The sequence below is a fragment of the Neofelis nebulosa genome, chromosome 1 (assembly GCF_028018385.1).
Source record: "Neofelis nebulosa isolate mNeoNeb1 chromosome 1, mNeoNeb1.pri, whole genome shotgun sequence".
In the NCBI taxonomy this organism is placed as follows: Eukaryota; Metazoa; Chordata; class Mammalia; order Carnivora; family Felidae; genus Neofelis; species Neofelis nebulosa.
The window spans coordinates 151029149-151168876 of record NC_080782.1 but is presented as its reverse complement, the minus strand read 5'-3'; the positions used below and the strand labels follow the sequence as shown (position 1 = coordinate 151168876).

At 44.9% G+C, this 139728-nt stretch overlaps 5 protein-coding genes, 1 long non-coding RNA gene, 9 other non-coding genes and 1 pseudogene across 39 annotated transcripts; 5 read left to right on the top strand and 11 right to left on the bottom strand.

Moving 5' to 3' along the window:
• Positions 1-31287: 31287 nt before the first annotated feature.
• On the bottom strand, positions 31288-31359 carry TRNAP-UGG (transfer RNA proline (anticodon UGG)). The gene has a single exon. It is a non-coding gene; the product is annotated as a tRNA-Pro (tRNA).
• A 2521-nt stretch (positions 31360-33880) lies between these two features.
• TRNAT-UGU (transfer RNA threonine (anticodon UGU)) lies at positions 33881-33953 on the bottom strand. The gene has a single exon. It is a non-coding gene; the product is annotated as a tRNA-Thr (tRNA).
• A 1955-nt stretch (positions 33954-35908) lies between these two features.
• Positions 35909-46606, bottom strand: TRIM7 (tripartite motif containing 7). Of its 9 annotated transcripts, XM_058739994.1 has the most exons (8): positions 45812-46599; positions 44786-44881; positions 42144-42374; positions 40911-40933; positions 40502-40617; positions 39986-40021; positions 39639-39747; positions 38383-38578 (listed from the first exon to the last, which is right to left on the bottom strand). In XM_058739994.1, exons 1-8 carry the CDS (start codon positions 46316-46318, stop codon positions 38518-38520), a joined length of 1179 nt encoding a protein of 392 aa, XP_058595977.1. In that variant the 5' UTR covers positions 46319-46599; the 3' UTR covers positions 38383-38517. The 9 variants fall into 9 exon arrangements, 8 of the variants coding, with proteins under 8 accessions (XP_058595970.1, XP_058596028.1, XP_058595984.1 ...); XM_058739987.1 differs by lacking the exon at positions 39639-39747 and having other exon boundaries at positions 35909-38578; positions 45812-46590; XM_058740045.1 differs by lacking the exons at positions 39639-39747; positions 45812-46599 and adding an exon at positions 45698-45750 and having other exon boundaries at positions 35909-38578.
• Positions 46607-48835: 2229 nt separating this feature from the next.
• TRNAA-UGC (transfer RNA alanine (anticodon UGC)) lies at positions 48836-48907 on the top strand. The gene has a single exon. It is a non-coding gene; the product is annotated as a tRNA-Ala (tRNA).
• A 448-nt stretch (positions 48908-49355) lies between these two features.
• TRNAK-CUU (transfer RNA lysine (anticodon CUU)) lies at positions 49356-49428 on the top strand. The gene has a single exon. It is a non-coding gene; the product is annotated as a tRNA-Lys (tRNA).
• Positions 49429-56191: 6763 nt separating this feature from the next.
• TRNAV-AAC (transfer RNA valine (anticodon AAC)) lies at positions 56192-56264 on the bottom strand. The gene has a single exon. It is a non-coding gene; the product is annotated as a tRNA-Val (tRNA).
• A 3355-nt stretch (positions 56265-59619) lies between these two features.
• TRNAK-CUU (transfer RNA lysine (anticodon CUU)) lies at positions 59620-59692 on the bottom strand. Its single transcript has one exon. It is a non-coding gene; the product is annotated as a tRNA-Lys (tRNA).
• A 442-nt stretch (positions 59693-60134) lies between these two features.
• TRNAV-CAC (transfer RNA valine (anticodon CAC)) lies at positions 60135-60207 on the bottom strand. Its single transcript has one exon. It is a non-coding gene; the product is annotated as a tRNA-Val (tRNA).
• Positions 60208-60329: 122 nt separating this feature from the next.
• TRIM41 (tripartite motif containing 41) lies at positions 60330-72067 on the top strand. Of its 6 annotated transcripts, XM_058739945.1 has the most exons (8): positions 60330-60479; positions 61040-62887; positions 64839-64886; positions 67036-67131; positions 68873-69136; positions 69702-69724; positions 69925-70052; positions 70480-72067. In XM_058739945.1, exons 2-8 carry the CDS (start codon positions 62078-62080, stop codon positions 71079-71081), a joined length of 1971 nt encoding a protein of 656 aa, XP_058595928.1. In that variant the 5' UTR covers positions 60330-60479; positions 61040-62077; the 3' UTR covers positions 71082-72067. The 6 variants fall into 6 exon arrangements, with proteins under 6 accessions (XP_058595928.1, XP_058595960.1, XP_058595923.1 ...); XM_058739940.1 differs by lacking the exon at positions 60330-60479 and having other exon boundaries at positions 60825-62887; XM_058739955.1 differs by lacking the exon at positions 60330-60479 and having other exon boundaries at positions 60827-62887; positions 68906-69136.
• Positions 72068-72925: 858 nt separating this feature from the next.
• On the bottom strand, positions 72926-77423 carry RACK1 (receptor for activated C kinase 1). Its single transcript, XM_058740138.1, has 8 exons — positions 77195-77423; positions 76005-76176; positions 75328-75475; positions 74990-75085; positions 74482-74592; positions 73920-74060; positions 73419-73529; positions 72926-73034 (listed from the first exon to the last, which is right to left on the bottom strand). Exons 1-8 carry the CDS (start codon positions 77301-77303, stop codon positions 72969-72971), a joined length of 954 nt encoding a protein of 317 aa, XP_058596121.1. The 5' UTR covers positions 77304-77423; the 3' UTR covers positions 72926-72968.
• LOC131489874 (small nucleolar RNA SNORD96 family) lies at positions 75620-75698 on the bottom strand. The gene has a single exon (XR_009250786.1). It is a non-coding gene; the product is annotated as a small nucleolar RNA SNORD96 family (small nucleolar RNA).
• Positions 76833-76900, bottom strand: LOC131489936 (small nucleolar RNA SNORD95). The gene has a single exon (XR_009250837.1). It is a non-coding gene; the product is annotated as a small nucleolar RNA SNORD95 (small nucleolar RNA).
• A 1733-nt stretch (positions 77424-79156) lies between the features above and the next one.
• On the bottom strand, positions 79157-92291 carry TRIM52 (tripartite motif containing 52). Of its 4 annotated transcripts, none has more exons than XM_058740170.1 (2): positions 91100-92290; positions 79157-79750 (listed from the first exon to the last, which is right to left on the bottom strand). In XM_058740170.1, exons 1-2 carry the CDS (start codon positions 91916-91918, stop codon positions 79709-79711), a joined length of 861 nt encoding a protein of 286 aa, XP_058596153.1. In that variant the 5' UTR covers positions 91919-92290; the 3' UTR covers positions 79157-79708. The 4 variants fall into 4 exon arrangements, with proteins under 4 accessions (XP_058596153.1, XP_058596161.1, XP_058596147.1 ...); XM_058740178.1 differs by lacking the exon at positions 79157-79750 and adding an exon at positions 85550-86211 and having other exon boundaries at positions 91100-92288; XM_058740164.1 differs by lacking the exon at positions 79157-79750 and adding an exon at positions 86637-88014 and having other exon boundaries at positions 91100-92291.
• LOC131517703 (uncharacterized) lies at positions 79745-89364 on the top strand. The gene is made up of 2 exons (XR_009264751.1): positions 79745-80888; positions 88196-89364. It is a non-coding gene; the product is annotated as an uncharacterized LOC131517703 (long non-coding RNA).
• Positions 92292-97654: 5363 nt separating the features above from the next.
• LOC131517654 (H-2 class I histocompatibility antigen, Q10 alpha chain-like) lies at positions 97655-135081 on the bottom strand. 9 transcript variants are annotated; one of them, XR_009264730.1, is made up of 13 exons: positions 134829-135080; positions 115431-115552; positions 114913-115094; positions 111641-111744; positions 106197-106457; positions 104809-105084; positions 102743-103018; positions 102519-102629; positions 102143-102175; positions 100258-101882; positions 99721-99891; positions 98501-98643; positions 97655-98378 (listed from the first exon to the last, which is right to left on the bottom strand). XR_009264730.1 is itself a non-coding variant. In XM_058740058.1 (10 exons), exons 2-10 carry the CDS (start codon positions 115470-115472, stop codon positions 101818-101820), a joined length of 1350 nt encoding a protein of 449 aa, XP_058596041.1. In that variant the 5' UTR covers positions 115473-115552; positions 134829-135080; the 3' UTR covers positions 99907-101817. The 9 variants fall into 9 exon arrangements, 7 of the variants coding, with proteins under 7 accessions (XP_058596041.1, XP_058596071.1, XP_058596098.1 ...); XR_009264731.1 differs by lacking the exons at positions 97655-98378; positions 98501-98643; positions 99721-99891 and having other exon boundaries at positions 99907-101882; positions 102143-102425; positions 134829-135081; XM_058740058.1 differs by lacking the exons at positions 97655-98378; positions 98501-98643; positions 99721-99891 and having other exon boundaries at positions 99907-101882.
• Positions 124112-125279, top strand: LOC131517676 (immunity-related GTPase family M protein-like; annotated as a pseudogene).
• Positions 135082-139728: the final 4647 nt, after the last annotated feature.

Here is a 139728-nt window from a genome sequence, read left to right as displayed (position 1 = left end):
AGTATCTTCTCTGTCCCTCTTTTGGCATCTGCTTCATTCTATCCTGTACTTACACAGTAAGTAAGACACAGTACTTACATTCAGTTAAGTTTTGGAAACCAATGAACACACCAAACTCCCTCTCATCCCTAGAACAACACCAAGAGTGGATGACCAAGGTTATGCCCCCATTAAAGAGCCCATCCAGGAGAGAAGTAAGGGCTGTGGGGTCTGGGCCAAGTAAGGAATGCTGAGGGATCATTCTGGCCAGCAAAGGAAGGATCTAGCAGAAAAGGACAGTTCCTGTTCCTGCAGTGGGCACAGTAATGCTTCACTTTGCCTTTGGAGCCCTGGCAGGTTTCCCTGGTTGCCAAAGACATCTGGCTTCACGCCAGCTGGAGGCTCTGGGTCCTCTCCCACTGGGAACAGCTGACACACTTGCTTACATCTACTCCCTCTAGCAGACTTGCAGGCCCAGTAAGTTTCTTGGCATAACCAAGGGTCTTGTTATGGTTCCTGAGAGATGCTTGCCTCCCTGGCAGCACACCTGTTAGAAACTTTGGCATTAATGAGCCCTGGAGGGAGGCAGGATGCAGAAGGAACTGGGGGGGGGGTGGGTAGGGATTTGAGGCCTGAGGAACAGGTGACCTCAACCCTCTTGGGCGTCATATGCTACTTCGGAAGCTCCTAAAACAGCTTCAAGAATGCCAGGCTCTGAGCAACCTGCTTTACATATACTCTCTCAGTTAAGAAGAAAACAGTTTAGGCTGCAAGAAATGGGCCAACTCCCAACACTTTTATTTTTTTCTTACTATCATTATTGTTGTTAATAATCACACTAGCCTCAGCCCAGCACCCCCAGCCTCTCTACCTTTTGTCTTACCCTACCCTTCTGATCTGGTCAGACCTTAGATGTCCCCCTCCTACCCGCCCCGCCATCACTGAGCACTCTTCATTCTTTTTGGTCTGCATATTGTATCTTCCATTGTTCCTCCTCCCAGCCTATAAATGCTGGTCAGCAGGTTCCTTCTGCCTCCTTTCCTCCCTGCTGTATCCCGTGGGCCTAAACAGTGTCTTCCTTGACACACCTGATGATTCAGTAAGCATTTCTCAGTCCTGACTTGTGCTTTGCACACACTAACTCCTTCAACCCTCCTCACCACCCTATAAGAAAGGTGCTACTATCATCCTTTCTCTAGATGAGGAACCCAGGACCTCCAAGTGAAGCCTTACTTGCCCTGGACCACCCTGACACTGAGAGATCACACATACTCAACACCACAACTGCTCCACACCCCTGAGTGCTCATAAACAAAAGCTTTTTTATTATTTATTTTTAAAATTTTTTAACGTTTATTTATTATTGAGAGACAGAGACAGAGCATGAGCATGGGAGGGGCAGAGGAGACACAGAATCTGAAGCAGGGTCCAGGCTCTGAACTGTTAGCACAGAGCCCGACAGGGGGCTCGAACTCACAAACCACGAGATCATGACCTGAGCCGAAGTTGGGCACTTAACCAACTGAGACACCCCAACCTTTTTTTTTTTTTTAATTTAAAAAGACAGATACAGGAAATAAAGGTGAAAGCCCCCCCTCCACCGTCACCCTCATTCTGACACACCACGGGGTGGACTTATTGTCACCATAAATTCATTCATTTTAGGGGCAGCTGGGTGGCTCAGTCAGTTGAGCATTGGACTCTTAATTTCAGCTCAGGTTACAATCCCAGGTTCATGGGATCCAGCCCTGCATTGGGCTCTGTGCCAAGTGTGGAGCCTGCTTAAGATTCTCTCTCTCTCTCTCTCTCTCTCTTTCTACCCTTCTGCCTTGCTCTCACACACTCTCATAAATAAATAAATAAATAAACAAATAAATAAATTTGATCATTTTATGCATCCACACTTCATTTCTATGACATGCATTTTCCTTTCGTAAATTTATCCCATGGCAAATTTTCCATTTTGGCAATTTTGGATTTGGTGATTTCTATCACCCCCATTCAACTTCTCTGGTCTTGCAGTGGCCACTCACCTCCTTCATTTAATTGGGATTTCTCTAAATTTACTTATATCTTTATTACTTCTATAACTACTTTAGCTTCAGCACAAGTAGTACTATCAATAAGTTCAATTTTCAAGACATAAGCTACATGTTTTCTAAACTACATTAAAGCATTACATAAACAGTAAGGATGTCTCTGCATCACTGAAATCATTTTGAACACTACAATTGTCACCTGTGCCATTCCCTGGGAAACAACTGCTTTCTTGTAGTTTAGTTTTTCTGTTTTGTTTTAGCATTTCATAACAGTTTTATTGAGGTATAATTTTCATGCAATAAAATTTACTCATTGTTGGGATACCCTGGCTGGCTCAGTTGGTGGAGCATGTTGACTCTTGATCTCAGGGTTGTAGGTCTGAGCTCCACATTGGGTGTAGAGATTACTTTATAACTAAAAAAAACCCCACTCATTGTTAAGTGTACAGTTTAATGATTTTTTAGTCAATGTTCAGAGTTCCACGACCATTATTTGAATCCATTTTTACAACAGTTCTATTACCATAAACATTTCCTACATGTCCATTTTCAGTCAATCCTGGCTTGCACCCTCAGGCCCAGACCCTACTTATCTGCTATCTGTCTCTATGAATGTGCCTTTTCTGGAAATCTCACATAAATAAATGGTAGGAGTGGAATTGCTAGATTGTAAGCTTAACTTTGCTATACCAAAATGTCAAACATAGAGTTTATACGATGCTAAACTATACTATAGCCAGCAATTCCACATCTAGGTATATATACCCCCCAAAATGGAAAACATACATTCACTTAAAAACTTATACACAAATGTTCATAGTAGTATTATTCATAATAGTCAAAAAGTGAAAGGATAAACAAAATGTGGTATATCCATACAGTGAAATATTATGCAGCCATGAAAAGAACTAACTGATATATAATACAATATGAATAATCCTCAAAAACATTATGCCAAGTGAAACAAGCCAGACATAAAGGCCACATATTTTATGACTACTTATATGACATATCTAGAAGAGGCAAATCCATAGAAACAGAAAGTAGATTAGTGGTTGCCAGGGACTTGGGGGGGGGGGGCGTTGAGAATGGGGAGTATCTGCTAATGGGAAGGATGACAGATAGTATCTTTTTGGAGTGATGAAAATATTCTGGAATTTAATAGTGCTGATGGTTGTGCAATGTTATGAATATACTAAAAAAAACTATACATGAAATATACTAAAAACAACTGAATTGTACCCTTTTAAAAGGTGAATTTTATGATCCATGAAATTTTCTCTCAATAAAAAAGATGCAGCAAAGAAAACAGACTATTGCATGTAAAAACATGAATAAAGCCCAAAAAATATATAAAATTAAGAGAAGTAATTCTAACACCAAGGGATACATACCAGATCATTCTATTTATGTAAAGCTCAAAAACTATTCAAGGTGTTAGAAATCAGGATTGTGATAACATTTGAGGATAGCAGGGTATTGACTGAGAAGGAACACAAGGGGAACCTCTGGGCTGCTGGTAATGATCTATTTGTTAATATTGATTTGTCACATAAACTTAAAAATTATATTAAAATGTCAAGAGAAAAAAAATCAATTGACCATAAATGTAAGGTCTGCTTCTGGACTTTCTATTATATGTCTTTTTTTATGCCAGTACTGCCTATCTTGATTACCAAGCTTCATGAAAAATGTTGAAATTGTCATAGTCTAACTTTGTTCTTTTTCAAAGTTGTTTTGGCTAATCTCAGTCTATTGCATTTATATATCATTTTTCAAATGAGCTGTTCAATTTCTATGGTAAGGTCTTCTGGGATTTTGATAGCAGTTTTTTTTTTTTTTAATTTTTTTTTCAACGTTTTTTATTTATTTTTGGGACAGAGAGAGACAGAGCATGAACGGGGGAGGGGCACAGAGAGAGGGAGACACAGAATCGGAAACAGGCTCCAGGCTCCGAGCCATCAGCCCAGAGCCTGATGCGGGGCTCGAACTCACGGACCGCGAGATCGTGACCTGGCTGAAGTCGGACGCTTAACCGACTGCGCCACCCAGGCGCCCCTTGATAGCAGTTTTGATGAACTCTGGAACAATTTGGGCAGAATTGCCTTCATAAAAATAGACTCTTCCACTCCATGAACATGGACTGTCTCTCCATTTTATAGACCTTTATCTCAATAATGTTTTATAATTCTAGGAGCACAAGGCTTTCAATCCTTTGTTTATATTTTATATTTCTTCTTTTTTTACTGTTTTATTTATTTTTGAGAAAGAGAGACAGAGATAGAGCATGAGCAGGGGAGGTGCAGAAAGAGAGGGAGACATAGAATCTGAAGCAGGCTCCAGGTTATGAGCTGTCAGCACAGAGCCCAATGCAGGGCTTGAACTCATGGACTGCAAGATCATGACCTGAGCCAAAGTTGGACCCTTAACCAACTGAGCCACCCAGACACCCCTGTTTATATTTATTCTTAAGTACTTTTTTTCTTTTTGATGCTATTGTGAATTGGATTGATTCTCCAATTTCATTCTTGAATTATTTATTGCTAGTATAAAGAAATTCAATTGATTTTGTATATTGATCTTATATTCTGAAATCTTTCCAAACTCATTTATTATTTCTAATACAGGTTTTTGTATGTGTGTTTTAAAAAAATATTCCTTAGGATTTCATACTTGCAAGAGCATACTGTCTGCTAATAAAGACTGTTTTATAAATGCCAGGGTGCATGTATCCCTTTGAATTAGTATTTGGGTAAATATCTACAGTGCAATTGCTGGATCATAGGGTAGTTTATAGCAGCATTATCAACAATAACCAAGTTATGGAAACAGCTCATTTCCATTGACCCATTGACTGATGAATGGATAAAGAAGTGAGATAGATGATAGATAGATAGATAGATAGATAGATAGATACAATGGAATATTACTCAGCCATTAAGAAGAATGAAAGCTTATGGAACAGAATAGAGAACCCAGAAATGGACCCACAAATGTATGGCCAACTTATCTTTGACAAGCTGGAAAGAATATCCAATGGAATAAACACAGTCTCTTAAGCAACTGGTGCTGGGAAAACTGGACAGAGACATGCTAAAAAATGAACCTGGACCACTTTCTTATATCATATTCAAAAATAAACTCAAAATGGATGAAAGACCTAAAGGTAAGACAGGAAGGCATCAAAATCCTCGAGGAGAAAACAGGCAAAAACCTCTTTGATCTTGGCCGCAGCAACTTCTTACTCAACACGTCTCCGGAGGCAAGGGAAACAAAAGCAAAAATGAACCACTGGGACCTCATCAAAATAAAAACCTCCTGCACAGCGAAGGAAACAATCAGCAAAACTAAAAGGCAACCGATAGAATAGGAGAAGATATTTGCAAATGACATATCAGATAAAGGGTTAGTATCCAAAATCTATAAAGAACTTATCAGACTCAACACCCAAAAAACAAATAATCCAGTGAAGAAATGGGCAAAAGACATGACTGGACACTTCTCCAAAGAAGACATCCAGATAGCCAACTGACACATGAAAAAATGCTCATCATCAGGGAAATACAAATCAAAACCACCATGAGATACCACCTTATTCCTGTCAGGATGGTTAACATGAACAACTCAGGCAACAAGAGATGTTGGTGAGGATGCGGGGAAAGAGGATCTCTTTTGCATTGTTGGTGGCAATGCAAGCTGGTGCAGCCACTCTGGAAAACAGTATGGAGGTTCCTCAAAAAACTAAAAATTGAACTACCCTACAACCCAGCAATTGCGCAATTGGACAAATACAATTGGACAATTGTATTTGTCCAAGGGATACAGGTGTGCTGTTTTGAAGGGACACATGCACTCCCATATTTATAGCAGCACTATCAACAATAGCCAAAGTATGGAAAGAGCCCAAATGTCCATCGATGGATGAATGGATAAAGAAAATGTATATATATACAATGGAGTACTACTCAGCAATCAAAAAGAATGAAATCTTGCCATTTGCAACTATGTGGATGGAATTGGAGGGTGTTATGCTAATTGAAATTAGTCAGTCAGAGAAAGACAAAAATCATTTGACTTCACTCATATGAGGACTTTAAGAGACAAAACAGATGAACATAAGGGAAGGGAAACAAAAATAATATAAAAACAGGGAGGGGGACAAAACAGAAGAGACTCATAAATATGGAGAACAAACAGGGGGTTACTGGAGGGGGTGTAGGAGGGAGGATGAGCTAAATGGGTAAGGGGCATTAAGGAATCTACTCCTGAAATCATTGTTGCACTATATGCTAACTAATTTGAATGTAAATTTATTTATTTTTTTTTTATTCTTTATTTTTTATTGTGAAAACAATGTGAGTTTATCTCTACTTTATTGATAGAATAGAGCTTAGAAAACTTAACAAGTAAGACACATAGCCAAATATTAAAATATAAATCTTCATCAATCCACGACCTCTTTTTATGCTGCCTTAGAAGAGTCCGAAAAGGAGAAGAAGAAGGTGACTAGACAGGCTAAATATGTTCTACAGTTTACAATCTTGTGTTGAATGTAAATTTAAAATAAAAATTGAAAAAAAGAAGAATGAAATCTTGACATCTGCAATGACATAGAAGGAGCTAGAGAGTATAATGCCTAATGACAAGCAAAATAAGTCAGAGAAAGACAAATGCCATATCACTTCATTCATATGTGGAATTTAAGAAACAAAATAAACGAGCAAAGGGGGAAAAAAAACCAGAGAGAGAGAGGCAAACCAAGAAACAGACTCTTAACCATGGAGAATAAACTAACAGTTACCAGAGGTGAGGTGGGTGGGGGGATGGGTGAAATAGGTGATGGGGATTAAGGAGTGCACTTGTCCTAATGAGCACTGGGTGATGTATGGAAATGTTGAATAACTACATCGTACACCTGAAACTAATGTAACACTGTATGTTAACTAACAAATTTAAATAAAAACTTTTTAAAAAATATTTTTATTTCTTCATTTCCAGTCTGATACCTTCAACTTCTTTTTCTCACCTCCAGTACTATGTTGAAAAAAAATGTTGAAGATATCCTTGTCTTATTCCAAAATTTAGAGGGAAACATTTGGTCTTTCACCATAAGCATGAAGTTTGCTGTAGATCTTTTGTAGCTGCACTTCATCAGATGAGGAATTGTCCTTCTCCTCCTACTTTGTTGAGGGCTCTTCTTTCGTAGGCAGGAGTAGATAAGACTAGATAGAACTGGGAATGAGGTGGGAGCTGGAGGATGACCACTGAGGAGGTGCTGGTATGGGGGTGGGATGAGTTGACACAATAGGACAGTTCATAAGGGGATGTTGGTTCTGGGGAAGGGCCATTTCAATGTTTGCCCAAGGGTGGTCAAGGTCTGGGGGCCTTTGGGGAGGGGGAAACCTGACTAAAGTTTACTCAACTCAATTTAACAGGCATTTTGTACAGATTGGTTAGTTCAGCTAGTCGTTTCTGAATCTGGGTCAGCCTTGTTCACAGATACATAAGATCATCTCAAGTGCCATGGGGAAGGCTGGTTTTTGCAGAGGATTTCCTAACTGTTGTTGTTTTCCAGGAACACTGCATCAGGTAAAATTCAGTGTCAGAGACACTGGAGACCTTCCTTTTTTGCCCTCCCCCCCCCCTGCCGCTGCCCTGCCGCCAGCCAGGCCTGCAGCACTGAGGAGGTCTCTCCCCAACCCCAAACATATTTGAAGATGATTTTTATGTCTCCCTGGGCCACCTGTCCTGCTTTCCCCTACTTTGTCTCTCTCAAATGAAATGCTCTTCCCCTAGTTCTGGCCAAAGGCCATGACCTCCTCAAATGGAATAAGAGTTGCTCATGCCTGCTCCCAGGTGACAGTTACACAGAACAGTTCTCTCTCCCCTAACAGTTCTGAGACACAAGGTCAAGGTTAACTACCCGTGTGCCCAGCACACAGTGGATTAAATGGTCATTTGTCTTTTGTTCATTGTTTATAAACTTTTATTGAAGCCTAAACGTATTCAGAAAAGTACACAAATCCTAAGTGTACAGCTCAGTGAATTTTCACAAAGAGAATGCATGATGTAACCAACACCCATATGAATAAATAACATTACTAGTATCACAGAAGACCCCTCATGCCTATCCTACCCTCAGTCTATACCCGAATGTAACCCCAGCTTGAATTCCTGTACCATAGATGAGTTTTTCCTGTCTAAGCTTTAGGTGTAGATTGTAGTATTTTCATGTGACTGACATCTCTCTCTCAACATTATGCTTGTGAGACCCATCCATGTTGTGGTGTGCAGTTTGTAGTAGTTTTTCACTGTTAATACTGTATCATACTGCATTGTACAAATTTACTGTCAAATAAAACAAATCTTGATTTAGATAAGGAGAGGCTTTCTTCAAAAGAACCATTGTAACAAAGGGAGGAACTATTGCAGGAGAGGGAAGGCTCAGACAGGTGAGATCTCAGAGTTCTCAAAGATTAGGCAGAAGGAAGTTACTCTGATAAAGAAAGCTCAAGAGAACTGCCTGTTAGTGGGTCACCTGGTTCTCGTCCCAGGTGCACCAAAGAATCGGAGGCCTGAGACCAGAATGGGGAGAGTTTATTGAGTAGATTAGTACACTTTCAAGAATGAAAGTGGGCCATTGTCAGAGCAAGAGTGGCAATGGCCCCAAGAAACTCTAGTTTCATTCTTTTAAGCCTGCTTTATGTGCATGGAAATGTGGCTTTGATTGACAGCTGGTGGTTATATAACATTTTGGCCTGCACATGCGCCTACCCATGATGCATTCTGTTATAATTGTATTTATATATTGCATATTTATAGACTTTTAATGAGTTTTGTGGTGACCTTAAAGGTATTTAAGGGCAAGTTGCAGTTGCGCCCTTTGTGCACCTGCTTAGCTCTTAGAAGCCCCCTTGTGGCTTTTGAGCCAGCTCTGTGGCTAGGCCTTTCCTGTTATGTTATCACTTAGAGGTGATTCTGAAGGTGTGGCTGTATCCCTGGGGGTGGCTCAGAGGGTGTGGCCAGCACCTGTTTTATATTTCCTTGCTCAGATCTAACTATCACTGCCTGTGGGCTGGTGGGATGAGAGGGTGAGTGATCAAGTCACTGAACACATGTTTTTCTTTGTGGTCAGCCATTGTCTATAGCTGAGGCCCTCTGCAGGAATTGCCGAGGGGGGAAGGGAGCTGTCTCACCCACAGTTACCCAGAATCCAAAGATGGACTGGGCCTGGCCCACTCACCTCAGCCTCACCTCAACTGGGACATTTCTGCAGGTTCCTCCCAGTTCCACAACTCCTCATGAAACAGCTGAGACCTCAGTAGTAACTTCCTTGCAGTTCAGCTTCTCCCTCTGCACATTCCTGCCTGCGTGCCACCCTTACTGCTGTTGATCTTACAACTTACTGTTGATCTCAGGAGCACTCCCCAACAGACTTCCTGCGCGCAAATCTTTGCCTCATGACCTGTTTGCTTGGGGCACAAACTTTGAGTCAAGTGTGAGTTTCCATGGGGTACATTCCAGGTGTGGCACTGGGGCATCAGCCTGAGGTCTGGCTTGGGTCCAAAACACACCCTGAGGCTCAAGCAGAATTACATAACTGCTCTGAGCTTGGGTATCTTCACAGTAAAGCATAGCTAATGACTGATGATTCCAGTAACGATGCCTGATAATCAGCACTGTGAATGCTGTTGTTACACAGTTAACACTGCCATCCAGAGTGTGTGCTGTTGAGGGGCTCTGGTGCCTGGCATCTGCTGGTCAGATCCTCTCACCACTTCCTACATGACCATAAACTCTTCCTGACCCACTCTGCTCATCTATAAACTGGAGCTAATAGAATTTACTTCCTAACACCGTTGTGAGAGTTAAGTGGGTTTGATGCCAGCAGTGGGTTTGATGTAGAGTGGGCCCTACAGGACTAGCCAAGAGGGTCCTTGCCTTTGCAAAGGATGGGAATCAGATGCGAGCCAGCAGGAGGTGAAAGCAGAGTTTATTCAAGATATACATAGAAAGAGAAAGAGAACAAAAAGAAAAAAAAAGATCTGGACAGTGTCTGGAAGACTTGGAAAGGAAAAGAACATGCTTGGGGTCTGGGGTTTTTATTGGGAATTGTGGTGTGGTGCACATGTTCTCTTAGGCATCCAGGAACTAGTCAGAACAAGGACAGAGTCCAGGTGTCCTTCATAAATCATTCATTCCCGGGGCTCCTGGGTGGCTCAGTCAGTTGTATTCAACTCCTGATTTCAGCTTAGGTCATGATCTCATGGTTCATGAGTTCAACCCAAGTTGGGCTCTGAACTGACAGTGCAGAACCTGCTTGGGATTCTCTGTCTCTGCCCCTCCCCTGCACACACACACACACACACACACACACACACACACACACACTTTCTTTCTCTAAACAAACTTAAATAAATAAATAAATAAATAAATAAATAAATAAATAAAAATACTCATTTCCTGAAGCCAGAGGTCTTGTTAGGGTGTTTGGACTCACAGTCTTGGAGAATGTTTATGAACACCTTGCCCCATCACTCCTTAGATGTTATCTATGTGCTGGAAGATTCCAAAGACATCATCTCTGTCTCTTATAAGGAGGACATATGCTATTTGCATCACAAGACATATGTAGAGTAATAGTGGGGTGGGGGTGCAGGCCCTAGCAAGAATAGAAACTGAAAAGCAGTGAAGGAAAAAATGGCTTTTTCCCCCCATGGGGTCCCTTCAATTTCCCTGTCCCAGATTGAACCAAGTCAATGAGTGTGAGGAAAACGGATGGGCCTCTTGAGTGCTTGGCAAAGGGTGGCCTTTATTAAGTGTGATCAAAAACAAAATTCAAGATCTTATTTGCTTAAAGATCTTATTGGCTTTATTCATCAAAGATTCATGAGTTGGGTAGCATTCAATCTAGTGAATGAAAAGGAGCTCTGAGGAGTCATCCAAAGTGAAAGACATTTGTAGGCAAAGGAGAGAGGGAACAAGGAAGCTATGCTAAGCAAAAAAAAGTGAATTGGTTATGGCAAGATCACCTTTCTTTAGGAGATGGCAGGGGGTGTCTATCAGGCAGATTACTTAACTAGTGCTGATCAAGCAATTCCCGACTGGCTGGTTAAAATTCTATTCCTGGGAGAGTCAAAACTATAAATAAATCTCAGTTCAGTGACTGAGGCTTAGCATAAGTGACTCCATTTGGGGCCTGTTGTTCTGTTTTTAACAAGGGCAAGGGTGTTTCCCAGGATTGGAAGGACCTCAGAAGTGCAAAGTACTCATTTAAATCAGGCTGTGTCTAGGGGCACCTGGATGGCTCAGTCTGTTAAGTGGCCGACTTTGGCTCAGGTCATGTTCTCACAGTCCGTGAGTTCCAGCCCTGTGTTGGGCTCTGTGCTGACAGCTCAGAGCCTGGAGCCTGTTTCAGATTCTGTGTCTCCCTCTCTCTCTGACCCTCCCCCATTCAAGCTCTGTCTCAAAAGTAAGAATGAAAAAACGTTAAAAATTTTTTTATAAATCAGGCTGTGTCTAGATGGACACTGGATGCACCTAGTATCCTATCCAGCCTGGATCCACTAGGAGAAGGTGATGGAAGTTGGTGGGACTCCTCGTGGCAGTTGAGAAATTTCTTTTTTTTTTTTTTTTTTACTGTTTGTTTTTGAGAGAGAGAGAGAGAGCACAATCAGGGGAGAAACAGAGAGAGAGGGAGACACAGAATCTGAAGCAGGCTCCAGGCTCTGAACTGTCAGCACAGAGCCCAACATGGGGCTCAAACCACAAACCATGAGATCATGACCTGAGCTGAAGTCAGACACTTAACTGACTGAGCCACCCAGACGCCCTTAGAGGTAAGAAATTTCTGATTTGTCAGCATAGTCTTTGGGGCTCAAGCCCTCAGAAAAGCTAATGGTGAAAAACCCTTGAGTTTTGGAGTCAGAACACTAGGGCTTGAATCCTAGTCCAGTTATGTCACTTCTTAGCTATTATGAAGTTACTTAATCCTTCTATCAAGAGTACAATAAGGAAACTATGCCTACTAATGGGGTTTTAGTTAAGATTAGAGTTTAAGTATTTATTGTGAATATCTGACATGTAGCAGCGACTTAAATAAATAGCAGCTAGTGTTAAAAATCATCAGGAATTTTCTATAGGATAAAAATCTTTAGACCTAAGTGCTGTCTCCAGCTAGAACCCAAGATTTGACCTTTACCTCTCACCTGCTTGTACTTACCAGCCTTTGTCCCACATTTTCTCTTAAGCTCTTCTTTCTAGCTTACCTCTCAACTCAGGCAAATGGAAAGTGAAACCGCCCCTCAAGCAATAGTGACTGCCCTGGCCCAGACCACCCAGACTAGTTTGAGCTTAACCCCTGACTCTTGCCTGCACAGATGACCATGGAGTGACCTCGAGGGTGACCAACAATTACCTGTACCTCATTAATATAATACTAAAATCTCCACCCAAGGAGGAGCTCAAGCCTCATTTACGTAACATACAATGTATGTATAGGTATGTTTCCTTAAGGTGCACACACCTTATGCCTGCCTCTACATAGGATGACAAGGCTTCCCTATCTAAACATTCACCTAACCCTAAATAAAAGGAGCCCATCCACCCTTGCTCAGGGAGTCCTGGCTTTGGAAGCTATTCCCTGTGATGTCCTTATTTGCTGCAAATAGTTTCTTTTGTATGACAACTCAACCTGGCACAGTTTCTGACTCACCAAGGAGCGAACTCAGTTGGTTTGGTTATAATACCAGCATATTCATTCTGGTCTATGAGACAAAGAGGAAAATATTTCACATTAAGGCTATCCCAGGAAATCTAGGACACTTGACACAGAGAGTAAAAAGAGACCACGACAACTTCTGAGAAGTTACATGCACACACACAGACACACACACACACACACACACACATACACACCAGAAGCCCCGACTTTCAAAAGCTAGCCAGGTACTCACAGGTAGGTCATGTTGCTCTCCTATTTGACATAAGTCTACAGAATATCAATCTTAGGCGAGATTATTCTGAGACTGTGATAAAATGAAACAAAGCAAGGCCATTTTTCATTATGTCTAAGCACAGACAAAAACAAGGTCCCAGTGCCACTCACATAAGACCAAACACCCCCTTTCTTGGCCAAAGTGAGTGACTGTTCCCTCTTTGCTTTATCTTCACTCTAGTCTACCTTCTCTACACATAAGATTTATTGAGATACCCAATGTTAAAAAACAAAGTACAACATAGTAAATTTGAAAATATATTGGCTTTATTCAACAATTCATGAAATGGCAGCACTCCATCTTCACATACAGAAAGAAGTTCTGAGGAGCTGTACAAAATGGAAAGCTTTTATTGACAGAAGGGGGTAGAAAAAAGGAAGTTTCTATCAAAAAAAGTCTTGTTTCAGGCAGAGTCACCTTCCTTTGAAGGAAGGCAGGGGTCTATCAGGCAAATTTTCTCACTAGCGCTGACCAGGTAATTCCAGATTACTGGTTAAAGGTTACATTCCTGAGGGGCTGAAACTGCAGTTAGGTTAAATATTAAGTCTTCATTTGCTAATGGAGGGCTTAGGGCAAGTGACTCTTATTATTTCTTTTTTAACACTTATCTCAGAATTGCCCTGGATTTTTGACAATATCTAATCCAGAGCACCTGGGCCTGGAGTCTGGCATGCTATCCCACTGCTGCACTCTGACCTTCCCATGTTCCTGAGATCTTGTCCTCCTCCCTTTGCAGCTGCCTGCCTCTCCAGCCTCCGCTTACTTGTTTCTCAATCTGAACAGATGTCTTGCCCATGAGTCCATGAGTTAACTCCCTGAGGGCAGGAATCTTTGTACCCTTAGGATCTAGACTAGGACATGCCAGAGACAGGAGCAGATCATATAAATGTTTGCTGAATAAATGAATAAATGAAAAGTTAATAATAATAATAATAATAATAATAATAATAGGCAGTAATAATCCTTTATTCAACAAACAAAACTTTTGGGGCCAGGGACCCCTTGGGAAGTCTGGTGAAAGTTATGAACGTCTTCTCAGAATGTTTTTATATGTACAAAATACATAAGATTACAAAGGAGTTCAATTCTATGGAAAAGTAATCAAAAATGTTTTTAAGAATCAATTTGCAGGGGCGCCTGGGTGGCGCAGTCGGTTAAGCGTCCGACTTCAGCCAGGTCACGATCTCGCGGTCTGTGAGTTCGAGCCCTGCGTCAGGCTCTGGGCTGATGGCTCGGAGCCTGGAGCCTGTTTCCGATTCTGTGTCTCCCTCTCTCTCTGCCCCTCCCCCGTTCATGCTCTGTCTCTCTCTGTCCCAAAAATAAATAAAAAACGTTGAAAAAAAAAATTTAAAAGAATCAATTTGCAATATAGAAATAAATGTGCTGATTTATTGACACACTTAGTAACAAGATATAGAAGCTTATCTAATAATTTCCACAATTTTCTAAATACTAAGGAGCATAAAGGGTAATTCAAGGTATCTACATCAACTATGATGTAATATGAAAACTTCTGACGTTTCTACCGGCAATGAAGTTACAAGTCCTGTTAATCTTACAGGGATCTGTAGCTTGAACTCATAATAAAAGACTAAATTTCAGTTAGTGATTAGGAAAAATATGAGTTCTGCTATTTTTTTCCCCCATCCAGGTTCACAGACCCGATGACTGTTACTGACCACCGCCAGAATAAGCAAACCTCTCTACCCGTAACAGGTGTTTTTCACTTCCAACGCTGCCACCACTGCCTGTCCACAGTAGAGGGAGCCAACAGCAAGGCTCTCCCCCTGCACATCGGAAATAGAATCCCAAATAACTGGAAGCATTAGTTAGAGCCTGCAAGCTGTGACTGAAGAGCTTGCAGTGATTAGGAATGTCATTATAAGTATAACTAAGAATTTTTTCTCTAGATGATTGGTTGTATTTTACAAAATATGTGCATTGAGATAGTAAATTATTCACAAGGTTGGGAGGGATTAAGTCTGTCCACACAGCTGCCCCTGCTCTGTCCAGGCAAGAGGGTGTGCAGTGCCTGCTCTTTGCTTACTTATTACCTTCTGGTTTCCCCTTGTTTCCTAGCACTCATCATGAGTGTCTATTCTGTTTTATTTCTCACTAAAAATTCTGGGGTTTGCTCATGCATCCCTTTGAGCTTAGTTAATGGAGTGAGCACAGAAGAAATGACACCTTTCTGATGTGCTGGTGGTAGGGGGTGTGAGGGTCCTGACTATAGGGTGTGCCAATAATCCTGGAGGGAGATGATTGTGGCAGTGGAGTTGTCCAGAGCTACCTAGTGGACGTGAAAAGCCAGGAACATGCTGGCATCATTTCCAGAAGGGGGGAAGGTGCAGAAGCTGCTGTTTGGAGAATGGAGAGGGCACGTGTTTGTTCTGGTGTGGATCTGGAGCTTGTGGGGTGGGAGAGACTTGGAGTGGAAGTGAAAGAGGAAGCCAGGTGACAGATCTGAGCTAGAGTTAAAAATCAAGAGCTGTTGATCCTACTGACAGGCATGGAAGGGGACATGAGAAAGAGGTCCAGACCCTTGTCCTGCAGAATTCCAACATGGAGGAGGAGAGTCAGACACAGAGGCTCAGGAGGTGGGACAAAACTAGATGTGGTATCATATTACAAACTCAGTGTGTTGATGCTTCAGAGAACTGAAAAGGATGGTAACTGAATAGTGTTCATGGCTCTTACTATACGGAGGTCACTGGCAACCATTGTGAAAGGTGTAATGTGTGTTGGGTGATTCCCTCATCAACCAACAGGGATGCTGTTACTTCCACCCTGCCTGAACTTGGGGTTACAAGATGATCCAGTAACCGCACTTCTAGAAATATAACCAAAGGCAATATAATCAGTATTTTTAAAGATATCTGCACCCCCAAGTTTATTGCAGCATTATTTGTAGAGGCTACTTTTCGGCAAACAGGCTTGAGCAATGAAATACAGACAGGCCCATCAGGCAACCCACCTCAAGATATCAATAGGCCCTAACTAATCAGTGGGCTACTTACAACTAGGCACAGTTACCAAAAAAGGGAAAATTCCTTAGGTCACCATACTGCCTCACCTTCCTGCTTTAAGAATGGTCCCCACCCACTGCCTCTTTGCAGACGGCCTCTCCTCTGCTGTCCTGCCCTTGCGGGACCCCATTTCCTTGCAGTGTGTCCAATAAACTTCTATCGCCTTTGTTCTGCCTCAGGTGAATTCTTTCACCTCCATGCCATTTGTTTCCACCTGATCATCACTCCACATTTGGGTGGACTCCACAGTTATCCAATTGAGAGACACCATATTTGGTGGCTAGCACAGGGAGACTTTGTGGCCACCCTCCCCCTGCCACGTCTGGGGGAACCCCACATGAGGAGCCTTTGCCAGTATGGGACTCTCCCCGGTTCTCCGGGAATTTCCCTAGACTTTTCCTCTAGTACTCCTTGGGGAACTGATGACTACCCGCCAATGTTACTTTTGGGTAAGAATTCCAAGCCCCAAAGGGGAACCAGCCAGACCTCCCTTGCCCTATAGGGTGAGAGATCTCCCTTTTGCCCTTGCAGGGACCCCTCCTTCACTCTCTTGTCTCTTTCTGGCCCTTCAGCAGTCTAACCCTAGTACCTCACAGACAATGAAGGCCTCCAGCTAGGGTGGCTTCCAGTGTGGTTTAAAGGTCAGAGAGTGAACAGGACCGACACTACCTTCAGATGAGGTTGAAAAACCCCTTTCCGGGGCGCCTGGGTGGCGCAGTCGGTTAAGCGTCCGACTTCAGCCAGGTCACGATCTCGCGGTCCGTGAGTTCGAGCCCCGCGTCAGGCTCTGGGCTGATGGCTCGGAGCCTGGAGCCTGTTTCCGATTCTGTGTCTCCCTCTCTCTCTGCCCCTCCCCCGTTCATGCTCTGTCTCTCTCTGTCCCAAAAATAAATAAAAAACGTTGAAAAAAAAAAATTAAAAAAAAAAAAAAAAGAAAAACCCCTTTCCTCTGCTTTCTCACTCCGTCCACTGAAGTCTGCTCCCAGAGTCTAGGGCAACTGACAGCTCACCCAAGGTGACTTCACACACGTTACACACTTGGTTAGGACGCTTTCTTGATGCTAGCTGCTCTCAGCTGCCTCACTTCTTTGGGCCTCTGTCTCTTTCCCTCTGTTCCCACAGATCAAGCCACCATTTTGATCTGCAGGCAAGCACGTTCCCACCCATCTGAGTGGTGAGTCCTCTGCCTCCTTTTTCTGAACGGGTTTGGCCAAACCCCTATCTGGCTCTCCCTGGTGCCACAGGACGCCCCAACAGGAAGTGTCATGCCATTTGCCGTGACCTTCTTTTGGTGGGACAACCCCCCCCCCTCGCTCCCAACTGGGTGGGATGCCCCAAGAGTCAGTTGCCCCGTATTTGCTGTGACCCTCTTGGTGGGACGCCCAAAAAGAGTCAGTCCCCTCATATAGGTCCAGTCCTTTTTCAGGTCAGCGGGACGCCCTGAGCGAAATCATGACCACCAGTAAGAGCTCCATTCCCTTTGGCAATCAACAAGCGGGTCTTACCATGGAACCCCCTTTCTTCCTTCCGCCTCACCCTTGGACTGTGTTATTAAAAAGGTGGAACAAATTTGACAAACTCCCAGATCAAGAGGTATCGCCCTCCCTGGGAACTCTCTTTTCTAAGAGTAATTTCCAGCTTGCCCTCCTTTGCTGGAACTCCTCCAGCAAAGTGGAAAGTCCCATACCTGTTTTGCTCTGTTTCATGGCCCTAAATCAGGACCCTAAGAGCCTATTAGGGAATGTGCTTGGCCACTAATCAGGCTAAATAAACTTCCTTCTGACATATTGGAGGCTCTCTCACTGTTCCTTCTCCTAACAGACCCAGGTTACTCTTGCTGTATTGTAGGGGCTTCTTCCTCATTCATTTCCTGGGTTAATATGCTATGATTGGAGCCAACTGTCTCTGGTTAATTCTACCTCAGGAAAGGGACTCTATGGGATATTCCCAAGCAGCTGCACAGAGCCTGGCATGGGGCTCAAACCCACCAACCAGAGATCATGACCTGAGTTGAAGTTGGAGGCTTAACCAACTGAGCTACAAGGCACCCCCAAACTGATTGACTTTTGAGTGGACCCAAGTGGAACATAATTCAATATTTAAACTAACTGAAACTTTTACTCTACCAAAGTTTACTAAAGGTGAAAAATAAGATTGTGTTATCTCTGTTGCAATTTGTCAGCAAAAAGATGACCCGGAGCACCTGGGTGTCTCAGTGGATTAACCGTCCAACTCTTGATTTTGCCTCAGGCCATGATCTTATGGTTCATGAGATCGAACCTTATATTCAGCTCCTCTCTGAGAGCAAGGAGCCTGCTTGGGATTCTCTGTCTCTCTCTCTGTCTCTGTCTCTGTCTCTCTCTCTCTCTCTCTCTCTCTCTCTGCCCCTACCATGCTCAAACATACACACTCTCGCTCTCAAAATAAATAAACATTAGGGGCGCCTGGGTGGCGCAGTCGGTTAAAGCGTCCGACTTCAGCCAGGTCACGATCTCGCGGTCCGTGAGTTCGAGCCCCGCGTCGGGCTCTGGGCTGATGGCTCAGAGCCTGGAGCCTGCTTCTGATTCTGTGTCTCCCTCTCTCTCTGCCCCTCCCCCGTTCATGCTCTGTCTCTCTCTGTCCCAAAAAAAAAAAAAAAAAAAAAAAACCGTTGAAAAAATAAATAAATAAATAAATAAACATTAAAAAAAAAGATGACCTAAAATGATGGTTAGTTTTATCTGTCTCAAATTTTTCATGGGTATTGTTAAGATAGTCTTTGCTAACCTGAAACTTTAAACTTTTGCTGGATGATAAATTGAGGTTGAATTCATTGGACATCTAAGTCTTTTCCAAATGAGATAAAATACAAAATCATTGATTACTGAACATAGGTTTGTGCTTTTGACTTCTTATTGCAGAGAAAGTAAGGATATTTGAGTCTGTTGTTAGTCATACTTTGTGCTTAGTTGATTCACAAATTTGCCATCTAACGAATTCTGGTGTAACAGTTCACAACTGGTTACTACTTAGAAACCTTAGTCTCCAGTGAAAACTAAAAGTTAAGACTGAAGGAAATAAGGGAAGCAATACTGTATGTAGGAAAGTGGGAGATATGTAAGAAAGTCATAAGGAATGGGATTACATTTTTGTTGAAGATAAGTAATTTTGTCCTAAAATGAGACTGATGGCTTGGAGAGAAATGGCTTGGGATAAAATCTAATTGCAAAGGAAAGTTGTAGACGGTCTTTGTGAAGGGAAATCTTTGGAAAGGAATTTTATGCTGTCAGGACAGACTAAGGTTAAAATGAATGGATTTTAGAAGTACACTGGTGTAAGATTAAAATTCTGCTTTTCTCTCTGTGAAAAAGACAAAGTTTTCTTGTATCATTGGTTTGCTTTTTTTTTTTTTTTTTCAACGTTTTTAATTTATTTTTGGGACAGAGAGAGACAGAGCATGAACAGGGAAGGGGCAGAGAGAGAGGGAGACACAGAATCGGAAACAGGCTCCAGGCTCCGAGCCGTCAGCCCAGAGCCTGATGCGGGGCTCGAACTCACAGACCGCGAGATCGTGACCTGGCTGAAGTCGGACGCTTAACCGACTGCGCCACCCAGGCGCCCCTCATTGGTTTGCTTTTGATAAGAAAATGTAAACAAAGTGGTTTTCTCTTTTTTTGTCTGCCCAGAAAAAAAGTTTCTATGTTTTGTGCTTATCAGGTCTTTGATTTTATCGGTAATCTTATTCAGGCATGTGCTTCAAAACTTTTTAAGGTTTATAACAAATTTCCCTGAGATTTAAATAGTGAACGAAGTCTGAAGTCTCTTTGAATAGCTAGGCTTGTTTATTTGGTATTTTAGTTTCAGGTATAAGGTCATCACTTGATATTCTTGGTTTTTAAGTGTTATGGGGCACAGAAATAACCAAATTCCCTTGTCAGCTACTTCATAATGAACTCTCATATCATTAACAATATCTGGCTCTGAGTTTTTGTCATTTATAGTTATTGTTCTGATGCTCTTACAAAAGGAATTTTGTCTTCAAGGAGATTCATGAAAAATATTTTTTTTAAGTCTTAATATCTTTAAGATTGTAAAAGTGAAATGAGTAAAAATTTCCAGACCTAAACTAAAAAGCTACATTCAAACTGACCAAGAATTAGTAAATGGTACTAAATGAACTGAAGACAATGATTATAGTTTTGTGACTCTTGTTTGAAACGTTGCTGGTTTCTAATGTTCTTCCAGATTAAGGAAATTTTCTCATAAGATATCTATGACTTATAAAAATGTGATAAGTATTCATTTGTGAATTGAAGCATTTAACTTTTCTCTACCTGAACTCTCTAAAATTCAAAAAGTCTCTAAGTATTTCTTCTTCCATGGCAATCATATCATTTGCATAAGTTCAATAAGAATCTGTTCTCCTTGTAACAGGGCACCATTGGAAACATTGGTTATTTACCCAGGCTTTGCCTGGAATGTCCTATTTGAGAGAGACATCCATAGACTCAGATATGACCAGACAGCTTTAAGGAACTGAAGTTAACTTTATGAAACATGGGGTCATAAAGCCTCTTGGAAATGTTGGCCTGATACCTTGTTGACAGAGTTCCTAGCAGCCTTACCAGGTGAGTAAATAATGTCACTTCCTGGCAGGTGCAGGAAACTCAGGATGTTTGGGGAACCTCGAGAAGAGAAATTCACCCAAATCTGAAGGTATTGCAGGCATGTCTAATGTCAGGTGTTTGGTTAGGCTTCTGGTCTAGAGAGACTACTAAAAGTTCAATTGAAATTCCTTATAAAGAGTTCCAGTAAAGCAAATTTTCTTTTTAAGTTTATTTTTTATTGTTATTTATTGAGAGAGAGAGCAGGGGAGGGGCAGACAGAGGGAGAGAGAGAGGATCCCAAGCAGGCTTCATGCTGACTGCGCAAGGAACCCAAGTTGGGGCTTGAACTCACGAACCATGAGATCATGACCTGAGCCAAAACCAAGACTCAGACGCTTAACTGACTGAACCACCAGGTGCCCCTCTAGCAAAGCAAATTTTAAAAGATCTATATGGCTAATCACTGTTCTTGCTGAGCTTATGTAAATAATTAAGCCAAGTTTATTAAAATTGGATTGTTTTAGGGGCCTGGGTGGCGCAGTCGGTTAAGCGTCCGACTTCAGCCAGGTCACGATCTCGCGGTCCGTGAGTTCGAGCCCCGCATCAGGCTCTGGGCTGATGGCTCGGAGCCTGGAGCCTGTTTCCGATTCTGTGTCTCCCTCTCTCTCTGCCCCTCCCCTGTTCATGCTCTGTCTCTCTCTGTCCCAAAAATAAATAAAAAACGTTGAAAAAAAAAATTTAAAATTGGATTGTTTTAAAAGCATCTTGATTTGGCTATCTCTGGAATAAGGGTGATTTTAGAGAGAAAAAATATGTTTTGGGGCACATGGATGGCTCAGTGGGTTAAGCTTCTGACTCTTGGTTTCAGCTCAGGTCATGATCTCACAGGTTGGGAGTTTAAGCCCTGCATTGGGCTCTGTGCTGACAGCTTCAGAACCTGCTTGGGATTCTGTCTCCTTCTCTTTCCCCCTCCCCACTTGCTCTCTCTTGCTCTCTCTCCCTCACTCCCTCTCTCAAAATAAACATTAAAAATAAATAAATAATATGTTTCAATAACACACCTTTGTGGATGTTAAGTTCTAGTTCTGATTGTCTTTAAACGTTTCTTGCCACAGGGCGCCTGGGTGGCTCGGTCGGTTAAGCGTCAGACTTCGGCTCAGGTCATGATCTCACGGTCCATGAGCTCGAGCCCCGTGTCGGGCTCTGTGCTGACAGCTCAGAGCCTGGAGCCTGTTTCGGATTCTGTTTCTCCCTCTCTCTCTGCCCCTCCCCTGTTCATGCTCTGTCTCTCTCTGTCTCAAAAATAAATGTTAAAAAAAGTTAAAAAAAAAAATATTTGTTAAACGTTTCTTGCCTCAGCTGGACAACTTTGAAGTAAATTGCCACAATAGCCCTTGTATGGACAATCTTCATGCTGGTTATTCTGTGGGGATAATAACAGGACCTGATGGCATATGATTATTTAAAGAGCTGGAAAATGAAATGGATTCCCCAACAATTGTATAATTTAGCTAGCACTTTGACCATTTCCATGTAGCTGGAATAACAAAATTTCTCCTTAAAAGTCAGTGTATACCCCACTTCATAGGATTAACTATGGGTTTGTGAAAATAATGGGTGGCCGGCCCCACTTTCCTTATGACTAGATTGGGTGATGCACTGGGGGATGCCCATATCCCCAGACAATTCTTCTTCTATTTGCCAATGATTCTCACAATTAGGACATTGTTACACCTAGACATCAGAGAGCTTCTTGATGGTTTTATCCCTTAGCCATATTTGTCCCAGAAGCCACCTCTATTGATATAAAATTGTAAATAGAGGCTTTAGCCAAGCATTCAGCAGCCACCTTTAACTAAACTCAACATGCAGTTATGGACAAATTCAAACAATGGCCCTTAAATCCTGACTGCAGCTCAAGGAGGTACCTATGCTTTATTGAAACAGAGTATTATGTATATACTCCAAATTACCACAAAAATGTGACTGAGTTACTAACTGACATGAATACTCAATTGGTGCTTTAAACAATCCCTCTCTTTCCTTTAATGATTGGTTGATGTTCTGGTTTTTGTCAACTATCAAAGGACCCTTAGTTGGGCTTCTTTTTCTTTTTGTTTTCTAATTAGTGTGTTATATCCCTAGGGCAAACTGTCTCCACCTTTAATGACCACCAAAACCAGCACAATTCAAAACCTAACTCCTCTTTCTCAGGTAACATACATCCAAAGTTTACATACTGGGATTGGGTATACCTTAAGACTGTTTCACAGGACAAAAAGCCTATCTGCACCAGGCCTGATCAGGTCCTCTTGACCACTCCAACAGTAGAAAAATTTCACAGCTTCTCCTCATGGATCCATCTTTCCAAAATCAAGACCTCTCTGGCCCCAGATAAGGAGCCCTTTGCTAAGCAAAGCTGCGAGCAGGTGGGAGATCTATGCCTATTATTCAGAGGAGACCCTGGTGATACAAACCCAGAGGCCTAGAGGCCCATGAGTCTGGCCCATGGCCAATCTCTACTCTCACATTCAATCATTCTATGATATTATCTTAGAAAAATGCCCCTTGATACTTTTCTCCCAAAACTCTTACAATTTCTCCTTCCCAATTCCAAGACTTCATTCTCCACCTTTTTCTTCAGGGTGACCTCTCTGAATTCACTTGGTCAGAAATCATAACTTACCTGGAGCTATTCCTCTCCCCAATCCCTTGATGTCTTGCTCTCACAATACAATCATCACCCCTTTGGGGGCTAAGTTTTGTCTTTCTCACATCATAACCTTCTTTTGGTTTCCTCCTTCCTGGACCATGCAACACAAGGATGGTTTTCCTGGAAAGGAACCCTGTTCATGACTATCCTAATTCCTTCCCTTCTTAGGACCCCTGGCCTCAATACTCATACTTGTAATTATTGGTCCTCCCCCCTTCTTTAATCTCTTTGTTAAATCTGTCTCTTCCAGAATCCAACAATTCCATATATGAATGATGGTTCAACAGGGATTCCAGCCCATACCATCAGAGGGCCCGTTCTCACAAGTCCCATGGACCTGGCCACCAAAGAATTTCACTCAAGTTGCCTCTCAGCACATTAATATAATACCATGCTCTGGTCTATGGCTGCACAGAATCCTTGATGAACCAACAAGTTTAGGTAGGGACATCTCTACACCCCTTATTAAGCAGGAAGAAGCTACTGGGGAGGAGACCTCCACCCAAATGCCATAGATTCTCCTTGTTGATCTATCAGGGTGGGGGGTGGGGGGAAATGTAGAGACTGCTTTTTGGCAAACAGTCTTGAGGAATGCAATATAGACAAGCATATCAGGCAACTCACCTCAAAATATCCATAGGCCATGGGGCACCTGGGAGGCTCAGTTGGTTGAGTGTCCAACTTCGGCTCAGGTCATAATCTCACAGCTTGTGAGCTCGAGCCCTGCATGGGGCTCTGTGCTGACAGCTCAGAGCCTGGAGCCTGCTTCAGATTCTGTGTCTCCCTCTCTTTCTGCCCCTACCCCTCTCATGTGTTGTCTCTGTCTCTCTCAAAGATAAATCAGCGTTAAAAAAAATTTTTTTTTTAAATATCCATAGACCTTAACTAACCAATGGGCTACTTACAACTAGGCACACTTACTAAAACAGGGAGAATTCTGTAGGTCACCATACCTCCTCACCTTTCCTTTTAAAGAATGGTCCACACCCACTGCCTTGTTGCAGACAGCCTCTCTGCTTTCCTGCCCACTATTCCCTTGTGGTGTATTCAGTAAACTATCTCCTTTGTCCTGCCTCAAGTGAATTCTTTCACCTTCCATGCCATTGACTTCCATCTGATCATCGCCCCACATTTGAAGGCCCCTGTCTGACCGAGAGACACCCCACTTAGACACCACATTATTCACAATAGCTAAGATGTGGGAACAACCTAAGTGTCCACTGATGGATGAATGAATAAAGAAAATGTGACATATTTTTAATGGAATATTATTCAGCCTTAAAATATAAGGAAATCCTGCCATTTGTGACAGCATGGATGAACCTGGGAAACATTATGCCAAGGAAAATAAGCCAGACACACAGAAAATAAGTGCTGTATAATCTCACTAATATGTGGAATCTAAAAAAGTCAAAATCAAAGAAACAGAGTAGAATTGTGATTACCTGGGACTGGGAGTTGGCGAAATAGGATACATTGGTCAAATTTTCAGTTATAAGATTGAGTAAGTTCTTGAGACTTAATGCACAGTATAATGACTATATTTAATATACTGTAGGGGTGCCTGGGTGGCTCAGTTGGTTAAGCATCTGATTCTTGATTTCAGCTCAGGTCCTGATCTCATGGTTCAAGAGATAGAGCCCCACATCAGATCTGGTATCAGGCTTCATGCTGTCCTTGCAGAGCCTGCGTGGGATTCTCTCTCTAACCCTCCACCGTGCTTTCTCTGGCTCTTTCTCAAATAAATAAACTTTAAAAAATATGTATATAGTATACTTAAAATTTGCTGACAGTAGATCTTACATGTTGTCACCACACACAAAAATTATGTAAGGTGATAGAGGTGTTAATTAGTTTGTGATTATTTCACAATGTTTGTGTACAAACATTGTATTATACACATTAAATATGTACAATTTCTATTTGTCAACCATACCTCAATAAAGCTGAGGGGAAAAGCTAGGTTATGGAACAACACTGTCAGCAGGGTCTAGGGATACAGGAGCTTACACACACAGGAGAGCCAGACAATAAAACAACAACAACAACAACAACAAGTGACCCAGATGATTTCAGCTACTGATAAAGGCCAGGTTAACATTTGAAAAATCAATCAATATAATTCACCATATTAACTAAAAAAGAAAAACCATCTTATTATCCTAGTAAATGCAGAAGAAGCATTTGACAAAATCTAATATTATTTTTTTAGGGACATTTAATAACAGGCTTTACTTATTCTCCAGTAGAAACTTACATAATGTTTATGGCTAAACAATAAGATATAAAGATTACACAAAACATTTTCTGGATTCATAACTTTTTTATTGAGGTATAATTGACTTATATTCGTTTCAGGTGTATAACATAATGATTTGATATTTGTATATTTGATAATGTAGTATATACTACATTAGTACCTGTTTTCATTAACCAAAAGAAATCCAAAGAAGATTTAATTTTTAAGGGAAAAGCTGTGACCATACTAATCCAGGTCTTTTGTAAAATCAAAGTAGTGTAACTTGAACTTTCAGAAAGTGGGCAATACTCTTCACTTTATGCCAGTTTGGTTTACCAAAGGTCTCATAGGAACATTCTACTTTCTTTTTTTTTTAATGTTTATTTATTTATTTTGACAGAGAGCAAGCTGGGCAGGGGCAGAGGGGAAGAGAATCCCAAGCTGGGTCCTCACTGTCAACACAGAGCCCGAAGTGGGGCTCTATCCCACAAACCGTAAGATGGTGACCTGAGCTAAAATCAACAATCTGATGCTTAACCAATTGAGCCACCCAGGCACCTCTAGAACATTCTATTTTTGGAGAGCAGGGAAATCTATACTGCAAAAAGTCTAGTTAACATCTGTCACCATACGTAGTTCTGTTTCTTTTTTCTTGTGTCTAATGTCCATTTTTGATAAAACTCAGCAAACCAGGAGAATTGACTCTCAACCCTAGAAAGGGCTATCATACTCAATGTTGAAAATCTGAGAGCCTTCCCCCAAAGAAGAACAAGGATTTACACTCTCACCACTTCTATTTAGGATTGCTTTAGACATTCTAGCCAGTACAACAAGGTGAGAAAAGTAATTAAAGGCATCCAGATTGGAAAGGAAGAGGTACAATTTTCATTCGTCACAATGATGTAATATCTATGGGGAAAATCCACCACAATCTCCCCCACCCCCCCCCAACACACACACACAAATACTAGAAGTAAACATGTTTAGCAAAGTTACAAGATACATCATCGATAGCTAAAATAAATTGTGTTTCTATATACTAGACATGAATAATTGGAAAATGTTTTGTTTTAAAAAATAAAAGAAACTGCTGAATTCCATTGTTACTTTTAGACATGACTGAGAAACAAAAAGTTGTGTGTAATTTCTGAAGTATTATAATGAGTATTATAATGAAGTATTCTGAATTATTATAATGAGTATAAAGTAAAATGGTGCAGACACAATCTGCATTTTGCAAGCATTACAGAGTTACAGCATGCCTCAACAGCTGAGTACTCACGGTTTGGTTTTGTTTTTTGGAGAAACCGAAATAAATAAATCATTTCCCCATGAGCTCAGCCAGCCCATTCACCACAGGCTCTAGACTTTGGATAGCCTCCAGCTAAGCAGGTTACCTGTGAGAAAAAATACTCACTCTCAAGACTGGCTGTGATGTTTCTCTCCTTTCTCCTCTCTTTCTCTTATAAATCCTACATGTGCCTTTATTTGAGAAAATCAACCAGTTGATTGGTCTCTGTCATATTCCTGTGCAAGGGGATCTCAACAATCTCAACAAGTGAGTTTTGGAGCTATTTCCTGACTCTTCACACAGCCCCTCCTAATAGGTTGCAGTAATTCCTTGGGTAAAAGGTGAAAGGCTTATTTTAAAACCATCTGAAGCTTCTTAGAAGGAGCTGTGGACAAGTACCAAATAATGTGTTTATTTTTTTAAAGTTTTTATTTAAACTACAGTTGGTTTACAGTGTAGTATTAGCTTTAGGTATGCAATATAGTGATTCAGTGCTTCCATACAACACCTACCAGGTGCTCATCACAGCAAGTGGAGTCCTTAATCCCATGACCTATTTAACCCATCCCCTTTTCCCCCCATCTCCTTTCTGGTAACCATCTGTTTGTTCTCTATAGTTAAGAGTCTGTTTCTTGGCTTGCCTCTTGCTCTTTTTCCCTTTGCTTATTTTTTTTTTTCTTAAATTCCACATATGAGTGAAAATATATAAATAAATAAATAAACTTAAAAAAATCCCACATGAGTGAAATCACATGGTATTTGTCTTTCTCTAACTGACTTACCAAAAACACATGTGTAAATGAGCTTCTTTGATTTAGTTCCTAAGGGCTACACCTGACCCACCTCCTTGGCCTATTGCTTTCTGTTTAAAATTTCATAAAAGTAGGGTGAAATGATGTAGAAGGAATTTATGGCATGAAAGTATAATAATTACACTTCTTGAATATTTTTACAAAGCAAGTTACAAGACAGTGCAAAGTATTTTTGTTAAAATAGTGTGTGTATTAAAATATGCATGAAAAGAATCTGAAAAGCTCTAAGCAAAATATTAACAATTGGGTGGCATTGTTGAAGGTGATTTTCATTTTCTTTATGCTAATTATTCTTATGCCTGTCTAATTTTTCTATACTATGTACATATTGATGGAATAATCCTTAAGTTTCTAAAAATACAAATGGAAGTCCTAAGGAACTAAAAGAACTGGAGGAAGTTGACCACCCACATGACACAAGCAGCAGGGAGAGCACCAGGGTGCACCTTGGCCAAGGGTGCCTCTGTTTCTGCCCACTTTGGTGCAATGTAACAGCAAGCCCATTTAGTCTCATGTTGCCAAATAAAAACAGAAAGTTAGCATTGACACACAGGAAGAAGGGAAAGCCAGAACTCCCTCTCACCTCACTGCAGGGTCACATTTTTAACAAGTTACTAAAACAAAAAGACTGAAGGAACTTGAAAAGGCTCTTATGCTGGGAGATGCTTCCATATCTGGTTCTTGTGTCTGTAACTGCAGTAGGCAGAATTCAAAGATGGGTCCCAAGTTTCCCATGCTGGTGTACATACCCTGTATACTCCCCTTCCCTTGAGTAAATACGAAGGGATATCATACCCATGATCATGATACATTTTATGGAAGAAGCAATTTTGCAGATGTAATTAAGTTCACTGGTCAGTTGACTTTGAATAAATCCATTTTGGGTGGGCCTGATTTAATCAGGTGAAACCTCAGACAAAAGTGAAGTACCAGGGGAGGTTGCACTCTTGGCCTCAAGGGAGAAGTAAAGTGTCCTATTGTGAAAGGGTCAATGAGCCAGCAAGAGGGCTCTGAGAACAGCATCCAACAAACAGCCAGCAAAGCAATGGGGATTTTAGTCCACAACCACAAGAAACTGGAGTCTGCCTACAGCTAATAAGGTTGGGAGAGAATCCTGAGCCTCAGAGAATATGGCAGCAATGGCCAAAACCATGATTCCACCTGGTGAAACATGAGGAAAGGACCTTGCTAACTTGTCTCCAGACTCTTGACCCACCAAAACTGTATGATAATAAATTCGTGTTGTTTTAAGCCACTAAATTTGTGGCAATTTGTTATGCAGTAATAAAAATAAAAAATGGCCTTTTGAATTAAGGAACCCCTCTTTTTTAAAAAATTGTTATTGTGAAAAATATCTTTGTTGTGCAAATATTTTTACATGTGCAAAGATCTTAAGCACCCAACTAAGTGGGACACGTGCCCATCACCCAGATCAAGGTAGTATGTTTCCAGCACCGGAAACTGTTACCTCCTGTCTCTCTGCCATCAGTACCTGCACTTCTTTCCCCAAAGTAACAGTATTTCTAACTTCTATCAGCAGAGATTAGTTTTGCTCATGCTTGAATATCTTATGTATGCAATCAACAGAAAATAGGACCTTTTATGCCTGACTTCTTTGTTCAGTATTAATGTGAGTGAAATCTATTGATGTTTGTAACAGTAAACTATCTACTTCTGTTCGAGCTGCCGTAACAAAATACGTGATTCAAATCTGTATCTATAGGAGGTAGACCTACTGGTGCAAGAAAAAGTTAACGGAGAATATTGATACTGATCACTAAATATTGATAGTTGTTTCTGAGTTGTGGGTTTTCTGGTGAATTTTTTTCTATTTTTTTCCCGGATTTGCCGAGTTGGTTTTATTTTTTTAATGGATTTTTATAATGGGGAGGGAAGGGAGGATACCCTGTATAGGATTCAATCTAGCGTGTTTTTTCAAGACCCGATACCTCCATCTGAAACACTTGTTTAAAGGGTGGAAATCAGGGCGTTCACTTTTAAATGTCCCCTCTCTGTAAACAGAGCTTTACTACTATTCTTACTTTCTAATCTTATACTCTAATAAACTTTTGCTTGCTGTTAGGAAGGAAGGAAGGAAGGAAGGAAGGAAGGAAGGAAGGAAGGAAGGAAAAAAGAAAAAGAAAAAGAAAAGGAAAAAGAAAAAAAGAAGAAAGAAAAGGAGGGAAATCTTCGGTAGCAGAGTTGCACGGGTGGAGGCCTCAGATCTCAGCTACTTCTGAAAGTGCTGGTGCTACTGCCAACAGAAAATGTTATGGGTTTTGTTTTGTTTTGTTTTTGTTTTTTTAATTGAGAGGGGGTGCAAGATTCCTACGCATTAATTTCTGAAAATAATATACACTCACAGTTTAATTTGAAAAAAAATTAAAAACAAGGTGAGATTATAGAAGTCTTCCCCTGCGTTCAGGCCTATTCCCCAAAGTGAGAGGTGGGAGTGACTTGAGTGTCTTTCCCAAAACCAAGGCGTGGGGTGTGCGCTTCGCCTACCCTTCTCTGTCAGCGCTCGTGGAGCTCAGGTTCCCTGCCTGTGACTCTGGTTAAACTAATCTTTCCGGGCGGGATACGGTTCTGTTTTAACCTGTAAATTTTCCTCAATGCTTCCTTTTCCTGAAAAACCCTTGAAAAGTTATCAGCAGTGAAGACACCCAAAGGGACTTTGCAGCAGGGTAGTGTGGCTGAGCGGTCTAAGGCGCTGGATTAAGGCTCCAGACTCTTTGGAGGCGTGGGTATGAATTCCACCGCTGCTAGTTCCTTGACGTGCTTTATGCTATTTTGCTTTGGGTCACAAAAGAGGAATGAGGCAGAATTGGGAGCGCTCCGACCTCAGTGTCTGGGATTCCGTTTTAGCAGCGTGAGTCTGCTACGGATTGTCGGATGCTCTGTGCGGTCTCTGTGCGCTCTGGTGTCCTAGACAGTGAGTGGGTTGGGATGAGGTATTTAACAGGCGTACGTGGCTGAGGCGGAAAAACGGCTGTGTAGATACCGTTTCTCTCCATCCTGGAAGATCGCGTGTCTCTGTACAAGCAGAAGTGATGTGGAAGTCCTGAACTGGACCCTGGTATGTCCCATAGAGTCTCCAAGTGTACCCCAATGTAGTAAATTGCAAGTAGTAGATGATGGTGGATGTTCTAAATCAGGACCAAGTTTGATTTACAGAGTCTCCAAATGTTAAGTAGTAAGAAGAAAAATGGCAGGGGCAGCCCCACACATTGCTATGGCCCAGCTTTGAACCGAGAACTTCCACGCGTATTAAGCGAACGTGATAACCACTACACTACGGAAACTTCCGGCTGGAGGATCCCTGTAAGACCTTTGATGATTAAGAGAGCCTCCTTGGGTACACTAGATGCAAAGTTCTACGACTGAGAAAAGATGGTTCCAGGTCCCATGCTGGCGGAAAACAAAGGCGAACGGTTCTGCACCCATCCCTTCACCTGCGACCCTCAGTTCTGGAACGGCTCACTCACTCTCCTACCTGCTCTTCTTACTAAACCGCAGGACACTCAGAGCTCTTGGGTATGCCAACTCTGTTCAAGGACAAAACCATCCACATAAGGGACCTAGCTAGAAAGTAGAATTGAAAAAGTGGGCTCGTCCGGGATTTGAACCCGGGACCTCTCGCACCCAAAGCGAGAATCATACCCCTAGACCAACGAGCCACTTCGTGCTTAATTGTTTTTTGCTCAACTCATAATCAGATTCTCCAAGAAGTAATTTTTATCACCGACGGAGACTTTTATTTTTGACATATTGAAATTGCTCTCTGGATCTGAGTCTCCCACACCCAACGCATCCCTACTCCACAGTCTGGGCATCTGCCATTAATCTCATCCGTAGGTAGCTCGCCCAGCGTAAACGGTCCGTGTCCCTTGGTCCCTCTGTATGTAATCTGGAATCCTAAGGAGTGCCTCACTAGCAGCAGGTAGGAGCAGCAGGCAGGGGCAACTTTCCGCTTTGGGGACCGGGAGCCCCTGCCCAAGGGAGCCCAAGCAAGGCGCAAGTCTGGAGGCCCAGGGTCTGGGCTCAGAGGCCGGGAGAAGCCCCGGGCTCCTGGAGAGAACCGCGCGCGGGATTTGGAGGGGACGCGGGACTGACTGGGTCCTGAGCCGCCACAAGCGAAATGAAGTCGAGGTAGTAGTCCCTTCAGGTGGGGCGCCTGGTAAAAGGGAGAGAGCTTTTCTTTTATTGTTTTATGAAAACATGAAAAGCAACACACCCTTATTTGCAAAAGCTTCACAAAATGTAGGGAAGTGTAAGGCGGAAACAAGATGACCGGAAACCCCGCTCCCTTGGGGTGGCTGGCTGAAGTGGTGGTTGCGCAGCCCTGGAGGCTCGCACTAGAGCGCGCGCGCACACTGGGCACGCAGGCTGAATGCCCCGGCTCTCCGTCCCCGAAGCTTTGTCCCGAGATTGCACTGAAGCAGCCATCGGCTCCCGCCAAACCAGGGTCCTGGGCTGTGCGGGCGCTGTCCTCCCTCGTCTCAGGCTTGCTTTCCCTAAAAAGACTTTAACTGCGCTGGATTATTCAGTAGTAAAAAAACAAAAACCAGTGATTCTGATTTCCTGGTGTAAAATTCACGAAAATCCACTCAGAGCTGGTCCAAAGGTTTATTTTTGTGCAGCCAGCAAAGAAATTTCCTACACAACGGCAGTTATAAAAAATGAGTGGGAGACGAATGGTGGTTAACCTCCTCCAAGGAAAAAAGTGCTAATTTATCTACTGCCACTCCACGATCTTGCTCATCCCTCTGCACTGACCGCTCCATTCGCTGCTCCTCTCGGACTTTTCCTTGGAAAACACAATGCTAACCCGCCTCTTCGCCACAAGGCGTTGGCGTTGTCCTCGTCTCTTTTCGAGACGCATAAAGCGTTAGATGGGCTCTCTTCTGCCCTAAGCCACCGTGTGTCCTCGGCCTGCGTTACTACCACCTCCGTGTCGTAAGCATTTGCTTCTCTTCTCTATGGAATTATATAAAGAAAAGTACAAACTTCCACAATTAGTAACACCTGCCCTAAAGACTATAATTGTCCCATTTACTTCCGGTCTTTTTTTAACCATTTAGTTTTTCTTTTAAACAAAACAATAAAAACACAACTGCTGACCTTCTGACTTTTATTTATTTATTTATGCTGTTAAAGGAAGTCAAGTGTACAAAATGAAACTAAATCCCCAGTGAACAACTGGGGCGCTGCCAGATAGGCAGAGCTAGGCTCACGGAGGGTCTAGGGCACCATCCCGCCACGGCTTTCGCCCGCACTACTAGGCAGCCGTGGCTCAGGCAGAGGCGTGACCATGCCCCGCCGCGCTATCCCAGCCCGCAAGAGTCCTCTCTCCAAGTCAAACGGGACCTTCAGAAAAGTCCCCACGTGGGGACGCGGCTGACTCCTGGCAGCACTCTATCGCGATTCGGGTTTCGAAAACAACCCCGGCCTGGGGCAACAGAGTGGAGAAAACCGCTTGCGGGAACCTGGGTAGACGCCGGAGAAGAGGCAAAGGGAGTAAGCCGGTAGGGAGCGCGGTGGATGGGGGCCACAGGCCTTTGCACCGGCCGGCTCCCATCCAAAGAGCCAAGAGTGCTTCAAGACCCGAACAGACACGCCCAGGATAGGCCAGGAACGTACCAGCACCTTCCGGCACCTGCGCGTCCCGGGCTCCTGGAATTCGTTGACCCTATGTTCCTGCCCTACTGGACAACCACCTCACTATGGAAGCTAGATTGTGGAGAGCAATGGCGAGCCAAGGGTAAGGCTTAAACCTAGTCCCCCTCCAGACTAAAATAGATTCCCAGGGTGCGTTGTTAAGAGGTGGGCACAGACAGGTGGTCCCCACTTAACGAAGAAGACAGAGACCAGGGCGACTCCCTGGCCTGAGTAGGTGAGAGGAGGGGAACGGAAAGACCTTCCACGAACTTGCAGAGAGCCTGCGAAGCATACCAGCGAAGGACCGCTGTGGAGAAGACACGCGGAGCCAGCGGAGCCTGTGATCGAAAGGTCACGGACGCAGTGGGTTTGGTTCTTCAAAAAGTAAAGCCACTTTTAGTCGGTGGGCATCTAAGTGTCAAGGAACAGGCAGCTCCGCCTAAGGCCTGGTCTCTAAGAAAAGCGGAAATTCGTGTTGGCTCAAGCATCTTCCGCTTTTCCACCTTTGAGGAAAGGGTGGGGAAAAAAACGCGCACCAGCAGGCCCCAGCGAGATTTGAACTCGCGACCCCTGGTTTACAAGACCAGTGCTCTAACCCCTGAGCTATGGAGCCAACCGTAAACTTCGCTTCTGCGCAAGAATACTTGATGCTGTCATCGTCTGCCGCGCAGCCGCAATGAACCACAGGAAGGAGCTAAGTAGTAACAAGCCGGCCGGTGTCTCTCCACGAACTAGGGCCCAGTTGGGCCCTCGCTGCCTCTCCGGGTACTTCAGTAAGTGTCAGTGCGGCAGGCCAAACCGCAAATCCTGGGAGACAGGGCAGATCGTGTGAGAGATAGGGTGAGAGTATTACCCGACGTGGGCGGGGGCGGGGCCTCCAGTGGGCGGAGCTGTAGGAAGACCCGAGGTCTTTCTCGGGCTTGGGAGTCGGGGGCAAAGACGAGTTGGATAGATAGGTCCAAGGCTTATTCTGTATGAGAATGAGTCCAAGGTCAGGGCTGCGAGGGAGGAGCTAGGGTAAGGGTGTCAGTAGGCCTGTTCCGAAGGAATCCAGGTCCGGGCTGGTAAGGTGGGCTGTCAGTGGGCAGTGAGTGAGAGGCTGAGAGAGGGTGTTGGAAAAATCAGAAGGTCAGAGCGTGAGGAGGTGCTGGTGGGAAAAGGACTGGAACAGGGGTGGGGTTCCCTAGCCCCTGAGGCACCTTTAGGCAAGTTAGGAAAAGGCAACCTTTTGTAGCAACCTGGATGGAACTGGAGAGTGTTATGCTAAGTGAAATAAGTCATACAGAGAAAGACAGATAACCATATGTTTTCACTCTTATGTGGATCCTGAGAAACTTAATAGAAAACCATGGAGGAGGGGAAGAAAAAAAAAAAAAGAGGTTAGAGAGGGAGGGAGCCAAAACATAAGAGACTGTTAAAAACTGAAAACAAACTGAGGGTTGATGAAGGTGGGTGATGGGTATTGAGGAGGGCACCTGTTGGGATGAGCACTGGGTGTTCTATAGAAACCAATTTGACAATAAATTTCATATTAAAAAAAATAAAATAAAAAATAAAAAAATAAAAACTTTCAAATAGTTAAAAAAAAATAAAGGAAAAGGCAACCTTTGGGGCCCACCTCAACTCTGGAGGTGCTGGTTCTGTAAGAGTCCCTAAAAGCCCAGGGGAGAGAGAGCACGGTGAGAGCCCAGGTGAGAGACAGGAGCCCTAGCCCTGCAACGGTCAGGAAGTTGCGGCTGTACAAGATATGGAAGCAGCCCAAGTGTCCATCATTGATGAATGGGTAAAGAAGAAGTGGTATATATATACAATGGAATGTTATTCAGCCATAGAAAGGAATGAAATGTTGCCATTTGCAAGCACATGGATGGAGCTAGAGAGTATAATGTTAAGTGAAATAAGTCAGAGAAAGGCAAATACCATATGATTTCACTCGTGTGTGGAATTTAAGAAACAAATCAAGTGAGCAAAAGGAAAAAAATAAGATCAAGAAACAGACTCTTAACTATAGAGAATGAACTCGTGGTGATCAGAGGAGAGGGGAGGGGAGGATGGGTTAAATAGGTGATGGGGATTAAATAATACGCCTGTCATGATGAGTACAGGGTGATGTATGGTGTTGAATTAACTATATTGTACACCTGAAACTAATATAACACTTTATGTTAACCAACTCAAAGTAAAATTTTAAATTAAAAAAAAAAGAAAGTGACTGCTGTAAGTGATGGACCTTTCCCTGGTGGCCCAACCTGCTTTATTAAAGGTCCCTGCAAGGCCAGGTGACTTAGATCCATGGGCACCCTCAAGTCTGTATGCTGAGGAACCATTTAAGGGTCTGTTATCAGGGAACTAGCTCATGCAATTCACAAGCATCTGGGACTAATGGGTGGGGTCAGAAGGACCCAAGTTAAGCCAGTCATTGCTTTCAGAGACCTGAACACCTAACAGATCTTAGGATCCCAAAGGATGGGAGAGAAAATTGCATACAATCACACATACCCTCACATCAGCATTGTGACATCCAAAGTCACTGCATTGCCTTGTTGACCAAAAGAGAACATCTCAATGTGTGATTGTTACTGTAACTGTTGTTATATTTCTTCAGATATATAGATGTCTATGTAGTTATTAACTCTGCAAACACATACTTCGATAGACACACAATCACATTCACAAACACAAAAGCTGAAAATATACACACAGACAGCCACTCGTACAGTCCCCAGACCTGGCCCTACAGGCACCTCCACCAGCCACCCACCTTCTGTGACCTGTAATATGTGTTGCAATACTTCAGCACAGTTGTTATGTGACCTTAAAGGTAACCGTGATACTCAGTCCAAAAGCCATATAAACCCAGATAATATCAGGGCTTGACGATAACATTAGGCGATTTAATTAGCAAGTGAGTGTTAAAATAAAGGGGGGGGGGGTCCTTGTGGAAATGACTAGTATTCAAATACATGGATTGGCTGCAGTGTTCTAGAACTTCTCCATATATGAACACAACATAGGATTCACCCTCTGGAATGATACAATTATAATGTAGGCTGGACACTTATATGATCCTGACCCAGGCCCATAGGACATTGGATTCAGATTTCCTGGTGCTATGTCCACTGTGTCTGCCTCTAGAACAGTGTCATGTCTCCCCTGTAAGACCCCTGTATTCAAAGTGTGCTTGGAGCATCTCAGGGACAGAGCACAGAAACCCCATGACACTTGCAGACCAGGTTATTCAATTGTCACTGTCCCTACATGCCAACATATCTGTCTAAACAGATTCATCTAGCCAGTTAGCTAGGTAGTGGGGGAGGAAAACCATGACCCTCACCTAAATGTGGAGTGGCTAATATTTAACAACAAATGAAAAATAGGGTATTACCAAATTGACCTAGGTCTGTTTGCAATACCTAAACCTACACATGTGCTGATAAAACTGCTCTCCAAAATCCACACAAACCCCTGCCCCCTCAATCTGAGATATAAACATACATGCACACATTCCTCACACATTTAAACACACCTGATCACCCAGTCTAGCAGAAACCTTCGCTACTACTTGTGCTCTTGCACTCAGACTGGAGGAGTCAAGAATGAGCTAAGCCACCCTAGAAATGAGCTCAGAGTTTGTATTTCCATCTCCTCATCCCCCTTCCCTGGGTAGCACTAAACAGGAAACTGCCCAAAACCCCTTCCCAGAAGCCCACCCAAACAGAAGCTCGGGAACAATTAGCCAAGGGAATAACACCCCACCAGGGCACAGACTGAGCAGACCTTGGCACCAGGGTCCTCTGCTGTTGGCACACATTTGACAAGTTCCAGGAAGGGTATATCAGGGGCATGTTTGTGCTCTGTGCATTCCCATGCTGATATTAGTTGCATCTGTAAAATTATAAGTGTTGTTTTGTGTTTCAAAATCCCATAGCCTTTGGTCTCCTTACTCAAGGGAGACTATACTTTGGCGTTTGAAAGGGGTTTAGGCATGTGTGAGAACACATGGCTGTCACTGTGGCAGAGGATGTACATATCACTCTGTATCATCATTAAGGGGTATTGGAAGGTAGCCATGATAAATGCCATTGTCCTGGGCTTTCCTCTCATGTACAGGTCAAGAATCTCCTTTCAGTTCTGTCCCAAGCTGTTCTCTGACCTGGGAGTACAATGCTCCTCCCTGAGTAAATGACCTCAGGCCAGGTGGATCCAGGCGTCTGAAGGCAGAGCTAGAAGCTGACAAGAAGGCAAAGCAGAAGTGGTCATGAACTTGTCTGGCTGGGCCTGAACCTGCCCCCTTGCACCTGAGGACAGCACTGTACTTGCTATTGCTCCAGACCCAGAGGTCCTGCTAAGTCCAGGTAGAAAGTCCCAGTGATGGGAAACACCTCTGTCAATAGCTGGGCTCCTGTCCTCACCCACCTCCAAGTCCTCACAGCTCAGGCTAGCTAAATCCACATGTCGACAACAGGCAGAGGACAGGCGCCAAGGGTCCAAGGCATCTTCTCTTCTACTCAGTTGACCATGGAACCCTTTTCCACAATCGCCCGTTTTTTGTCTCCAGTGTTGTGGTCTGCAGGAGCCCCTCCAAGGCAGCCCAGAGCCAATCTGGAAGGCAGGCCCACAGTAACCAGGAGGCTCCGACAGAGGGCAGCATTGCTTCCCATGGGCAGCCGGGATGAGGAGGTATTCACCCTCGACTGATTCACCCTCTCTGGGAGGCCAAAGACTTTCAAGGCCAGATTCGCAAGTAGGTGCCGGTGGAGCAGACAGAGAAAAGAGGGAACACTCGCTCGTGGAAGTTGACGCGGAAGGTGTAGAGGTGGCGCATGTCCTCCACGGCGTAGAAGGACACGGCCCCCACCTCTAGATCCAGGGCCACCCGCACGCGGGACAGGTGGCCACAGCTGAGGGGCGTCCGTTCAGGGCTAGTCACTGCCCAGTACTTCCCGCTGTTGAGCTGCAGTGCCCAGACGCCCTCCTCAGGGGTGAAGGGCGTGAGGCCCTTGCGGCGCACGCTCTCTCGCGCCACGCCGAAGGCCCAGCCGTCCTTGGAGCCCACTTCCACCTCCCAGTGGTGCCGCCCGGAGGAGAAACCACAGGACGCCAAGACTCGCGTGTTGGTGTCAAAGCGGCGTGGGTGGCAGGGCAAGTCCTGCGCCCGCTGTCCAAGGCGCACGCTCTTAAGATCCAGAGAGAGGATGAGGCGGGGGTTGGCAGTGTCGGGGTCCAAGGTCAGCTCCACTGAAGGCAGAGACAGGGAGAGATGTCCCATGCAAGCCCTCTCCCCAGCTCCCGTCAGTTACTTCTCCTCCACCATCCCCCCAAAACATGTACAAGTGGAAGCCAAACAAAAGGAATGTGTGAACCTACTTTGGATCACAATTAGAACAGATCGACAAATACAATTTAAAAGACAACTGGAGAATTTCAAACACTAGGTATTGGAAAGAAGCATTACTTTTTCTAATTGTGATTATGGCTTTGTGGGGTTTTTTTAAGTCTATCTTTAGAGATAACATACTAATATTTATGGAAATAACTTATCCATGATTTGCTTCCAAATAATCCAGTGGGAAGAAGCGGGTAGGGGCGTTTATGAAAAATATCAGCTGAAGGTCTATGATGAGAACATAATATTCATTATGATCTTCTCTCTACTTTTGTATATATTTAAATTTTTTCATAATAAAAACTTAAAATATGCACACTTGTCATAAGTACTATGTTCTAGAACTATTCTAGGCCCTGGGAATCCCACGGTTCAGTATCCCTGCCCTCCTGTAGCTTCCTTTCTGGGGGGAAGGAAAGAAGAGACAATAAATGGTGAACATGGACAATAAGAGGAGTCAGAAGAGAAGGCTGTAATTTCAGTTAGAGTGGCCAGGGAAGGTGAAAAGGCCTAGGTATGCATTTGAGCAAAGACATAAAGGAGGTGAGGAAGCCAGGCATGTAGCTGTCTAGAGGAAGCATATTCAAGGCTGAGGCCAGCCAGTGCAGTGCAAATGCTCTGAGGTGGGGGTGTGCTTAGTGCATTTCAGAAGCAGCAAAGAGCACTTGTTGTGGCTGCACAGAGTAAGCTAGAGGGAGAGTGTGCAGTGAGTTCAGAGCCTATGAAGCCTTGAAGGCCATAGAGAGGACATTATTGAATGAGAGGGGCTGTCCTAGGGTTCTGTGCAGAGGAGGGTCATGATCTGACTTGGTTTAGATCCTTCCATGGTAAATTCTGACATAGCTTGATCAATCATTAGCATCATGAATATGTGCCCCCCTCTGCCCTCCTGCAGAGTTGGATCCCACTCACCCCAGAGCTCTGCAGTAGTAAGAACCTCCTCCCTTCCTGTCTTCAATCTCTTCCTGCTTTGCCTGACCCCTGCACACAAGCCCTGTTCCCAGGAGAGGTCTCTGTTTGTCTGGAAGGGGGAATGGGGAGAGAGGCTCATCCAGGTGGCTGGTCCGCAATTTATAGGCCTACAGATCCCACTGAGGCCTGAGGGAGCCAGAACTGGGAGGCAAGGATGAGGGGAGGGCAGAGGCAGGCTGGTAGAAGGAACCAGCCATTCACAAAGCCCAGAGAAACAATCATGGGGAGGCAGTGGATTCTCTACATGGCCAAATAATGGGAAATCACTATCACAAGAACCATCTTACCTTTCTCCTCTTTCTCTAGCTCTCCCCGAAGATCCTCTGAGGAGGAGAAACAAAGCAGGAATTTCGTAAATGACTCAGAAGATTGTCTATCTGGCAATGATGGTGAATATCACCTCCTCTGACATTTACAGCCAGATACCCCGAAGGCTGAGAGTTGATGTGTAGACACTGGGTCAAGTGTGAGGGGTCAAGAAGGGGCAGTATCCTAGCTCTACCTCTTCCACTTCCCTCTCTTTTGCCTGAGCTAGTCTGAGCTGAGCTCTCCCTCCTCATCCTTCTTCTTGCCCCAGTAGCCCTCTACCCTGCCTGTCCCTGGGGGAATCTTTGTGCTCTGGGAGCAGGGGCTGCTGAATGGATTTGCCACCACCATCTCCCTGCACCAATCTGTCCTTGACACACCCTAGCTCCTATCTTCTAACAAACCTTCTGGAAAGACACATTCCTGGGCCCCCAAACTACCAGAAACACACCATGGCCACCAGCACTGCATGGCCCAACCCCAAGAACAGGCCCTACCTTTGAACTTCTTGAGCAGCCCCTTTAAGACAAAGGTCTTGAGGGAAACATTCCAGACTTTATTCTTCATCTCAGAAGAGACTGTGGTTGGCTTGGGACCAGGCACATTGCTGCATCTGCAGGACAAAGAGCCTGAGGAAGGCCCACAAACACTGTCCCACTCCCACCAGGCTGTGACAATTAGGATGGTAAGGTCCTCTTGGTGGGGAGAGGTAGAAAAAGAGAGGCTGATCTTGCAGCGGAATATCCACAGCCAGGCAGGTGGACATTTGCCTTAGAAAGTACATAGGTAAGGCAATGTGGGAATTGGGAGTGTGAGGTCAGGGATGAGGGGATGAAGAGAGAGAGCTCAGTGGAAAAGGAGAAGAGCCAGCTTGGAAAGACCTAAGGAAATCTTAGGTCCACTCACCTGCTTAGTGTGTTTTTGAATTCCTGGAAAGAAAGATAAAAGAAAGCCAAATCAGCACCAGGAAACCTCCAGTTACTTTTGAGAAAATAAAACTGACCCCTTGTGCTGCTTCCAGAGGAATATGCAACTTTTTTTATTATTTTTTTTTTTTTAGTAGGCTCCACAAGCAGTTTATAGCCCAAGGTGGGGCTTGAACTCACAACCTTGAGATCAAGACCTGATCTGAGATCAAGAGTCAGAGCCTTGGCCAACCAAGGCACCCAGGGATCTAGGTACCCCCAGAGGAATAAGCAATAAGGTGTACTACCACTCCCTACCACCTTTATGGGCCCAGGTGTCAATGGCTTCCTGCTGTGGCTGGTTTCTGGGTGTTTTATCAACTCTCTGCCCACAGCTTTGCAAATGCTCTCTTCATTACAGAATCATCACTGGAGCTTTGTGCTGGGATCCAGTGTTGCCTACCCTCTCTACACCACCCCAGATAAGTCACAGCTCTTATGCAATGACTGGTTACTCATACCAGCACCTTTCAAATGCCTATTCTTGACCAATTTGTGGATTGTGACTATTTATTTATTTTGAGAGAGCCCATGAGCAAGTGGGGGAAGGGCAGAGAGTGAGGGAGAGAGAATCCCAAGCAGGCTCCTTGCTGTCACTGCAGATCCATACGGGACTTGATCCCACCAACCATGAGATCATGACCTGAGCTGAAATCAAGAGTCTGAAGCTTAACCAAGTGAGCCACCCACCCCCCCCCTTTTTAAAGTTTATTAATAATTTATTAGTAATATTAATAAATATTGAGAGAATGAGCAGGGGAAGGAGGGAGAGAGTGTGACTATTTATTTTAAAAGGAAATAGAATAGAAAATGTCAAAGTACATCCGGAGTAGTAAAGTATTATTTTATGAGACTGTTGGCATAAGGTTTACATCCTGGAATATGACATAAGCCTTGCATATAGCTCTTTGGAACTCCTTTCTGTCTGCTAGATTGGATGTTGCTCAATTCATGTCGTTGAGTAAAGCCAGTAAGATCTTTATTGTGACTCGAGGTCAAGAAATTTTTATCACAACTTTTTAGACCTTTAACCCCAGAAGAATCAGGGCAGTTTTCTCCAGTCCCCTTCTGCTTGAGTATGTGATTCTACTAAACTCACAGGATCTAACTCTGTTCTCACTGTTTATGAAGCCTTAGGATAAATGATCCATACCTCTGGCCAAGCCAGACTCACCTGAAGAAAGTCAAGGTCAGGCTTTCGAGATGTCTCCTGGATCTGGCTGCTGAGCTTGGAGAGCTGGGTGATTTCACCCTCAAGCTGAGCTATGTTCTCATTTTGCTTCTGTGTCACCTCCCGTGACAGCTCCTCCAGGCGGCCCAGGAGCCGGCCCTCCTGCTCCACCAGGAAGGCCCGCAGAGCCTGGAACTCTGCACCCACCTTCTCTCGCTCAGCTGCCATCTGCTTCTGTCTCAGGAGAGAAGTTGGAGAGGCAATGGGGCACAGGCATCAAGATGTGGCATTTGGACAGGAGACTCTGAGCCATCCCACAGGACAAAGTTCCGTCCCCCTCACTGGTCAGGGGTCAGAGACTCAACTACACATACCCACCAAGCACAGCCTCTAATTTAAATATCCCACCTCTGAGTGCAGAGCAGCTTCAACACATGCTCTCATGTCCCCTGTCACAGATGTGCTCTCCCATCAATCTAGGGCAACTTATACTTGCCTCAGAACCACCCTGGGCTGCAGTTTCCTCATTTGAAAAGTAGGAGGAATAAATTAGTGCCTCCTAGAGCCACTGCAAGAATTAAACTGAGGTCACTCCCTCCCACCCCGAACACATTTATTTTGAGTTAAAAACCATCCTAAAATTTGTATGGAACCACAAAAGACCCCGCATAGCCAAAGTAATACTGAAGAAGAAGACTAAAGTGGGAGGTATCACAATCCCAGACTTTAGCCTCTACTACAAAGCTGTCATCATCAAGACAGCATGGTATTGGCACAAAAACAGACACATAGACCAATGGAATAGAATAGAGCCTCCAGAATTGGACCCACAAAAGTATGGTCAACTAATCTTTGACAAAGAAGGAAAGAATATCCAATGGAAAAAAGACAGTCTCTTTAACAAATGGTGCTGGGAGAACTGGACAGCAACATGCAGAAGAATGAAACTAGACCACTTTCCTACACTATTCACAAAAATAAACTCAAAATGGAAAAAGGACCTGAATGTGAGACAGGAAACCATCAAAACCCTAGAGGGGAAAGCAGGAAAAAACCTCTCTGACCTCAGCCGCAGCAATTTCTTACTTGACACATCCCAAAAGGCAAGGGAATTAAAAGCAAAAATGAACTATTGGGACCTCATGAAGATAAAAAGTTTCTGCACTTTAAAGAAAACAATCAACAAAACTAAAAGACAGCCAACGGAATGGGAAAAGATATTTGCAAATGACATATTGTACAAAGGGCTAGTATCCAAAATCTATAAAGAGCTCACCAAACTCCACACCCAAAAAACAAATAATCCAGTGAAGAAATGGGCAGAAAACATGAATAGACACTTCTCTAAAGAAGACATCCAGATGGCCAACAGACACATGAAAAGATGCTCAACGTCGCTCCTCATCAGGGAAATACAAATCAAAACCACACTGAGATACCACCTCACGCCAGTCAGAGTGGCTAAAATGAACAAATCAGGAGACTATAGATGCTGGAGAGGATGTGGAGAAATGGGAACCGTCTTGCCCTGTTGGTGGGAATGCAAACTGGTGCAGCCACTCTGGAAAACAGTGTGGAGGTTCCTCAAAAAATTAAAAACAGATCTACCCTATGACCCAGCAATAGCACTGCTAGGAATTTACCCACGGGATACAGGAGTGCTAATGCATAGGGGCACTTGTACCCCAATGTTTATAGCAGCACTTTCAACAATAGCCAAATTATGGAAAGAGCCTAAATGTCCATCAACTGATGAATGGATAAAGAAGATGTGGTTTATATATACAATGGAATACTACTTGGCAATGAGAAAGAATGAAATGTGGCCTTTGGTAGCAACGTGAATGGAAGTGGAGAGTGTTATGCTAAGTGAAATAAGTCATACAGAGAAAGACAGATACTATATGTTTTCACTTATATGTGGATCCTGAGAAACTTAACAGAAGACCATGGGGGAGCAGAAGGGGGAAAACAAAGTTAGAGAGGAAGGGAGGCAAACCATAAGAGACTCTTAAAAACTGAGAATAAACTGAGGATTGATGGGGGGTAGCAGGGAGGGGAAAGTGGGTGATGGGCATTGAGGAGGGCACCTGTTGGCATGAGCATTGGGTGTTGTATGGAAACCAATTTGACAGTAAATTTCATATTTAGAAAAAAAAAAAAAAAAGACAAAAGGCCCAAAATGGAGTCACTCACGCTAAGTCCCCCATCAGGAAACAGAGACTTAATTACAGTTTCAGTTCTCCCAGAAATAGAATCTTAAACCAGTCAATCAGGAGTCACCTGATCAGCATTAGTTGGGTAACTACCTGACAAACAGGGAAAGTAACCTTGCAATAATCCATCTGCTTTTTGGCCCAGTATAACTTCCTTGTTCCTGCCCCCTACTGCCTATAAAATCTCTTGGCTTGCATAGCTTTTCAGAGCTCTTTTTCTATCTGCTAGATGGGATACTGCCCAGTTCATGAATCACTGAATAAAACCAATAAGAACTGCAAATTTTACTCAGATTTTGTCCTTTAACATTTGTCACCCCTCCAACTTTCACTCTTCACTTCTTTTTAAAGATTGCACATACAATGCCAGGATGGTGGGGTCCTCTGTTGTCACCCAAAGAGGGCCCACCTGGAAAGTGCCCTGCTCACCAGGAGCTCCTTGCTCTCCTTCTCTTCCGTGGAACGAAACACCTCATAGTCTTCCAGATCCTTCCTCAAGACCTTCAGCCTAGACTCCAGGAGCTCCTGCAGGAGGGTGAGAAGGGAGACATTATGGGAAGAGGACTCTGGAAACCCTACATGTGCCTTCCCGGAGCCATCCAGGAGAAAGACAAGGCCCTATTAATTGAAGAGGAGGAGGCAAGGTTGAAGACCTGTCTGGACATCGGGATAGCTGACAGCCTGCACAGACGCACATAGGGGTACGGGGCAATTGAAAGGTGACTCCAAAGACCTCAAGGTCTCACTTCCCCAACCATCTGTGCACAATCCTGGCTGAAATGCAGGCCCTTTGGCAGCCCAACCTGCCTAGTTTTGTCCTCTGATCTCTTAATCACCATCAGAAAGACGTCTGGGAGGGAGTGCTGGAGCGGATTAAGGAGTAAAGAAAAACTGGGGGCTGTGTGCCTGAAGCCTCCGTGCACACCCCAGTAAGGAAGTGGGAAAGAGAAGTGCCTCAAACCCATATCTTTGACACAACCAAAGACAGCTTTTGGTGCTCTATTCAACCCAGAAGTCACCCACTGCCTTACCCCAACCTTTTTGGAAGGTCGTCCCACTCCAGGACGCGGGGACATTGCACAGAGCCACGCCCAGGGAAAGGGCGGGGGCTGAGAATGGGGGCAGAGGAAGTGGGGGTGTGACGGAGACACCGCTAGAAGCCAGGGACAGACAGAAAGAAAATCGCGAAATCTGGGGGCATCAATTAGGCGATCCAGTAGGGAGACCAGAGGGAAGCTCGAGGTGGGTGGGAGGATGGTACTGGTTGTGTGTGGGTGACCCAGCGAGTGCTGCAATCAGTCCCAGAGCCAGTGGAACAGGAAGAAAGAGGCAGGGTCTCACCTGGGTATCCTGCCTGCCTGCCTGCCTGCCTGCCAGAGATCTGCACTGTCTGCGCGGGAAGACAGGACCCGAACTGGGGTCCTGAGGCTCTGCATGGGTGGGGTCCGCCCTCACCTTAGCTTCCTGCACAGCCTCGTCTAGCGGCAACACTGCGTGCGCGCGGTGTTCGCGGGCGCGGTCGCACACCACGCAAATGGCGCGTCCGTCGTCCTGGCAGTAGAGCTTGAGCGGTTCACCATGCTGTACGCACCCGGCCACCGCCGCCTCCGGGGGCCGGTGTTCTCCTGGCGCGGCCGCAGGCAGGCTGAAGCGCCGCAGCAGCGTGGCCACTGAGGCCAGCTGCCTGTTGGGCCGCAGCTGGCCGGGACGCACGGGCTCTCTACACTGTGGGCAGGGCAGCGGACAAGGCAGCGCGCGCGGCACTGTGGTCGTTCCTGTGCCGGGGCGCTCCCAACAGCGCGCGATACAGGAGCGGCAGAAGCTGTGACCGCACTCGACGGATACGGGCTCGCGGAAGAGCTCCAGGCAGATAGAGCATGTGGCCTCGCCCTGCAGCTCTGCCGCCAGTGCCAGCGCCTCGGCCCCGGAGCCGGGGCCAGTCTGCGGCCCCACCGCCGCCATGCGCTTCCTTAGCGCACTTAAGTCCAGCAGTGCTGGAGAAGCCGAGGGACCCGACAGTTCGCGGCTCGGAGTGGGGAGACCCAGTAGGGGCCTCCGAGCACCCACTAGGAGAGGAAGGGCGGGGCTGACGCCAGGCAGGCGGAGACGTAAGCTGAGGGCTGGCGGGGCCGGGAAGCGGAGAGAAGAATGAGAGTTGTGGGCGGGCCAGACCGCACTGCTCTACTGGATCCAAGCGCCGGCCAGCTCCCTGCACCTCTGCTCTGGGCCACTCAATCACTGGCTTTGGTCTGCGGCCTCCTCGGTCCCCTGGCGCCCTCTCTCTGTCGCCCCCCCCCCCCCCCCCCCAGCCCAGCCCGTCAGCAGTCCTCTCTAAGCCACCCACAGCCTGGCCCAGGCAGCCGTGGGAAACAGGCCCGGACAGGTGGGAGCCCACACCCAGCCGGGCACAACTCGTCGTGGCCGCCTGAGGCCAACCCAGCAGGGCCAGGCCTTGGGCCTAGCGCCCGGGCCACAGTGTCAGGTTCCCAGAGTGCAGGTTTGTCCTGGTCCTGTGCTGACCTAAATTTAGTGTCTGGAACCTGGCTCTTGCCCCCACCCCCAAGCCTGGCATAGTATCTATTTCCCACTGTTGTTCTCCCCCTTGTTTATTCTTTATTTAATTTTTGGCTTTGAATAAATAATACATTTACAATGAATTTTCCCACTTTAATCTCCCTCCCAAATAACTCAACCCTCTACTGTCCCTCCAGAACTACCTGATGTATTTGTTTCCACCCCCTTTCCTCATTCCCTCTGGAGGCCACTCAGGGCAGGCTTTAGCGACCACCCTCCTCAGAAACCGCTCTTGTCAAGGTCACCAGTAACCTCAGCGATCCTAACCTAAAGGCATAGGCTCCTTCTCCGGCCTCACCTCATCTGCCCTCTTCTCTGATGCTTCCTCCTTGCTGACACTCTTTCCTGGCACCTTCCAGGTTACTGTACTCCCTGGCTCTCCACCCACATCCCTGGCCTCCTACCTTTTTCTTGGTCTCTCTTGTGGTTTCCTCCTCCTCTCCCCGCACTTGCTCAGCCCTTGGACCTCCGTCTATCCTCACTTGTGATCTCTTCCACTTTCTTGGTTTGAAATACCCTCTCCTTGTGGATGCCACAGTACACATCCCCACCCAGGTTCCCTTAGGATGCCTGGCTCCCACATCCAACCCCGGGCAGCATGTCCTAAGGAATATCACTCCGCATTCACTGTATCCACAACTGTATTTCTAATCTGATTCTCCACCTGTTCCTTCCACAGTCTTCCCCACCCCACCCCATTTAACAGCAACTCCATCCCTTCAGATGCTGAGGCCAAACTGGGAAGTCCTCTATGACTCCCAAGAGGAATACATTGCCCACACTCCACCCTCAGTTCCTCAGTGTGTCCTCCCTCTCTCACGTCCTCCACTGCACCATTTCCAATGATCTGATGATCACAATTCTCTCCCCTTCTGTCACATTGTTCTACCTTGTCTTCTCCACCCAGCTGTGAGAACAGTCCTGTTAAAATGTTAAGTCAGATTAATGTTAAGTTCTCCTCTGCTCAAACCCTCCATTGGCTGCCACTTCTCAAAGTCAAAGTCTTTACAGTCCTCCAAAGGCCCTATCCATTCTTTGACCCCATACCCTGCACCCAGCCTCTCTATCCGCATCTCTTGTCACTCTCCTCTGTTGACTCCTCTCTTTCCATATGGACCTCCTTGCTATTCCTGCACCATGCCAGCAAGATCCTATCTCAGGGCCTTTGAACTGGCTTTTACCATTACTTGGACTTCTCTTTTCCCATACTTGCATGGCTTACTTCTCACCTCTTTCAAGCCTTGTTTCAAATAACCTCTCAGCGAAGCCTGCCCCCACCACACTGTTTAAAATCGCACCTTGCCGCACTTCAGTCTTCAACGCGGGCTCTATTTTCTAACACTCTACTCCCTCCTTTGGAATTTGAGCTATTGAAGGGGATGACTGTGTCAGTTTTGTTCGCGGCTGGACCCCCAGATTTCTAGAGCAGTTCTTGGCACATAGTAAGCGATCGATAAAGTTTTCTTGGAATGAACTGATTTAACATTGTTCAAAATTCAGATATACACAGCAGTTCACAGCGAAAAGTGTGTCCACTGTCTACGCTCGAGTCTCCTCCCCAACCCAAGCGATCAACTTTGCAATTCTGAATTACTACACTCCCTTTCTTTTTGTTTAACAAACGTAGCAGTCTGCATACAGTCTTCCTTACTTCACTTTTTCGGATCACAGTTCATTTGGGGCATTGTGCCCAATGACTTCCCCCCTGCCTTCAGGTGTTTATTCTGGCTCTGTTCTTCCAGCGAACGTCCCCTCAGTGGGGGCAGTGGAGGACTCGGAAACACAGCTCCAAGCGTTATGGTACCCGCTTTGCAGCATCTGGGTTATCTCGCTCCGCCATTTGCGCAGCCGCTCTCTGTGCTAATGTACAGTCAAGAGAGCATGTAGAGAGCCACTAGGCCAGGTGGGGATGTAGCTCAGTGGTAGAGCGCATGCTTTGCATGTATGAGGCCCCGGGTTCGATCCCCGGCATCTCCAGCACGGGTTTGCGTAAAGCCCTCTTTTTCATTAAGTTTTGAAACTAGGCGTGTTTGCAAAGCCTGGGGGACAAACTTCCTATCTTGGAGTTTGCACAGGTTGGAGGGGGCGACCGTGGGACCCACCTACTCGAATTCCCAGATACCACCTCTGAACTCCAGATTAAAGTATCAGAGTGAGCATGCCAGCGCCGTAGAAAGAATGCGTTTGCCGTCCTTCGCCCCGTGCGCTTTCCGGGAATGGAAAAAGTTTAGGTCGCGGGCAGACCAGAGTAAACAGAAACCAGACCTAGGTGGGAGGGGCAGTCAGGCATGATCTAGAGGCTTTACGTTCCCCGGGCTAAGGAACCATTTGATTAGATCACAACTAAACCGACCTTTAAATTTGGAGCCACAAACAGCCTGAATATTACCTTGAAGTAAGGATTGTTGAGATGTTTTCCCAAGCCGCCCGGCTAGCTCAGTCGGTAGAGCATGAGACTCTTAATCTCAGGGTCGTGGGTTCGAGCCCCACGTTGGGCGCGCAGTGTGTCTTCTTTTCTTGTACTTCAATTAATGACAACTGGTTCACTACCTCTGTGTTCTGGGACAACAAAAACCTCATTCTGGAAATTTCCTGTGTGCAGCAGTCAATTGGCCTTTTTTGTAGCTATACCTTTGTTCATGGATTAATTTATGCTTTACCGCTAGCAAAGTGAATTTTATATAAGTATATGTAAATTATTAGTTTTTAAAATAGTTAAAATATGCAAAATAAAATTTACCATTTCAATAGTTTTTACATGTACAGTTCTGTAGCTTTTCACACATTCACACTGTTGTGCAATCACCATCTATCCATCTCCAATCGCTTCTCGGCCTTTTGGCGAAGATCAAGTGTAGTATCCATCTCCAAACTTTCTCGTCTTCCCCAACTGCAACTCTATCCAGGAAATACTATCTCCATTCTCTCCTTCCTCCAGCCCCTGGCAACCACCATTCCACTATCTCTATGACTACTCTAGGGGCCTTATACATATATTTGTTCTTTTGTGACTGGCTTATTTCACTTAGCACAGTGTCTTCAGGGTTCATCTGTGTGTATCAAAATTTTTTTCTTTTTAAAGCTAATATTCCATCATATGTTACATTATTTTTAACTGTTCATCTGTCTACAAACACTTGGTTAGTTTCCTTCCATTTTTTGGCTCTTGTGAATAATGAAGCTATTAGCAACGGTGTGCAAATACCTGTTTGAGTTCCTGCTTTCACTTCTGTTGGGGATATACCTAGAAGTGAAATTGCTTACCATATGGTGTTTATTTTTTTCTTTTTAATTTTAACTCCAGTATTATAACATATGGTATTTCTATTTTTAGTAGTTTTGAAGAATCACTATACCATTTTCCACAGAATTCCACAAAATAAGTTTTTAAATATCTTTTGAGTAGGTTACAAACTGTACTGTTCAAAAATTGAACCATATATAAAAACATTCAGTGAAAACTGTCATCTTCTCTCCTTAGGTAACAACTTTTATTTCTTTGTATATATTCTTCCACAGTTACATATTTTTGATGCAAATATATTTCTATTTTCCTCTATTTTATACAAAAAGATAATTACAACTCTTACATTTGGGGATCTTTCCATCTCAAGACATTGGAAACTTTCTAAATCTTTTTTTTTTTTCAGCTGCATCATATTCCCCTGTAGATGAATCACAGTTTATTTAACAAATCACCTACTGATGGACATTTATGTTGTTTCCAACCTCTTATTATTATAATCAATTCTGCAGTTAATAAGGATATTGTTGTTATTTTGCACTTTTGCACTCATGTCTGTGAGGCAAATTCCTAGAAGTGAGATTGCTAGGTCAAAGCTTAAATGTGATTGTAATTTTATAGATGTAGACAAATCACTGAACTGTGGATCTTACAGGCTGATATTCCTTCCTACCAGCCATGAATCAGATTGCCTGTTTCTCCACTACTTTGGTGGCAATGGACTGCTTTAACAAATCTAACATGACTCCACCCCCCTTAAAATTGCCAGGGTCCCTCACTGCCTGTCCTAGATAAGATGACACCCATTGCAGGGCCTACAGGGCATGGCCTGACAGGAAGAGGGACCCTCCTTTTGCTTCTCAGAGGAGCATACTCAAGCAAAAGATTCTGAAGATCACAGTGTCAATCTATTTATGGCTTCTAATCCAATTCTATAGGACAACATTATTTTTTTTCTTTTTTAGGCCTGGTTCTGTGAAGACTATTATGTTTCCTTCATTTGCAGAGCCACGACATCTTTGGAAAGGCAAACTCGTTTATTTCTTACTCTGCAAATTTTCTCCCTTGGACAGGAAGAAACCAACCAAACATAAGAAATTAAATTTGTATGTGATTTTCTATTTGGTCTTGATATCACATGGGGCATGTATAAATTATTAGATCATGGGGGTGCCTGGGTGGCTCAATGGGTTAAGCTTCCAACTTCAGCTGAGGTCATGAGCTCACAGTTTATGGGTTCAGGCCCTGCCTTGGGTTCTGTGCTGACAGCTCAGAGCCTGGAGCCTGCTTCAGATTCTGCGTCTCCCACTCTCTTCGCACTTCTTCTGCTCATGCTTTCTCTCTCTCTCTCTCCCAAAAATAAATTTAAAAATATTATTTATTAGATCATGCATGAACTTGTGGTCTACAATAATAATTATACATAATTTATATATAAAGTATTAATTCACCATAGACTTGAATATTTTTATCTAAAACCTCATTTGAAACAGAAAATTATCTCCAGGTTTAAAATATTTATGGCTATTTTCTAACTAGTCTAAAAATACTCCAGTGTCAGCTGTTTCTTGAACAGTCAGTGGTTTCCTTTTACTAGCTTGACAAAGTCATTCTCCTAGGGTCTGTGTAGGATCAGGAGAAATGGCTCAATGACCAACAAATACCCCCCTGTTATTTCAACGCTGTTTATATTATATCACATTTGTTATGGGTACAAAATCCCCTAAATAAAAGGCAGGTTTCAGTCACATACTGGTGTCCTGGGGAATGTGAATTTGGGGTAAGTAGGAAGACAAAATGTCAATCAGAGCAACCTAATTCTGGAGGACTGCATGCCAGAGGAAGAGTGACCAAATAGATGACCCAGAATGACCTCTCCTCCATTCTGTGTCAGGACCAACTGGATTAAAATCACTGGGTATTTTTGGCAACTGCTGTCATTTGAGATGTTTAATGTCTAAGGACTAGGGAGGCTTTAGAATATGGAAAAGAATACATACTTGTTCTGTGATTAATATTCAATGTATTACAGTTGTCAATGTTAAAGCCTAGTTTTTCTCAAGGTTTTAAATTCAACTTATAAGTATTGCTGTTTTTCTTATAAAGCTAGCAAATTTTGGGGCGCCTGGGTGGCGCAGTTGGTTAAGCGTCCGACTTCAGCCAGGTCACGATCTCGCAGTCCGTGGGTTCGAGCCCCGCGTCAGGCTCTGGGCTGATGGCTCGGAGCCTGGAGCCTGTTTCCGATTCTGTGTCTCCCTCTCTCTCTGCCCCTCCCCCGTTCATGCTCTGTCTCTCTCTGTCCCAAAAATAAATTAAAAAAAAAAAACGTTGATAAAGCTAGCAAATTTTGGAACAGGAAAATCACTAGGTCCTTGCACTCATTACTTCACTAGTGCCTTCATGAATTATGGTTATCGAAAGGCATCATCCCAAACATCTCAGCCATTGGTGATAGTTTCTCTTAGACGTTTCAGGTGACAGTTGTAGATGTACCTATCTGAACCCTCATTGAGTGTGGAGGAGAGGGAGGCACTGATTAGGTCACAGGTGCAGTGTAGAGCCAGTACCTGAACCTTGGTTGCTGCTGCCGTCTCCCTGCTTCAACCACCAACTCACAGCATTTAGAAACCCCGGGTGTGTTGTCTATTTGCAAGCTTCTGAATGAAGCTATGTGTTTATTCATCTGTCCTTAAAAACTCCACATTGAGGTCCTACTGTATTTCTCATTAGCCTGGGAGTCCTCTAAGACTACAGATCTAGTGTCTTCCATACCTTTTTCTATCCACTTGTAAATAAATACAGCAGCTGATGTGGATGGAGTCATCAGAATGCAGAACCAAGGAGTTATAGCTGTGGCTCCTTATCCTCCAAGTCCCTGGTCTTCCTTCACTCATTGAACCCACCAAGCACACCCCTACTTCAGAGACTTTTAATCCTCTGCCCATCTCCCAGAGGCTTCTTCCCAAGATCTTTGAATGGCTGGCTCCTTTTTATCTTCCTGACTCAGTTTATTGTCACCTTTTTTTTTCTTTTTCTTTTTAAATTTAAATCCAAGTTAGTTAACATATAGTGTAATAATGATTTCAGGAATAGAATTTGGTGATTTATCACATATGACACCCAGTGCTCATTCCAGCAAGTGTCTTCCTTAATGCCCCTCAACTGTTTAGCCCATCCCCCCATCCAGCATCCCACCAGCAACCCTCAGTAGCCCATCTCTGTTTGCTTGTCACTCTATCAGATATCCTTCATTTTCTCACAGTCCTTATCATCCTCTGAGATAGAGACAGTGGGGTGGGAAGTGATGGAGGCAGAGATAAAACTGGAATTGTGGAATAGAGGAAAATGTTGAAGCTGGGTGATAGGTACTTGGGTTTCATAATATCATTAACTCTACTTTGAATTTCCTAATAAGTTTTTTTAACAAATAAGTCAAAAGGAAACATAATTACTTATGAGTGAGAGATTAAAATTTTAGGTAGATAATTTTGTAGAATAATGATATTGGGGCTTATTTGAAAAAACGTAAAGATCTAGCAAAGCGACAATTACATAGAACCCTGAGTGTTAACTCATGTCCTTTAAACTATTTCCCTGGGGTACTCGGAAGCAGGGGAGCCAGAGACCTTGAGCTCCATGCACTGTCCTGGCACCTAGATTTGGCCTTTTTCTTTCACTCTTCGCTGAAAAAAAAAAGGGGGGGGGGGGAAGCTCCCTAAACATTCTCCTCCGTCCTAAGGCAGGAAAAAATTACAGATGAATCCAAAGCATGAGTAGTTTCCAGGAAACAAGGATGCTCTCAAATGGTCAGGGCAATGCTGAACAGATAAAGGGGCCAATGTGAAGGGGCTCCCACTGACAAGCAGCTACAATTTAAGTATCAAAAAGAGAATAATAATTAGCATTAATTGAAACAAGATGAGCCTAGGAAAGCTTTTAAAACCATAATGACAAGTTAGCACTAAGTGTAATCCAAAGAAATATGACTCAAAGCAGACGGCTTCCTGCACAGCTTGTTGCCCAGCCCACCTGGGTTTTTGGTGTTAATTGTGTTGCTTTGAATTTGTTTACTATCTCCACAAGGAACAGGAATGAAAGCTCATAGATAAGCTGAGGCACAAACCAAAATTCACCTGGTGAAGAGTGACTGAGTGATGGTGCTGGCCTCTCAGAGTTCTGGGGCCACCAAGAAGGTCAGTTGGCGGGGGCGGGGGGGGGGCGTGCAGGAGACACTCTAACAGTGCAGAGCCTGGAGTGAGGAGCATGTAGACTGACTTGCCTCAAATCAGTAAAACATGAAAAAAGAAAGAAAGAAAGAGGGAGAGAGAGACAGAGAGGAAGGAAGAAGAAAGGAAAGAAAGGGAGAAAGAGAGAAAGGAGGGAAGGAGGGAGGGAAGGAAGGAAGGAAGGAAGGAAGGAAGGAAGGAAGGAAGGAAACAAGGAAACAAGGAAACAAGGAAACAAGGAAACAAGGAAACAAGGAAACAAGCAAGCAGCAGGGGAAGGAGAAGCTTTCTCCCAGGTGTGATCCAGAATCCTTCACTCTTCACTCCTCTGGGTCTCTAAGTTCCATGGCTGGGCTCTAGCCTTTCTGGTTGGGTGAATGCATCTGTAAGTTCTGGGAAGTTATACAAATAAGTGTGAAAGAGCAATGATAAAGAAATGGGCAAGATAATTGATTTTTTTTCTTATGCTATTTTTGGTTATGCTTTGTCTGCATTGTGTGAAGCTTTAAAGACAATTTGATTTACAACTTTGATGTTTTATTTGGCTTTCCAGTTTGACAGAAGTGCCGAGAAAGAAGTTGCTCGTCAAATGTTTAAATGTGCCCCATCGGTTATGAAAGCGTGAACCCTATTTTCCAGGGCGTGAAAACAGACTGCGCTGCAGAGGTCCACAAAGTGTGCGTCTCTACGGACATCTGTCAAGCCTGGAACATTGGACTGGGGGCCCAGAGCACCTCTGGACTGCTTCTCTAAATCCTTTTCCCCCTTGACCTCTAGAGCTTGTTTCCCAACACACAAGCGTCTCACAGGATGGAGGCCGACGAGCTGCAAGTGAGGATCAGTGAAGAGGGCGGCTGATCAAGGCACCTCTGGAGAGAGGGATGGTCCTTTTGACTGCTCTCCATCACTGAGGACACACTGTACAGTGGGAGGAATGCAGGGTAGATACCATGTGGGTCTGCATGAGGGGGCGCGCGGGGAGTGAGAGGAAGGCGCCACTTGGAGGAGCGGAGACGGTCCCACTCAGGACAGGTGGATGGGGAGGCCCCAAGCTGGAAGTGAAGCCAGTCGGTGTAGAATTGTTCGTGGTAGTGTCCATAGTGTGGATGGTGAGGCCATTGCCTTTGGTTCCACCTGGCCAATCACCAACGGTCCGCAGGTAGGACCAACGTTGGGTTCCTCTGCTGTGCTTACTTGAATTTCTCTACGTGCCTTGTTTTACTCTTCTCCATCCTTTAGCTACGACTTCTATTCCTCTACCTCACGATTCTTCACCTTACGTGATGTGTCTGTCCTCAGAGGCGTCACCTACAAACTGGGAACAACAATATTAAGTACCCTGCAGGATTGTTAGGTTCCTTTGAGGCAGACACCTAAAACAGGTCCAGACAAGAGCAACACAACGCATTGTAGGTGGTGTGGTCATTACTGCTGCAACGATCTTCCCTGTGAATACTTTCCCCTGGCCTGACTTCCACCATGCATTTCCAGCTCATTCCTTCTTGCACTTTTCAATATTTCATTTGTGGTTGCGTGACATTCCTTCCCTTTTCAGTCTTTTAACCGGACAGGATTTTAAGTTCTTTGAAGGAAATGTCTAAAGACATAGACCACCTTCTTTGTACCACAGATTTAGAGACCTGGACTGTGTTGGTTGAAGTGAACTGGTCATGAATTGGAAAAGACAAGAGTACATGAAAAACGATGTATCCATACATATTTGCACATATATTCCAATGGCAAATGACCGAAGTAAACAAATTCGCTTAAATCAAAAGCTCATGCCCGAGATGTTTCCGCCCGGTTTCGAACCGGGGACCTTTCGCGTGTTAGGCGAACGTGATAACCACTACACTACGGAAACACACGCTGAAACCTCCCTTCCTTAATCCTTCTAAGACGTATAGTCCTGCGTACTGCCCCGGTCTGTGCACGGGACCTGAGAGATAGAGCTCTTGGAACCCTTTTTTCCTAGTTTACCAAAGGCTCTCACTTCCCACCGTGGCCCTGGGTAATAGTACTGTCTCACTACCGAGCGCGCGCGACCCCTTAGTAGGTCCTGAAACCAGTCACATTCTGCAATTAAAACACCCCCCAGAACAGTAGTCAATGAAAGCAGTGGGCCTCTCTAGAAGTAGGGTAAATGTGGCTTCGGATGTTTGATACGAGATAATTGGCTCCATTTTGTCTCTTCTAGGGAGACAGCGGGAGGGTTTAAATTCTCACCCAATTTGTGCTGGATTGAGACTAAAAATTTAAAGGATTAAAGAAATGCTAAATGCATTCAAAGAATACGAGACTTGAGTATATTTCGTTAAAATGTAAATATAAATAAGCCAAAAACTGGTTTTACCTTATGCTTTCAAAATAATTGTTTCCTCTAAGTTATGTAAAATTATCTATTAAAAATAAAGAGGAAATTGAAATTAATAAATATCAAATTTTAACTCAATGTTATTTAAATAAAGCTGAATATTTAATTAAATTTTGTAATGTAATGAAATCTTTTAAGTATTTCATAAAAATAAAAATAATCAATTCTATCATGGAACATCCAGAATTGGGATGAGGCTTAATGCAGGTATATGTAGATCTATATACATACAAATGTAAGAGCAGTATAGATTATTTAATATTGCAAAACTTTTTTTTTTTTTTGGTCGCCTAAGCTGATTCCAGAAGACCTGCAGAGCCAGGAATTGGATTGGAGGCTGATTCCTACTGAGTCGAGATCCTTGAGTTGTCTGAAACTGGTAAGCCCTTCTTCACCAGAGCACAAGGTGGAGGCCTTCTTGTCCAAGTCTGGCTCTAGGATCAAGGTCACCAGGGGCTTGCTGGTGGCCCAATCCATAGATGTTTTACCACCTTCTCATATTAAAACATGTATGGAATTTGACTGTACCAATCTGTCCCTCCTTTCTTGCACATCTTAACTCCCTTGGCCTCTGTGGAAGCTTTGCTGCTAGCTTTACTCCTATTCTGACTCCTTGTCCATCTATCTACAGATGGCCATCTCCCTGGAGAGTCACATTGGCATTGACAGTTTGACCCAGCCTCTACCCCTATGTCTGTGGCTCCAGCAATGACCACTCTCTCCAAGCTTCAAATCCACAAGTCTTGGACATAACCTTTTAGACATCTCCCAATCTCTTCAAGACAGAACTCATTACTTCTCTCTCACCTCTCACCCCACTCCTCAGTGTCAGAAGGTGGAAAGTCAGTATAAGCATCCTCTAAACTGAGAAGATGGAAAAAAGGAAGCAAGCTACTCCATTATGGCTTTCACAGAGTTTTATTCAGAGTAATTTAACTGAAAGGGAGAGTGGGTGAGCACAGACCACCCAGGCCATACCAGGCCATTCTCCATCCACATTCTCCACAGCTATACTCCTCCCAGTCCAGACCTTAATCCCTAGATTTTATGTTATGAGGGGCATTCCGGTCAGGCATACATTAACCTCCAGGGCACTGGAACACGTAGTGGGAGGGAAGTCATTGCCTGGCTTGAAGAGGATGGAGGGCCAAAAGTGGGTCAGTGTTGTCAGTACTCTTACACTCAGTCTCTGGTCTCTGTTACTAAACCATCTAAAGCAGAAACCTGGGATCTCCCTCTCCTGTCCACGTATAAACCATATGCCCCTAGCTCCTTTACCCTTCTCCCTTCTGGCTGCTGTCTTGCCACTGCCAGGTCAGCCACTTCCTTTCTAGACCATGGCTATGTCCATCCAGTTCCTTCTGTCTAATGCAGTCTTGTTCCCATCACACATCTTACTTATCATTCCTAAAGGAATCCTTCTGGAATGTAAATCAGAGTGAATCCTACTGCCCCCATGGCCTCCATAGCCAAGGAGGAAAAAGACCAAAGATCCTAGTGGGGTTCCTTCTGTTTGCTGAATGTCTGAACTGATGAACACTTGACTCTTTTGTTCTAAAAGCAGCCTGGATCGCCTACCAGAGGGGATTCCAAACCGGGCCTGGCTGGAGGGGCAGCGGTGGAAAGGGTGGAGAGGAGAGAGAAGCAGGAATTGTAGCAAAAAGCTTGGAAGGGTGTGGCCCCAGCTTGTTGGGAGATGGACCAAGAAGCCTGCCACTTGGGCTTCCCTTAAATGAAAAGCCAGGATCTTTTTTAGGAATGTTTTCCTTTTCCAGTAAAGATTGTTAAAAAACAAAACAAAAACGTGAAGCCACAATTTGCAAATGAATCCATATTTGTGCAAGAGAAAATGTCAAAGTTGAAACCCTTGGGACACAAGTTTATTTAGACCCATTAATTCCAAGGTAAGACCACAGTAAAAGTAACTCTGCAGGAAGGCATGAGTGAGCTACGACTTACCAGCAAATCTACCTATTTTACAAACTTTGATCAATTCCTGTCCAGACTGCCCTTATAGGGTGTCATGTGAAACCCTCCCTAATTCCCATACACTTTGAGACCGAAGGAGATTCAATTCTTTGCTTAGCAAGTTTAGTAAACCAGCTTTACATGATCAAGACTTCTCCTATGGTCTGGCGTGTGAGGGAGACTTCTACATTCGGAAAACAGAAAATAGGCTGAATTTGCAGGACTAAAAAAAAAAAAAAAAACCATTTAACGTAACGGAATGAATTTCAGTTGAAGTTAAGGAAGAACTTCATGATAAGACAAGTAAACTGAGGATGTTCATGTTAGAGTGTTCCAAAATAAAGGATATTTTTACATTCCTCTCTGTGTGGGGCAACATTTCACAAAAGATGGACCCTTAAAAAGATAATTTGGGGGTCTCAGATTACGAAGAGTACCTCTTTCCTGACGAAAACAAACAAAAAAACCGGCGGCGGCAAGAGCTCGAGAATGCCAGCTTTTAAGTCACTTAGTAAGGTGGTCGCCACTCTGGAGGCTCTTGGGTCTCCTCGCAGAGAGGAGCCACGCCGTAACCCTTCCTCTCTGCGCAGCTCGCCCTGGACCAGACGCCTAATATGGTTGACCATGGTCGAATTTCAGCAAGCAAAACGGTGTCCTGAGGAACATGTCCTGGGGCATTTGTCCGCTAGCAACCAGCACTCATTCACTCCCTTTTGGCCAGCAAGGGCCTATGGCTGGGGCATTCTTTTATTCGGCTACTGGTAACCATCCGTCCAGTTTCCGTCTGCTTGGCCAAGGATGCAGAGGAGCACCCGCTGTCGAACTGGAGGGAAACTCGATGCCTGCCTTGCACCTTCTTCCCTTCAAAAGGAACTTGCGCCCAACGTGGGGCTCGAACCCACGACCCTGAGATTAAGAGTCTCATGCTCTACCGACTGAGCTAGCCGGGCACACACACAAATTCTGCATTGTACCTCGGAAGACTGAAATCTACATGCTGGGATGAGGACACACTTTAAAAAGTAATTGCATAAGTATTATGGAGCACCTACTGTGTGCCTGATTGTCCTAGTGACTAGAGCCAGAGGATCGGAAGCCTAGCATCCCTGAACCTGGGAGAAGTGGCTGCGCGGTTCCCGAGAGGGAAGAGCAGCAAGAGAGCTGAGGTGCCAGATCTGAATTTACATTAGAGAATTTATGGAGGGCATGTTGTGAGCTCTGTCCTGCTGGGGTCCGGCTTCACTGAGCGTCTACCAGAAACAGAAATAGACATACACGTGTCCTTCCCTCTGTGTGAGGGCAGTTCTTTCTCCTACGGAGGCAGAAGCAGCGTGGACGAGGAGGTAACTCTTTAAATGAAAGGGAGGCTAAAAAAAACAAACACCAAAACCCTGTTTCCGCCCGGTTTCGAACCGGGGACCTTTCGCGTGTGAGGCGAACGTGATAACCACTACACTACGGAAACCCATACCACTCACACTTGACTAATACTACCTAGAAGCTACACTGGGGCGATTAAGGGGCTGAGTGAACCCAGACTTCCAAGTAAATGACAGGCATTTTCTGAGCTGCCGGCTGAACTGTGTTTAGGTCTCGTATCCACACTTCTTTTGGCGTGGCTTCCTACAGTTGTTCACCAACGAGAATTCGTGATTTTAGCGTTTCAGGCCACCCCTCCGAGGAAGCAGGCGTTCACTCCGAGTTTCCCTACTAGGTGGGAAGCGCCTCGAGAACAGGGTGAGTTCTGCGTGCGCAGCCTTGGCATTCCGCAGCGTTTCGCACTCACTGAGACTTCTGTACATGAATTGCGTTCCTGTAACTCCCCCTCCAGTTTTTTTTTTCTTTTTAAAAATTCAAGTATTATTTCAATCGCCCGAATAATCTATTTGGCAGAGATGCTCTACGTACGAAAGCAGCATCTTTGGTAGCATAGTTCTACAGCCTGGATGAGAGTCTCAAAAATAAATAAATAAATAAAAAAAATGTATATATATGTATATATAATAATAATACTAATTTAATACCACAAACCCAATTGGAGCCCATTCTCTTAGACTGAGACTCCACGAAGACAGACCTCGAGGTAGTTTGGACGCGGAGCATGCATGGTGCCCACTCAGAAAGTGCTGAATGACTTAACTCACTATATGTTAAGCAACATAGCTTTGAAATTGTATTAACTCTAATTTCACAAAACCCTCTGATGGCAACGATTATACTTATTTTATACGAGTAAACACAGGACTACAAAGATATCAAATACATTTTTAATCCCCCCCCTTTTCTACACTTTTCAGCACCTTGCTTTTCTCACTTCAGAGTAAATCGTGAAGGATTCCCTTTTTACAGATAAAGAGTGTTCCACTGTGTGAATGTTTATGTGACGGTTTCACTACTCCTTTATTGATGGGCAGTTAGAAAAGTTCATCTAAACGCTACGACAGTGACCAGACGGCAGTTTCTAATGCGCGTGGAAATGCCAACTACAGTGGGGAGGTTGAAGAAGATGTCCGGTCGCCTTCTGGATCCCTGAGGAACTCTGAGTTCCCAACCAACAAAGTCCTCGGCCTAGAAGGGCCGGAAGTACTTGAGGGCGCTCACCGGGACCCGCCCCTCCGCTTCCGGCATCAGCTGTGGGGAGTCCCTGGCGTTGTCCTCCTTGTCCGGTTAGTAGGATGGCGCTGGGCCGACGCAGTCATAGCACCGAGAGCGGACGGCCGTTAAGAGCTTCAACCTTTCCCCGAAGTTTATCCCCAGTGGCGGGGGATGGAGGAGGCCGGTCATTCCGAGTTGTCCGCGTTCCCTGTTCCTTCGTATTACAGAGACGTGGGCCTCCATCGTTGTAGCCCTCTCGTCCTGTTCCCGTGTGCCTGCTAGAGCGTCTCCTCGCCGTTTCCTGTCGCCCAGGGGCCCGAGAGGAAAGAAGGGGGCGTAGCGCTACCGCGGGGGGAACTCGCGAGCTTAGGTGACTCGCAGACACCGGAAGTGTTGAGAGGGAGGCCGGAAGTGAGGGGGCGGAGCCAGGAAGTGAGGAGGGGCGGGGGTTTATGAGGAGGCCAAGGGAGCGTTGGGACAGATTTGCACTCAGGGCCACCTGAGGGACTTGGCTGTAGCGCTCAGCTCTGTCCCCTCCCCTTGCAGAGACACGGTTGTCGTCTAGGAGTAGGGAACTTTGTGGAGGGGGGGTTGTCGGGAGGACCTTTCTGTGTCTGCGATTGAGGCAAGGTGTGGAGAGGCGGGGTGGGGGTGGGGCCGGGTCGTCAGGGCGTCTGAGAGGGAAGACCCCCGCCCCCGCCCCCCCACCGCCCATCTACACTGGCTGACTGGACACTAAGATGGCTGCCGTTGCCATGACACCCAACCCTGTGCAGACCCTTCAGGAGGAGGCGGTGTGCGCCATCTGCCTCGATTACTTCACGGACCCCGTGTCCATCGGCTGCGGGCACAACTTCTGCCGAGTGTGTGTAACCCAGTTGTGGGGAGGGGAAGATGAGGAGGACAGGGACGAGTTAGACCGGGAAGAGGAAGAGGAGGATGGAGAGGAGGAGGAGGTGGAGGCTGTGGGGGCCGGTGGAGGGTGGGACACCCCCATGAGGGATGAAGACTATGAGGGCGACATGGAGGAGGAGGTCGAGGAGGAAGAGGAGGGTGTGTTCTGGACCAGTGGCATGGGCGGGTCCAACTGGGACAACATGGACTATGTGTGGGAGGAGGAGGACGAGGAGGAAGATTTGGACTACTACTTGGGGGACATGGAGGAGGACCTGAGAGGGGAGGATGAGGAGGACGAGGAGGAAGTGCTGGAGGAGGACGAGGAAGAGGAGTTAGACCCCGTCACCCCACTGCCCCCGCCTCCAGCCCCTCGGAGGTGCTTCACCTGCCCCCAGTGCCGAAAGAGCTTTCCCAGGCGGAGCTTCCGCCCCAACCTGCAGCTGGCCAACATGGTCCAGGTGATTCGACAGATGCACCCAACTCCTGGTCGAGGGAGCCGTGGGAACGAGCAGGGCATTTGTCCCAAACACCAGGAAGCCCTGAAGCTCTTCTGCGAGGTGGATGAAGAGGCCATATGTGTGGTGTGTCGAGAATCCAGGAGCCACAAACAGCACAGCGTGGTGCCATTGGAGGAGGTGGTGCAGGAGTACAAGGTGAGAGAAGTAGAAGATGGGAGTTTAGTGGGGGTGGAAAGAAGCTGGGAAAAGGAAATATGTCCCCTCCCACTCCCCAGAACTTCATGCACTGATTCTCCTTTTCTAAGCACTTAGTGGCATCAAGGTGGGTTGGAGTGAGAAGGATCCTGTACACTGGGCTGCATGTCTTGGGGAAAGCCACTGCTGTTTCACACTTCCATTGTCCCTAAGTGTAGGAGTACAGGTGACAGGTCCCTCAGGCTTTACCACCAGTCTCATTTTCCTCTGGGTAAGTTTTCAGTCTATCCTTGACTTGGACCCTGGAGATGGAAAGGACTTGAGGCCTCAACAAGAAAGGGCCCTAAGGAGCAGGAGTGTAGAAATGACTACTAGTGTCAGACCCAGATGCTTTGCACTTGCCTTTTAATGGGTTTCCTACCTACCCCATGATATGGCTTGGTTCTGTCCTTGAGGACTTTTGTTAAATCTGCATCAGTCGGATGTACTGACTAGAAGTTCTTACCTTACCTGAGAATGCAGATAAAAGGGAGAAGCTTTTAAGTCAGAAGAACAGGCTCTGCACTCACTCACCCAGCCATCTCTAAAAGCCTTGGAGCATTAATTTTTCCAGGGTTAAAAGTTAATATTTACTGAACACTTAACTTACTATGTACACCAGGCACTGTACTAAGCACTTTTCATGGACTATCTCATTTAAAACTTCAAACAACCCTGTGAGTTTGATATGGTTTCTGTCCCTGTTTTACAGATTAGGAAATAGACTTAAGTAATATACACAGGGCCACATAGCTACTAGTAAGTGATGGACTTGGTTATGACCTGCCCCTGTGCCCCTGCATACTGTTAACAGTGTCACCACCATTTAGATGTCTGTCATTAGTTTGACTTTACTGACATGTGACTTCTTGGAGTCTGATTCTAGTTTGGTTAATACTTTGCACCCTACTTCTGGCCTTTACTCTTTTGGGATACAGGTAAAGGAGATTGGTCTGTGAGACAGCCAGCACAAATAGCACTACTTAGTGAAGGCTGGGAAGGGTTTGAAACAGTGGGACCAGAAGGAAGAGAGGGTAGCTCCTGTGTGGTCTGTGCATTACCCCAGTTTTAGAGTAACGAGTCTAGAGCTTCTCAGCTATGAGTGGTACAGCTAAGACAAACTTAGATCGTCTCATGACAAGAAACTGTCTTCCACACAGCGATATTCCCAATTACTAGGGGAGTTTTCAAAAGTACAGTGGGCCCTACCACTAGAGATTCTGAGTCAGAGACAGGGAGAGTGTCTTTAAGAAAGCCCAGCCTAGCATTGGAATCACTGCATTGGTAATATCACCTGTTTAGGCTCTGTGTGGACATTCCACTTGTTCTCCACCCTCCTTCTACAGGGCTCTTCTGAAGGGCTTCTGAAACTGGATTTTTATTTGTGAATTTGTGTTAGCCATGTCTGTTGTATGCCAGCCTAGTAGGGCTCAGCAATTTGAGGAGGCCGCATAGATGCAAATAATCTGCCATTAACTGATCAGCAAATGTAAATACATGGATTTTATTATTTGGAACTAATTTGAGTGATTCCTTTTTTAATTTACAGGCTATTTTATAGGTACGTAGTTTATTCTTTTCAAATCTGTACACTAACTAGCACTAGTTTGGAACAGTGTTGTTTTATAGAAATATTTTTTATTGAGTAGGTAATAATATGGATGATGTATAAATAAATCTCCTAAAAAAGTGAAAGTTCTTGAAAATTTCTCTTAAAATAGTACTCTGTTTGGACTTGTGCTCATGAATTTGTCAATGATTTATGAAAATTATTAAATGGGAAATTTAAGCATAAATTCTGAACAGGATTGGAGAAAAATAGAAGGTAATATCAAAAGACAAAATTTTTTGTAGTTTATGCTACTTTCATGTCAGGGGTTGATTGTAATATTATTAATGTAATTTTTTCTAGAACCACTCATCCTGTGCAACAACCACTGCCTTTTGTACTCTTCTCTGGGTCAGTAACCTCTTTAGTTCAAGGGTCATTATCAGGTTGTCATTGGCAGTTTAGACATAGGTAGAGAATACTAGATAACATTTATTGATCTTTACTATGTGCTACTGTGTGAAGCATACTGTCCATAACATGCATTCTGTTATTCCCAATTCCCATGTAAGATGAGGAAATTGGAAGTGTTGCTTGCCTCAGGTCACCTGGCTACATTTAGGTTTAGATTGGAGTCTGAGCTTGAGCTCTTCTGCTCTGTATTACCTCTCAAGGAAAAAGGCAGAAGTAGTAGGAGACAAAAAAAAAAAAAGGAAAGAAAACAGGTTGGGCCTATTTCTGGTCTCTAACAGCCCTTTAAAGAAAAAGATTCTGGGGGCACCTGGGCGGTTCAGTCGGTTAAGCCTCTGAGTCTTGATTTCAGCTCAGGTCATGATCTCACTGTTCCTGAGATAGAGCCCCACGTCTGGGGGCAGGGAGCCTGCTTGGGATTCTCTTTCTCCCTCTCTCTCTATCCCTCCCCTTGCTCTCACAAAATAAATAAATGAACATTAAAAAAAAGAAAAAAAAAGAAAAAGATACCGTTATAAGAGATTGGAACATAGACCTCAAATGCATATTTGCCATGAAGGTTAAAATCTTAGGAAAAGAGAGGTTTTGTTTTCCATTTATATTTATTTAATAATAATTAAAAAAAAAATTTTTAATGTTTATTTTTGAGAGAGAGAGAGTGTGAGCTAGGGGAGGAGGAGAGAGAGGGAGACACAGAATCTGAAGCGGGCTCCAGGCTCTGAGCTGTCAGCACAGCATCGAACTGATGAGCGGTGAGATCATGACCTGAGCTGAAGTGGACATTTAACCAATGGAGCCACCCAGGCGCCCCAGTAATAATTTTTTTTAAGTTTATTTATTTTGAGAGAGAGCTCGTGTGAGGGTGGGACAGAGGGAGGGGGAGAGAGAAAATCCCAAGCAGGCCCAGTGCTCTACTCAAGGCTTGAACCCACAAACTGAAATCATGACCTGAACCAAAACCGAGTCTGTCTCTTAACTGACGAAGCCACCCAGGCACCCCTTGTTTTCCATTTAGTAACTGAGTGAGAGAGAAAGCAGATGGACAAAGAGGCATAGAAATTAAAATAAGTAAAGTGGGGCCCCTGCCCCACAAGGAGCCATTGTGTCCTGGCAGAGACATATTTAAAAACCATTACAGTGTCTAGGAAGTATTGTAAAGGTTGTATTCATGTTCCTTGGGATGACAGAGGAAGTTGGGGGCAGGGAGGACCATGGTCAGGTAGCTGGTATTTAAATTTCTTTTTTTTTTTTTAATGTTTATTTATTTTTGAGACAGAGAGCATGAACAGGGGTGGGTCAGAGAGAGGGAGACACAGAATCTGAAACAGGCTCCAGGCTCTGAGCTGTCAGCACAGAGCCCAACGCGGGGCTTGAACTCATGGACCACGAGATCATGACCTGAGCCGAAGTCGGCCACTTAACCGACTGAGCCACCAGGCACCCCAGGTAGCTGGTATTTTAAAGGAAGAATGCCTTGGGCCAGGTGGAGAAAGGAAATCCCAGAAAGAGGGAAGAGCATGTATGAAGATAATGGAATTACATTCGGGAAAAGACAGTTTTATGTGGCTAAAACTAAGAGTCTATGTCAGAAGGGGTAAGTGTAGTAGAGGAGTCTAGAAATGTAGAGGCAATGAAGGAACCTCATATTTTGCAGGTGATTGAGAACCACTGAAAGATTTTTAGCACAGGCACAAAATCATCAGAGAAATATTTAGAGATGAAAGTTATGAGGAAGATTGCTTATGAGGGCTGGAACATTTCATATGGAAGGACCTTGTGTGGTGAGGGGCTCAAGCCAGGTTCACCCCAACTCTGGGTATGGAGCTCTATGGTCACCAGGATCCTACCTATAGAGAACACACTCAGCGGTGTGTTCTTCTATACATGAGTGCAGGCAGAGGGTTGGAGGCCTTTGTCATCATCTGAAGAGAAGAGAGGGGAGGAAGAGAGTATGATGCTCATCTGATACCTGTGATGGGGGTCAGGCTTTGAGCCCCAGTCCAATGCAGGGAGGGTGGGGGAAGTGGGCACTGAAAGCAGGTGCCTCTCCTATCCCAGGCTTCTAACCTTCCTTTTCTCATTCCCTCAGGCCAAACTGCAGGGGCATGTGGAACCACTGAGGAAGCATCTAGAGGCTGTGCAGAAGATGAAGGCCAAGGAGGAGAGGCGTGTAACAGAACTGAAGGTGGGTGAATGTCCTTGATAGGGCTTACTGGCTCTGAGATCAGGGCAGGGAACATGGGTTGTCTACTCTCAGAAGTGGTGACAAGATTCCCTGAAGAGGGACCTGGGAGAGAGGTAGAGACATTCCCAGGGTTTTGAAGAGAGAGGGGCCTTAAAGGGTCAGGGGGCACATTTATTCTAGGTTCCAGAATGGAGTGGAAACAGATCTAGTATAGAGAGGTTGGGTCCGTGGCCCAAGCCTGAAGAACAGGCTTACCACCCCAGACACCTCACTTCAAGGCCTGTGCCCACCAGGCTGGATAGCACAGAGGGCAGAAGTGGGCAAGGCAAAATCTACATAACAGCCATCAGAGAAGCCCCAGGTCCCAGGACAGATGGTAGGTGGTAGGTAGAACAACCCTGAGCATGAATGGGAAGGGGAGGGCATGGTGTTTAATGGAGGATAGAATGTTACAGAGACCTGGTCTTCTCTAGTCCAGTGTTTCTCAGCTGTTTTTCTTGATTGATCACCCCTCCCCAAGGAGTATTTTTAGATATTTTTTCCCTAATACCACCCTCCCCACCCCCAACTCTGTACGTGTGTTTGTAAGGTCAGCAGAAACTGGAATGGCCTGGCACTGAGCTTTGGAGACCAAGACAGGACAGCCTTCTTGTCTGACTTCTTCCCTCATCTTTTCCCTGGCCAGTGGGTGGGTCTTGCCACTTCCCAAGTCTTGTACTTATTTTTTTGCCACCTACACATTAGGGACTCTGCTGCTGGCAATTGCCGCACACTGAGTGTGTCTGGGAGCCAGGGGGTCCTCTTAGCCAAATGCTCAGATTGAGACTTCTGGGGTTCTGGGATGCAGAGAGAAGATGTCAGGGTCTGCGTATCACTGGGACAGAGAGTGAAGCTGACTTTCCTTCACCGACTTAGCCAGTCAGAACTTCCTTCCTCACTCTGTCCTGTCCCTCTTTGTCCCAAGAATGTCTCTAGTTGATGATACCTGCATGGAAAGCATGCCCACTATCTGGGATTGCCCAGTCCAGGCAAATGGGGTGAGATTAGGCAGAAGTTTTCTCTGATTATATATAGACTACAATCTACACAGTGATATCCATGATTTTGCTTTTTGGCTTTTAAAGTGTAAAATAACATTTGGCTGTTTACAGAGAAAGTTTGCTAGACTCCTGATCTAGAAGGATTCGGTGACTTTTCCAAAGTCATTAGTAGTATAGTCAAGACCCTAACTTGATATCTTGATTCCTGAATTTTTAATTTATTCATTGCAAAAAACTTTTACTAAGTACTGGTGCTGTTCTGAGGTCTGAGGATCCTGTGACAAACAACTTATGCAGTGGTGGAAAAGGATGTTAAAAGATACTTCAATGTAAACAACATTTCAAATTAATATTAATGCTGTGAGGATATATAATGAATGATATTTATGGGAGATACAATGGTATTTATGGGGGTAGTCCTGATTTAGATCTAGCGGGGAGAGAAGGCTTCTCTCAGGGAATATTTTTAAATTTAGATCTGAAGAATGAATCAAGTTAGATAGCCAGGGTGGAGATAAGTTGCAGGCAGAAGTTAGTGAGTTTCAGACCAGTGTGCTTTGGAGTGTGGGAGTGGTGCCTGGTAAGGCTGGGAGGTGGTGGAAGGGACAGGGGCCCCTTTCCATTTGGGATGCAGAGCTCCATTACCTTGGATTGAGGGGCAGCAGTTGCAAAATTGGAAGTTTATGTTTCTGTGTGTTGAGGTGGTATCCACCATCCCCTTTGCATCATCCCAGAGCCAGATGAAGTCAGAGCTGGCAGCTGTGGCCTCGGAGTTCGGGCGGCTGACACGGTTTCTGGCTGAAGAGCAGGCAGGGTTGGAGCGGCGCCTCCGAGAGATGCACGAAGCCCAGCTAGGGCGTGCAGGAGCAGCGGCCAGCCGCCTGGCGGAGCAGGCTGCCCAGCTGAGCCGCCTGCTGGCGGAGGCCCAGGAGCGGAGCCAGCAGGGGGGCCTGCGGCTGCTCCAGGTGAGCAGTGCCCCCTTCCCTGTCTCCCCCTGCCTTCCCCCCAGCACCCTGTATTTGCTCTGTTAGGCAGTGCTTCCCAAACATCTGTTCAGAGCTGCCTCTCTTCTCATTGGGAGGACCCATGATAATTTAACCTAAGACCAAAAGGTTTTTTGAGGCTGGGGACAGGGTTAATGCCAAATGTGGTGTGTGTGTGATTATACCCAGTGAAAAGAAAGAAATTCAATTGTATAAAGAGGGTTTTAAAGTAGAGTCAAGAAAAGAATTTTTGACAGAGACATCCTGAGAAAGATGCCTAAGTCATGTTGTAAAAATTCTTTTACTGGGGTTGAAAATTCTATTATTGGTCTCACAGCAGGATGAGAGAAGTGTGCTAGGGCATAGGGATGATTGAGATGGATACACACTTACTGAGGGTCTTGAGGGTTGCTTTTTCTTACTCCCTGTTCAAGTTCAGTCCTTTCTCTGGCTGGAATCAGATTGAGAGAAAGGAGCTGTCTGTGTGCAGCTGACTCTCTCTTTGTCTCTTTTTCCCTCTCCCTCTTTTTGTTTCTGTTATTCCCAGGACATCAAGGAGACTTTCAATAGGTGTGTTGCCACCCTTTATCCTTTGTGACCCAGTGGCATCTGGTTCCCCATCCCTACCTCTCTTGGATATCCCGCTCCTTTCCTTCCTTCCCCAGGACCCGAGTTTCTGCCTCCTGGACCCTCCTCTCCTTCCCCTCAGCTTCTGCTCTTCCCTCTGGGAATATCATGGTCCCACCCCCTGCCCGGTCCCCTTCCTCTAGGTGTGAAGAGGTACAGCTGCAACCCCCAGAGGTCTGGTCCCCTGACCCGTGTCAGCCCCATAGCCATGACTTCTTGACAGATGCCATCGTGAGGAAAATGAGCCGGATGTTCTGTCAGGCTGCCCGAGGTAGGGAGGTCACCTGTACGACCTTCCTTTTCCTTTCCCTTCACAGACCTGAGATTGGGTTCTGAGGAGGAGGTTGGGCCTGGTGGGGGGAAGAATGGGGCTAAGGTGGAGCAGGATACAGGTAGGCCGCTTGGGGCTTCAAGCTAAGAGTAGTTTTTGACCTAGACCAGGTAGGTGTTGATGGTGGGAGTGGAGGGTGGATAGCAAGAGCCAGGGCCAGAGGGAAGACCTGTCCAGGGTCCTGGAAACAAGAGTCAGGGAAGAGGTGGAGCTCATAGGAACTGAAGTCTGGTCTCTAGGATGGGGAGGGGTGAGGACAGCTGGAAGGTAGGCGGGGAGGGCAGCAGGAAAGGCTGAATCTTGGAGTTGGCTACTGATGGGGAACAGTTGTTCCAGCCTTGGCGTATTTGTCCTCCCCCTCCCCAAGTGGACCTGACGCTGGACCCTGACACGGCTCACCCGGCCCTGATGCTCTCCCCTGACCGCCGGGGGGTCCGCCTGGCAGAGCGGCGGCAGGAGGTTGCTGACCATTCCAAGCGCTTCTCAGCCGACTGCTGCGTATTGGGGGCCCAAGGCTTCCGCTCTGGGCGGCACTACTGGGAGGTAGAGGTGGGAGGGCGGCGGGGTTGGGCGGTGGGCGCTGCCCGTGAATCGACCCATCATAAGGAGAAGGTGGGCTCTGGGGGATCCTCTTTGGGCAGTGGGGATGCCAGCTCCTCACGCCATCACCATCGCCGCCGCCGGCTCCACCTACCCCAACAGCCCCTGCTCCAGCGCGAAGTGTGGTGTGTGGGCACCAATGGCAAACGTTACCAGGCACAGAGCTCAACGGAGCAGACACTGCTGAGCCCAAGTGAGAAACCACGGCGCTTTGGCGTGTACCTGGACTATGAGGCTGGGCGCCTAGGCTTCTACAATGCGGAGACTCTAGCCCACGTGCATACCTTCTCAGCTGCTTTCCTGGGCGAGCGTGTCTTCCCTTTCTTTCGAGTGCTCTCCAAGGGTACTCGTATCAAGCTATGCCCTTGATTAGCCTGCCACCCGCAGGGGCCCCTCTGGTCAGCACTTGAGGGGCGGGTGGTGGTGGAGGGTGTCCCATAAGATTGGGGGCTCAAAGGCTCCTTCCACTGTTTGTTGCTTCCCACTCCCCTTTGACCCCAGGCCCGCTTCTCCCTCTAGGAGCCTAAAGAACCTTCCTGGCCCGCAGCTCTGCCTTCTCTCACCTGCAATGTCTGTCCAACAGGTCTGCATGGGTCCCTGATGAGAACAGCTGCCTGGTTTTCCTTCCCTCTATCCACCCAGGGTTTTGAGTAGGAGTTGAGGGGAGATTTAACTCTGTTACTTAACTTCTTTCCTTGCCCCTACTCTTCACCTTTCTTGTCAGTTCCCAGGCTGGGATATTTGGGCAAGACTCCTGTCTGTCCCGTATTCCATTTTCTGATGCAAATTTTAGCTAAGGGATTTGGAAGCTTTTTGGGGAGGCGGGTTAGGCAAAAGGGTAGAGCTGGGTAATAAATGTCTATTCTCTGGGGGAGGTAGGAGGGATTCTAGACTCCTTCCATCCCCAATTTCTACCTCCATAGACTGGCCAGAATTTAGCTTGAGATCTGGAATGGTCAACACAATTGAAACTACATACCATTGTATTACCCAATAAATTATTTTCTCCCCCACCCTTTTTCCAGCACTCACATTAGGAGTAAAGCTCACCCCGCCCAGCCCCTCCAGGTCTTTTCACTGCCAGGCTCCTTTCCTCTTTGTCCAATTAAGTTCCTTGTGTCAGTATCCAGCCTCATATATTAGTTCTCTCCATCTGGTGAGCCCTGACCAGGAGCCTGGGGACAGGGGTTTGGATCCCCAGGAGAGCCTTGGGTATAATCTATTTTTCTAGTAACCCCTTGCCTTCTGTCACTTGTCAGCTTTTGTCCTTTGCTTTGATGGCAGAGGTCAACTTCTGTTCCTGGGGGAAAGGGAAGACGGGATGTGTTGTGGAAATAAAGTTTATTTGCTTCTTTTGTGGAGTCCTTTCCTTTAGGTGAGCAAAAATAGAATGTAGGGCCAGGGTTTCTTCCACAGTAAGCCAGTCTCTCCAAGAAACGTAATGACACAGAACTGAGGACTGATTGTACCTTCCCCATAACCTGCGTTTTACACCACTCATGTTATTTCCATAGATTGGGATATTCACTCTCACCCCATTTGAATATCCTACATAGTTTTATTGGTACCCTCTTCAGCATGCACTTTGAAAATTGTTTGCCACTTGTCTATCACTGCTTTGAGGTTTTAGGATTCTGGTTTTCCCAAGAATCTTTACCTTTCTAAAGTCTTTCCATGTGATTGCATCTAGCTGAAATCCCATAAAATTGAAGCTAAAGCCACAGTAGCCTTATCACCATTAGGAGTTGATGGCAAAGGAAACTGTACAAGCTACTTCAACATGCTACATATTTACTTAGCCACTACCTGAGAAAAAGCCAGCTGTGATTGTATTTATGAATACCTGCAGACTTCATAATTTTTAATCTCCAACAATGAAGGGAGTAAAAAGGACCTGATCTTAAGCAGAACCTCTTTTGGGGAGAGTTGCCTTATCACAGACGAAGGGTTCAAAAAAATCTCCATTTTAACAAAAAGACAACTTGACAGACTACACTAACTTGAGTTTCAAAATATTTCATATTACCTTGAGGAATGACAAAATGCCTACTCAATTATTTATGTTACAAATTGAACTGAGATTTTACTATTCCCAAGGAACATTTTCTCCAGGCTTAAGCGAGGCCCCAAGGATCTATACCTGAGACACAGTACATTGTGATGCAACCCAGCATTAGAAAGCAGTTTTGCTTATCAGAGAAAGACACTATAAGTCAGCAAACCAATGTTTTATTCCCAAAGTTCTGCCCTCTATTTCTAGCGGGTGCCAATGGTCACCTGCCACACTCGCACCAGGTTGTCCGTGTAGCCAGCAAACAGAGTCTGCAAGGGAGAAATGACAGTGATAGGTCATGTCAGAGCCATGGAACTCTGCATTCCCTTCTTTTAAGACCCCCAATCTTCTAACCACCAGGTTGTAGGTGGTATGTATTCCTAGAGGAAGCAACAGCTGGTAGTAAGGACTCATACTCTTGTAAAATGATTAAGTTATCCAAAGTGTTAACTGAAGGTAGGTAATCATTGCTTGTTAGATCAATTTTCCTTCCAGTGCAGGAACATGTACTCTGTTCACTGGTAGAGCTAATTTGGTTCTCTCAAATCAACCTGGCTAGTTTTGTGGTTTCATTTTATGTCAAAGACATTCCAAGAGCAAAGAGGAGGAGAGAAAAGGTAAAAGCTGAGTCACTTAAGCAGAGACCCACTTACCTGGCCATCAGCAGACCAGGCCAGAGAAGTACACTGGGGTGGCTCTGCCTTGCTGCTGGTACTGATAACTTCCTGCTTCAGTTCATCTACAATGATCTTGCCTTCCAAGTCCTGGGAAAGGGGCAAAATCAAGGTCAGGAGGGTTTCTACTACAAGTATCCAAGGAATAGAGACCAAGGATGTTGTGAAACAGCCTAAAATGCATAGGACTGTCTCCCCTCCCCCCACCAAATTATCTAGACCAAAAGGTTGATTATGCTGAGACTGAATAAATTGCTGTAATTTGTGACACCCTTTAGTAGGTAAGTATCGTGCACCACTGCAAATCCCAATCCTAGCAAGTTGTAACTTGCTCTTCCTGGGTCTCCACTGATAGCCTGATGATCAGCAGTTGTTCAGGAAGCTCGAATCCCAGCAGTGACGTATCAGGAAATCACAACATTGCCATGGCTCACAAGAGTAAAGCCAGGAGCTCGGCCCTCAACTGTAGCCCACACTCACCCAGATCTTGATGCTGGGGCCTGTGGCAGCACAGAGCCAGTATCGGTTAGGACTGAAGCACAGGGCATTGATGATGTCCCCACCATCTAGTGTATAAAGGTGCTTGCCTTCGTTAAGGTCCCACAGCATAGCCTGGCCATCCTGAGAAGAGGAAAGGGGAGTCAGGGTAATATGAAACCTATTCCAGGTGTTAATCTCAACTGTCAAGATTCTGTCTTAATTCTTATTCTCCCTCCCACAACTTCCCCAAATCTAATGATTCAAATACCAGGATATCTCTGAATGCCCCTCCGTTAATGCATGACACCCCATCAACCCTACCAAGGCCCTGACAATTTCTAAAATCACTACAATCAGTTCTGAAAACAGAATTCTAATAATATCAACAGCTTTAAGAAACCAGCTTTACTGAAAACAATCTTTTAAACAGTATGGTGTATATAATTTTTAGAAAACAATTTTCACAAACATTTACTCTTGGATTGCTACCTTATTATCAAGTATTTTTTTAAAAAAAACACTGTCCCCCATTGAGTAGAATACTCCCAGCTCCTGAACATACCTTCCCTCCAGAAGCACAGAGGGATCCATCTGGAGAGACTGTCACAGTGTTCAGGTAGCCTGTGTGGCCGATGTGATTGGTCTTCAGCTTGCAGTTTGCCAGGTTCCATACCTAGATATGGGAGGGTTGGGGGTAAAAGGTGAAAAACCTGGCTCCGAATCCACTGGGGTCAGGAGGGCTCAAGACAAAAAAGGCATGGCACCTTCTTTAAAAGCATTTCTGGATATGGTGGCCATTTTTCATTCTACCAGTAACAAAAAAGGTTAAAGAATTTGTCTTGGTCACCTAAGGACAATCAAGATTAAATAAAGAATGCTTCGTTGCTCTACAAGGGATATTGGGTTCAATTAACTACTCCACACCAAGTATCAAAAACTAATAGTTAGAAAACAGCAATAGGAAACGTCAACTGAGGAATAAAGCTTTCAAAGTTAGAACTTATGACCATCTACGAGGCAATGGGAACATTCTGGCTGGTAAAAGCCCTACATCCTGACTTCAAGCTCACCTTGACCAGCTTGTCCCAGCCACAGGAGACAATGATGGGATTGCTGCTATTGGGTGAAAAGCGGACACAAGACACCCACTCCGAATGGCTCTCATCCTAGAGGACAGAAAAGAAATAAGGAGAAACTATCCTGTCCCATGAAACTACACCCCTCACCCCTTCCCTCAGTTACATGGGAGGTACACTGATGGCTTTGCACTCACATCCCTGGAACCCAAACCTTTAATATCAACAGAACCCCTTTGGAGCCCAAGCCAGGCTTGAAATCACCACATAATGCCAAGGTTAAGAAGGATGGGAGAGAATCATGTGCTTTCTGCATGTGCCTTCACTGTTACCTGGACAGTATATTTGCATACACCCAGAGTATTCCACAGCTTGATGGTTTTATCTCGGGAGCCAGAGACAATTTGGCGGTTGTCGGAGGAGAAAGCCACACTCAGCACATCCTTGGTATGTCCTACAAATCTGCGTGTGGTGGTACCCCTAAGGAGGAGGACTTGGTCAGTCTCTAGACTCTGCAAACATTCTTCCACATCAGACTGCTTCCCTGGTCTTACTGGAGCTGCCATTACTCACATGACCCTGGACATGGGTCTGATCACAACATGGGTTGAGCATATGCCAGAGAATCCCTTCAGAATTGCAGGACATGTCCTCACTCCCACATGGGGATTGGCTGACAATGTCATCTGTCATCACTAGGATCCTCCATTATGCCTGACCATCCAAAGACTGAGCTCCCAAGATAAAACATGTTCAAACCCTTGCCTACTCTCAACCACAGTATGTGGCAAAACTGCTCAACCAGCCCACTCTGAAGCAACTCTGCAAAAGTAATTAAAAGCAGCAAGGATGGAAGCCAAGCAACCCAACTATCTTCTCTATGTATGCCCTGCCTTACAGTTCCCACAATGAACCTCACTGTCCTTTGGAAACCACCTCCCAACAGCATCTACCTCATTTCTGCCCAGCTTTTCCCCAGTGCCCCAGAGTTAAATGAGCAGCTACTTGCGTTGTGAGATCCCAAAGACGAAGGGTTCCATCCCAGGAGCCTGAGAGGGCAAACTGGCCATCTGAGGAGATGACCACGTCACTAACGAAGTGGGAATGACCCCGAAGAGCACGCTGTGGGATGCCATAATTGGTCTCATCCCTGGTCAGCTTCCACATGATGATAGTCTTATCTAAGGGGAGGTAACACAAAATCCAGTGAGGAATCCCACAGCCCACTCACTGACCTACTGGATAATCCAGGATCCCTCAAGGTCATTGGTGGATTTACAAGAAATTAAGGACACTCAAGGGGGGAGGGGACCCCAAGCGAGAGCGCTGTCATTAGTCAAAGCTAAGTGATTCATTATTCCAAAAAAAAGTCAAGTAGAACTAAGCAACGCCACTAGAATTAAACTTAGGTGTGGAGGCCTTTAGCAGATTATGGATGCCTTATTGTGACATTCATAACAGTCCAATGTCTGAATTTTATTCTGAGGTCTAATACATAAACACTGCTGCTTGGGTGTGGGAAGACTGAATGTGGGCTTCCTACAACTACCACTGAGGGTGCCAGAAGTACTGGATTTAGTTGATTTACACACTACAAGGCTGGAAGCTTTCACTGAAACGTGTTGGGACTCGACACGCTTTCCGATTAAGCGTCAGACATGATCCTAACCTCAGACTGTTTTTAATAGCGTGGGGGCAAACAATAGCGTGTTCATTCAAACAAGAGAATGACAAGAAAAAAAAGGCAGAAAAGACAAGACACGGGCTTGCAAGGAGATTGGCATCACGACTCCCCTTGGGAGTCCATCCAGGAAAAACTAGGCACAGGGCCGGGCGGCAGCTCAGAAACAGCCTCTGGGTCTCAGCATGGGCACTCAGATGGCATGTTGGGGTCATCACCGCCCCGCCCGACCCGTATAGGCTCTTGCACACTTAGCCACATCTGCGAGGAGGCGGGCAAGAAATAAAACCCCAATCCTGCAATCCTAGCAGCCACGAGCTGATCTATGTCTCGGCCTTTGCAAAGTGGAAAATGCCTCACGGGCTCATCCAGGCTGAGACTTAGGCCCGGGTCCGCATGCCCCACCTCGCAGGCGGACGGAGTTTTCCGGACCGCCAACTCGCGATCCACTGGAAACAACAGGCGACACGCGCAACCCACTTATCTTTCAACCCCTTGCCCCGCACCTCAGCCCGTACCTCGAGAAGCGGACAGTATCATGTCCGGGAACTGGGGGGTGGTGGCGATCTGAGTCACCCAGCCGTTGTGGCCCTTGAGGGTGCCACGAAGTGTCATCTGCTCAGTCATGGCGGCGGGGAGTGCGGGTGTCGCCGGGGCGACAAGGATGGAGTTGGATAGCTCAGAGACTAGCACCACAGCCACTCGCACCGCGGCTCTGCAGAGGAAAAGAGAGAGAAGGCACCCCACCGGAACCGGAAATACCCGTCCGCTCCAACAAAATGGCGGCCCCCATGATTCATTTCTGCTTAAGATGGCGGCGCCAGGTGGGGCATAGGGGCAGGTGAAATGATAAAACTTCATGGTCCCCTTCCGCCACGCATTATAGTTTAGCTGTGCCATACAAAAAACATTCTGAAACCAACTCTGTCAAGTGTTTTAAAGAATCCATCAAACGTTCACTGGGGCGTGATGTTTAAGAAGCGGAAGAGGGGAAGTGCACGGCACATTCCCGTCAGGATCGCCCAGCACCTTTGGTATTCCCATGTGGCACAGCCCGAGCTCCGCCCTTTCCGCAGGGTGGCTCGGAGGGCAACGCTGAGGGAGCTTAATTTCTGGGTGAGAACTGCGAGAAATGGTAAGCGATATGAAAAATATGGTATTAAATTTTTTTAAATACACTGTGCTCAGGTGAATTATTAAACCCTAACAGACTTCTGTCTCAGAGAGCAGCTCTTTCATCAAGGGGTTTTTGCTCTTAGGGAATTGGCTGAGGCACTCCCTGTTCGGAAGGGCTTAGTCCAGGCAGGAGTTAAGACGAAAATGGGTTACGGTGCGGAAAAGCGGGGAGGAACGAAAAATCGGTCCGTGGGCCGCTAATCGTTCACCGAGCTCTCGTCTAGGCAGGAGTGCAGAGAGCCGTCATAGAAACTGAACGTCCGCGAGAGGAAAGGCCTCCGGGTTCTGAATTCTGGGGACTCGGGTCCAAAGCCGCTCTGGGCCTAACCACCTCACAGAAAGGCCGGCTGGGGGGTCCAGGCGTGCCCCCAAGGAGGTGTCCTCAGACTGGGAAGCAGTGGAACATGGTTGCCTGGCTGGCTACCGCCCTCCCATTTAACCTCATGGTATGTGAGTATGTAGTGCCTCCCGCTACGGCACATTCTTGAAATTAAGATATGATGCTGGCTGGCAGCGCCTCTCTCAAGTATTTTTAATTTTATTTTTTTAAAGTTTATTTATTTTAAGAGAGAGAGGGAGGTGCACATGAACGGGGGTGGGGGCAGAGAGAGAAGGAGAGAGAATATTCAGGCAGGCTCCATGCTCTCGGCAGAACGCTGGACACTGGGATCGAACTCACTAATCCTGAGATCATGACCTGAATCAAAATCCAGATTCAGATGCTTAACTGACTGAGCCACCCAGGTGCCCCTCAAATATTTTTTAAATGGGGGAGAGGGGGGTTGCACAGACCAGGATGATAGCAGTGACTATCATTTATGCAAAATAAGGGGGGATTATACATAATTATTTTGTTTGTAATGTGTATTATTTTTAGTTTCACATCTGTAAAATGAAGTTGGAAACAATAGTATCAACCTAAAACGGTGTTGAGGAGAGTAAGTGAGTTAGGTAAAGCACCCAGGGACGCCTTGGTGGCTCAGTCAGTTAATCGACCGATTCTGGATTTTGGCCCAGGTCATGATCTCACAGTTAGTGAGTTTGAACCCCGTGTCCAGCTTTGCACAGAGAGCACGGAGCCAGCTTGGGATTCTGTCCTCTCTCTGCCCCTCCCCTGCTTGTGCTCTATCTCTATCTATCAATCAATCAATCAATCAATCAGTCAATAAATGTAAAGCCGCCCAGAATGGTGCCTGGCAGAGTAAATGCAGGCAAACTTAGCATTTCTTTGGTACCAGTTCCTGTTTTAGGTCTTGGGGGAATACACCTGTGAGCCAAGACGCTGGGGACCTGGACCTGGTTTTTTTTTTTTTTTTCCTTTTTTTTGGGTTTACATTTGATGGGGTGAGTGGAACGGAGATTGAGAGAGAGATTGGAGCAAAGAGAGGAAGGAGAAGTAGGATACAGCCCTGTGGCTATATGAAAAGTTAATGTTCCAATAATGGAAAGTATGTGGGAGGAGATGTAGTGGAGAGACAGTCAGTGCAAAAGTCTTGAACTGGATTGTTGCAGGTGCTGAAACTCAAACCCTGAGATGGAGGTAAGGGGCAATTGACAAGAGGGCCAGCAGGCTTGGGGAAGAATCATGGCTCTTCAGGACGCTGTCCTGACTGTGCTTCAAGGGTCCCAGTCATGTATGTCACCCACCACCATAGCACCCCCAATTAGCTGTCTTCTTGCTTTTCCAACAATATAGTCCAACTCGACTTCGACCCATGTATTTTGTTTCTCCTCTGGTCGTGGGAGACTCTTACCTTCACCCGCACCAATATCCAGCTTGCTGTTAATAACTGGGGTCATGCCAAGTGCCCTGGGCACTTGGCACAAATGGAGAGGTGAGAGATTCCACGCATCATCTAGTAGAGATGCTCAGCGCAAGCACTCCCCTGGCTGTTGACCTGTATATGCAGAGGATTTCCTCAGTTCAAGAACACGAGTTCTTCGTCTCCTATCTCCACTCCCTAAAGAGATCATTGCTCAGTCACTTTATGTTTACCCGCCTGGAGAAATACCATTTGGCTCTCAGTTTTCTTGAATTTTGCCAGGGAGCCACTGTGGAATCAGCATCCCTGAGGCAGGGCCAAGGGTGCAGGTTTAAAACGAGCCTCCCAGGTCTTACTCAAGGACGACGTTCAAGGACGACGTGTCTAGGCATCTCTCAGTTCCTTTCCAGAAGAGGGCGGTTCCCAGGCTAGCCCCGCCCTCCCCCAGTCCCATCTTTGGCTGGCCCCTTCACGGAGTCCTCCCTGCCGCCTACCGAGCTCGAAATTTCTGGAAGTGTCCTTGACTTCCCATAATTCCGTGGGCCTCTTCGTACACCAGCTCCTTGCTCTGTAAGAGGATTGTGTTAGCGCCCCATCCTATGCGGCCAAGGGGGGAGGGTAATTCGAGTTTTCTTCTGGAGCCTATTAGTACCGGTCTGGCAATGCCAGAGGAGAAGGAGAAATGGAATGTAGTGGACTTCCCCAGACGACCAGATTACAGGTTTTGGGCTTTCCCCCTCGGAGTTTTCCTCCAGTTACTGCCTGGCCTCCCGGCAAGCCACAAAGTCATTGAAGAGCATTCCTGAACCGAGGGAGGCATGGCCCCGATTCTGGGTGTAGCGAGGGGCAGGAAGGAGGGTGCAGCGGCAGCCTTTCCTTCTCAGCCCCAGCTGGAGTTGAGCCCCATACACACCTGCTTCCCTCTGGGTCCCCATGGTTCCCAGTTAGGCATATGGGCTCACCTGGACTCCTCACACCTCAAGCCCTGCCCCTTCCAGTGGGATGACTCCCCTTGGCTACAGGATGCACAGTTCCCACAACGGGTCTATTGTGGCTGGCCTTTTCATTCCAGATGTCTTTGATCTGGCCTCTAGGAGGTGGAAGCCTGCTGGAGGGCCCCACCTGGCCTTTGGGAGAATTTCTCTGCAGAGCCTTCTTTCTGCTCCTCAGGCTGCCCCTCCTGGAGGGTTCCCCACCCACTTCTAGTCCCAGTCCCTGGGCTGCTCCCTTGTCTCCCACATCCTCACTGGCACCACTTCCATTCCCACACAAGGTAAGCATCCTAAGGGAGAAATTGGAGATGCTCTTTCAAGGAAGTCTGTCTTTTCTGCTGGGAATTCCTAAGACTCATACAGCTGGGAGAAGCCCCTCTGGTTTCCCTGCTAGAGGTCCATAGCCTCTCTTTTAGGAACAGACCTCTATTCCCTCCTGTCAGCATTCAGGAGGTGAGACAGGTCTTCCCTTGAATGTGGTGGTGATGACTATTGTGGGTGATAGGTGAAGGGCTGAGGGAAAAGGATGTGGCCAAGACCGGAGGGCCCACTGCCAGCTAAAGCGGGTGACTTCCCTTCATTCTACTGTTTCTTGGCAGTTTCAGTGTGGTTGGCTCTGGCCCATACTTACTTTTTTTTTTTTTAATTTTTAATGTTTATTTATTTTTGGGAGACAGAGAGAGTGCGGGAGGGGCAGAGAGAGAGGGAGACACAGAATCCAAAGCAGGCTTCAGGCCCCAAGCTGTCAGCACAGAGCCTGATGCGGGGCTTGAACCCACAAACCGTGGGATCATGACCTGGGCTGAAGTCGGACACTCAACTGACTAAGCCACCCAGGTACCCCTGGCCCATACTCCTTTTGTGGGTACACTGGCTCTCCCCTGCTCCTCCCAACTATCAGTTCTCTCCTACACAGAACACACACCTTGTTCTGCCGGGAAGGCCCACCATATTCCACCTCCACTGTTCTTTTCTTTGTTTTTTTAATGTTTATTCATTTTTGAGGGAGAGAGAAACAAACTGTGGGCAGGGGAGGGGCAGAGAGAAAGAGAAACACAGAATCTGAAGCAGGCTCCAGGCTCCAAGCTGTCAGCACAGAGCCCAACAGGGGGCTCGAACTCACCAACCACAAATCATTAACTGAGTTGAAGTTGGATGCTTAACCGACGGAGCCACCCAGGCACCCCTCACCCCCACTTTTCTTAATCTAAGCTTCCTTCAGGTCTCAACTCAGGTTGCCACCCCAGAGAAACCCTCTGTGACCCTCAAGTCTAAGTTAGGCTTCTGGTTTCATACCCTCATAGTGATGGTGTGCTGGGCCTGCATAGCCCTTAGCTCAGTTTCCCCTTATTTGAATCCCTCAGGGATTTTCTCAGTGCCCTGAGGTCAGGGACTGGTCTGTTTGGGCTCATATGCTGCATTTGCTGGTAGAGGGTTTGGTTGTAGAAGATTCCGATCTTGGTAACTAGCCTCACAGGCTAAGTAGTTAAGGGCAAGTAGTTAAAAGGTGTTCCAGGCAGAGGATCACCATTGGGAGGGGTTAGAGTGGTTTGCATGCAGAAGTTTTAGAGGGATAGTTTCAAATGGGAAGGTAGGAGAGAGTGAAACCCAAGGTGGCCAGAGAGCCTCTATCAGGAAGGAGTTGACTACTAAGGAATCTGGATTTGTCTTGAGGCCTAGGTCTTTCTCTTTAGGATTATCTCATCCCTCTCCTGCCTAGACTTAATTTTGTTGTAAAGTGTTTGGTCTCAGAATGGAGGGTAGGTTGAAGGTTGAAGGAAGACTAGAAACGACAAGAGTTCAGAAGTCAGACAAGGGGGTTTGTAGGAGGGTCATGAGAGTCCTATGAAAGGAGAGACTGAGTGAGGACTTACCAATGGCCTTATGATGAGGGATTCAACATGTCTAATCCATCTGTCTCCTCCCTACCCCACCTTCTTCACTCCAGTATCTAGAATTGGGCTCTGATTATAGAAACTAATTCATGATTGAGGCCTAAAGAATTAAGCTGAAAAAGATTAGAAAGAAACATGGGAAGTTCTGTTCTTATTGTAGGTTCTATTGCTTTCTTCCTGGTGAGAGGCAGGGATATGTTATTAAGTCAAAGCCAGGAACAGATCTTGCAAAAAAGCACATATCATTTCCTTATGTCTCTGGATAAATATTCATTGCCCATCTTAGGCAGAAGTCTGAAGTCTAATAGTGAAAGCTGCTAAGGCATTCTGTTGGGTTTTCCCTGGGAGATGGACTGTGGGTTCTCCAGGCCCTAGGTACTTCAGCAGATGTACAGCAAGAGGCTGTGGAAGTGGGTGTGGTCCAGGCAGGTGACTACAGGCCAGGTAGAATTATAAGACATGCTAGGAGAAGGCAAACCTCTGGCTTGTTAAAGGATTTAAAACAACATTAGGTGGTAGGAAGAAACAAAAGATGACCCAAGGTGCCTTTTTTCAGCTTTCTCCTGGAAGACAATTTCATATGAACTAGGGTTGGGAAGGTATGTTAAAATGGAACCTTAAGACTGGCTAGCTTACCACACTGTAAGAGGGCTGAAGAGAAAACAGTTCTTTCTACTCATACTTGGATTAAATAGCCAGAGCTTGCTGAGAAATTCCATCCTTTGCTGGACAGGGTAGACAGAGGATTCTATCTGATTAGGAAATGGCAGACAAAAAAGGGCAGGACCCCTAGGGGTCTTCTTCCAGGTGACCTGGGTCCTTCATCTTTGTGGGGCCCTGCTTCATACCAGGTGGAATAGTCAATGAGAAGTCTCTGACCAACTCTGCTGAGTCCTTTAGGATGGGGTAAAAGACTGGGAAGGCCTAAGCATGATCCTCAGTAGCTATGGAAGAATAAGCCTCAGTAGCTATGGAAGAATAAGACCTATTCTTTAAGGCTATTTCTAGCTCAAATCTCTGAGGTATCCATTTTCCTGCTTCTTTGGAAGGGATAGAAGTGGGGAGAAGAGTAGTAACTTAGCGGCCCATTTCCTTCCTTCTTTGCTGGTCTCCTGTCACAGCTCCTACACTTCTCACATTGTAAGATGAGCTATTTCCCTATGCCTGGGGTTCTCATATTATACCGCTGAGGACTCTGGTTTGTGGGCAAAGACTATATAATTAAAAGTTAAATTTGTCACCACTTTTAGCTCTCCTCCTTTTCAGCCCTGTTATTCCTAAAACCTCTCACTTCCTCTTTTCTTATTTAGCACTGCCAGCACAAACTGCTTTCCCTTCTAGGACTCCATGATCTCCTTACCACTCTCTGTCAGGATTTAGGTGTGAGAGGAAAAAGGGAAGAACCCACTTACCTACTTTAATGCTAGGTTTTGCCCCACATCCCACTTTCAAAAAGTCAGGCACCAAATAAAACCTTATTTATACTTCTTTCCCCTCCTATTTTGAGGCCCCAGCTTTGGCTTTTTTGGGAAAGAGGGTAATGCAGTTTCTTTTTTAGCTGCCTTCCCATTAGAGTTCCTTATCACATTTCTCACATGTGATCCCCATGAATCACAAGTGGAACTGTTCAAGGCTGTTTTAGTCAGATTTTTAAAAAAAAAATGTAAGAAGGCCTTTATTTATTTATTTTAATGTTATTTATTTTTGAGAGAGAAAGACAGAGCGTGAGCAGGGGAGGGGTAGAGAGAGAGAGGGAGACACAGAATCTGAAGCAGGCTCCAGGCTCTGAGCTGTCGGCACAGAGCCTGATGTGGGGCTCGAACTCACAAACTGAAAGATCATGACCAGAGCCAAAGTCGGATGCTCAACTGACTGAGCCACTTTCTTTTATGTATTTGCTTCTGTGCCAAAAAATATCACCTTTGAGCCTGCCTCTTCTGATGGGGAAAAGAAAGTTGTCTCATTTCTTTTTCATCTTTCCTTTGGACTTGCCTCTATTCCTGAGTCCTAGGAAGGACCACAATTCAACGTGCCTTCTTTCTATGGAACTATACAATTCAATATAACTTGATAGCCACTAGTGGCTATTTCAAATTAATTAAAATTAAATACAATTAAAAATTCAGTTCCTGAGTTGCACTAGACACATTTCAAGAGCTTAAGTCATATGTAGCTACTATATCAAATAGCATAGATTTAGAATACTTCCATTGTTGCAAAGTGCTTTCAGACCTGGTATAACAGCCTAATGTCTTGTGTCCCCCTTTTTGTAATCTTTTATCAGTCAATAAATATTTGTAATAACTTTCATTGTTCCAGAATTAACTTTCAGAGGGGGTCAGGAGTTGGGGGTGGGACAGCATAGAATCTGTAGGTCCTATAAAGATTTCTGGAGGCATGGCATAGGGGCCAGAGGTTGGTGGCTAGTAGAGGAGACTCAGGTTTTAAGGAAGTGCTTTAGGGGTTGACGTTATACTTATTAAAGCAGGGCCACCCCACTCCACCAGGAGCAGGCAGGCTCTGGTTTTGTAAATTCTGCATAATACTTAAAAATCAAAACAAAAAATGACTGTCCTGTAGCCCTGCTGAAACTGATATTTGCTGAAGTGATTGTCTTTTATTACTCATCATTTCTAGATCTTGATTTCATACATTGCTTTATCTGTCATAGGCCTTGCTCTCCCAAATGGCAGTGACATATGCAGCTCTGGCTTAAAAAAAAAGTTTGCTGGGGTGCCTGAGTGGCTCAGTCGGTTGAGCATCCGACTTCGTCTCAGGTCATGATGATCTTGCACTCTGTGAGTTCGGGCCCTGTGTTAGGCTCTGTGCTGACAGCTCAGAGCCTGGAGCCTGCTTCGAATTCTGGGTCTCCCTCTCTCTCTGCCTCTCCCCCACTCATGCTCTGTCTCTCTCTCTCTCTCTCTCTCTCTCTCTCTCTGTCAAAAATAAACAAACATTAAAAAAAAATTTTTTTTTTTAAAGTTTGCTGACTTTGCCACCTGCCTGCCAAGAGCTGGGAGAAGTAGGGGTCATATCAATTAATACACTGATGCTAAGACCGTTTAATAAGGTTCTAGGTAGGTGGGGCTATTTTTCCATTGAACACTTTTTTTAAAAAGATAATATTAATTTAAATTTAATTTCACAGAGCACAAGCAAGCAGGGGAAGGGCATAGAGAGCAGGGGACAGAGGATCCAAAACAGGTTCTGTGCTGACAGCAGATAGCCTGATATGGGGCTTAAACTCACAAACCATGAGATCATGACCTGAGCCGTTGTCAGATGCTGACTGAGTCATCCTGGTGCCCCATTGAACACTTTTAAACACCTATGTCAATCACTGGCTATAGGGCATAAGTAAAGCTGGTAATGGCACATCTGTGGATTTGACCACTTTCCCTGAGTCTAGACCAATGATTCTTAACCATGGATGATTTTGCTCCTGTCACCCCTCTCCATAAGACATTTGGAAATGTTGGGAGAGATTTGTGGTTGCCACAGCTGATGGAGGGGTGCTACTTACATCTGGTGGGTAGAGTCCAGGGAATGCTCCTAGGCATCCTATAATGCACAGGACAGCCCCAACCTGCAAAGAATTCTCTTATTCAAAATGTCATTAGTGCTGAGGTTGAGAAACGCTGGTCTAGACTACAGTGTGGATCCGTTCTTCATGCCAAGACTAATCATGAGGTCCAGGCTCAGCAAGAATCTATTAAATTGGGAAAGAAAAAAATTAGGAGTCAGTGAACTGTGGCCTCCACAAAACTGAAGAGCAGGTATAACTAGAGTGTGTTTAACTGCATTAGGAGGCAAAGAGCTAAGGTCATAGTGCAGTTTAAAGTGAGGGTTTCAGATAAGTAGCAAGTCTGTAAAGATGAGGTCCCAGGTACAACCATAGGAGTAGTGAGGACCAAGTTTAAACAGTCTGACTTGTGATACAACAGTCAATAGCTGAACCTAGTAGGGAAAACGTTCAATAAATAGATGAATATCTGGTGAATATGGATATACCAGTTTTTCCTTAACGTTTTTGGAACCCATAGCTCTACTTTTCATATATGTAAAAATTTCACATTTTCCCTCCAGTGTTATTTAAAATTTCACAAGTATCATGACTAAAAATCAAAGCAAGGGTAATTTTGGAAGGCAAAAATTTATTCAGATGATGTGATAACTATGTCACTGTTAAAAGCCTTATCTTTCTTGGGTGGTGTAGAAGATATAACAAAACACAAGCTCCTTTAACAATACTCTTGTACTGTCCTCTCCCCACAGCTAGATATACTCCAACCCCCCCCCCCAAAAAAAGCTTTTAAGATGTAAAGAGAAAATGGAATAACAAATGGAACAAAGTCTTCACATATGCTTAGACATTTTATATCCCAATTTCTCTAGAGTATTTATCTGGAAGTTTCTAGTCAAAACAAACAGACTTAAAGTTCCACATACTCCTCTTAAAGGAATTGAACCAACCAACAGTTGAAAACATTCTTTATAAAAGCGACCCCAGGTAGGTTTTAAGAACAAGGTCAAGAACAATCACCCAAAATAGTTATGGGTATTTCATATTTTTGTCTTGAAATAACATTCAGAAATCTAGTCCTTGAAAGATTGGCCAAGCAAGTTAGACATTTTTAGCATGAGTTTGCTATGTGTAGCTGGATTTTTGGCAAGTTTTGCTTAAAGTATTTCATAATGAGAGTGATGTTGGTGTTTGCCTTTTGACATTTCAGGGTCAATGTATTTTAAGCTTCAATGCATTACATTCTGTCAAAAGTTCTAATTTTTGAAATTTTAAAGAACAAATTCTCTTTAGATGGTGTTCCAAAATCAGAGAGTTATTTTGTCATTGGTGTTTCAAAGTCAGTTCTGTCCATAAATTCAGCTGAGTACAGTTCTTTGACAACCAAGGAACCTTAGTACGTAAGAGAAAACACTCTCAATGGCATTCTGAACAGATCTTCAAAAATCAAGGCAAACTGGGATCAAATCTACTGTTTTTCACAAGGGTTATGCTGACAGCAAGGTGAAGATTTCCAGTAGATTATGGGCCAATCAGTGGAAGTGGATGCTTGGTGGGGATTGCTACAGTACATCTTACACACAGTTTTCTTCAGTTCTTGCCAAAAACCCAGATTTAGAACACTCCATTGCTGTAGCACCACCGAGTATACTCGTATAATTTTCTTCCAATTCAGTTCATTTGATACAGCTTCAAAAATACTGTTTTTAGTGGTCAAGTATTACGTTTATGAAACCACCACATCCACAGTTTTTAAAGCTTTATTTTTAAACATAAGCAAAGCACACTTTTTTTTTTCAGTAGATTCATCTCAACAGCAATGAAAGATGAGCTGAAGTTTTTAAAACCTGAAGTTTGATATGTTCAGTCATTATTTCAGAGTTAAGACTGTAGAAGTAGATGAAGAAAGTCTGGAATTCCTCAATTTCCTCTCAAAGTTGTGGCAGCACTTGGAATGCAAGGCTTCACAAATTTCTTCATTTTTTTCTCCTTTGCAATTAAAAGGGCTATTTAATATTATGCTTTCATAGCTTTTGGAAGATTGCTGTTAATATTCCAATACTGTCCAATCTTAAAGCTTCAGAGAATTGTGCTTTGCAGAATACTCAACTGTTTTTAATGGCATAAATTTAACAGTGTTTGGCATTGTGTCACTGCCCAACATTTTCAGGTAACTGGTAACTCAACTGAAGAAGATGACCCTATCTTCTGCATCATAACGTGAATATATACTTGATAAAAGCCTCAAATAACTTTTTGGCTGCCATATTTTGCTACCTCAAAGGAGAAAACAGAAAAAGGAGTACTGATGATGGAAGCATCTGGTCCCTCTTGCAGAACGATGAATGATTTTATTGGCGGCAGCTGGGTGGCAGGGCAATACAGGCATCCAGTTGTGCCTGAACCCCAACAAGTGAAATCTTTGTTCATTTCCTTTTTATACACCCATCTGCCGCCTAAAACCTGACACCATTTAATGGTGCCCTTGGTCAAATCTAAATGCTTTTACTTTCATAATCCTCTGATTCTATCTTGAAGAGTCAAGATGAACTCTAACTCATGGGATGGACAAAATGGAAGATGTAAATAAGTAAGCTTTTCAGAGCTAAAAAGCCTCTTTTTATACAAAATTAAACTTTAAAAGTACATTGACCTCGAAACAATATAATTGTCTTGGATATGCAAGAAAAATAGCAGTATAAATATTTAGCATCATACCCACAATGAACATCTGTGGCTACCCAACCTGTTCATATGCCTCATTAATTATAGGCCTTACTCTGAATGTTTCTTGTTCTATCTTTGTATTCCCACCAGCCAAGGAGTTCTTTTATAAATTATAACATTCCCCATATGTGCAATGCTAATATAACTTGTGGAGGGAGAGAGAAAGCCTTTCTCTCCTATTCCTGAAAAATCACTGACCTATTCCTTGAGTCTATGAGTAACAACTCCCTACTCAGTCCCTAAAACTAAAAAGCTTGATCACCTTCAAAGTAGATTAAAAAAATGTGTTCAAGTGGTAGCTGACAAGAATTCACTGTAACCAGAACTGTGTGGTGGATAATGCATAATATGAAATAAACCTTTATACAAAAATAGTTTCTTATAATGTTACCTATCATGAGAGTTTTCAGTAAAATTGTAAATTATGCTGCTGGTATATGTTGACCAATGAAAGGCAGTAACGAAACTACATTACCAATTACTAAAAGTTTATACATACATAAAATAAAAGTTTTAACATCTTCATTGTAATTCCTATGTTTGGCAATACCATCTACTTAAATTCTGGTATGTGTTTGAAAATAAAAGTTTTATTTTCTTTTAAATATTCTATATTTTGAAAGGAATTATCCCCAATTTGTTTAACTTGGTTTTGCTGTTTATGTTTACTGGTATGTTTTATAAATAATTCAAGTTTCAAGTGAGTGTTATCTGGCTTCCCTAGTTGAAAAGACCATCTCTTTTAACTTTCAGTGAAAATTGTGGTTTCAAAATCCTTACAGAAAATTCTAGCAGAGGAATGAAAGGTTACCTTCTTTCCTCAGGTTCACTGTACTAAAAACCAGAAGTATAGGACAGAGTTTCTTCTGGAGGCAAACTTTATTACCCTGGGGGAAAGCATGGTGCTAGGGTTGTCCTTAAAGTCAGGTTTGTATGATGAAATTAGCAGTGATTTGTAGTTAAGATTGTAGTGTCTCACTGTGCACTTACCAGTAACTAAATTGAAGGGTGATGATAATAGCTAATGTATGATGCCTTAGGACAACGTTTGTGTTTTGACTGCAACCCAGAGTAAGCAATACGTTTTACTGTGAGACCAAGTATACACAGGTGTACACATAATTTAAAGCTTTCATAAGACAATGTTTACCTTACTATGTTCCATGAACCCTGATATTTTCTGTTTAATTTTAAAATAATGCTGGGCATGACACATTTAAGACCCACTAATTGGTCAAAATCCACAACTGGAAAACCACTGCTGTAGGAGAACATGAGGAAATAGATTTTATAAACTGTAAAGCACACTTGAGATGTGAGCAGCTGCTAATGAATATCCAAGATAAAACTTTTGGGGCCTGAGATGTCCTCTCCTTCCTTGGGTACTGCTAGAAGTCACATTCACCTAGGCTTTTGGTAAGGAAGACATTATTTATGTGGTCATTGAGATAACTCTCTACTACTCAGGTCAGGAAAGCAATGTATTAACTAAATCAGAACCCAAAGCAAAGACAAATTACAGGAAAATCAAATAAAAGCAAACATCTGTTTAGTGCTTCATGGTTTATAAAAAACTTTCACGTACATGGTCTCTTTTAATTTTAACAAGCCTAGGGGAAAAGTAAAGGTAAGAGGTGGAGACCTGCCCAAGTTTAGACAGTAAGTGGCAGAGCCAGGTCATCTCATCCTAAATCCCTCACTCCTTTCATGATAAAATACCAGGAAAGGAGAGTGGTAAGGACATGAGACTTCTTTTGATCCATCATAAAGATGTTTATGTCCTCTGCCTCTCTCTACAGGGAAAACAGACCCCACTGAAGGTGAGGAAGCAACCTCAGATTTTGGGAAGGGGGTATGGCCAGTTGCACTTAGTCTATGACTCCTACCTGGCATTTCAGCATACCAAAACCAGCAATGTGTGTGTGTGTGTGTTTCCCCAGTCATCTGTTTTGACACTGCTTGTGCTCTGAGGTTTCAAATGTCTATTATGGTTCAAGTACTTAATGGCTTTCCATTCCTATGTGTTAAGGGTCTTGGAGTCTTGGTCAGGTACACCCTCAGTACTCAACAGAGTGAAATTTGGTACTAGGGACATGCCACTGATACTCAGATTGAAAGGGAATAACAACAGTGGTCAGCTTTGGTGCCTCTGCTCAGCTTCCTTTGGGGAAGCCAATCAGCCTCAGCCAGTGTGTCTCTTGTCCACATATGCCCATCTCTCTCCACTACTGTGCCCTTATGTCTCACAAAAAAGATTCAACTAGCAAGTATCTGCCTCCCAGCTGCCCTTGTTTTTCTCTTCACTCCCCTCACCCCCCCATTCTCCTTCCCCCCTTGTGCCTCTCACCTTGTACTGCTGCACCACCTCCTCCATTGGCACCACGCTGTGTTGTTTGTGGGTCCTGGATTCTCGGCACACCACACAGATAGCCTCTTTGTCCACTTCACAAAAAAGTTTCAGGGCTTCCTGGTGTTTGGAGCAGATGCCCTGATCATTCCCCCGACTTCCTCGATAAGGAGTGGGGCTCATCTGGCGAATTATCTGGACCATGTTGGCTAGCTGCAAGTTGGGACGAAAGCTGCGACGCTTAAAGCTCTTTCGGCACTGGGGACAGATGAACTGACGTGGAGGGGGCGGAGGAGGTGGGGGAGGTGGAGGAGGAGGAGGCAAGTGGGTGTCAGGATACAGCTCTTCGTCATCCTCGTATTCTTCCAATATCTCCTCTTCTGGGTAGACGTCAATTCTCAGGTCATGTCTCAAGCTTCCCAGGTAATAGTCCTGATCTTCCTCCTCTTCTTCCTCCTGGTCCCACACATAGTCCATGTCCCAATTCCTGACGCCACCGTCACCAACCCAGAGTTCATCATCTTCTTGGTCCTGGAACACCTCGTCAGCACTGCCCTGGTACAAAACCTCTTGAATAGAGTTGTCCCATACACCGGTGGCCCCCTCCACATCGTCGTCCTCGTCTTCTTCCCATCCATCTTCTTCCCCGTCCCTGTCTTCCTCATCTTCCTTGCCCCACAGTTGGGTCACACATCCTCGGCAGAAGTTGTGCCCACAGCCTATGGAAACGGGATCCTTGAAGTAATCCAGGCAGATGGCACACACCGCTTCCTCCTGAAGGGTCTGCATGGGGTTAGGAGTAGTGGCACAGCCAGCCATTTTAATGCGCAGCCTGGAGGTGTGGATGCGTCAACTCCGAGCTGAGGAGCGGGGAACGTGTCTGCAGGCTACGTGTCCAAGCTACGCTTGTGACCCAAGGTTTTTCTCTACACTGCTCTTCCTCCTCAGGCCGGCAAAGGAGCCTTACTCCCCTCCCTCAGGCTCTTCCCAGCTCAAGGCGCGAAAGCCCTCTGGCGCCGACTCAGCCGCCCTCCAAGAGGAGCGGGAGCGGAACCAGGCTGCAGCTTCCACTTTCCTTCCAGCCTCAGCTTGCAAATCCGGGTCCCGACACGTTTCTTGCCTCCCTCCAGGTTTGCCCGACCCAGCAGCGTCCTCCTCTGGTGGCGGCACTCCCCACCCAGCCCGAGGCGACAGAAAATGACGTAGGTGCTCTAACCCACACTCGGAAAGGGTAGACTGAGCCAATGGAGGACTACGTTCTCTATGATGCCCCAGGGGACGCGACAGTTGGGAGCCCTGACGGCCATCCAGCCGGTCCTGATAGGAAAGACTGGTGAGAATGGGCAGAAGTGGAAAGAGAATCAACAGACCATTACACCGCTCCACACCAGCCAGACACAGAGTGTCCAGCAGTCCCTCAGCCGAGGCAGTTCCCCGGACACGGACCCAAAAGGGTGGGGAGAGCGGCGTCCAAACTCGCGCTCTCGTGCACTTTCGGCCCTTCTAGCCTGAAGCCTTTGTGGTAGTGAGAACGCCCTCTCCACAGAGGCCACGCTCGAGGGTGTGGCCTGCAAGAACGCAGTGGGGTGGGGTTTGCGGTAGCGTGGAGTGGCTGTGAAATCAAACGATCTCGCGTGGGGACTCGTATACCTACAACTTTTCTCCTCAAACCAATTAATCCCTTACTACCTGCAGAGCCTCGGCTTTCTAGCCCTCATCTCTCCCGTTACGACTTCTATGTCCATCTCCACTGTCCTGCAACTTCTCAGATAACCTCAGACTCAGTATGCCCTACGCTGACTTATTCTATAGATCTTTTTGTCTTCATCAATAATGCTTCCATTTACCATCCCCTCACTTATCCATGCATGCATGCATGCATGAATACATCCACCCATCCACCCGCCCATTCATTTAATTAATGTCCATCATTAATTCATTTAATTCATCCATCTATCACATACATGCATAACCCATCCATTTATCCATCCACTTTATTATAGGAACAAAAACATGAGTAAGGCATGATCAGTCCCTTCAAGGTGTTCAGTTACAGGCGTGTGTTATCCTTAACCCAAGGATTTTACAAGGTTTGTTTTTCTTTCTTTCCTTGACCCTCATTAAGAAGTGCATTGCACATGTTAATCCAATACAGACTTGCACATATGTAACAGAAATAAGATTTCTGAAAATTGTTCTTTCCCTTATGGCAGTCAAGGCACCCTGATATGTTCTATTCTATTTTGCTTCAGTAAAATGCTGTTCAAGATCCACTGGTATGATTGTACCCCTCAGTAATTGCTCACTATTTGGTTTGAGGAACACCACCTGCCCTAATGGAATCTTCAAGGCACCCTGGAACCCCTGCTGTCCCTCTCTGAGCCCAAACTTGAACTGTAAATTCTACAGAGCAGGGATGGTAAATGTGCTGTTAACATTGTACATGCAGCTCATCTATCATAATGCTGAACATACAGCCTATCTGCTGAATAAATAGTAAACAAACACAACAAAATGCAACCATCAATCCTGCTGATTTTTATCTCCCCAAACCTAGGCCGATTTCTCTATCTCTTCCTGTCATCCTAGATCTGACCCTATCAGCTTCCAACTGGATACATTTCCTAAAGGGTCGTTTGCCCTCATTTCAGTCCATCCTGAAGCCACCAGAACCATCCACCTGAAATGGAAGTCTGACACACTCATGCTAGGCTGTTGGCCTCTATGTCTTTGGGCATGTTCTTCCACCTGGAAGGCTTTTGTTTCACTGGTTCACCCAGATAAAGCTCCTTAATTATCCTTCAGGTCTCTGCCTAGGCGTAACCTCTTGAAGGAGACGCTTCCCTGAGGCTCGTCCCAGACTGTGTTAGCACTCCAACTCTGTCACTTAACTCTGTGTGTGACTTTGGACTAGTTTCTTAACAACTGTGCTGCTATATCCCCATCTGCAAAATAAAGATGACAGCACACATGTATTAGAGTTGTTGTGAAGTTGGAATAATTGACATCTGTAAAGTAATTGGAACAGTGCCTACTGGGGCTATCTTTGTATCCCCATCACCTACTATTATATGCCCTTCCTGTAGTAGATGAGCCATAGAAGAAAGTCCTCCTCTTTGAAGGGTCAGGAGATTGGGACCCTGTGGTGAAAAATGTCCTACTGCCTGTCGCTTAGTGGTTTGGAAAACCTTATGTTTGGAGAGGGAGGGAGTTGAAACCCAGGCCTGGCCTGCCTACAGTGGGGCATCTATTGGTAGTGTTTATTTGTTAGGAAACTAACAAGTAAATTCCCATTATACAATCTGGGAGCCTTCCTAGAGGTCATGACCGAGCTGAGGAGCCACGAGGGGAAATCTGAACAAGAAGAACTGAAACTGCATTTCAAGGCTGAAATACTTACCCATCTCTGAATGCGGGTTGTACCCTACACATGGAATGGTAGGGGAACCAGCTGGGGAGTAGAACAAAAGAAGAGGGGCTGCTCAGAGTTGCATGCTCTTTGGACCCAACCAGCCATGTGCCCCTAGCAGAATTTTTAGGTTGGAGAAGCCCACACAAGAGTTCAACTGCAGATAATTAAATTTCAGTTCATGGTGACAAGGCAAGCCCTTGTCACAGACACTGGGGACCATTTGTCGGAGGTACTAGAGGGGCAGTCTAGCATTGGTTACATTGCCCAGGGGTTGACAAATCTGGCCCTCAGTTTCTTTTTGTAAACCCCAAGAGGTAAGAATGGTTTTTAAATTTTATTTTTTTTAAATTTTTTTAAATTTAAATTTTAAATTTAAATTTAATTTTTTTTTAAGTTTATTTATTTTGAGAGAAAGAGTGCAAGCAATGCATGCATGAGTTGGTGGGGGTGGGACACAGCAGAGAGAGAGGGAGAGAGAGAATCCCAAGCAGGCTCCACACTGTCAGCACAGAGCCCAAAGTGGGACTCGGTCCCACGAACTGTGAGATAATGACCTGAGCTAAAATCCATTGTCTGGGGCTCAACTGACTGAGTTACCCAGGGCACCCCAAGAATGATTTTTAAATTTTATTTTATTTTTTTTTAATTTTTTTTTCAACGTTTTTGATTTATTTTTGGGACAGAGAGAGACAGAGCATGAACGGGGGAGGGGCAGAGAGAGAGGGAGACACAGAATCGGAAACAGGCTCCAGGCTCCGAGCCATCAGCCCAGAGCCCGACGCGGGGCTCGAACTCACGGACCGCGAGATCGTGACCTGGCTGAAGTCGGACGCTTAACCGACTGCGCCACCCAGGCGCCCCTGATTTTTAAATTTTAAAGGAGTTCAATAAAGATGAATATGTGGATGGAGACTATATGTGGCCAGAGAAATCTAAAATATTTACTCTCTGATACTTTACAGAAAATGTTTGCTGACACCTGGGCTGGGAGGCATGGAATAGAGGATCTCTAGAGTGTCTTTTGATGTGATTCTGGCTTGTTTCTCCCCTCTGGGTTCAAGAGCCAGACTCTTTCCCTAGCACTCCCTTCTTGAGTCAGATTACAGAGGTCCTGGCTGGACAGGTGAGTGTGACCAGTAGGTCTGCCTTGAGTCTGGTTGTGGGTTTGTGGGTCGTGTCACTGTTATAGACTCCAGAAATACTGGTAGTTCTTTCACTCCCCTCCACTTGAAATGTGACGTCCATACAGAAATGCACAAATCATAAATTTATAGCTCCAAAAAAATTTCAAAGTTATACATTGAGAACAAGAAATGGGCATCCCCAGAAATCCCATGTCCACTTCCACTCATTCCCCATAGCAGGCAAGCACTATCCTGACTTCTGTAGCCATGGATTAGTTTTGTCTTTTTGTGAACTTCACCAAAATGGAACATACAATGTGTGCTTTTATGCTTGGCTTCTTTCATTTTACTTAATGTCCAGGGGATTCATCCATGCTGTTGTATGTAGTAGTAAATTCTTCATTCCAATTTGGTATAACTGCTCCATTGTGTAAGTAGAGCAAATTTGTTTACCTGTTCTTCTGTTGAGGGGCATTTGGGTTGTTTCCAGTCTGGGGCTATTATGAACAGTGCTTTGAACACTTGAATCTGTCATTTAGTGAACATATGTATGGATTTTCTTCTTCTGGATGTAAGATTTAGGAGTCAAGTTACTAGGTCAGAGGGATACATAGGTTTAGTTTTGAGTACATCCTACTTAACTGTTATTATTTAAACCTTGGAATTAAGAGCCCCCTGCACTTTGGTTATTTCACTGGGATGGGTGGGGCTGGACCAGAGTGGGACACTGAGGCTGAGTAAGAGGTAGTAACTAGGCCTCTGGAGTGCTACCCCAGGCCTCTCCTTGCTGGCACCTCCCCAGAGCAGACCAGGTCAGCTAGCATGAGGTACCAGTCCTCAGGCAGCACACAAAGTTAGGGATCTCAGGAGCAGCCTGTTGTCATCATCAGGGATTTTAGGGGACACCTCAAGCTCAACCTGTCCCCCAACTCATTTCTTTCAAAGGGCATTCTCTTCACCTCACCACCTCCTTTCCAGCTAGCCTTTAGAGTTGAAGATGATGAGTGCCAGGCACCCCATTTCCTGATGGGGACAGATGCTGGATGGAAGACATATGATCCAGGACAGTTCCCCTGTGTCTTCTCCTCTGGTGTCCTGGTGGGGAAGATCAGGGAGCCTGTGTGGGTAAGAATCCACCCTCCCAACCCCCCAAGCCCCATCTGATTCATGGTCAGGTCTAACTTGGAGCCTGCAATATTCTCCCTGCTCCCAACATTCTCAGACACTCCCTAGCTCCCTCCCACTGGCTGTTTCTTCCCAGGCAAGTGTCTCAGGAGGTGGTTGCAAGGACAGATTTTGCCTTCTGAGCTTAGTACTCTGTGAAGTGAAAATGAGTTTTGGCACAGCCTTTATCTTCCTTAACTCAGGCTCAGCTTCTCCTCCATTTTCACTGCAATGCTTTGGCTCTCTGGATCTCTCTCTGTCCTGGATTTGCTCTAGCATGTGGCTCCGTCAATGTGGCCAGGAAGCAGGCCTAGAGAAACCTGAGGGTCAGCCTTTTGGCATAGGGCAGACTGGCATACCGACTCCCTTTTCCCTAGCTGTTTGTCTTGAGGTGAAGCTGTGTGATTCCATTCTGGAACTTACTATTCAGTTACATGGCAGTCTAGGGGCAAGGCTAAAGAGACACAAATGAAACAGCCTGTGTCTTCAATCCTCTTCTGTTTACATTGGTCTGTGAGCTTCTTCAGGAAGTTAGGGGATTAAAAAAAAAAAAAAAAAAAAAAGACTCGTCCAGGACTGGGCCTTCCTCCTGGTCTTTGTTGCTGGCCAAGCCTTGACTGCCTGGACACAACCGAGAGACATGTGCTGTGGGCATCATGGAACCTCAGAGCAGGGATGGCTAGGAGGGCTTCTGGGAGCATGACCTGAGCACAAGTCTCAGAGAATTCCTGGAGGCTGTGGGGAGAGTAGGTGTGGCATTCTAGGATTGGAACAGTGCAGTTACTTACAGGACTGAGGCTGCAATGGGGATAGCCTGTAAGGAAGCCTTGTATTTGGTGGACATAGAAGCTAATATTCATCGAATACTCATAATTTATTATTTATTAATCAATGCATTCATTCATTCGACACATCATCACAAAGCACAATTCCAGGCCACACTGAATTCTGCCCTAAATATGGTGGTCTGGAAAAAGTCGTGGTTTGGGACTAGAGTCCAGAGGGTTAGCAGGTAAGATCTGTGTCAGTGGAGGGGTATCTCAGTGCAGCCTGAAGACTAGAGAAGTCTGATGTAGCATTCCTCCCATGGGGAAGATGTCTTGGCCTCTGTGAGTGAGGGGATGGCCTGTGGATGGAAATCCCATGGTTCTGACCCAAGGCCAGGCCAGTCTGGGCTGAGAGAGAGAAGCAGTTCTCAGGAGCAGCTAGTGGAAGTATTGCCCTGCTGGGTGAGAAGGTTGCTTTTCCTGTGGGTCTGTGATTTTTTGCAAAGCTGTCTTCCTGTCCTTGCCAGATTTGTAGGCCCCTTTACTGCTTCCAAGTGTGCTTAGAACCCTCCTCACTTGCCCTCCTGCCTCTGTCTACTCCTAAGACTGTGGTAGTAATCAGGGGGCACCCAGGGGAACACTTGGGGCTCAGATGAACTCCCTCTGTGTTTGCCTTCTGTCCTCTCACGAGCTTCTCTCCAGGCAGGAGTGGCTGAGGAAAGAACCAGGGAGGTAGGCAGGCAGGGCATCTGGGCTGGTCCTGCTGGGTCCAGAGCCCCTGTCTTTTGATTGAGATCACTGACCAGCCATTGCTAAGCAGAGAAACAAAAATGGGAGAGGGAGCAAGGCCTGGGTTAAGTGAGACCACCTTATTTTCTGGGGCTGTTCATCCCTCTGTGGAATTAGACTCGGGACTCCCAGGTTCACCTCCTACCTGGCCATGAGGTGCTGGTGCATGTTCCTTTGTCTCAGGTTTTGCAGGTGCACTGGACTTAAACCAATATATGCTTGGGGTGTGGGTGGAAGAGAAAGAGAGATGTGCACTGGAGACAGCTGACATCCTGGACAGGAAGGACTCTAACATGAGAAGCAGAGAGAGGTGGCATGATCATGGGGTTTGTGGGGGAGAGTGTGTCAAGTTATCAGGGGCTTGTAGGGTGCTATATGGGGTTCCTTTAGGTCTAAAATTTATTTTATGGTTCCATGGGCAAAACACTGAACTAGTCTGTAAAGGAAATATGATTGAAACAAAATAAAGCTGAAGGATGCTCAGTTGCCAAGATCTCATAATCTAGTTATAGAGCAGATACTTCCTGAAGGTCAGAATGGTGGTGCCCTTGGCAACAAGAAGATCAGATTCTTTCAGGGGTGTGAACTAGAAGTTATTGGGTTAGTAGGACTCAGGAAAGGGGAGAACAGCCCCCCCCTCCATGTTAGGGGGGCAGTGTAGTGGCCACCCCTCTCCTCAAGATATTTTTGTCTACCAGGCCCTGTCCCCAGAGTCCCAGGTTCCCATGCAGATGTCAGGTTCCCAACTACCGGGAAGGTCAGGTAGGTGGAGGTTGAGGAAAACCATTAGGAAAAGGAAGTGAGGTGAAAAAAAAGGAATGGCTATCTAGGGCAGATACAGACAGCACAGCCCAAGCCCTCAGCCAATTTCTAAACCAAGTAGCCAATGAGGCCACTCTGATTAAGTGGTGACCCTACCCTTTGGGTTGTGGCAGGTGGCTGGGGCTCTGCTGCCATCCTGTAGGCACCGTTCTGAAACTGTATCAGTCCATGGCCTTTCTGCCCTCTCTCCTCATCAGAGAGATGGTCCTACAATCCTGCAGCCCAAGAAGTACTCAGAGTTCTGCACATAGAGATGCGCAGAACTGAACAGGAAATTCTAGCCCATTCTGCCCAAGGCTCACACTTATAGAAGCCAGTGTCCGTGGGATGAGTACCTCATCTAAGGCTCCCTGAATTTACAAATCCTCTGTATCAAAGAAGCCACACAAACTGCTGGTCTAAGGCCTATGCTTTACTAGGCAGGACCAATGCTGGAGGATGGGGTGGGTAAAGTTAGCTGTGGGTGAAGGAGCCTGATGTCTTTGGGGGTAGGGGGACAGAAATGTGACATAGCTATACTAATTCAAAGTGAGACTGACTGACCAGAGCCTCCTCCCATCTGCTTCTCCACAAATACACTGGGCCCTCATCCTCCTCAGGGATGGAGTTTTGACCTTTGCTCTGGAGATCCTAAGCACATCTTCAAAGGTCAGCACAGGCACTTGTGCCTTCCATTGGTGTGGGCCAGACCCACCTTGTGCCTCAACATTTTCACTGTACAGACAAGGGTAAAAATAAAATATTTATTATCAAAAAATCTTATTAATACAGGTCCACAGCCCTTACCTGAAACCCTGGGGGCCAGATGTATTTAAGAATTTAGAATTCTTTGGGCTTTAGAAAATGCCAAAGTATAGATGTTGAATGTTACATAACATCTCCAGAGTTTGTCTGGGGCACCACTCCATAATCAAATATATCAATATATCTGTGGAAAATTGTGAAAAGGCACACTGGCCTACAAATAGCCTCACTTCACTTCAGGTTGGGTTTTGATGCCAAAATAAGGAAGGGACTTCTGGTTTTGGGTTAGGGTTTTCACAATTGCAGATAAGGGATTGCAGATTTGTGCTTATGTACCCATTTACAGAATGGCACAGATGTCATTGAGGTTTTTGGTGCAGTAGTAAAGTGCCCAGACTGTAGCCACAGACTTCCTGGTTTCATGTCCTGACTCTGGCACAAACCAGCCATAGGACCTTGGGCTTCAATGTCTTCACCTGTAGCACAGGATTATTAATTCTCCCACACAGGCGTGTTATGAGGATCACACAGTTTAGTACATGTAAAAGTGCTCAGAACCAGCACAGCATGGATCCTGATGGCAGCACTAAGACAGGCAGACAGACATTAGAGACATTTTCAGTGCAATCACATAGTTGCAAGCTCACTGCTGAGGTTTTTCAGGCCACCAGGGCAGGCTGAATCTGTCTAGTATCACAAATCTTTCACATCCTTCAGCTTGGGGCCTCCCAGGGCTGCAGACATGAAGGTTTCAGAAATCCCCACAAGAGGCTTAGTCATGCCTTGGGGCTCTACAGAGAGGCAGAGGGTGCCCTGTGAAGGGCCCAAGCTTGTGTCCTTTATGCCAGTGGAGTGGTCCCTCTGCTGTGGCTAGGGAGTCCTCTCCCTTTGCACATCTGCTGGCCGGCTGTGTGACTTGAACTGCTCTCTGAATAAACAAAAATGTGTGCTCCCCAGGAGATTCTTATTTACAAAGGAGACGTAGGGTTTCTGCTATACTGAAATTCAGAGAAGGAGAGGCTGGACCTTCCCAGACACATCCTTAACAAGAATTCTTAAGCATTTCCACAGGACATAGTGAAACTTCTCTTCCCCTTATTGTAAAAGTAACATGTACTTATTGTAAAAATTCAAACCATTCAAGAGGACAGGATGGAAAATACTGACTGTATTGTTTTCCATCCTTCAGCTGCCCTGGGCTAACAGGTCCCTGGGCACCTGTCCCTTGAACTTCTCATACACACAAAGTCACCCCCTGCCACACGCCCCCCGCCCCATACACCGTCACTCCCTACACACCCTCACACACATCATGGACCCCCTTGTCCTCACACACCCACCCTCACCCTGCAGGAACCACATATCCTCACACCCCCCAACACTCCAATCTTCTTTATAAAAGAAAATATACATACACACAAGAACACATTTATAAAAGGAGGTAGGCATTTGGCCATGCTGCCCCCATAATTCCTTGACTGTTCTTCTGGTTCTTCCTTAACTCCCCATAGCTGTGGTTTTCATGTTGGGGAAGTGGAGGTGAGAATACCATCACTGAACTCACAGAGTACCTGAGAGGCTCAGGTGGGATTTACACTTTACATGAAATTATCGTGCAAATTGTCAAGTGTGAACCGATCTGAGGAATTATTACTGCCCTCCTTCCCACACCCCCAAACTGGAGACAATTAGACTTTTAAAAGGACTTCAGGAAGATGGCAAATGTATCTTAGTGGCCCAGACTGCTTGTGATGAGGCTGATGGAGCTGAGGAGGGCTCAGTTTTGAGGTGGAGTGGGCCCTTCACAGTTGGATCACCACTGCCAGCCAGCTAGCACACTGGATGCCCCCAAACCCTCTATAAAACACCTCCTTGATCTGTGACAGTGAACTTGTGTCAGCAGAGCAGCTGAGCAGCCTCCACGCTCATTGGGTTTTGGGAATTATGAGGCTCCTCTCCACCTGCAGGGAGAAAGTAGGGAGGTGATCCAGACTGCTCCCCAGCCCTCTCCCAAACTCAGCAGTGGCTCAATGGAGTGCTCCTTGCCCCCTCCACCTGGCTCCCAGATGGTGGGAGGGAGCAGAGCGTGAGGGATGAGGCCATGCTGGAGACGGAAAGCTTCCGCCCACCACCCTGCCTCCATTTTTGGTTTTCAGGCATCTTAGCCATGCTTGGGAGCACCTGGGGCTTCCTCTCCCCAACCCACCCATCCCACAATCACCTGGGGCTTGTTTGCAAGATTCCTTATTCCTGGCTATGGGAAAAAGAACACAAAAGGAGAGACTAGGTGGGTGGTAGGCAGAGGTGGGGGTCCCAGGTACCCACCTTCCACTCTCTCTCCCCCTCTCGGGTCTTTTGAAGGTCAATCCTAGTGGTCTTCCCTGGCTGTGTGATCCACAGTGTCTTTAGGGCAATGTATGGCTATTGGGTGGGGGTACTTGGGCTTTTCCACAGATGGGGACAGGTGTTCAATAGTAGTTGCTTCTCCCCAAGAGAGAACAGTTCTGGTGGAAGGGATGGGAGCAGAGCATTCCTCCCTATAGGGTTGAGCTGGCTGTGAGGACCCTCCACCACTTTTTTTTTTCTTCCCTACTTACCTTGAGAGTACTGCTTGATGAAAATCAAAACTCCAGCCACCAGCAAGAAAGTGATGGTGAAGATGATGGAGATAACCTTGGCACTGGTTATCCACTGATGAGAGGGTGCTTCTAAGGACGGCAGAGAAAAGGGGGCACCAGCCCCATGCCATGGGACTGTCTCTGGGTTCCCTGGGACCCTCCCCTGCTCCTCCTCATCCCCTCTGCCAAGCCCATCTCCTCACCCCAGGCCACAGTGAGTGTATGGTTCAAGCTGGAGTGCTGCACATGGCAAATGTACCCATTCTCCATCCTGGCTGGCACCCGCACGGCCGCCCATGTCTGGTAGGTACCGTCTCCACCGGGGCGTGTCTCCACATACTCAGTCTCTTGAACCAGCTCCTCCTCCCCCAGCCACCAGCTCAGTGAGATGTCCCGTGGGTAGAAGCCCCGGGCCCAGCATCTCAGTGTGATGTCCCCATCCTCAGCTGTGTGTCTTGTCACCTGCACTTTGGGCAGCTCTGTAGAGAGAGGTTGAGGGAGGAAGGCTAGTGAGAAGCTGCTCTCTGCTCATTCCTCATGCCTGATCCTGGGCTGCTCTAGCATTTTCCAGGGTGGAGGACACCCCTTCTACCCACAGAAGCCCTGTGGCTTTCTCAGAGACTTTACATACTTCCTCCATGACTTCTTGCACATGGTAGGTGTCTAACAAGAAGTGAAGGCAAGAATGATGGTCCTTCCCTCACTTTGGAATGAGGTGGTCATGTGTGTAGCTCTGGAGCCAGACAGCCTGGAATTGAAGCCCAGCCTGACTCCTGTCCACAATCCTCCAGTCTCTCAGGGCCGGATGGGGATTCTTTGTTTTTTCCTTTCAGGATTGTTCCAAATGACATAATCCGTGAGTGATGGTTCATTTTATGTGTCAACTTTACTGGACCACACTGTGCCTAGGCATTTGCTCAAGCATTACTCTGGGTGAGATTCACATCTGAATCAGTAGACTCAGTAAAGCAGATTGCTGTCCCCAATGTGAGTGGACTCCATCCAATCACTTGAAGATCTGAACAGGACAAAAAGTCTGAGTAAGAAGGAACTACCTTCAGCTGGGGCATCAGTCTTTTCCTGACTATAGTTTCAAACTGAAACACTGGCTCCCTTGGGTCTCCAGGTTTGCCAACTGCAGATCTTGGAACTCCCGAGCTTCCACAATCACATGGGCGGATTCCTTAAATATGTCCCTTTCTCTTTTTCTCTCTCTAAACACATCCTGTTGGTTCTGTTTCTGTGGAGATTCCTGACGAATTCATCAGGTGATATGTGTGTAGAACATCCCCCTGGTGCTGGATGAGAGCTCAACACTCATTTAAAACACCAATATGGTGCTTCTTGGAGGCAGGGGCTATTGTTACCATCCCTGTAATACTAATGAGGAAACTCAGGCACAGAAAGGGCAAGTAACTTGCCCAAGGTCACACAGCTAGCCAGTCCTGGAGCCAGGACGTGGATCTGCAGGCTAGGCTCCAGTACCTGAGCCCTGACCACCACCCCCCCCCCCCCGGCCCCCGACAAACACACTCTACTCTCATAATCACATCTTCTCTTGATGTTATTTTCCCTGCCTTCCCTTCAAGGAATGTCCTGCCCATTGCCTCAGCTGATTCACATCCCACCAGTCCATCACCAAACATCCATGGTGTGTTGGGTGTTCTGACCAGCCCTACCCACTAGTAGCCAGTGAGGCCTCTGCCTCAGCACCCCCATGTACCCACCTTCCCTAGGGTCCATCCTAGTCCTGTATCTCCAGCCCTGCTGGCTGGAGTCAAGAATTTAGGATGCACCTGGAGTCTGAGGAGCATGTTTAGCATGAGGGGTGTGGGGGCAAAGAGCCTCAGCTTCCCTGGCAGTCCCCAGTAGTCCAGGGACTGGCCTAGTGATGGATGCTATCCCCTGGCGCCTGAGGTGCATTTCCCAAGGAGAACCACAGGATGTTAAACCCGCAAAGGACTTTATGAGCCAACTAGTTTAACCTACTTATTCTATAGATGAATAAAATGAGGCCCAGAGTCAGAGCCTCATTCACCAAGACCATATCATGGGGCATGAACTCCCCATTCTACCTCACCTGGAATGAGGGCCCAAGGTCCAAGCTTCTGTGCTGCCCTACTTGAGGAAGCTGTTGGCTAGTCAGCCTTCTTTCTGGGGCCAATTGGGCTTGTCTGAGCCAGGGAAACACAGCCTATCTCCTCACCCCGCCAAGATCCTCGAGAACGGGAGTGTGGGCCCCTGTGTGTTGCCACAGGCTGCACCTTACCTTTCCGGTTGAGGCTCTGGCTGCCCAGCTCCAGGTACCTGTGCAGGGAAGTGAGGCAGAGGCCCTCCAGGTAGGCCTTGTCGTATTCGGCATAGCAGCGCTCTGTTTCCCACCAACGCTTGGTCTGCACAGCCACAGGCTTGGCTGACACCCAGCTCAGAGTCTCCAGGTCCAGTGACAGGTGGTCCTGGCCATCAAAGCCAAACTGCCAGAAGCTGCTGGTACGGCCGTCTTCCCGGATCTCACAGCCGAACGTTCGCTGAGTGCTGTGTGTGCCTGTGCATGTGGGCAAGCAGGCTGCGGTTTGCCTGGGCTATAGGTCGTATCCCTGAGGCTGGGGAGAAGCCCACCACCCATGGGTGCCTCTGAAGGATGGGAGGGGGTCAGAGTGGTGCCATTTACAAAAAATGCTCCCTGGGTAATTTTCATGAGCAGGCCAGGGCTGAGAAACCCGTTGGGCTTCTCACGTGAGAACACTTGCATACATAACTACAGGCATTGTTATTAGAAGGAAAACTCTGCTACTTATGGAAGTAAGATGTCCTTAAAATACACTTGTGGTAAGATGAAATCACACCCCAATTTCAGAGATGTGAAAGAGATGTTAAAATGTGAACCTGGCTGCTGCCACAGCACCTGGGGGCTGGTCATGCTTATTATTCTGGGGCTCCTGGGCTAATGTATAGCTTGTCCCAGCCTTGGGCTTTTACCTCTACTCCCTCTGAGGCATCTGGGACCTGAGGCTTCAGTTTGGGTTTCCAGGGACAGGATGGGAAAGGGCTGAGAACAAGTGCCCCACAAGCACACAAGCAGCATTAGCAGCAGCCATCAGTAGGCATGAGCTAGCCTTTGCTGAGATAAGGAAGCAGAAGCCTGAGAGAATGCTATTCCTCACTAACACTGGGTAGAGCAGGGGTCTTTAACTAGGTTCTCTTTCCCACCCTGAGCTGTCTGCCTAGTTCAAGTTCATTTGGCTTCCCTCCCTGCATGGCAGAGTTGGTGTCTGAGAGCCTGGTGGGTGGGTATGATTTAAGTGTTTGGTGAGGATGAGGGATTGGGTAGGGAAAAGCCTCTCCTCTGCCAGTCTGCTGAGGTCTGGAACCATGGGTAGCTGATGGGGAGGTGTTGTGAGTCCCTAACTTCTGTGGATGCTTGCTGTGCTAGCCCAATGGGCTGGCCACTGGAGCCACAACTTATTCTGAAGGCCCCTATGGCCCCTGCTTGGTCCTTATGGTGGGAAAGCTATGCATCAGGAGCATGCCTTGGACCCTCTTATGGGCTCAGTGGAGTGACCTCTGTTCCCAGCTGGAAGGGCATGGCTGCCCAGAGGGTCAGCATGCAAAGTATGAAGGAAGGAGGATGTGGGGTGGCAGGAGCCTCTGACGCACCACTGCTCTGGTTGTGGTAGCCCATCACAGTCCATGTCTCCACCTGCTGCACCTTTGCCCAGGCTCTCTGCTTCTGGGTCTCTGTTTCCCAGTACTGGGTGTCCACAGCTGCCATCCACGGGGCCTGGGGCTTGGCTCTGTCCACACGACTGTCATAATGGATGAAAGGCTGGTCGTCCACGTAGCCTACAGCCAGAAACTGAGGAAGGCCCGGGCCTGGCTCTGATAGGGCCAGGTAGTGGTAGTGGAGAGAGTGTGTCCCTGTGAAGATATGAAACAATAAGGCTCCTATGCACTGCCAGGATCTGCACCACAGGTTGGGTGACTGATGGGATTGGCGGTGGAAACCTATCCAGAGTATTTGCTTATCAGTAAGAGCAAGAACTGAGAATTTCAGTTAAGAAAATAAGTGTATCCAAATAGTTTAAATAAAGAATCAATCAATCAGGCAAGCAAGCAAGCACTGAGGCCAAAGTTTATTTGCTCAGGCTTGTGGACTTTATTTTTAGGAAGTTTCTCAGCTCCTGACTCAGCCTTACTTGCTCATGCTTTACACTCATCTCTGTAAGTATGATTACTATTTTTCCGTCTCACAATAAAAAAGGTATGATTAAAAAAATTGACTGTTTTTAAGCTTAATTTACGTGAAATTATTCATTCCCCAGAGATGCTTGATGAAGCTGAGCCATCACTCCTGGTTTGAACCATTGCTGCCAAGTTGGTGGCATCTTGACTGCACTCTCCACTTACTCCTGTTCCCGTAGCAGACAGTGCTAGTCATCTCTTCTCTTTATGTCCAAATGCTGCCCTAATATATGTTCTCCACTATCTCCAGAAGCACCAACTCATCCATTCAACTTGATGCTGGAGATGAAATCTATTTAGCAGCCAGGCCTGACTCAAGCTACGAAAACAAATGCTGTATCTTTAAAAAAAAAACCTCAGTCCACCTTTCTCAGAGATTCACCCAGGGCTCACTCCCTTCGTTTTTTATTTTATTTTATTTTTTTTTTAATTTTTTTTTCCAACGTTTTTTATTTATTTTTGGGACAGAGAGAGACAGAGCATGAACGGGGGAGGGGCAGAGAGAGAGGGAGACACAGAATCGGAAACAGGCTCCAGGCTCCGAGCCATCAGCCCAGAGCCCGACGCGGGGCTCAAACTCACGGACCGCGAGATCATGACCTGGCTGAAGTCGGACGCTTAACCGACTGCGCCACCCAGGCGCCCCTCCCTTCATTTTTTAAAAAGGTCTTGCTTAGGAGGCGCCTAGGTGGCTCAGTCGTTTAAGCATCCGACATCAGCTCAGGTCATGATCTCATGGTCCGTGAATTCGAGCTCCTCGTCAGGCTCTGTGCTGACAGCTCAGAGCCTGGAGCCTGCTTCAGATTCTGTGTCTCCCTCTCTCTCTCTGCCCCTCCCCCATTCATGCTCTGTCTCTCTCTGTCTCAAAAATAAATAAACATTAAAAAAAAAAACAGGTTTTGTTCAAATGCTGCTTTCCCAGTAAAGCCTTCCTTGCCCACTCTGTTAAATACTTACAACCCCAGCACTCCCAACAGTGTTTTTCTCTAGGGCATTATTACCACCTCCTAGAGAACATGCACTTTACCTGTTTATCTTGTTCATAGTCTGTCTCTCCCCTGTAACATCCATTCCCCAAGGGCAGAGATTACTGTAAGGATCATTCTCCTGGGGCACCTGGGTTGCTCAGTCGGTTAAGCATCCTACTCTTGATTTTGGCTCAGGTCATGATCTCATGGGTTCATGGGATTGAGCCCTGTGTTGGGCTCTGCACTGACAGCATGGAGCCTACTTAGGATTCTCTCTCTGCCTCTCGCTTGTGCTCTCTCTTTCAAAATAAAAAAAAAAAAAAAGGATCATCCTTCTTTCCCAGCCTGCAACAGCTGCTGGCACACAACAGGTGGTTAACATTTGAATATTCAGATATGAAGGGATGAGTCAAATGCATCCCCATCCTCACAACTCCTTCTGCTATTTTATAACCACATCAAACTCTGCCCAGGCGCTTTGTACCTGCAGTTACTGCTGCTCCCTCTCTTCTCTCAGCCAATGTCTCCTCAGCACTCAGGTTTGAAGGTCACCGTCCCTTCCTCCAGGAACCCCTTCTGATTCCACCCAGACATCCCTCAGGGGTCTCTGGGCTCCCTATGAAACTGTGGGCTCCATGAAGGCAGGCAATACATCTGACTGTGCCACTAGTGTTTCCACGGGTCTTGGAAGAACACCATGCTTGGCATACAGTGGACACTTCCAGCGTTTACTGAGTTGGACAAAAAACAAGAACATGAAGGGCAATGATGATGATCAGAGCTGTCATTTTTGGACAGTGACCACTGTGTGCCCTGCACCAGTCTAACTGCTTTTCATTCACCATCTCAGTTGATCCTTAGGATAAACCCAAGAAGTTGATGTGATTGGCCCTGTTTCGCAGATGAGGGAACTGAAGCCCAGGGCAGGGCAAGTACAGCACCCAAAGTCGTAACTAGAAAGGGAAGAGCCCAGATTCTCTCCCCAGAGCCTGCTTTTTCTTTTTCTTTCTTTCTTTTTTTTTAAATGTTTATTTATTTTTGAGAGAGAGAGAGAGAGAGAAAGCAGGGAGGGGCAGAGAAAGATGGAGACACAATCCGAAGCAGGCTCCAAGCTCTGAATTGTTAGCACAGAGCCTGATGTAGGGCTCGAACTCATGAACTGTGACATCATGACATAAGCCGAAGTTGGATGCTTAACCGAATGAGCCACCCAGGTGCCCCAAGCCTGCTTTTTCTAAGCTTAGGAAGAATACAGAGGAGCCCTCTTCTCACGCTGATGAAACCTCCTTATGGGAGGTGAGAGGGATCAACGTTGAAAGTGTTTGAGTGAAGAACTGATACCAGGTCTGGACTGGTGTGGGCCTCCTGGGAAATGACTGAGTCTCAGGGTGTTGTTTCCTTGCAAACTACTGAGTTAAGATTAGTGAGATGCTTCTGGGCTGGGAGCTGTAAACAGGCATGCAGGCCTTGAAAGGAACAGAGGTTGTGGCTTCTCTATGTTAAGGTAACCCACCTGCTCCTTGGCTGTGATCTGCAGAAGCTCTGCTTGTTTGTGGGGTGATGGAGGGCAAAGAGCCTGTGCCCTTGGGTAGCTGCTGGGCCTCCTGAGTGGTGGGGAAGCCATGCATGTTGTAGTTTCTGTCCTGCCTCCTCCACAACTAAGGGAGCACAGTATGGTAGCTGAATCATGCCCCCCACTCCCACAAGATATCCCTAGAACCTATGAATGTTACCTTATATAGTAACAGGGATTTTGTAGGTGTGATTAAATTAAGGATCTTGAGCTTAATGATGATTGTAAAAAAAGATAATAAAAAAGGTTAAAAAATAAAATAAATAAAAAAATAAAAAGAAATAAAAAATTAAGGATCTTGAGATGGGGAGATTATCCAGGATTATCTAGGCAGGCCATAAATGTGTTGTTATGAAACGGAGACAGAGGAAGATTCCATGACTATCAGAGAAGATGATGTGAAGATGGAACAGAGAAAGAGGCAGGAAGGTGCCATGAGCCAAGGAATGCAGCTCTAGAAGCTGGAAAAAGCAAAGAAATGGATTCTTCCTGAGAGCCTTTGTAGGGAGCTTTCCTGTGGCACCTTAGTTTTAGCCCAGTGAACCTCATTTTGGACTTCTGACCTTCAGAAATCTAAGAGAATAAGTGTATGTTGTCTTAAGCTACCAAGTTGTGGCCCCCCCCCCTTTCATTTTAAATTTTGTTTTAATGTTTATTTATTATTTTTGTGACAGAGACAGAGTACGAGCGGGGAATGGGCAGAGAGAGAGGGAGACACAGAATCTGAAGCAGGCTCCAGGCTCTGAGCTGTCAGCACAGAGCCAGACACAGGGCTCGAACCCATGAACAGTGAGATCATGACCTGAGCCCAAGTCAGACGCTTAACCAACTGAGTCATCCAGGCACCCCATGGTCCCCTTGTTATAGCAGCTATAGAAAACAAATACATATAACATGAGACTAAAGTCTGTTGTGTCTTGTGAGTTTGGTGGGCAGTTCAAACCCATGAGCTCTGGAGGTTCTGCTGCCCTGAAAAGGAGAGAAGGATGCACAGTCTGGGAAGAGAGATGTCCTCTGAAAGCTGTGCCAGTCTTTAAGCTGCCACTAAGACTGAGGCCTGGGGAACACAGAGTGAGGGTGCAGGGACCCTGATATTCCCACCACTGAAGCAAAGAGGCCGCATAGGTGCTGACATGCTCTTTCCTAGGTGTGGGAAGGTGGGAAAGAACAAGAGATCCAAGTTCAGGCCTGCAGGAAAGACACCAACACACATCTGGTTGTTTCATTGGGGCAAGTGCACAATTTGCTTCCTAGGTAACATTTCTATTTATTAATATTAGCTGCTCTAGTGGCCAGTTACTTTAGTTTAAAAAATGAGGGGAAGTCTATCAATGTATTATTTTTTAAAATCACAAAATAGTTATAAAGCACTTAGGTGCTGGGCCCTGTCCCGAGCACTTTACAAAATTTTGGCTCCATTAACCTTCATGACAATTTTATCAGGCAGGTATTGTGCCACTACTGTTCCTGTCTATGGGGAAACTGAGCCCCAAAGAGGCAAAGTCAACTGCCAAGCTCACACCAGTAGCAAAAAGCAGGGCCAGACTGCATTATTCAGATTCTCAAGGTGTCCCCTGGCCTGCACCTGCCCTTTAGTGAACACATTATAAAGACTAACAGTGTGTGGCTGGCTGGGGGCACAAAAGTGGCCACATGCCCACTGCTACCTCAGGCTCTGTGTCATCATCCACCCCTTCCCTCACTGCTGATTCCTGGTTACTGGGCCACATTAGCCACCCCTCCCACCCCCCACACACAAAAGGGGCAGTCCTGCTCTCTTATGCACAGCCTCCCTTTTTCTCTGACTATGGTGGGGAATGAGGTACCCTACCCCTTTCCTGCCCCAACCTCTGGAGACGTTTTTGTATCTGCCCCACCTCCCTACAATCCATGTGGATTGCAACTCTCTAGCTGTGTGACCTTATTTCACAGCTTCCGGCTTTGGTTTCTTCCTCTGTGACCTGCTCCACTGGAGCATTTGGTGAGGTAATAAACACAAAGAAGTATAGGCATGGAGGAAGGGTTCTGTGGACATCATTTTCTTAGCCTTAGTTCTTTCCTATCTGGTAGGGAGAGATGGGCATGGGAAAAAGAGAGCTGGAGTATGGGGGGGATGAGGGTGGGGAAAGATACCTAAGTGAAGCCCCCCTGGGGTACCTTCCAGAGGGTATGGCCTCTGTGTCCCCTACCTAAGCAAAGACAGTCTACCAGGTTCCCAGACTCTGTACATGCCCTTCTGTAAGCTCGGGGGGTGGGGGGAGGGAGCTCCTGGTCTCTGCCATCTTGCCTCCTTTTTCATCACATGGGCAGAGCCTTACCTCCAGGCCATGGCTTGTTTTCTAACTTCAGGTCAGCCAGTTCTGCCATCACCACCTTTGCTAAGGAAGCTGGGCCATCAGCTACCACAGGCAGCCCCCAGGGACTCTCTGCATGGGGGAGAAGGAAAAGGGAAATATGAATTTCAAGGCATAAACATCCTACACATCCTTGTCTCTGCGTGGAGAGATGGTATGAAATGACAAAGAGAGGCACATTGGAAGGGAAGAGGGACATAGGAGCCTTGCCTCAGGAATGACCAGAAACTTCCTTAGCATGCAAGTATAAAACCAACAGGGCTGAGTTCTGGGTCTTGGTGCCAGAGCTTTATAAGGATTAATTCATGACATTTTTACTGCATTTTTGTGAGGTAGGGTGTTCCCACTTAAGAGGGAAGCCAGGGCTGGGTTGCTCATACCTCTACCAGAGGTTTTCCAACCAGCTGCCTCTGTACCTCCTGGCAACTTTGACAATTCTGCTACGGACACACATTTGGTTGGTTTGGAGGGAAGAGGAGAGGACACTAGCAGACGCTGAAACCTCCCAGGTGATGCTCATGTGCTGCCAGGTGAAGAGCCCATGCCCTCTTGGCTCTGCCTGGCCCTGCCCAGCTTTGTCCACTTGCTCACCTGGGCCAGTCCTGACCTCTCCCCTTGTGACATTACTCATTTGGCAAACATCTGTTGAGCACCTACTACTACGAGCTAGGCACTGAGCTAGGTGGGGGTGTGTGTGGGGACAGAGAGAAACCAAGACAGACATGGGCCCAAGGAAGCTCAGGTCTGACAAGGAGGTGGCAATTGAACAATTAAATAAGTAGGTCCAATAAGGTGAGCAGGGCTGATGAGTGTTGTGGTGCAGGAAGTACCAGGCTCCAGAAACACCCTGGGGTGGGAATGTGCTGGGGTCAGGGGCCTTATAGGCTGAAACCTGGAGGGGATCTCACCAGCTGTGAGTTACCAGGCAGTGGAGTTGGTGAGGAGGAAAGAACATTCTAGGCTAGTGAATCTAGTGTGGTTCCAGGACCAGCTGTATCAACATCACCTAGGAATTTTCTAGAAATGCAAATTTGCAGGACCCAACCTAGCCCTACTGAATCAGAAGCTCTGGGGGTGGGGTCCAGCTTTCTTTAGTTCAACAAGTCCTCTAAGGTTTGAGCCACTTCAAACTTCCCTGCTGCAGCACTCATGATAACTGCCCCATGAAAGCCACTTCCTCATTCCCTAGCTTCTAAAGGGAAAGACTGGCATCCAGGAGTGTTGTGAGCAGGCAGCCAAAAACCTCTGGCTACCTCCCCTCTGTGTGGCATCTCCCTCCTACAGTTTCGTAAACCCCGGGGTTATCCTCCACTCCTTTCCTCCTCTTTGGTTTGGAGTCCTGTCTCCCTAAGTCAATCCCGGCCATTCCCTACAAAGGCTACAGGGCCTTTGTGCCCACACTCATGACCATTCCTGCCACGCAGAACTAGAATCACCCATATGCCCCTGTATCACACCTGAGGACTTGGGGGTGCTGTAAGTAGAATCTCTAGAGGCTGTATGTAACTTGAAAACCAAGACTGGTTATACAATCTTGGCCCAGAGACACAGTGGCCAATGCCCTTGGGGTCACTATTCCAAGGACCAAACTCTTCCCCAATCTTCTTCCCAGACATCCAAGCTGATTCTCCTTCAAGTGTCTTCCATGGGGAGCTGAGGGCTGAATCCTTCTGTAGATGCATCCTGTTGAGTTTTGGAGCCTCAACTTGGAGGGAAAAAAATAACCTCTTTATTTTCACTAACCTCTGGCTGAAATTTAGCTTTTCTCTCATGATGAATGAAGGCAACAAAGCTCAGCAGGATTAGCAGGGCCTGTGCTTTGTTCTCAGACAGAAGCCACAGGTGTTTTTGAATCACAATACAGTTGTTGCAGACACCTGAAAATATGCTTTAATCTCACTACTTACAAATTATGGGAATTGTTGCTATTCAGTGCGTTATTAAACGTGTTAACTTAGAAGCATACATTCTACATCTCACACATTTATATTTCTATTTAAAAGATTTTAATAGCTTTGTAGAAACAATCAGATTCCTTTGTAATCTTATATATTTCATTTTATGTATTGAAAACATTCTGGGACCGGGTCTAAGGCATAGAAAAGGTTAAGAATTCCGACTTTTGGGGCTCCTGGGTGGCGCAGTCGGTTAAGTGTTGGACTTAAAAGCTCAGGTCATGATCTCACGGTTCCTGGGCTCCAGCCCTGCATCAGGCTCTATGTTGACTGCTCAGAGCCTGGAGCCCACCGCAGCTTCTGTGTCTCCCCCTCTCTCTCTGCCCCTTCCCCGCTCATGATCTCTCTCTCCTTCAAAAATAACATTAAAAAAAACCAAAAAACAAACAAACAAAAAAACCCGACTTTTGATCCTGCCACCTAGCGTCCGGAGCCGTGCATTAAATCTGTAAACAGTAAATTGAGAAGTGTTCTGTGAGTTGAAATGGCTTCTTGTATGTGAAGTACTTAAAATAGAGCCTGGCGTAAGGGTGACCAGCTATTGTTACTTCTATGATGGTGGACACTTCCCCGCCTGTGCTAATAAATGTTCGGGTATACATGCGGCCCGGATGGGCAGTGCCCTATGGGAGCCGGGGGCGGGGTGGGGGATGGGGGAGTCCAGGATGATGTCAGGCCCAGCTACCAATGCTGGAAGAATTAAAATTGGGAAAGAATGGAAATTCCGGACCAGGTCAGAGAAATCTTCCTCACCCAACAACCCACGCCAGGAGATGCTCGGGTAACCCAACAGAGCCTCGCTAAGGCTCCAGGGAGACTACCGCGAAGGGCGGGCGCCTGCCCCAGCTAGATAGCAGGGGAAGTGCCAGCCGCTCTCACATTCCTGACTCCACAAGGGCTTCACCAGGGCCTTGTTGGAGGACCTGGCCCCAGAAACCGAGTGGCGTCCAACAAATGTTGGACCCCCCCCCCCCCAAGAAGGGCACCCCCAAGAAGTATGGCATCGGCTGCGTCCCAGGCCGGGGTCACCGCCAGCACCCCGCGTCCCGCCGGTTTCCCGTATACTCTAATCCATATCCCGGTGTAACCGTGGGAGACAGCAAACAGGAGCTCTAACGCAGGGCCTAGCGTCTCCTACAATCCTGAGTCGGCTCTCCCACCATCCTCGTTCCCCAAACCCGGAAGTGGCCTATCTCTCCCTGCCTCCCCCAGCCCCACCCGCGCTCTGCTGGGCAACGACTGGGGTTCTGCCCCTGGCCCCCAGACTCTCCGCCCAGTCACCTGCCGTGAGCTCCCGCAGTAGCGACAGCAGTTGCAGCAGCAGCAGCAGCAGGAGCATTGTCCGCGGCGGCGTCCAGACGTGCGCGCTCCCGACGACCCTCGAGCCGGTGTCCGCCAGCCTTGCGCGCGTCCCTAGGGCGTCGATTACCCCGGAGTCGGTCGTCAGCTGTGGGGTCGGTGGTCTGGCGCCAACCGGGGAGAGCGAGAGAGCTCAGCTTTGGGAAGGCAGCGCACCAGCGACCTCAGCCCGCCTCGCTCAGCTGGAGTTCCAGCCCGGCCCCTTCAGCCTCGGGCTCCGGCTCCCACGGCCATTGTCACAGCTTCCCCCACTCCCCCGCGTTGTCCCCCACAGCTCCTCGACGGTCCTTTTTATATATACATAGGAAAACCAATCGTGTTGGTAATTGGCCAGTGAGGATCACCTGGTTTCAAGGGTGTTTAAAGGTCAGAGGACTTCTGCCACTCCTGCTACACCGTGTGCCCATAGTAACCTGAAAGTGGAACTGGGGGTGCAGCACCTGCAGCATCAGGAGGATGTGTCCAGACGTGCAGAGAAGCATGGCTCTGATCACTTCCAACTGGAGGACAGCAGTACAGCATCAGCAACAGCCTGGACATGAGGGTACTCTGGCTGGAAGTTCTGGAGAGGGGAGGGGCAGGGAGCCTGGCCTCCTCCTCAGGCCTCAGATTGCCCTGTTCTGCAATCCCACATCCCTCCCTCTTCTTTCTTCTCTTTCTCTTCCTCCACTTTCCACCCTGGGCTCTATAGAGAGGTTCCTACAGGCCTGCGTGTGTCACTGGGCAGGTATATCTCAGCTCCTCCTTGGGTACAGTCTCCACTGTCGCTCACTCCTAGTAGCTGAGTCTGGTGTCTGGAGACTCCTACCAGGTCATGTCTCCATGTACTCTGTATCTTGGGTCAGCTCTTTCCTGTCTAGTAGTCATCCAAGCATGGTATCTTGAGGGAAGGAGCCAAGAGCTCAGGCTTTAAAATGGTTTCTTCTACATCTTGGTGAGTGTGTGCATATATGCATGGTCACCTATGCTGATGGAGAACTGGAGTGGAGCAGAAGAAATGAAGTTAAGGTGAGGCAGAGACTGGAGGGGCTACCCTGGAGCTTTACTCCCCACCCCCATAAACTGGAAAATGGGGGGCTGGATTAGGAGAAACCACTTCCAGAGCCAGACTATTTTCTGAGTTCCTGACCCCTATTAAGGCTGTGGCCCACATGCCAGGTTAAAGGAGGAGTGAGGAGTTAGAGCTGGCTGCTCAAATAACCAACATCATTCATTACAGCTTCAGTATAGTTGGAAACAAACCCAAAGTACATCTGTGGAGGCTGGCTGCATATGTAATGACACATTATGGATGTAAGTACAGTATTATTTGTCATGAAACAATGAGAATGCTCTATGTATGGACATGGAAAGATTTCCATCAATTGTAAGAATGAGTGTCTGTTATGTTACTTCTTCTGGGCAAAAATAAGAATTCCTATTTATTTTCTTATATATGCATAAGGGAATTATATAAAATATTTGGACAAGAAATTAAAGCCAACATACAAAGAAGACTTATACCATATTCACAGATCAGAAGCTTCACTAGCTGTCAGTTCTCCTCAAGTATTCCTTTAAAAATATGTCCTCTAATTTTATTTTTTTACTCTTTTAAATTTGAGTATAATCAGACAATGCTTTTTAGTTTCAGAGGTACAACATAGTGATTCGACAAGTTTATATATTATGCTATATTCCCCACAAGTCCCCACACATTGCTATTACAATATCACTGAATTTATTCCTTATGCTGTGCCTTTTATTCCTGCAACTCATTCATTTTATAACTAGAAGTCTGTATCTCCCTCTCCCCTTCACTCATTTTGTTCAACCTCCTACCCCCCGTCCCTCTGGCAACCATCAGTTTGTTTATGTATTTATAGGTTTGATTCTACTTTTTATCTGTTTATTCATCTTTATTTTTTAATTCTTTTTTTTTTTTTTGGAAAGAGAGAACGAGTGCACGAGTTAGGAAGAAGGGCAGAGGGAGAGAGAGAGAGAGAATCTTAAGCTCAGCCCAGAGCCCAATGCCAGGCTTGATCCCACAACCCTGGGATCATGACCTGAGACAAAATCAAGAGTTAGATGCTCAACCAACTGAGCCATTCAGCTGCCCCCTATTCATTTTTTTCAGATTCCACTTATGAGTGAAATCCTATGGTATGTGTTTCTCAGTCTAACTTATTTCACTTAGCATAACACCCTTTAGGTCTATCCATGTTGTCTCAAATAGTTAATTCTCCTGTTTTATTTTATGGATTCAATTCAATATCAATCAAAACCACAGCAGGACGTATGTATGTATGTATGTATTATTTTTATTTTATTTTTTATTTCAAGTTTTAATTTAAATTCCAGTTAGTTAACATATAATGTAGTATTAGATTCAGACATAGAATTCAGTGATTCATCACTTACATACAACACCCGTTGCTCATCACAAGCATCCTCCTTAATACCTATCACTCCTTTAGGGGCATTTAATCCATTCACAATGTTATGCAACCTCTATTTAGTTCTAAACAATTTCACCAGAAATGTTCCAAAACATTTCCATCACCTGAAAAGGAAACCCTGTACCCAGTTGCAACTGTTAAACAGTTGCTCCTACTTTCTGCCTCCCCTTGACACTGGTGACCAGTGTATTGTGTTTTTTTCCTGTGACGGCTTTAACAGAGGACCACAATTTGGGTGTCTTAAAACATGAGGAATTTATCCTCTCACAGTCCTGAAGGCCAGAAGTCTGAAATCAAAGTGTTGGCAGAGCCATGATCCTTCCAAAGGCTCTAGGGGAGAATCTTACCTTGCCTCTACCAGCGTCCTTGGTTTATGGCAGCCTCATTCCAATCTTTGCTTTACCTCTGTCTTCATGTGGCTACCTTCCCTCTGTGTCTCTTCTCTTTTTATAAAGATACCCATTACTGAATTAGGGCCCACTCTAGTTCAGTACATCAGCAAAGACCCAATCTCCAAATAAAGTTACATTCACAGGCACTGGGGCTTAGGGCTTCAGCATATCTATTTGGGAACACTATTCAACCCATTCTACCACCAATATGAATTCTGTCTGTGGATTTACCTATTTGGGGTATGAGATTTCTGCACCCTACAGGCTAATTATAAAGTTATCACTCATCCTGGAATGAAAAGCCACTGTACTTTGAACTCCTAGTTTGCTCCAATGGACTTGGCTTTTATAACAGCTCCTCTCACCTTCCCCTTTTTCTCTGTAAAAGAGCAGCTCTCTCCTTTGTTCTCCAGACTTGCCTATGGTTTTGCCATAGCTTGCTTGTCCTAAATTGTTATTCTTTGCTATTCCCCAATAACCCATTTTTTGCTGATAAAATAACTGACAGTTTTATCTTTAAGGATAACAGCTCTTTACTAAGCCAAGTCGCATTCCTGTTCCATCCCCTCATTCTACTCTCCTCCCACACAATGGCATTTGTCTGCTTTGACATGTATCATTAAATTCATTTGTATCTTTGATAAGTCTGTGTTGCAGTTTATATTTTTATTTTATTATTTTATTTTATTTTATTTTATTTTATTTTAAATGTTTATTTATTTGAATATATTTTTATTTTATTTTATTTTAAATGTTTATTTATTTGAAAGAGAGAGAGAGAGAGAGAGAGAGAGAGAGAGAGAGAGAGAGAGAGAAAGGAGAATCCCAAGCAAGCTCCACACTATACAGAGCCTAACTCAGGGCTCTACCCCACCAACCATGAGATCATGATCTGAGCTGAAATCGAGTCTGATGCTTAACTGAGCCCCCCAGGTGCCCCATGTTTTTATTTTAAATTTACACAACTAGTACTATTCTCTGGAACAGGTTCTTTTTTAGTTTTTCTCTTATAATCTGTACATGTCCATTTTGCCATGAGGACAGTGGGAACAGAGAGTTACAAAATTGAGTTATAATTGCAAGGGGGTCCCAAAATGGAGCTGGGAGGTCATTAGAAACACAGAGCTTATGCACATCCACACCCTGATGGAAACTGAACTCTCACACTTGGGCCTTAACCACTTAACCATATCCTGGAACATTTCTATGTATTAGATAGCTTAAACTTTGTCAGCATCAATCATAATTCTTTCAAAAACAGTTTATATAACCTTGCAGTTTTGGCCTTTATAACCCCTAATTTCTTCCCCAAATTGGAACATGCATTCAATTCCTCTTGAATCTGTGTCTCCTGGAATTGCAACTCCTAAAACCCCCAAAAAAGTGCATTGTTAGTTCTTATAGCCTCAATTTGAAATTTGTTAACAATAGATACCTACATGGTATTCCACTGTGGTTCTCCCTGCATCATCTCCCCTCACACATGGCCTCCTCACTTTTCTCATCTTTGATAAGCATAGATGAGTGCCCCACTTTTGTTTTAATTTCCATTTTTCCTCATGACACTTGATTTTGAGAAATCTTTCATATATCTGTTGGCCTTTTAAGTTTCTCCTTGTGTGAATTGCCTCTTCATAGTCTTTATTTTTCCATAGTACTTCCTGTTCATTTTTCCTCAAGTTGTATAATATATTCTGGCCATTGGCAGTTGTTTTAAATATCTTTTTCTCATCTGTCCTCTTCTGTGTGTATACGGTGACTGTCATTAAGGAGGAAACTTGAGTTTTGATGTCATCAAAGCTAACAATTTTCTTCTTATGTTTTTGCTTTAGGGATTCAAAAATATCATCTATTTTATTATTAATTTTTTAATAAAACTTTACTTTGAAATAACTGTAGATTCATTTCTTATGCTTTTAATTTTAGCTATTCTGACAGGTGTGTGGTGATATCTCATAGTAGTTTTGGTTTACATTTCTCTGATGTTGAGTGATGTTGAGCATCTTTTCATGTATCTGTTGGCCATCTGTAATGCCTTCTTTGGAAAAATGTCTATTCAAGTCCTATACTCAGTTTTTATTTAAAAATTTTTTTAATTATTTTTTTTCTTTTTCAAATTTTTGTTTATATTCTAGTTAACATATAGTGTAATATTGATTTTAGGACTAGAGTTTAGTGATTCATCACTTACATATAGCACCCAGTGGTCATCAAAGTGCCCTCCTTAATACCCATCGCCTATCTAGACCATCCCCCATCCACCTCCCTTCATCAACCCTCAGTTTTTTCTCTATCGTTAAAAGTCTCATGGTTTGTTTCCCTCTCTCTTGTTTTTCCTTTCCATATGGTTTGTCTGTTTTGTATTTTAAATTCCACATAGAGTGAAATCATATGGTATTTGTCTTTCTCTGACTGACTTATTTTGCTTAGCATAATACACTCTAGTTCCATCCATGTTGTTGCAAATGTCAATATTTAATTCTTTTTGATGGCTGAGTAATATTCCATTGTATATATACTACATCTTCTCTATCCATTCATTGGTTGATGGACATTTGGACTCTTTTCAGCAATAGCTTGGCTATTGTTGATAATTCTGCTATAAACATTGGGGTCCATGTAACCCATTGAATCTGTATTTTCGTATACTTTGGGTAAATATGTAGTAGTTCCTATGCAGTCCTTTTCTCCATAACTTATTTATTTTGTAACTAGAAGTTTGTACCTCTTACCCCCTTCACCTATTTCACCTGTTGCCACCTCCCCTCTGGCAATCACCAGTTTGTTCTCTGTATTTGCACCCAGCTGCATGGTATGCTCATCTCTGCACTGTCTTAAGAGAGAGAGAGATAGGTTGCCCTGGTGCTCAGTTTTTGTGTTTGGGTCCCTCTTTTACAGTAGTTTTGCCTGTACCCTAGTGATACCATGTCCTTTATAATTAATACATTTTATTATAGTTCAATTAATAAAATTATAATGTTATTGTTAATAAATAATAGGACATATGTTTGACTGACCACTGTGTCAGAAGGAATAAAGTAGATATATGCATATGAACATAGAGAGATGCCTGAAACAATACTGAGTTACTAAGTCAGGAACTGACCCAGTTAGGGGTTTTCATGGAATCATAGACATGATTGATGAACTCATTGGCCATTGGTGATTGAACTCAGTCCCTGGTCCCCCTCACCTCCCTGGAGGTTGGCGGGGGGGGGGGGGGGGGGGGGGGGGGGGGGGTGGAGGTGGGAGGCGGGTGGGAGGGAGTAGGGGTTGGGGAAGGAAGGAAGGAGGAGGCTGAAAGTTCCAATCCTCTAACCTTGGGTTGGTCTTTCTAGCCATCAGCCCCCATCCTGAAGGGTCTCCACCCCTGAGTCATCTCATTAGCATATGAAAGACACTCCTATTGCTGAAGAAATTCCAAGAGCTTTAGGAATTCCTTCTAGGAATCCCCAGGACCTTCTATGGTACATTTCAGGAAGGGCATGTTGGGCAACCCCAAGGAGCAACCTTGCAGGCAGAGTCTATATCCATCTGAGGGGCCAGCCTCACAGGTGCTGAATGTTTATTTCTCACTGATCTGGGTGCTGACATCAGAGGAACCATTTCAGGTAGGAGGAAGCAACACCTCTCAGAGAACCCTCCCCCTCTGTTAGGCCTGTGTAAGCCTCAGACAGATGCTGCAGGAGCCCCACCCTCCAGAATAGAGAGGGTGAAGTGGTTTTGTCCCCATTGTGAGAACTGGAGTCATTTAGTGGAATAGAAACTGAAAGTGACCCTCTCTATCTTCCCTTCTGCTGAGGCCCCGCCGTCACCTTTACCCAGAAATCACATAGCTCTGAGCAGGAAAGGCACTTGAGAAGAATACTCTGCAAAATCTCTCTGTCCTTCCCAGCATCACTTCCTTTCTTCTCTTAAGACTCTTTCTAGGACTCTTTCTAGAACCCAACACAACTTCTTTCCCCCCTTTTGGAGCATCCTGGGCTGGAACCAGTTTTCATCTATCCTGGAGGTAACTGCCTCTGCCTGAGAGCTAGATCCTTTCCCAGGGTGGGGTAACATGCCAGGAGGGCCACTGACATCTGCCTAATCATGGTCGCCATCTGCTTTCTGGAGCAGGTAAATGAAAGGGCTCTTACAATCCAACTTGAATAATAACCTGCTAGTGTAAAGACATGAAAGGTGGAAACTGGCACCAGGGCAGGAGAGCTGGGGGACTGGCTTACTCATTTCAGTGAATATTCACAGCAGGACCCCTCTCTGGCATTCTTCAGGAACCAAACTTAGCACCCGAATTCTTTGCTCCAAACCCATTCAAGCCCTCAGTGTGTAGGCACTGTGCCTCTGTGTTCACGGCAGAGGGGATGTTCTTATGGAAAAAAGGCTTTGAAAAGGACAGCATGATTTTCTATTCATATTCTCTTAGAGTCTAAGCAGGATGCAAGACAATGGCAATTTCTGGGGTTGCCTGGAATTTGGAGTCTATCTGGAACACCAGCTGGACCTTCTGTGGAATAGGGACTAGGTTTCAGGGACAAGGTGTCTAACAGGCCTTAGACAATGTATAGGAATGCACGTGTGTATCTTTATTGGAAAAATTTCCCTATTGATGTACACCAACTCCATCTTTTTTTAAAGTTTATTTATTTTGAGAGAGACAGAGACAGCATGAGTGGGAAAGGGACAGAGAGAGGGAGACAGAGAATCCCAAGCAGACTCTGCCCTGTCTGCACAGAGCCTATTGTGGGGCTCAAACCCATGAAACTGTGAGATCATGACCTGAGCTGAAACCAAGTTGGACACTTAATGGACTGAGCCACCCAGGTGCCCCAACCAACTCCATCCTTTACAGATTATGTTATTAAGGTGGACTCTTGAAATACTCCCTCCCCAGACTGGGTCCTTTTGTGCTTCATGCCCATTGATGTGGATGTTGGTATACTTTTCTAGAATAAATCAATATGATACATCCTCACCCTTTCCCTATGATAATAATAAAATGTGGGAAAATGTGGGGCTTATTCCACATTGGGTTCAAGCCCACAAAAGTCCTTGATGTCTCCAATTTCTAGTCTGATCCACAGCTGATCCCCGCTTCATGGCTCAAGATAATTGGACATGGCACAAACCATATAGGATCTTGCATGGAAAATCCACTAATGAGTGTTTTTCATTCTGCTTTTTAGGTTACAAAATCTTTTTGGTGCATTATAATAAGAATTTTAAAAAATACCCAGTGGAAAAATATAGTAGTGGAAGGTAGATAAATTGTTGGCAAAATCATTTTTCAGGTATATACATGTGTTTCTGTGCATCTGAATTGAGTTTTACCAGTTTTGTTGAAAGATAATTGACATACATTACTGTATGAGTTAAGGCATACAGCATGATGATGTGATTTACATATTTTGTGAAATGATTATTACAATAGGTTCAGCTAACATCAATCATCTCATAAAAATACAATGGAAAGAAAAGAAAAAAAAGAGAAAAAATTCTCCTTGTGATGAGAACTCTTAGGATCTATTCCCTTAACAACTTTCCTATAAATCAAACAGTGGTATTACATATAGTCATTAGACTGTACACTACATCCCTAGTGCTTACTTATAACTATAACTGAAATCTTGTACCTTTTGACTGCGTCCTCCAACAGCCCCCCCTTCTCACGCTGTGCCTCCACCTCTCCACAAGTCTGTTATCTTTCTTTATGAATTTATTTTATTTTATTTTTAGATTCTACACACAGATTATACAATATCTGTCTCTTTGATTTATTTTACTTAGCACGATGCTTTCAAGGTACATCCATGTTGTCACGAATGGTAGGATTTCCTCATTCTATGGTTGAATAATATATTTAAATTTTTAAATGTTTGTTTATTTTTGAGAGAGAGAGAGAGAGAGAGATAGAGAGAGAGAGAGAGAAATCAGCAGGGGAGGGGCTGAGAGAGAAGGAGACACAGAATCAGAAGCAGGCTCCAGGTTCTGAGCTGTCAGCACAGAGCCCGATGTGGGGCCTAACCAATGAACCACAAGATCATGACCTGAGCCAAAGTAGGGCACTCAACCAACTGAACAACCCAGGCACCCTTAATATATTTTAATTTTTGACAAACTATCAAACATTTTGCAGGGCCTTGTAGTTTCCAGTCTAAATGCCTTTGCAGTGAGTTGGGTGTGGATCTGACACCCTCAGTTAGGATACCAGATCTGATAAATCCTCAGCTGCACCTGGCACTCCTAACTTCCCTGCTCTTCCTATTTCTCCAGGTCAATCCACTGTCTGACATGACATAGCCCGCCCTGTCCCTTCACACCCCATTATCTACATCCTTCACTCCTGCTGTGTGGTACAATATGGGCTGGAGCATTTTATCTAAGATAGGTGCCATAAACATTGAAAACGCTGTGGGAGGAGGGAAGTTGCTGGAGGTGGACTCTATAGTCAGGGGCACCCTGGAGACAGAGTCCAGTACCCTAGTGAGCTGTAACTGGGGACTCCAGCAATGTCATGTCCTCCTTCATCAAAGCACTGCGGGTAACTGGGCATAAGAAGAGGCAACAGCCCCCACTGGGATGGTGAGGACCACCTGATTCCCACTTGCTACTCTTCCTCCTACATTCCAAGTGTGGTGCTATGGGACATGCCTGGAACAGGGACTGCCACCCGAAAGCCCGGAGAACTATCTGGAGGAGATGCATTTTAGCTAGTATGAACTTTTCATCATCAGTATATCTGAACAGTTCAGCATGAATCTCATAAAGCTAGCCCAGATCATTCAGAGTCTGGGAAAGAGGTTCTACATCATCTGGACCAAGCTGGACAGGGACCTCAGCACAAGTGCCTTCTGGGAGGAATGGCTCCTGCAGAATATCCAGGAGAATATCCAGAAAAATCTCCTGAAGGAAGGGGTGTGTGAACCCATCATATTCCTTGTCTCCAGCATCGATCCCTTATTGCATAACTTCCCAGTTCCTAGAGACACCTTGCACATCAGGTACCATGGTCCCCTAGAGAACTTGCCTTACACCCATGAGAAGGTCATTAATTACGAAGTGATCTCTTTGTAGGTGAAAATAGCATCAAAGTTTTTCCAGGACACCCTTGGCTTTCAGAATGCAGATGATCTGGGGGAGTGTCTGAAGGCCTACCATTTGCTTTTTGTGTGGATGATGAATGTCTCCAGCAGGTGGCCCAACATATGGGGAAAACCCATGGAGGAATACAAGACCATTATGAAGTCTCAAGATCTGCACACTGTTCACCCCAGGGAGAACATTATTGGCATTATATTGGATGAATTGTAATACAGCCTCTTATATTAGCCAAATTCCACTCTTAGATGACACTATTATCAACTACACAAGACAGTAGAAATATAGACAATTCCTTGGAATAGTCACCAAGGACACCAAGACCATCCTGAAGAAAATCCTGCAAGACTTCATCATCTGAAGAGCTGATGTCTCAACAGTCTCCTTTTGAAGCAACCTCAGGACATCTGGGGTCTTCTCCTCACCTTGTATACTTTATAAATTCTCAGTCAAGCTCAATATGTCCACTTTCATTGGTTCTAAATTCTTTGAGGCAAGAGAGCTGAGTAGCTCATTTTGAACCAACCTCAGTAAACTCCATAATACTTCCTGTCATTTATTAAATTAGCTGGGACCCAAAGGTGGAAGAAAACATTTGCACAGTGTGACATACAATCTCATTCTGATATCACTTTATCACTTTACATTAACATCTTTTCTCCAAGACCGCTTGGTTTCCCCTGTTCCTTTACTTCTTACCTCTAACTCCCTGGACTCACAGAGGTGTGCCTGGAGGCAAGGATGTTCCCCTTGGGGAAATATGATGGAGAGTGTGTGCTTAGATATTCTCTGAAAAGTATGTAGTGGTTCCAGGATTCCAAGGCCAGTCTGACATCTTGTGAAGTTTTGCCCTTATACCTATTTGCCCATATAATTCATATCCAAAAAAAAGGAAATGGGGGATGGACTCAAGAGGCACTATTACTGGGATTGGAAAGTTGTTGAATGGAAAAGCAAACCTGACTACTGTATGTAACAAACACTGACCCCACTCTCTGAGAGGTCATGCTCTTCACATACACTTCATGGTGGGCCTGTTATAGGATGTACTACCTGTTAAATTGTTTGCTATAGAGAAATGTTTGTTCACTTAAAGTTACCTGTTATGTTGTGTTATTTGTCAAGGTTACCCCCAATGTTTGTCAAAGGAAACTTAATTTGATCATCAGCTTTGAGGAAACTAACCCACTGTCTATGACCTTACTGTTTATATAGTTAACCCAATCTATATAGAGACTATAGAAATCCTCCTAAATGGAAACCATTCCAGATCATACATCTAGGTTTTTTATCACTGCTAGGCACATGCATAATGAAAATTGATTTGTAACTTATTTTGTCAGATAAAATCTGAAATCTCACTCTCCACCACCAGAAGTATCATAACCTCGTTCTCGCCAATGTGGGAATTACTCAGTCCTAATAAGAGAAACCCTCCTTCCTGCATCATTCCCATTCAAACCCATCACTTTACTGTATTTACCTGGGAAGATTTCACCCAGTGTGGAGCGCAATCTGAATTTGGTAGATGTATCTGAACTGGACCAATGTGTAAAATTTTGGGCCAACTTAAGGCTTTGGCTCACAAAGGAGAGTTTATCAGAGGTTATCATAAATATTCACTGGGATGGAGAGTGAAGCTAATATTGAATGGAAGTAAACTGAAAGATGCCTAGGGGAGTGGTTAAGAATCCTAAGGTTAAATCCCAGCTCCAGCATGCCCTGGCATGTGAGCATGGGCAAGTCAGTTGACAGTCCACTGTTGTAGTTTTCCAATAGTTAAAATGATGATAATACTACATCTTAAGAAGTCTACCCAGATCCAGATAATATGAGAATTTAATGAGTTAAAGAACATATAGCACTTAGAATAGTGTCAGACATGTATTTCAGTAAATGTTTGGTATTATCATTATCATTCCTTCTCTTCATGGCTAAGAAGGGACAAAATAAAGTCACACTGAAAGAAGGGGCCACCAAAAGGTGAGGGTCCTACTGGGATTGTCCATCCAGTGGCATGAGAAGAGTCTGGTGGGAGAGACCTGCATTTAACATAGAAGCCTGAGAGCATAATTGTGTCTCATTCTTTTTCCAACTCAGCTGTTCAGTTTCCATTTTGGAAATCAAGGAAACAAAAACAGTTCCGCACTCTTTCTGCATCCTGAGATCACCAGACAATGAGGGAAGAGGAAGAGAATTGAGACTGGCAGTCAAAGGGTTTTAGAGGTCAGAATTGCCCTAAGTACAGAGGTCTTAGAGTAAACTGAACCCTAACTAACCTCTTCTGGGTGATCATAAGGGAGGGTAAAGAAGAGCCCACACCCACTGGAGCCTCCCAGTGCTCAGACAAGAAGAAAGCCAGGTCACGCTGAACACCAGGAAGCCTGACCACTGGGTAGGTCTACTGGGGGGTTTGAGACCAAATAGTTTACCACATAGGAAGTGAAAAATAGAAATGCACTGAAGACAAATGAGGACAGATCATCAAATGAGACAAACCAGGAGACAAAGTGATCAGAACCTGTGATAAAGAGCTTACTCCTCCCTGCTTGGAATCCCAGCAGGTGTTCCCAAATAGGATTGGAAAATACAATCTTGACATTCCCTTAGGTTAGTAGAGGCACCTTTAAGATGGCCTCCAACATTATCTCCTATTTTCATGGCTTTATTTAATCCCATTCCCTGGAGTTAATAATGGAATAGGGCTGCAATAATGGAATGTTCAAGAATTCCAAAGTTTTGTTAAGAAAAGTCTGCAGCTTTTGTGTTATAAATATTCTCTCTTACAGGATCACTCTTGTTCTCTTGTGTTCTCTATCTGTCTCTGTCTCTCTGTCTCTCTCTGCCTAGTAACCATAGGAAGTTAGAACTAAACTGCTGGAGAGGAATTAAAGAATTAGAAGCCTCATGGAGGAGATCGTATTTAGCCTGCATTAATTGCCAGCCATGTAAGTGCATCATTTTGGGAACAAATTCTCCAGCTCCAGACAAAGCTTCAGAAGATGCAGCCCAGCTGATAGCTTGACTACCACCTCACAAGAGACCCTTATCCAGAACCACACAATTAAAACTGCTGATGCTGAGAAACTATAAGATAATAAACACTTGTTTTAAGCCACTAAGTTTCAGGGTAATTTTTTCCACAGTAACAGAAAGCAGATAATACAATCAAGAGGCTTCTTACAGAACTGGCACTTGTGAATGACCCCTTCTGTCTGTGACAGTCACTCCTGCATGGACACAGCATTGAAGGAGTTGTCCTGCCCAATCACAGCCCTTCCCTCCTTGGTCTCTGGACATGTCTTTCCCTGCTTTCTACTCAAGGACCAGCCTCTGCCAAATATTCAGAGGTCCTTTAATCCAGCCTCAGGTCACTCAGGTCACTCAGGCTCTATGTTTACGAAGAAAAGGCTGGAAAATGAGGAAGAAACAAAACAGAGTGATATTCAGGAGTGAGAGGGGGAGTAAATGACTGAAGATGTTTTCACTTTCCTGAGGAAGAAGAGGCTAGGGTTCCCTGAGAGGCACTTCAATGACCCCACCAGACTTTGTTTTTTTGTTTTTTTGGGTTTTTTTTTTTTGGTTTTTTTGGGTTTTATTTATTTATTTTTTATTTTTTTATTTTTTAATATATGAAATTTACTGTCAAATTGGTTTCCATACAACACCCAGTGCTGATCCCAAAAGGTGCCCTCCTCAATACCCATCACCCACCCTGCCCTCCCTCCCACCCCCCATCAACCCTCAGTTTGTTCTCAGTTTTTAACAGTCTCTTATGCTTTGGCTCTCTCCCACTCTAACCTCTTTTTTTTTTTTTCCTTCCCCTCCCCCATGGGTTTCTGTTACGTTTCTCAGGATCCACATAAGAGTGAAACCATATGGTATCTGTCTTTCTCTGTATGGCTTATTTCACTTAGCATCACACTCTCCAGTTCCATCCACATTGCTACAAAAGGCCATATTTCATTTTTTCTCATTGCCACGTAGTATTCCATTGTGTATATAAACCACAATTTCTTTATCCATTCATCAGTTGATAGACATTTAGGCTCTTTCCATAATTTGGCTATTGTTGAGAGTGCTGCTATAAACATTGGGGTACAAGTGCCCCTATGCATCAGTACTCCTGTATCCCTTGGGTAAATTCCTAGCACTGCTATTGCTGGGTCATAGGGTAGGTCTATTTTTAATTTTCTGAGGAACCTCCACACTGCTTTCCAGAGCGGCTGCACCAGTTTGCATTCCCACCAACAGTGCAAGAGGGTTCCCGTTTCTCCACATCCTCTCCAGCATCTATAGTCTCCTGATTTGTTCATTTTGGCCACTCTGACTGGCGTGAGGTGATATCTGAGTGTGGTTTTGATTTGTATTTCCCTGATAAGGAGCGACGTTGAACATCTTTTCATGTGCCTGTTGGCCATCCGGATGTCTTCTTTAGAGAAGTGTCTATTCATGTTTTCTGCCCATTTCTTCACTGGGTTATTTGTTTTTCGGGTGTGGAGTTTGATGAGCTCTTTATAGATTTTGGATACTAGTCCCTTGTCCGATATGTCATTTGCAAATATCTTTTCCCATTCTGTTGGTTGCCTTTTAGTTTTGTTGGTTGTTTCCTTTGCTGTGCAGAAGCTTTTTATCTTCATAAGGTCCCAGTAATTCACTTTTGCTTTTAATTCCCTTGCCTTTGGGGATGTGCCGAGTAAGAGATTGCTACGGCTGAGGTCAGAGAGGTCTTTTCCTGCTTTCTCCTCTAAGGTTTTGATGGTTTCCTGTCTCACATTCAGGTCCTTTATCCATTTTGAGTTTATTTTTGTGAATGGTGTGAGAAAGTGGTCTAGTTTCAACCTTCTGCATGTTGCTGTCCAGTTCTCCCAGCACCATTTGTTAAAGAGACTGTCTTTTTTCCATTAGATGTTCTTTCCTGCTTTGTCAAAGATGAGTTGGCCATACGTTTGTGGGTCTAGTTCTGGGGTTTCTATTCTATTCCATTGGTCTATGTGTCTGTTTTTGTGCCAATACCATGCTGTCTTGATGATGACAGCTTTGTAGTAGAGGCTAAATTCTGGGATTGTGATGCTTCCTGCTTTGGTCTTCTTCTTCAAAATTACTTTGGCTATTCGGACCCCACCAGACTTTGATATCTCTGTCATGGCCCCTGGATTCCAGTGGGAAAATTCTATCATGGGCTCTGGAATTCACACCTGCCTTCCAAAAGTACCAGAGTGTGTGGAAGTTGGAGATGAACTATAATGTATCTTTGTGCAGCTCAGGAATCCATGTTTCTATCCTTGCCTACAGTGGTAATATAATGTATGTTGAAATACTTTAGTTCATTTTAAAAAATCAGAATAACAAAATTAGGCAGTGGTGAGCTACCACAAAACTGGAGATTATAAAATTCAATGTAAAATCCTCTCACCCTTATCTAAGCCCTATAACCCATGAGTAACTATTTTAATTATTTGTGACTCTGCCTTTATCTATCTTAATATTGTTCACTTACTAATTAAGGACAAAGAACTTAGCTTATTTTGAGTTTCCACACTCAAAATCTCTGCGAGTTTGTATTTGGTTTTAGGTCTTCTTTAGTTTACATTGGAGTTTTAAGTAATTTAATACACATTGTATTTCCTGTACAATCCTGGCGATATGTCTTGCCCTCTCACTCTTATGTAGTATCAATCAATAATCACATGATCCTTACAGAATTTCTTCTCTCTACTTGTCAACATGTCTGCCACACCTAACACTTGTATTGCCAACAATGATGGCACTTATATCATTTTATTATTCAAAATACATTTTCTTTGATTATTTTAAAGGTTTGTTATAAAACTGGCAAGCACTAAACAGTTTTAAGAATTTAATAATGTGGTTGTGGTTTTGGTTTATGCTTCTTATCTCAGTGATTATGATCATGACCTTGATATCCACCAAGACTCAGGTAAAGTGACTAGACTACACAGAGGGAGAAATAAACCTATGTCACTAAATTGGTGTAGCTGAAGGGAGGAGATAATTAAAAGTAACCTGGGAGAAAAGTAATAAGGGGATAAAGAAGTGGCATAGTATAATTTTATCATAATAATATACTATACCTTTCCCTTATCACTCAGATACCTCTTCTTAATCATGACATTAATCCAGAAAGTCCTTTCTCTTTGAAGGTGGCCTATGCAGCACCTCTAATTCTTATTCTCACGTGGACTAGTTGCCCTCCCGGCCTGGAGTGCAAGCTTCACTCACATCCATCTATTTCCTTGGTGGTGTTGGTGCTTCTTGAATGTCCTATCCATTTACATTGAGTCCATTCTCAAACAAATTGGGGGAAAAGTTCTCTGGGTGGTAAACTACTGAGTTTTGGAATTCCAGTTAATGCCTTTATTTTGTAATCACTTTCAATAGATAGTTTAACTGAGTATAAGATTCTGGATACAGCGTCATTATCTCTTAGAACTCTGAAGTTTGAACATCTCCTTCAAGCATGACATGTTTCCAGTAAAAAAACCCAATGCCAATTCCATTCTCTTTCCTTGCATAGTAACCTGTTTGTCTCCATAGAAACTTATAGGAACTCTTCAACGCTAAGGTTCAGAAGTGTCACCAGGAACTAGTGACCTGGAGCACTTCCACTCATCACTCAGCTTTCAGAAGGCTCCTTAAATGGCAGCTGGTATGAAAAGACATGGAAGAAACTGAAATGCATATTACCACATGAGAGAAACCAATCTGGAAAGACTATACATTGCATAATTCCAACTATGTAACATTCTGAAAAAGGCAAAAAGTTTGGCTACTTAAAAGACACAACTTCACCTCCTTTGAGTGCCATTTTCAAATTTAAACATACAGTGAAAAATCCCATGAAGTTACAGATAAGAAAATGAAGTCTAAGAAGGAATTTAAATGAGTCAAGAAGTTTTTATGTTTGTAGTATCATCCATTGGAGACTAAGAAATTCAGGCTGTCTGTTTGCAAGATTGGTGTCCTGGCTTGTGGAGTGGAAATGTTTCCTATCCTAAGGTCTGGTTGGAACTTCCTTTGAGACCATCCTATTTGCCTTCATTTCATAAACCACATCCGACTGTTATCCTTAGCACCTGCATTTTAGGGAAGGTGGTGGCAGTGGAAATGTTTTCTGTCCTCAGTATTCTCAGAGGCCCATGGGAAGAAGCAGACAATAGAAATGTAGGCCAGGGGTGCCTGGATGGCTCAGTCAGTTAGGCGTCCAACTTCAGCTCAGGCCTTTATCTCATGGTCTGTGAGTTTGAGTCCCGCATTGGGCTCTGTGACAGCTCCAAGTCTGGAGCCTGCTTCGGATTCTGTGTCTCCCTCTCTTTGCCCCTCCCCCACTCACGCCTCTGTGTATCTCTCTCAAAAGTACATAAATATTAAAAAAATATTAAAAAAAAGAAATGTAGGCCAAACATTTAGAATGAGATTACCCAAAGCAAACTCTGTTGTGCAGGGGAGGAATGTATGTCTCTTGTAAACACTGTTCCAGGACTAATAGAAGGTGCAGTGTAGGGAATATGGTCACTGGTATTGTAGTGGTGTATGGTGACAGAAGGTAGCTACACTTGTGGTGAGTACAGCATTAGATATAGAGTTGCAGACTCATTATGTTGTACACCTAAAACTAATGTGTAACATGGTGTGTCAACTATACTGCAATTAAATGAAAAATGTATCCCAAGACTTTATATTAAAGAGCAAAATGAGGGAAAGCCTGGATATGGATGACATGTGGAAGTTCAGATGAAGTCTATATTCTTCTCTGCTCTCCACAGTGGTCAATCCACCAATTGATGCAAAAACTAGAGGCCTCCTGGCTACCCCAACAGTGTCTGCCTCTTACTTTCCTCTAGCTTCAGATGCTGGCTCAGCTCTACCACTGACCAGGGCAGTTACAACATCACCCCAGACCTCATTTCCTCATGCATAAAATAAGGTATTGGAATATTAAGCTATTCGAAGATCCCTCCTACACCAGTGAATTTTGGTTTTGTGACTCCTGGAAGCACAAAGAAGACAGTTTCCCTACCTAGGTATAGACTCTACACCAGCTGACAGCAGATTGGACTCAGTCAAGGGCTTCAGCTGCCCTTAGGAACCTGAGGCTGAGTGGGGAGGGGCAGAAAGAGAGGGAGAGAAAGAATCCCAAGCAGGCCCTGCACTGACACATGGGGCTTGGTCTTACAACTGTGAGATCATGACCTGAGCCAAAGCCAAGAGTCAGACACTTAACTGACTGAGCCACCTAGGCACTCCTACATGACAATTTGATTAGGAAACTTTCCTAAACTCCAAAAAATATTCCGGAATCCATTGCTAAGACAATAGATGCCTAACAAAGATTCTTCAACTCTCTGGTCAAAGATTCTCTTGACAATAAAACAGCCTCTGATTATCTTTTAGCTGAGCAAGAGCTATATGTACTGTGACCAATGCCACCTGGTGCATCTGAATTAACACTTCTGGGAAAGCTTAGACACAACTACATAAGATCATTGAACAAGCCTCTCCTTCAGTGGGGTCTTTCTTTGACTTATTTGATTTTGATTGTTTTGGTCTTTGGAACCATGGCTTCAAAGTGTACTCTAACCATTGAAAATTATCCTGATTAAAAAATAATAATATGCCCGGTATATTGTACTCTCTCAAAAGTTTTAAATGTGTGAGATGCTAGCCATTAAGTAAATAAGATGAAGAGGATGGGGGGTGCCTGGGTGGCTCAGTCAGTTAAGCATCCGACTTTGGCTCAGGTCATGATCTCACCATTCATGATTTCAAGCCCCATATTAGGCTCCATGCTGACAGCTCAGAGGCTGGAGTCTGCTTTGGATTCTGTGTCTCCCTCTCTCTCTGCCCCTCCCCTACTTGCACTCTGTCTCTGTCTCTCTCTCTGTCTCTCTCAGAAATAAACATTAAAAAATTTTTGAAAAGATGAAGAGGATGGGTGATTAAAAAATTGTGAACCTGAAGTCATCACCTGTGAGTATGATAGAGATTAAGCAAAAACATGATGACATGTGAATACCACACAAAGGATCAATAAAAGCAATGAGAGCTACCAAACAGTAGCTGAAAGTGGCTCCAATGCCTTACATTTTGATGGCATCTATGAGTTAAGCTGGGAGTCCGATCTTGTGAAAAAGAAGGGCCACAGGGCTATGGGGCCACAGGGCCACAGGAAGCCATGTAAGGTAAGGCCTCAACTCAGTAAACCAAGTCTTAATACCTAACCTAACTACAGTTTCACTCTCCCAGGAATGTCTCCTTTAGCCAGCATGCATAAGAGTTTCCTGGTCATCACAGGGCAATTAACTGATAGCCCCATCCCTTCCCCCTAGGAGAGCAATCCTAACTAACAGTGGATTTTTTTTGCTAATGATTTCTTTCTTTTTCTCTTTCTCTCTTCCTTTAAAAACATTTTCTTTCCTACAATTTAAGGGAGCTCCTTTCTATTTTCTAGATAAGATGCTGCTGCCTAACTCATGAATCATTCAATAAAGCCAATCAGCTCTTTAGAATTTATTCAGTTGAATTTTGAATTTTGTTTTTAAACTGATAATATGCATTGTCTCCAAGGTGAAAGGTATTCAGACATGAGATGAGGGGTGTCTGATGGCAGAAGCTCTTGGGGAAATCCCTTATCCACTGACACCCCTGACATTCACATGATCCTTCTGCAGGTCACAGAGATAAAATTTGTTCTCCAACCACCTTTTGGAAATGTCCCAAATAGTTAAATTCTCTAAATGACTCACAGTCATCCGCTAGCCATCCTGCCCCTCAGACTTTCAAATTCACAGCACCCAAAAGCAAGCATCCAGGCTTTCCCACACTTAGACCCACAAATCTATAATTATATTTTTAGACCTGTATTCAATCCAAAGTGATTTTTGCTTACCAGCTCCTGAAAGAAAAGAGACTCCTTGTGTCAGAGTTGAGTACTTAATGTGTCCACTGGCAGTGCAGGAAATGCTGAGTTTTCTTGAAGTGCTTCTTGCCACTCACAGCAGGAACACTCTTGTACACAGACTGTCCTTGCACTGGAACAGGTCCTGGGTGTTGATGTGGTCACTGCAGATTAAAGAGCTGACTGTCCCCCAAAAGGTTTAAACTGTGTGTGAGAAACTGGCATGACTGAAATAATCTCTGACTTCTGCTCCACCCTCACAGGAATCTGGTCAACACTGAAGAAACAGACACATTGAAGAGCCCTGCATTTCGAAGAACAGAAAGTGAAATCAAAGTTCTGTGGGCTCCTTTTCTGAGAAGCACAGCCATTGCCAGGAAGTGAAACTGAAAGGCATGTTAGCCACATATTTTGTGTTTTTGGCATAATGGGTGAGAGAAGACACAGGACCTCAGGCAGAAGACCTCGCAGTGACCCTGGTGAGGCCACCCTAACTAGGCCACAGTCTCTACACCAGGAAGAATCTGAATCCAGAATCAGAGAATATGGCCTGAATCTTGAGAAAATGACATGTATGGCCCCCTTGTTTAGCTTGGACAACCCAAACTCTATGGGGAGTGAAGTCTCATAAAGAGTATATCTAGAAGATAGTGGAGGAGTAGGGAGACTAAGCTTGTCTCATCCCTTGAACACAGGTAGATAGTTATCAAATCATTCTAAACACCCAAGAAATCAATCAAAAGTCTGAAAGAATAAAAACTTCAAATCTGTAAGTAGAAAAGTGATAATCTGCTGGATGGTAGGAGGTGCAGAGAGTTGACTTGGGGGAGACAGAGTTGAGGGTATGGCAGCGGGGAGGCAGCCTGCTTATGGACGCTACCACAAAGTATTATAGGCAGTGGAGTGCAAAATCTGAACTTTTACAAGTCTGCTACCATGGGGGATGTGCATGGCTTAATGGTGTTCTGGTGGCAAAGTGGGGTGGAATCCCAGGAGTGACACATGGTCTGAGGATCCCCTGGGTTGCAAGAAGGACAGGTGATGCCAACATGCTACTGTTTCCAGGAATAGGAGTGGGGTCTGGCTGAGGACATCAGGCAGGGGTGCTGGCTTTCTGCTCTGTTTTGATGTAAACTCTGAACTCATGCATGATTGCACAACTAGTTTCCTTGCAAGAGTTGGCAAAAGGGTGCGAGATCCTCCTCCAGAGGAACAGAGCTGGTCTGTGCCACAGGAGTCCCAAAATTTGGAGTTTATAAACTCAGTTGTGTGCCTGAGATAAACAATGAACAAAACAAAACAAAACAAAAACAAACAAACCCAAAACAAGCAACAAACAAAACAAACAAAACAAAACAAAAAAACAAAAAAACCCACAATAACTCTGACACAGGCAGGGTGAACAGGGTTTTGATAGAAACAGGGGGCACAAGAAGGGTGATTGCTCTTCTGTGATGATTCCCTGAAGAATGGAGGGTATGAACTTTCAGGTCTGGCCTGGAGAGAGGGGCTCTGCCATATCATCCTACCCATTAGTGCTGAAGACTTCCAGAGTCACTTACACCAAGCCCTGCCCCCTGAGTCCAGGAGGCTCATTTCCACAGAAACAAGTCAGCCTGAGAATCAACATAGCAGGTTGTACACACAAAAGACCAGCACAAACTTCCTCGCACCAAGTCTACAGATCAAAGTGCTACGAAGCTTCAGCTCTAGGGGAGATAGGATACAGTTTCCTGTTTACATCTATTCTTTATTTTATTATTATTTTTTCATTTATATTCTTATTTTTTCAATTCCTTTTAAAATTTATTATTACTATTATTATTATTACATATCTTATACATATTATTTATTTTTATTTTTGTTTATTTTCATTTTATTTTATTTTATTATTTTATTTTATTTGTGGATCTAGATTCTTTTAACTAGCAGACGAAAACACACCTGAGCCCTAGTTTTTTTGTGTGTGTGATTGTGTTTTTTCTTTTTTCTCTCTTCTTTTCATTTCTGCACAAAATGATGAGATGGAGAAATTAACCCCAAAAGAAAGAACAGGAAATAGAACTCATGGCCAGGGACTTAATCAGTACAGATATAAGTAAGATTTTTGAATTCGAATTGAAAACAACGATTATAAGGATACTATCTAGGCTTGAAAAAAGCATAAAAGATAGAGAATACCTTTCTGCAGAAAGAAAAGAACTAAAATTTAGTGAGGCCATAATTTAAAAATGCTGTAACCATGATGCAAATCTCAATGATTCCATGACAGTGAGGAGAAACTTAGTGATATAGAAATGAAATTATGGAAAATAATGAAGTCAAAAACAAGAGGGAAACAAAGGTCATGGTTCATAAAGGCAGACTTAGGGACTTCAGCAACTTTTAAAAATGTAATATCATTTGTATCATAGGAGTCCCAAAAGATGAATAGAGAGAAAAAGGAGCAGAAGGTTTACTCCAATAAATTATACCTGAAAACTTCCCTACTGGGGAAGGACACAGCCATCAAAATCCGAGAAGCACAGAGAACTCCCATTAGATTCAGCAAAAACTAACCATGGCCAAGGCATATCATAGTCAAATTCACAAAATACACAGACAAGGAAAGAATCCTGAATGCATCAAGGGGAAAAAAGTCTTTAAATACAAGAGAAAACAGATCAGGTTCACAACAGATCTGTCCACAGAAATCTGGCAGACCATAAAGGAGGGCAGGATATATCCAATGTGCTGAATGGAAAAAATATGCAGCCAAGATTTCTGTCATTCAGAATAGATGGACAGATAAAGAGTTTTCCATACAAACAAAAACTAAAGGAGATCGTGACAACTAAACCAGCCCTGTAAGAAATTTTAAAGGGGGACTCTTTGAGTGGAGGAAAAAAAAAAACAGCAAAGACTAGAACATCAGAACATACAGAACATCACCAACATACAACTCTACAGGTAACACAGTGGAACTACATTATCTTTCAATAATCACTCTGAATGTAAATGGACTAAATGCTCCACTCAAAAGACATAGGGCATCAGAATGGATAAAAAACAAAATCCATCTATATGCTGCCTACAAGAGACTATTTTAGACCTAAAGACACCTGCAGATTGAAAGTGAGGGGATGGTGGAGTCTGGGTGGCTCAGTTGGTTAAGCATCCAACTTTGGCTCAAGTCATGATCTCATGGTTCTTGAGTTTGAGACCCACATTGGGCTCTCTGCTGTCAGCTCGGAGCCTGCTTGGGATTCTCTGTTCCCCTCTCCATCTGTCTCTGACCCAGCCCTCTCTCTCTCTCTCTCTCTCTCTCCTCTCTCAAAAATAAGTAAACATTTAAAAAAAGAGAGAGGAGAGACACCTGGGTGGCTCAATCACTTGAGCGTCTCACTTTGGCTCAGGTCGTGATCTCATGGTTCGTGGGTTAGAGCCCTGTGTCAGGCTCTGTGGTGATAGCTCAGAGCCTGGAGGCAGCTTCAGATTCTTTGGCTCCCTCTCTCTCTGCCTCTCCCTTGCTCATCTGTCTCTATCACTCTCAAAAATAAATGAACATTTAAAAATTAAAAATAAATAAATAAGTGAGGGGATGGAGAAACATGTATCATGCTAATGGACATCAAAAGAAAGCTGGAGTGGCCATACTTATATGAGGCAAACTAAAATTTAAAACAAACAGTGCAGCAAGAAATGAAGAAGGGCATTATATCATGATTAAAGGGTCTATCCATCAAGAAGATCTACTAAGTGTGGGGAGCCTCAGTGGCTCAGTCTGTTAAGCATCTGACTCTTGATTTTGTCTCAGGTCATGAACTCAAAGTTTGTGGGATCAAGCTCTGCATTGACAGTGCAGGGCCTACTTGGATTCTCTGTCTCTCTCTCTGTCCTCCCCCTGATTGTGCTCTCTCTTTCAAAATAAATAAAAATAAAAAGGATTTAACAATTGTAAATATATATGTCCCCACTTGGAGTACCAAAATATATAAATAAATTAATAAAAAATGAAGAAACTCCTTGACAATAATAGAATAATAGTAGGGGGCTTTAACACCACACTTACAGCAATGGACTAATCGTCTAAGCAGAAATTTAACAAAGAAACAATGGCTTTCAATCACACACTGAACTGGATGGACTTAACAGATATATTCAGAACATTTTATGCTAAAGCGGCAGAATACACATTTTTTCTGAGTGTACATGCAACATTCTCCAGAATAGATCACATACTGGGTCATAAATCAGTCCTAAAAATGTACAAAAAGATCAATATCATACCAGAATATTTTCAAATTACAACACTATGAAACTTGAAGTCAACCACAAGAAAAAAAATTGGAAAGTCCTCAAATACATGGGGATTAAAGATCATCCTACTAAAGAATAGATAGGATAATGGGAAACTCAAGAATAAATTTAAAAAATACATGGAAGCAAATTAAGATGAAAACACGACAGTCTAAACATTTGGGATGAGGCAAAGGCGGTCCTGAGAGAGGAGTATATTATAATTCAGGCCTACCTCGAGAAGCAAAAAAGGTCCCAAATACACAATCTAACCTTACACTTAAAGGAGCTAGAAAAAGAACAGCAAATAAAGCCTAAAGAAGAATAAGGGATATATAAAGGTTAGAGAAGAAATAAATGATATAGAAACAACAACAACAACAACAGAACAGACCAATGAAAATAAGACTTGGTTCCTCAAAAGATTTAGTAAAATTAGTAAATTTTACTAACCAGACTTAATCAAAAGGAAAGCAGTAAGAATCCAAATATATACAATCATGAATGAAAGAGGAAAGATCACAACCAACATCACAGAAATACAAACAATTATAATGGAATATTGTGACAAATCATATGCCAACAAACTAAACAATCTGGAAGAAATGGACAA

What these genes read in the sequence shown, in the direction of transcription:
- TRIM7 (XM_058739987.1), bottom strand. Translation starts at nt 46,318, where the DNA reads ATGGCGGCGGTGGGGCCGCAGACTGGCCCCGGCTCCGGGGCCGAGGCG. An exon ending in AGGAGAGCAAGGAGCTCCTG is followed by an intron (nt 42,375 to 44,785) that starts GTGAGCAGGGCA and finishes CTCCTGAGACAG; the next exon opens with AAGCAGATGGCAGCTGAGCG. An exon ending in CTGACCTTGACTTTCTTCAG is followed by an intron (nt 40,934 to 42,143) that starts GTGAGTCTGGCT and finishes CTTTCTTTCCAG; the next exon opens with GAATTCAAAAACACACTAAG.
- TRIM41 (XM_058739945.1), top strand. Translation starts at nt 62,078, where the DNA reads ATGGCTGCCGTTGCCATGACACCCAACCCTGTGCAGACCCTTCAGGAG. An exon ending in CCTTTTGTACTCTTCTCTGG is followed by an intron (nt 64,887 to 67,035) that starts GTCAGTAACCTC and finishes TCATTCCCTCAG; the next exon opens with GCCAAACTGCAGGGGCATGT. An exon ending in GGGGCCTGCGGCTGCTCCAG is followed by an intron (nt 69,137 to 69,701) that starts GTGAGCAGTGCC and finishes TGTTATTCCCAG; the next exon opens with GACATCAAGGAGACTTTCAA.
- RACK1 (XM_058740138.1), bottom strand. Translation starts at nt 77,303, where the DNA reads ATGACTGAGCAGATGACACTTCGTGGCACCCTCAAGGGCCACAACGGC. An exon ending in GATACTGTCCGCTTCTCGAG is followed by an intron (nt 76,177 to 77,194) that starts GTACGGGCTGAG and finishes ACCTCCCCTTAG; the next exon opens with ATAAGACTATCATCATGTGG. An exon ending in GCTGGGACAAGCTGGTCAAG is followed by an intron (nt 74,593 to 74,989) that starts GTGAGCTTGAAG and finishes TCCCATATCTAG; the next exon opens with GTATGGAACCTGGCAAACTG.
- TRIM52 (XM_058740164.1), bottom strand. Translation starts at nt 91,918, where the DNA reads ATGGCTGGCTGTGCCACTACTCCTAACCCCATGCAGACCCTTCAGGAG. An exon ending in AGGTGGTGCAGCAGTACAAG is followed by an intron (nt 88,015 to 91,099) that starts GTGAGAGGCACA and finishes TTAATTGCAAAG; the next exon opens with GAGAAAAAAATGAAGAAATT.
- LOC131517654 (XM_058740058.1), bottom strand. Translation starts at nt 115,472, where the DNA reads ATGCTTCTCTGCACGTCTGGACACATCCTCCTGATGCTGCAG. An exon ending in ACTGCGGGAGCTCACGGCAG is followed by an intron (nt 111,745 to 114,912) that starts GTGACTGGGCGG and finishes CCATGCAGAGAG; the next exon opens with TCCCTGGGGGCTGCCTGTGG. An exon ending in CCAGAGCCTCAACCGGAAAG is followed by an intron (nt 103,019 to 104,808) that starts GTAAGGTGCAGC and finishes CTCTCTCTACAG; the next exon opens with AGCTGCCCAAAGTGCAGGTG.